The sequence below is a fragment of the Hydra vulgaris genome, chromosome 09, assembly GCF_038396675.1.
Source record: "Hydra vulgaris chromosome 09, alternate assembly HydraT2T_AEP".
NCBI lineage: Eukaryota > Metazoa > Cnidaria > Hydrozoa > Anthoathecata > Hydridae > Hydra > Hydra vulgaris.
The window spans coordinates 47,694,088-47,838,266 of record NC_088928.1 but is presented as its reverse complement, the minus strand read 5'-3'; the positions used below and the strand labels follow the sequence as shown (position 1 = coordinate 47,838,266).

At 28.0% G+C, this 144,179-nt stretch overlaps 4 protein-coding genes, 1 long non-coding RNA gene and 1 other non-coding gene across 6 annotated transcripts; 3 read left to right on the top strand and 3 right to left on the bottom strand.

Moving 5' to 3' along the window:
* The first annotated feature begins 23,262 nt into the window (after positions 1–23,262).
* Positions 23,263–30,972, top strand: LOC101237907 (uncharacterized). The gene is made up of 2 exons (XM_065805919.1): positions 23,263–23,514; positions 30,812–30,972. Exons 1-2 carry the CDS (start codon positions 23,305–23,307, stop codon positions 30,911–30,913), a joined length of 312 nt encoding a protein of 103 aa, XP_065661991.1. The 5' UTR covers positions 23,263–23,304; the 3' UTR covers positions 30,914–30,972.
* Positions 30,973–39,246: 8,274 nt separating this feature from the next.
* LOC100198937 (UTP--glucose-1-phosphate uridylyltransferase) lies at positions 39,247–86,544 on the top strand. Its single transcript, XM_065805917.1, has 14 exons — positions 39,247–39,530; positions 43,955–44,056; positions 48,214–48,321; positions 59,277–59,459; positions 67,607–67,809; positions 69,598–69,731; positions 69,864–69,952; positions 70,244–70,312; positions 72,433–72,464; positions 80,393–80,489; positions 81,225–81,303; positions 82,736–82,899; positions 83,374–83,478; positions 86,043–86,544. Exons 1-14 carry the CDS (start codon positions 39,501–39,503, stop codon positions 86,148–86,150), a joined length of 1,503 nt encoding a protein of 500 aa, XP_065661989.1. The 5' UTR covers positions 39,247–39,500; the 3' UTR covers positions 86,151–86,544.
* Positions 86,545–87,160: 616 nt separating this feature from the next.
* Positions 87,161–89,120, bottom strand: LOC136084835 (uncharacterized). Its single transcript, XR_010640888.1, has 2 exons — positions 87,869–89,120; positions 87,161–87,742 (listed from the first exon to the last, which is right to left on the bottom strand). It is a non-coding gene; the product is annotated as an uncharacterized LOC136084835 (long non-coding RNA).
* Positions 89,121–92,125: 3,005 nt separating this feature from the next.
* Positions 92,126–93,067, bottom strand: LOC136085523 (zinc finger MYM-type protein 1-like). Its single transcript, XM_065806837.1, has one exon. It carries the CDS (start codon positions 93,065–93,067, stop codon positions 92,126–92,128), a length of 942 nt encoding a protein of 313 aa, XP_065662909.1.
* A 12,956-nt stretch (positions 93,068–106,023) lies between these two features.
* Positions 106,024–128,173, bottom strand: LOC100203689 (acidic leucine-rich nuclear phosphoprotein 32 family member B). The gene is made up of 9 exons (XM_065805918.1): positions 128,005–128,173; positions 122,070–122,213; positions 119,045–119,164; positions 115,856–115,977; positions 108,613–108,665; positions 107,119–107,142; positions 106,841–107,038; positions 106,661–106,752; positions 106,024–106,528 (listed from the first exon to the last, which is right to left on the bottom strand). Exons 1-9 carry the CDS (start codon positions 128,050–128,052, stop codon positions 106,385–106,387), a joined length of 945 nt encoding a protein of 314 aa, XP_065661990.1. The 5' UTR covers positions 128,053–128,173; the 3' UTR covers positions 106,024–106,384.
* A 2,936-nt stretch (positions 128,174–131,109) lies between these two features.
* On the top strand, positions 131,110–131,182 carry trnak-cuu (transfer RNA lysine (anticodon CUU)). The gene has a single exon. It is a non-coding gene; the product is annotated as a tRNA-Lys (tRNA).
* Positions 131,183–144,179: the final 12,997 nt, after the last annotated feature.

The window sequence follows — 144,179 nt, the reverse complement described above, 5'->3', positions numbered from 1 at the left end:
GACTTGTAGTTTTTGATTTATTTTTATTATTAGTTATATTTAAAAAAATGATTCTTTTTTACTCCATTATTTCATTGATTTTAACTTTGCCATTATTTTATTTTAGTTTGCCTACTGTTGAAATATGGTTTTAATTTAGTAAACTTTTATGAATTTAAGTTTACTTTATTAATCATTCACCAACAGTTAAGGACAAATTGAATTCAACTCAATAAAGGTAGGATTAGTTTTATTTTCAGATAACATTGTAAAATATGACTTAATTGTAGTTAAGTAATATCTTATTGCTGTTTTGTACCATTATTTATTTACATTTATTTACTCTACTATAATATGTATGTTGTACTATTTCTTAAACCCCACAAAGTATACCTTATCTAATCAAACAAACATATCATCATTGTTTATACAGTTATGTTTCATTAATGGAACGGTTTATTTAATAGAATAGTGACAAACTAAAGCTGTTTCCAACTGCTTCAGCTTATTATTGTTGTTTAAAAATAAATACTGTTTTTTTTTTTTTAAATTATAAAATTATCTTACCATTCTTGTAATTGTTTCAGTTGGTTGTTTTATTTTTATCATTGCTATTTGTATCATTACAAATAGCAATCATAAAATTTGTCAAAATACAATTTTGTCAAAATATATAATTTGGTTGACAAAGTCAACCAGTTTGGTAGATGCATTTAAAAAAAAAACTTACTTTATTTTATTAAATAAAATGGATTAAGTAAATGATGAAAAAGAAGAACAAGACTTTCTCGATGTTAATATTTACTTAGCTAAAGGGGTCTATCCCATTAGTTGTACTCCCAATGAAAAGAGAATATATGTTTTCCAGGTTTAGAATGGAAGGTAATCAATAAAAAAGTATGGCAAAGAAGGGTTTATGGGTTGAGATTATTTCTAGCAAAGAGCAGAGAAAGTAAATTATTTGTTTTTGTCATAGTAAACATCTTACTTATCACCTTATAAGAACAAGCACTACAATGTTTTAAAACGTTTTTACTGGAAATTTTCCATAACAATTTTTCTATCATAATGGCAGATTTAAGCAGTTAAAGCAAAAAGAAAAAATTCATTTTTTATTTAAGATATTTGTTCAAAACTTAAAATATAATCATGAGTTTACTGTGATTCTGCTACAGTCCCTTAAGTAATTGTAGAAGAGTACACCATGAAAATTTTTAGTTTTCATTTTTAATTTTATGTTTTGTACAAGGTCAAAAAAAAGAATTCTGTTTAAAACACATTTAAAAAATATATATTAGTAATATATGTGCCAAAAGTTAATTAGGTACTAAATAAATTGAAATAAAGGTTGCAAAAAAATTTAATACTAAATAAAAAATTTAGTTTACTAAAAGTCAGGAAATTGCCTTTGCTATTGGCGTTGCTATTGGAGCTGAAAAAACTTCACTTTAAAAAAAATCAATTATTCTTATAATATTAAATATATACATTCTAATAATATAAATGTATATATATTCTCAGAGCCGTAACCACCGGGGGAGCCTTGGCCCCTCAAAAAAAATTTAAATTATAATTATAAAGGAAAAACATATACATAAAATAATTTTAACAAATTTTTTATCCCCTTCCTCCTTTTAAAGAACCATAGGGCCCCCTAATGTCAAATTTGTGGTTACGGCTCTGATTCTGAATCTAGAATAAATTTCAAACAAGATAACATAAAAAACATAATTTTTATTTTTTACTGCTTTTAACTTAAACCTTAAACGAAATATAAAGATTTAAACATGTCAGTGTTAACATTTTTTTAAACTTTTTAACCGGTAAAAAAATGACCTAGTGAACTATCAAGCTTCAGGTTTATTTGTATAAGTTACATGACGCATAATATTACTATATTAATTATAATAATATTATGCTTAGTATATAAAGTGTTAAAGTTTTCTTTATGCCGCAGAATAATGCGCGAGTTCTCAAACCATCGATTAAACAAACGCTAAAACACATCGCTCGAGCGGTCCGAAGTAAATAATCCGCAAAAAAGTAGGACAGTTTACTCCAACGTAGGACAGTTTGCTCCGGAGTAAATTGTCCTAGACGGACGGATAGGACAAACTAGGTCGTTCTACTCCGGAGTAAAATGTCCTATCGGACAACTTCCTCCGCGGACAGTTTTCTCCGTGACAGATCTTCTAAATGTGCTGACGTCTTTAAAAGTAGCCATGTTTTATTTTTACTTTTTATTTAATTATTATTTTTTTCAAAACGTAAATAAACAGTGGTCAAACGGTTACTGTTCATTTAATTTTAAACGCGAAAAAAACTGACACATTCTGAAATTGCAATGGTTTTACACGTGACGTTATTCTCTTTGTATTTTTAGAGTGGTCAGACAAACACTGTTTTTCTAAAATTTGAATAGCTACAAATAAATCAAAAAGGAAAGAACATTGTTTTCAAAAAATGTAACAAATTTTAAAACACTAATTTTTATTTATATTTCAGCTGTATTTATCGAAATGACCGTAAAGGCATTTTTTCTGAAAGTTCGAACTTTTAAGAGAAAAAAGCTCGAACCCGAACGTTGAAATTTTGGCTTAAAGTTCGAACGTTCGAACTCGAACACGTTTGAGCTAGCATTGCAAACGTATGTACTAGTAATACAAACTCAACCTAAAATTACGGTGAAATTTATGAGTTTTTAATATAAATATTTAGTAATCAATATGAAGTATAAACATTTCAGCTAAACTAAAATTATCAATGCGAAAGGTAAGTGTTAATATCGTATTAAAACTGAGTTATACAATTTTGAGAGTTTGCATATTCTAAAATGACAAAATTTCAACACTTAAATTGTTGTTACAGCATTATCGTTTACGTCCAAACATTAAACGTGACTAAAAGATTAAAGGCGGAATTCTCGAAGTCGAACGCGTCTTCTATACATAGAATATATATATTGTTTAAAGCAATTAAGACCACAAGAATGTATGATAAATGTAAACGAGTTCGACTCCGAGAATTCAGCCTTTAGTTTACAACGATTTTAAAATCTACAAATTATAATTTTATAATATTTAAGTAGAGAAACTAATCCTAATCATCACAATATTATTTTTCGAATTCAGAAATGCTAAAACACAAACTAAGTGAAGCTCAGCGTCGAAAAAAACAGAAAAATTATGAGAAAGAGGCATTAAAGTCCAAAGAATTAATGAGCAAGTTTCTATATTCAAAGAAAGCGAATCAGAATCTGAAGATGACAGCATACTGAAACATACTGAATCAGAATCTGAAGATGACAGCAGAGTTGTCCTAATAATGACAGTGACGTTAAAAATGAAGAAATGGTTGAAGATCTTCCTATTCCTGCTGTATTGTCATTTCTTGATGTTGGCTTTTTTAAATTTGACCAAACAACACAGCGACCTATCATGTTGCAAAGTCTTAGTACTGAGGTCACAGCTCGCGGATCTGATTTATTTCAAAACAAGATTAGACCTTTTGTTGCTAACTCAGGAGGACGTTCAATGAACTTGACTTGGTTCAAACGACTTGCTAATGGTGATGAAGTGGGTCGTTTGTGGTTGTTATATTCACCAGTTAACAAAGCGGCTTATTGTTTCTGTTGTTTACTATTTCCAACTTCCAGCTCAAACTCACAATCTTCTTTTGAATCAGCTGGTGGATTCACTAACTGGAGACACACAGAACGATTAAAAGATGCGGTAGTGGTAGAGCGCTCGCTTCATAAGCGAGAGGTTCCGAGTTCGATCCCCACCACTTCCCTGGTAGTACCGCGCTCAACTTGTTTCTCCGCGCAGGGGCCTTGTTCGTCAAGGTTCGTGTTTCGGAGTTATAGAGTTGAGAGAGGGTTATAACCACAATTAAGTAGCCTCCTCATCTGTAGTGGTCTTCTGGGCCTTGGGGAGGTGAAATAACAACAACAACAACAACAACAAAAAAAGATCACGGGAACAGTCCCTGTCACCGCAAATCATTTACTATATGGAAATAAGCTGAACGAAGAATAATTTATGGAAAAGGAATAGATTCAGAACTCGAAGCCCAAATTGAATCTGAAAAGCAACACTGGCGAAATATCTTTAAAAAAATTCTTTCTTGTGTTAAAGTTCTTAATTCTCAGAACATGGCTTTACGTGGTTACAAAAAAAAATTTAGTACTGCTGATGAAGGAGCCAATATTGAAAACTTTCTTGCCTTTTTAAAACTCCTTGCTGAGTATGACCTTCTCACTGCAAACCATCTACAGCATCCTAAAGAAAATCCAGGGTTCGTCTCTTATCTGTCTTCAGACATTCAAAATGAATTCATCAACCTACTTGCCTGTACTGTTAGAGATTAACTCCTCACCAGAATCAAAAGAAGTAAGTGTTTTGGTATCTTACTTGATTCGACTCCTGATCTGGGACATCGAGAGCAGTTATCCGAAGTAATTTGTGACATTGATTTTGTTACCAAGAATGTTGTAATCAGAGATTTCAACCATAGTTTGAACTTGGTTGGAGTTCATCCTGCTAAAATAGATCCTATAGTCATAACATTTTTTGGAACATTTGAAAGCATTTATCTGTTTTTTTCTCGTTCGACTCGATGGGAGCAATTGAAAAATGCTATTAAGTTCACTGTTAAACGAGAAGCAGAAAACAGATGGAGTGCAAAAGCAGAAGCTGTTAAAGCAATTTCTGAAGGAGTTACTGAATTGGTTGATCTTCTTAAAAGTCTTTCAGATGACATAAGCCAGACGATGGATACAAGAAATAAAGCTGGAACTTTACTTCAAAATATTCTGAAATTTAATTTCATTGTTTTACTTCATTTCTGGAACAACATTCATGGAAAAGTAGACCGCGTTCAAAAACGACTTCAAGATCCCACAATGAACTTTAAAGATGCAGCATCCAATATGGAAATGTTGGAAAATTATCTCAAAGAATTTCGTGATCATTTGTGCAAAAATGCAATTAAGTATAGCAAGGGCAGATGTATGGAATGGGGAATTGAGGTTGAAGGAGAGTCAGGTGACGGCAAATAATGCCAGGTGAAAGGGCTGGAGATAGTGGCCTCTCCGCTGAAGATGAAGTTAGCAGTGTTTTGAAAATGATATTGGATTGTTTCCAACAAGAACTAACAACTCGCCTTAGACGATTAAATGATCTCAATAAAAAATTTGGATTCTTGCTCGATGTGAGAATATTGCAAAAGAGGGATGGTGATGAAAATCAAGAAAGTTTGCAGCAACATTGTTTGGATCTGGGAAACTTTTACAGTACAGATATAATTATTTACTGAAATCGCAGACTGTAAGATGCTGCTTAAATCTCGTGGGGGCCCAACAACTCCGCTGGGTTTACTTTCATATATTTTGTCATACGGAGATGACGTTTTTCCAAACTTACGCATTGCATTACAAATCTCGCTCACAATTGCAGTTTCAATAGCCATTTGCGAACGTTCCTTCAGCATGTTGAAGCTTATTCTTTCATATCTACGAGCATCAATGGGGCAACAGCGTCTTGTTGATTTGGCAATCCTTAGTGTCGAAAGAGAAACTCTAGAATCAACAGACTTTGACGACATAATAGATAGATTTGCTGCAGCTAAAGCTAGAAAGATAAAATTATAATTTATAAATAGTTATTGATTATTGGATCTGATTGACCATCTGTCACTTTTAATGACTTATTCTCATGAACCATGAGTTAAATTGAGTTTGCATTATGATTAGCATTTGCATTTTTTTATTAAAATTGTCATATACTTGGAATCATTAAGTGTCTTTTTTTAGTTCCCATGTTCACCCCTCTGAACCATGTCCATGGTTCAGAGGGGTGCCAATTTTTAGCATTTCCCTGGGCGCCAGAAACCCTAACTACGCTACTGTACTAACCATAAACCATTTTAACTTAGTTTCGATGTTTATGAGTGGTATTTACTTATTATATTTATAAGACATATTTCAGCCATAAAAGAAACGGTAAGTTACTCATAATTATTAATTACTATTTTCTATTTGCTTTGTGTTACAGTAGAATCTCTCTAATTCGAATTTTATGGGGAAAAATAAAAGTTCGAATTAGACAGATTTTCGAATTATAGAAAGTTGATTTTTCTTAAACGCATTTCACGGTGACTTTTCATCTAATCGAATTATGGAGGTTTTCGAATTAAGGAGATTCGAATTATAGAGATTGTACTCTATTTCTATACATTAAAATTGTTTATTTTAATGCATGCGCATACATGCATGTGTACACGTTTGTCTCTTCTAGTGTAAGTGGACATTATATTTATATATATTTACATATTTGTTTATATTCACACCACGCGCATCCCTCACCACCTTCACGAGATTTCTTAGAATGTTGGAGCTGTATTAAAAACTGGGATAGGGATGGGGATTTTTTGCTTTTGTAGTGTAGTCCTATTATATTGCAATATTGACTAGCATTACATAGATTGCAGGCGGTGAGATCTGTTGCAAGTACACGCCCCTGACGAATGGCGTTAGTGCAGGACTCGGGCTCTCCGAAACGTCATTGGTGATCGCAGTGCATTCCTGAGGAGGGGGATCACCATTCATTCACTACTTAGTTCTGATTGGTTATAATGGTATAAACATTTTTTTACCACTTACACCCACGAATTATAGCGCTCTGTGAGCTTTATATTATGAATTTGTTACATTACCGACATTTATATACTTTTATGTCAAACAGGTGATTATCAGTTTTCCATTTATTATCTAGAATTTAGACCATAATACTAGTACATTTATTAGCCCATTTTTTCTTTTTATATTGCCCGAACTATCATTTTTTATCATTTTACTTAATATTTTGTTATCTACTTATTTTATTGTTTTTGTATGGTGCGATAATTTTAGCCATGGTTGCCATTAATAAACCAGCGGATCTGTATTGACTTGTTTACTTATAGACCATTGTTTTACAACTTGTTTAGGGTGACTAGAGCGTGAGTTGTTGTCCACCCTATCCCTGAGTCCTAAAACTTTATTCTTCCTACAAAATAGTCTTTACATTCATTTATAATTCTTACCCAATGAAATCATCTACAATCTACTTCTATTTTCACATCTCCCAGGTCTACGTAACTGGACGGCTCAGTTGGTCACTTTTTGCGATCATTGTGTCGCATAAATAAACAAAATAAAATGTAAAATTCGACAATTTAAAATAAGAAACTTTTATTTAAAAGACCAAAGACAAATAACTATTGTGCTTTTTTAAATTATTTAGTTGTAAACAGAGGCAAATTCATTTATAGGCCAACTAGGCTGCAGCCTATGGCCTCGAAATGTGTTTAAAAAATGCTTGCCAGATATTTTAGGGAGTTGTTAAAAAATATTAATTTCATGATTGTAATAATTTCTACACAGCAATTCCCTCTAGACAGTTATAAACATTTAACAAAGTTCTATTTGCACAATCATTAATTATTATAAAACTAAACTTCACGGAGATGAGTACTGCACGGAAGAATTCTAGAACAAATTTATATAAAAGCCGTTAAAAGAATTAAAGATAGAAAAGCATAAAAGGAACAGTTTAATGCTATATATATTATATAATGGTTTTTCATTGCATGTACGTCACAAATACAAATTTACCGAAAATAAAATAAGACACTTTTTTTACACAGTGGCCCTTAACGACTTCAAAGCCAATAAAAGTGTCAAAGTAAATTGTTTTCAGATCCTTTTAAAATTTTATGTATACATTACAAATCTGTTTAAATTAAAATTCGAGCTGCTTGTCCGAAATTTTTAATCAATTTTTGTTTTAGCCTTTAATTGAAATATATATTTTTATTTTTGGTATGAAAATATGGTTAAGGGCAAAATGTTAGTCTTTATCATGGAAAAGAAAAATATATATTTTTTAAATTAAAGGCTAAAATAATTCTTGTATATATGGATTTAAAATCTTGGCTCAAGCAATTCGTATTTTAATTTAAACAGATTTGTAATAAAAAGTTGTGCAGTACTGTAAAAGTTGTGCAATGCTGTAAAAGTTGTGCAATACTGTAAAACTTTGTAAAAGTTATAAAATTGTTATCAATTAAAAATTACTTCAGCTAGCTGCAATATTTGTAAAATAAAATATTATAAACCTACAATAAAACCACATCTCTGCATAGTTTAAACCCACTGGCAGCAATGTTTACAATGAGAGATAACAATGTTCAACAAATCATTTTTGTTATTCTATTAAAAATTATCTGTCACTATTAATCCTTATTTAATAGGCTAAGCGTAGTTGAATTATAAGAAGTTAAAGATTGTTTTAATAAATGACTTTATTAGGCTAGGTGTAGTTGAATTACTAGAAGTAAAACATTGTTTTGATAAATAACTTTATATTAAATGTTGAAAATAAAACTGGAGTTCAAGCAACAAATAAAACAAAAATAAACAGAAAAGTATTATAAATGTCTTGAACTCCACAACATCTTTTATCAAACGCTCCTTACACATGACACATCGGTGATTGTATTAATTTGATATTGTGACCAATACTTTAAAAGCTCATTATGGATTGACTTTCCTGCTTGCTTAGATACAAGCTCTAGCACACAATTTGATTTCAGTTCATGAAAACATTGTTTAACGTGGTCAAGAACTATATGTAATTTGAGAGTCTTTGATAGCTCTGTATTCTTAAAGGCTGTCTTTAAAAATTGCGGAAGTTTTTTTTTTACGTTTAGTTCTGAAAAACTTCTCCGATTCCAAAGCCACCCTAAAAAAGTATGGTTTAACTTAATTTATGATCTTTTCCAGTAAAAACTTCTTTAAAATTATAAAAGTTTTCACCTGATAAATTTTTGAAATTAGTTTTGACTTTAACGGCCATAGCATGACTTTTTCTCAACCTAAAATTGGTCAATTTTCTTTTCCAAGAAAAATGATTGACGAATCATGTTTTCTATTAAAAGAGTGCATTAAGCTATAACCGACATTCACTGTGCTCAATGAATTCGGGTGATCTCTTTTTTTTATTTCTTTAAACAGCATTAATGAAAATAATAAAGCAAACATGTTTATTATTAAATGCGTAGTAATATAAAGATAACAAAAATTTATTTAAAACAAGATATTGTTTATATGAAATTGTCGTAACATTTTCTTAGATCACCATATGTTCGCAAAACTTATCTTTTAATTTAAAACAGCCGATTTAAAATCTATTCAAAACCCATATATTGTTCAGAGATTTTAAAGAAATATCGAAATTACAGTTTACATCACACATATTCTCTTTCTCCAGTATATACTATTTTCTAAAAGATCATTGTTTAGTATAGCGATATAGAGAGGGAATTGTTAAAGTGGCTGTCTGGAGACCATTTACTACCAAAAAAGATGATGAGCATTTTGGTATAAAAGTTTTAAAGGTCTTAAATAACAATTATAAAATATTTTAAATTGCGACAGTAAGTATTGTAACAATATAGTATTGTCAACAATAAGTATTGTAACATTATGAAAAAACTTACAATATTTACCTGAAAAAGATTTTAAATAAACCTTCCTAATTCCTGCAGCAGCAAGTAAACCATTGCCCGCAGTAATGTTGAAAGCCAAGCTTCTTTTTTTTTTGGTAACTTTCTATTTTAATATCTTTGTAATGCTCATTTAGTGTAATCCTGAAGCTACCACATAAAATGCAGTCTCAGTACTGAGAGTATATATGCTGTTTGCTATGTCAAAACCTGAATGTGCGTTTTCATTTGTTTCTTTTTGTTATACCAAACTGCTGTAACTTTATTTTAACAAATTATTTTTTTTCTAAAAGTTTTAATCTTTTTAATTTGCAGATTTTTTTTGACATATCTTCAAAAGAGTATAGTTATTCACGGTGCATAGAAATATGAGTACCCTGGAATTTTATTGCTTAAGATAAATAACTTGCAGCCGTGGTAAGATAAGTAACTTGCAGCCGAAACTAAGGTAATTGTACCCTTCCTAGAACTATGTCTTCTATGATTAAACGGACGAGCGCTTGCTTAGAAGAAAGAGATCCAGGATTCGAAGCGAGCTATGGGTATATTTTGCGCTATTGGTTATGAAGGAGGTGTGGCCTTCCTAGTTAAATGCTCTTCCGCAGTGCTCTGTGATATGACCATTTGTTTTCTTGGGGCACCTTGAATAAAATTAAAAAATTAAATTATTGAAAACAAGATCATAAAATTTATTTTTATCATAAATTAAATCAAAGTTAATCGGCAGATTTTAAATTTCATAAAATAACAAATCTCTTCTCGTTTAAGACTTATGATAATGTGAAGTTTAAAATTCCCTTTTTTTAATCCCTGAAAAAACATTAAATGGTCGTAATTTTTTTAACAAGAAGTTTTTTTTTATGATACTTGACATCTGTAGATAACTTTTGATTTAGTCTAATATAACGTAAAAAAAATTGAAAAGTCTTTTAGGAACCATACGCTAGGGAAGGGCTGTTAGGAATCCATTAGGATTTAAGCTACAATTACTTTATCACCGTAAAAAAAATTTCTAGCTTATGTGGTTAAGTTATTATTTTTATTTTACGTATCATATCTCATCATATTTTACGTATCATACCTCATCATATTATATATAAAAAAACTACATTGAAAAATTATTCATTGAAGATTATTATTGTACTTTTTATTAGCTACCTGCAAATTAAAAGCTATTTCAAAAGTGTTGTTAACGCTTCAATATAGTTGAGACTATGCTAAAACTATTCTCATTTCTATTCTTCAAAACGAACTGAAATCAGTAAGGATAAATTCAAGAGCTTGTTCGGTTTTAAAATCTAAGCTTACAGAAAATAAAATATACAAAAAAAACACAAAAAATTAACAGTTTTATTTGTGTTAGTAAGTTTAATAAATCACAACAAGAGGTAATCCACTGTTACAAGGGTGGTAACCCTCTCAGCCATCAATTTTAAGTTCACAGCAAGAGATAATACACTGTTATTTAGGGTGGTTGCCCTCTAATCAAGAGAGTAGACAATATCCGCTAAGTAATGAATTTAGATTTTCTTAAACAGGACAATCGGTCAAAATTGGGTGCCGGTTCACACTCTCAAACAACTAAAGACATTCATAACTGGTGTAGCCAGCTTTCTAACTCTTTTTTAGAACTCTTTGAACGCATGATAAAACTAGAAAAAACAAAAATTGAAAATGATGAAAACATTAAAAATCTGAAAACAGTCTATCAGTGAATGCTTGCTTATTGTCAAACAGGGTAAATAAAAAAGGAAGCCTACAGAGCAGCTGATGGTAACAAATATAGCCAATGAGTTAAACGAAAGAAAAAGAAGAGCAAAAAATGTCCTTATTTATGGAGTAGCCGAATCAAATAGAGAAAGGATAGAAATAAAATCAAAAGAAGACGAGTCAAAGTAAATGAAATTTTTAAGCTCATAAATCAAGAGAATGTAATACCAAAATTTGTTAGACGGCTGAGATCTAAAACTAATAAACTAGGTCCAGTTCTTTTTGAATTAGCTGAGGATATTCTTTGCAACACAATATTAGCATCAGCTAAAAATTGAGAGGTAATGCTGCACATAAAGATATTTATCTTAGTCCAGATTTGACTAAGGCAAATCTGGACTAAGATAAATATCTTTATGTGCAGAGACTCCAAGACTTTAACCTAAGAACTGAAAGAAATAAAATGAATCAAGCAAAAATAGACAATGAACAAATAGACCCTTTTGGTATGACATCCGTGGCAATAAGATCATCAAATTCAAAAAAAAATCAGATCATTAAATTCCAACATAATTCAGTGTCAGATTGCAATGAAATTGAAAAACTGTCATTTTTATACCTAAATGCTACCTCTCTCTATAACAAGTTAAATGAGTTCAAAGTGGTAATTGAACAATACAATCCAAATGTAATTTCTGTGAATCACATTTAAATCATGTCTCAGACATGGTTTAAAAGTGATTCAGTTGTAAACATTGAAGGTTACCATCTGTATAGAAAGGACAGATCAGACGTACGAAAAGGCGGTGGTGTTTGTTTATATATAGACAACTAATATTAGACTATTAGGCTCCTATGGACTAAATGATGCTGTTCTAAATCCCTGTAAATTAAAACAAGTGTGGGCAGTTGTTTATTTTGATAATGACAAGAATTTACTTGGATGTATCAACAGGCCTAATGATTTTTTAGATATGGCAGAATTTGATGTGGTTTTTGGCCTGGCACGCAAATATAAAGGCAACAAAAACAGATTTACCGAATGGTAAACCTGTTGATATTGTTTTTTTGGATTTTGCCAGGACATTTGACACAGTGCAAATAAAAGATTGTTGCTTAAACTTGCAGCTCATAGAATATCTGGTCTGACAATACAATGGATCAAAGCATTTTTAAAAGAAAGAAAACAAAGAGTTGTGATAGGCGAAAATGTATCCTCTTGGGCAGAAATTACCAGTAAAGTGCGACAGGTATCAGTAATTGGACCACTATTGTTGGTACTATTTATAAACGATTTGCCTGAAACTCTAAAAACCTAACCAAGCTGTATGCAGATGACACCAAAATTTTGAATGAAATGTTTTCCAGTGCTTCAACTCTTTCTTTTCAATCAGATCTTTATTTAGCTTTTAAGTGGACTCAAGACTGGTTTGTGAAATTTAATATTTCGAAATGTATGGTCATGCACTTTGGCCGGAATAACTAAAAATCATCCCTTTATATCAATGAACAAAAGTTAAATATAACAGAATGTGAAAGTGATCTAGGAGTAACCTTGTCAAGCAATCTGAAATGGAAAAATCATGTAATAAAATGCGTAGGCAAAGTCAACCAAATGTTGGGTCGGATTAGAAAATGCATTATTTGTTTAGATATTAGACTGCTGAGAATACTTTATGTTTCTTTTGTGCAACCACTGTTAGAGTTTGCAGTACCAGTTTGGTCACTTATTCGAAAGGGAGAAATTGAGTTATTAGAAAAAGTTCAACGTGCAACTTGTGCAACTCAAATAATACCATTTACCACTAAAAAAAATCAACTATGAGAATTGTGTTAAAGCTCTCGACTTGACGACCTTGACAAAAAGGAGACAACAAGGAGATATGATTCAACTTTTTAAATTCTTCAACAGTTTTAACGATTTGGAAACAATAAAAAAAATTAGTACTCAACAAACTCAAATGAGAGGTCACGGCTTTAAATATGTCAAAGAAATTACTAAGCAAGCCTGTCGTGAAAACTTTTTATTTAATAGATCAGCCAATTTGTGGAATAGCTTGCCAAGCGAGTTGGTTAAAGCACAATCAGTTAACAGTTTCAAAACAGGTCATGATTGCTGGATGAGCAGCAATCAAGCGAATGGACTGTCATAGTGTGTTAATACCACACTCACTGGCTCACACCAGTTACAGCAGTTACTAATACTAAGTCTGTTTAGTGAATAGTTATTGTAATTTATGCATATTTTACAATTCAATAATTGCAATAGACTAAGTATTTATTCACTATCATTATAATAATTATTATCAAATTACTTTTTATAATAATCATTTATCATACTGAAGTCTCCACCTTTTTTGTCAATGAACTCGATATATATTTTGTTCAACTATATGTACACCTTTACCGATATATTTACCTTTATAGTATACCTTTATATACCGATATATTTACCGATATAGTATACCTTTACCGATATACCAATATATATCTTGTTCAACTATATATATACCTTTAAAGAAATTCGATCCCTTAGCTTTCTATAGTTTGTAGAAAACTGCTCTATATCTTTGACATAAGTAGAGCTCAATGATTTTCTGAAACAGCCGTAGACAATTTTTTCAAAACCTCAATGTATCTTAATGATCAAAATGTATCAAACAATGCTATTCTTGGTAGGTTACTATGCAGATGTTTATCATAGGCAGATGTCCATCTTTACAGTGTCTAGCATTGTAAAGAAGATAGGCAGTCGCTTTGGAGCCAGAGCTTTTTTCAAACGACTATTTGAAACTGCAAAAAGTAGTTTATGACAGTGCAGAACTAAGGATCGCTTTTATTGAGAAATACAAACTTCTTTAAAAAAAGATGAAGAGCAGAAATTTTTTTTGAAAAAAGTTTCGTATTTTCAAAAGCCATTGCAAGTAGTTCCCGAGACCATTTTAAACTAAATTAAAGAGTTGATTTTATATTGCAATATAAGACTATGTGTATACAATAAGATTATATTTGTGAAATGTTTGAAACGTTGAGTATAATACCAAATTAATGTACATTTTGTATTATTTTTAAAAATATGACAACTTATAACAATCTCTAAATACTGTTCAATAAAGCGTTTTATATAAATATATTCGCCAAAAATTTGAAAAATCAGGGGTGTCATTAACTTTTTTGCCCTCATTATATACAAATATATATATATATATATATATAAATATATATATGTTTATATATAAATATGTTTATATATAAATATATATATATATATATATATATATATATATATATATATATATATATATATATATATATATATATATATATATATATATATATATATATTTATATATATAAACAACACACATACACACACACATATATATATATAATATAAACAACACACACACACACACACACACACACACACACACACACACACACACACACACACACACACACACACACACACACACATATATATATATATAATATATGCGTCGTCATATATTCATATATGACGTTACATGTATATATATATATATATATATATATATATATATATATATATATATATACATATATATATATATATATTGTATATGTATAAAATACATTTACAAACGGCATATATATCAAAAAATAAACGAAACCCCCTGATAATTTTGAATTTTTAACGAATCAGTGCACAGTTAACCCTAGGTTTAAAACAATGGTAGAAAATGATTATAAAACAAAGAATACTTTTAATATTATTTAAAGATTTATTAAACAATTTTTACATGAAAAAAAATTTGAAAATATTATTTCAATACCAAGATAGATCATTAAAACTTCAATTTTTTGAATCATAAACATTTCAATTGAAGTTAATACGTCATTTTCTTGACCTTTACATCTTTAACAGCTTCACAGCAAGTTTTTATGCTTTTAATTAAATTTTGAAGTAAATCTTCCAATATCTAATTCTAAACAACAAGAATCTTGATTTTTCAGATCTCCTTTCAACTGATTTTGTCTACTATTTGCGACACGTCTAACCATGATCCCCAAAAGGTTTTCAATAGGATTTAATTTTGGTAATTTACCAGTCCATAACATTAACTTAATTTTCAATTAGCTAATCTTTTGTCTTCTTTGATGTGTAAATACTTGCACCATCTTGTTGAAAAAGAAATCTTCATCGTAGTTAAGATGTGTAAAAGGAAGTAAAAGACCGCCTAAAGTTATAATATAATCTTCCGAGCTTTAATTACCATCCAAAAACACAAGTTGAGACTTGTCTAAAGCACTGAAAGCTCCCCAAATTATGGCTGAATTTCCACCAGATTGTCTCCGAGAAAAAAAATGTTTTTCTTTGCACAGGTCATGTCAATAATACCGATAGCCATCTGGGCCATTCAAATCTAACTTCAATTTATCTGAAAATATAGCATTGTTCCATTCATTATCAAATTACTTTTTTTTTTGCACATATATTCTAAACTGACCTTTTCAATCAATAAAATGTTTTGTTTTCAAAAGTTTGTTAATACTGAAATGGCGGAAAATTCGTCCGGCTATCAAAAGTTAAAGCTTTTCAAAATTTATGAAAGGTAAACAATACGTAAACAAAAATTTCAGTTTGTATATAAAACATGATGTTAAATTATTAAATTAGTTAAAATTTGAGGTAAGTATGGCAACTGATTCGTTAAAGATTTAAAAATTCAGGTGTGGGAGGGAGTACCATTTACTTTTTTTTTAGTATACTTTTGTTGCCATAGTAAATACATTACAAGAAGATCAATATATAATCAACAAAATAATACGTATTTTACAATAAAAGTTTCAAACAATTAGACACTGTTAAAATTAAAAGTACCTGACCACATCACCTTTTGAGTGAATTAAATTTTTTTTGTTGAAAAATTTATTCCAAAGATATAGAACACTATATGTAATAAAATACTGATTAAACTTAATTCGACAAAAAGGTTCATATATAACATTATTATTTCAAAGTGCATATTTATTATTTATTACACAAAAAAATCTTTAAAAGTGGATAAAGATTAGTCATTTTTTCAGATATTCTGCAGCCTCAGCGCAGTTGTTAGAGTTCTGGCTCAGAACCAGGAGGTCGAGAATAGACAATAATAAAAATAATAGTTAAATAATAATAATTCCTTGTGGTTAAAGAAAAAAGGATATATATAATGCATATAACATTAAAAATGTTAGGCTCATATATATTGAGATTTTAAACAAAAAAATGATTTGGAATGAGTGTATCAATCCACAAAATTAGTTAAACGGATTGCATGTTTCTGAAGTTAAAGAACACATGCAACGCATAAATTAAGGTTCAAGAATGCATACAAGATATGTATGAGGTTCAAAAATACATCAAGAACACAGCTCATAAGAGTTTAAAATGTCTCTTAAATTTTTTAAAATAAAGATTTAGAATTTGGAAAATAAAAAAAACAGATATAAGTATCTAACTATAATCGACCGATTATATTTATTAAACAGATACAAAAGTATAAAGTACAACCTGTACAAAAAAAGTACAAGTAAACTCTATGATCTTCCACTTTAGAACTAAATGACACCTTGTAGATGTTACAATGAATAAGGATTTAAAAATTTCTTGCAAAAATGCACGAAGCCTTTTAGTATTTCTTCGTCGCGAAGGTACACTATAACTAAAACTAATACTAAGTTTTGCACTAATGTATAAAGATTATCAATATATTAATGCTTGCATTAAAAAAAAAATCCCAAGGAGGGAGGGCTCTCCCTCCTTGGGATTTATTTTTTTTGTCCTCTATGCCCCCTGCCCTTACACCCACATCTGAGTGGAAGCAACACTTATCACCTTTCTGTTAATTGCTTTTGTCTAGAAGATCTGACTAAAACACTCCTTCAACGGAAAATGTGTTCTGATAACTTTGTCAAACTTGAACGCGATTTCTTAACATTATTGATATGAATTGTGTCCAAGCAAGCAACAGCTCATACAAAAGAACAGTCCAAAATGTTTGAAAACGTGGTCCATTAGTCAATTTTTTTTTCTGGACAATCCAAAAAATTGATTTTGAAACTCATCCCACCAATAAAGACATTAACATTATTAATGGAAGATGTACGTTAAAATGCACAGTAATTACCGAAAAACTCCCCATTTAAGAAGAACCATATCAGTCAAATAACTGGCAATCAATTTCACATATGGTTAAGCACAATTAGAACAAGATTCAGCATTCTAACTGCTTTATTTCATTGAAATATTTAGAAAATCTTAGTCTGTTGATAAAAATTGCTTTGGTATGACACCCGAAATGGACTTTGCAGAAAGAATTTTGTTTTTCAATAACTTCTAATAGGCATCATGGCCGACGATACGGGGGGTATCAAAGTGAAGGAGCACAAACGTTAATTCGCGACGTTAGAATTATCTTGTTCCACCTCCACATTTTTGAGTTTTGAGATAAAAAAATTTAAAAAAGAATTACTTTAGGAGACGGCATATTAATTTTTTTTATAACTTAGGTTTCAATACAGTAGAAAAAGATTATTCTGAGGTACACAACACTATCAATAACTCAATTTTTTCAAAAAACGGAGGTAGAACAAGATAACTCTAACGTCGCGAATTTCTAAAAAAATTCCTCAATATCTAGAAATTTCTTTAAAAAAAAAAGGTCCTTTACAAAAAAAGTCATGCTGTGGGGGGGGGGGGGGAGGGGGTACGTGTCCTCCTGACATTGTCAAACTGCATCGTTAACCCAAAAGCCAATGCCATTTTATCATAAAATAAAACATTTCATTGACCGAAAAAAAGCAGTCTTTACAGTGAACAGGACTGAATTAGTTCATCATTTCTCTAGCACTCACTGGCAAAAATTTAAGTGAAGGGTTGTTTACCTAGAGTATGCCTATTGGTTTCAGAACTGCCTTGTTGACTCAAAGGCAGGTTTTGTTACTCGCCAAGGAGTGGGCTAAAAGGTCCAAAAAAAAAAGGTCCACACATTTTCATTTATAAGTAACTTTTTTCTTTAATTTTTTGTACTTAGTGTAATAATCAAGTTCATAAACGTATAAAACGTGTAATAGTCAATTTTATTTGTCAGTATAATAGTCTTATTTCGTATAATAGTCAATTTACAAAAGAATATTTCTGAAAAAAAGTCCCAACGGAGGTGTGGGGTGCTACTGCCCTAATAACCCCCTCCCCCTAAAACCCGCTACTGTGTTGACTTCAACACCAAACATTTGATGAAAATTTAGATTTTTTTTAGATGAAAAAATTTTTTTTTGTAAGTAAGTCCTTACTAAAAAAATATAAATAATATTTGTTGTAAAAATGCAAGTTTTTAGGATGCTGTCATTTGACTTTTATGCAATTATTTTACATAAATATTATGATAAAACAAAAAAAAATTTTCTTGGACGTAATAGTTGGATATCGATTTTCATGGGCGCCGGCAGGCAAGGGTAAGGGAGCGCAGTTGCCCCCTCCATCACTGGAAAAGCAAAATAACAAATTTTAATATTCACAAAATTTCTTTTAACTGTTAAAAGACTTAATTTTGAAATCTCAACAATTTAACTCATTTATAGTTTACTCACCGTAATGTAAATGACGAGTTTGCACAATGCCTGTAAGTGTTAAAACTCAAACATCTAAAAATCCAGTGTACACCACTGCAGTGAGAAGAAATCCAAACAAGAAAATTGTATGTCAGCTTGATGATTCTATAAAACGCGTTGTTGAAGCAAACAGACAGAAGCACTTTTCTATTCTTTCAACAATTTTGTTGTGTAGAACAAATGATTTGGCTCTGCGAGGGAAAGAAGGAAGTAAAGGAAATATGCATCAGCTATTAAACTTTCGAATTGAGGCTAGTGATAAGATTATAAAAAATCACCTTAATACTGCTGCAAAGAATGCAAAAACATCATGCATCACATTAAACCGAAAAAGAATTGATCAAAATTTCTGAACAGATTCTGGTAAATGATACTTTGTCAGCTGCAAATAACTTCATTGGATACTCAGTATTAGCTGATGAAACAGCCAATATTTCAGAGACAGAACAATTATCCATTGGAATACGCTTTGTCAACCCAAAAAAAAACAAATAATTTGGGAAGAATTCCTTGGATTTGTTCCACTGAACGACATGTCTGCAGCTTCAATTTCCGACGCCATATTAATCAAGTGTTTATCATTAGGTTTCAATTTAGATCGTCTGTTAGGTCAGGGATACGATGGTTGCTCAACCATGGCAGGAAAGGATAACGGCGTCTAATCAAGAATCAGAAAAAAATATCCAAAGGCGGCTTTTGTTCATTGCTCATCACATAGACTGAACTTGCTTGTAAATAGTCTGAGTGCACTTCCGTAAATTCGCAATACAATAGGTATTATCAAGTCAACTATTGCGTTTTCCGTGAAAGTCCTAAGAGAAGGTCAATGATACCCAACGTTCCTCTTCTCTGCGAGACTCGATGGACTGCAAAGTATAAGAGTGTACGAATAAGAGTATAAAAGTATAAGAGCATACGAGTGTTTTGTGATAATTTTGACCAAATATTTACCCAGTTGGATGTGTTATCTAACGAAGAAAACGGAAACACACGTCAATCGGCACATCAGTTGTTGTTAGCATCCAGCTCAACAACTTTTTTATTTGGACTAATTATCATTTCATTTTACTCAACTCTCCTGGAATCCTGTACAGAAGCACTTCAAGCCATTCAACTAGAACTTCCACACGTACAGAGGCACATTCACGAATTGCTCTTGGTTATAAATCTACACCGTAACATATGCGTTTCAGTGCAGATATCTACAAGAGAGTGATCCAGTTGTCTGGAAAGTTAAACATTCAACTAACACCACCAAGGCAATGCACAGTGGGCTAGGTGGTGGACAAAACCTAAAAAATAAATAATTATTATATTCAAAAGCATATATTAAAACATATTTGTAATACTCTAATTTAAAGTTTTGAAAATTGTTTTGAGTATAATAGTATCTTTTAAAATCACAAAAATTAGTTGCGGTTTCATGTATAATAAAAAACTTTTTTTTTTAAAAAAAGCGCGAATTTTTTTTTTTTTATACATAGCTATAATAAACAGTAACTTTTAAAGTTTATAAGCTTACGGAATTAGTTTATATATTTAAAATATTTAACAGTAAAGCTTTTCGAAAAAAATCTAAAGTAAAGATCAGTCTTTATAATACACTTTTAATCTGGCTTTAAAATAACGAGGTGAACTTTTAACATTTATTACTTTTATTTTGTACAAAAAGTGTCATATAATTTAGGGAGCCTACGAGAACCTATAATAAATATTTGATCTAGTAAATGTAATATGTATAGAACCAATTTGAATTAAATATATTGCCCCTAACTTCCTCTTTTGGGTTTCTTTAACATTTTAAAACAATGACTCGTAACTTTTGTCATTTGCTTGAAATCAACTTTTATTTCTTGTAAACAAAAATTCATGTTATTTTGTTTGTTATTTAATTCAATACAAATTGCACTGTTTACTTAACAATTTTTTTATTTTTTGTTTAGTAATAAAATAAAAATTGGTGACATTTACTTTTACAACAAAATAAACTAGATCCTAGTGATATACCATTCTTTTCATTGAAACTAACTGTTCTAATTTCTGCAGATATTAAACTAGAGGATTCTGAGTGAAAAACTTTATAAAATTATATTGTAAAAAGTTAATAGCTACAAACAATGATAATACTCATTTTGAGAGAAGTAATGAAAATTGGCTAGCTCAAGATTTTCAATACACCTACGGTACATTAAATGCTACATCATCAGTTAATGAAGTTGGGAAACCATGTGGCTTTTTTGAAAAGCTTGTAACAGAACAAAAAGAATAAGCCTAAGAATGTTAGTAATATTTTATTTAGCCATAAATTACTTCATGCAATAAAACTAAAACTAAGAAGTGAGTTTGAGTACGAAACTGGCACAAAAATTTCTGAAATTTGAAATAAAAATCCCATTAAACCTGCTTAGATATATTCAACTGATGAAACTTTATCATTAACTATTAATGGTGATATATCAAAATTAACATACCAGCTTCTAAGAAATGGTGCTGAAAAAAAAGCCTGCCACATATCCTTTATATAATGGTATAAGATCTTCAAAAGCTAAATGCTATCCCAAGAACATTCAAATAGATGTCTAGTCAGTACAAATATCGCTAAAAGATCATCTAAAACACACTCTTAAAAAGCTATGTGATATTCAAACTATTGCTAATCACAATGCTAAGGAATTAACTAAACTAACGTTTATATGCAAGGCTAGTTTTAATGGTGCTACAGGATATAGTGTTTACAAACAGGTAAGTTAAAATGAAAGTAGTGACGTATGAAGATAGCCTGTTGATTATTTGTATAGTACCTTTGAAACTCAGTAGACTTTATAATAATAAAAACGTTGTAATATCACCACGAGTTCACCACGAATCTGCGGCCAATATATTAAAAATCAAAGCAATACATAATTATATATAGAGATGATAAATAATCTATTCTAAACTTCGTGAACATGTAATAATATCAATCATAGAGTTTGAAATCTATTTACTTATTTATATTTTTTTATTTATTCCTATATATTTATTTATATATTTCAAATCGATAATATAATAATATCGATAATAGAGTTTAATCTGGTGATAAATCTAAATAAATTTTCATTTTTTCCGAAGTAAGTGCGCATTTTTATTTTTAAGTTTGTTGCATCAATTTTTATTTTAAGTTTATTTCACCAGAAGAGTTTGTTATTCAGTTCCACGATTTTAAGAAGTTATATGATTTGAAATTAAAAAAATTTAAATCCGCGTTTTTAAAGTTTGTTAAGTAATTTTTAGTATTGGCAACTATCTAACTAAAATTTATAATAAAAGTTAATATATCTTAATAAAAAGTGATTCTTTGGACATATAAAGGATTTTAGTAAAAAAATAAAAGATCAAAATAATTTTGTCCACCATATGTCTAATATCCGGCCCACTGTGCAATGTTCAAGGCAGTTATACCGAAACAGTTATGGAGCAACGGATACAAATGTCGAGGAATACTTTCGCCAGGCTATGTATATCTCTTATCTCAATTCATTAATCGATTCGTTTTAAACGCTGTTCTCAGAAGATAGCATTGCTCAATTTAACCTCTGGTTACTTCATCCTGCAAAGATGAAAACTTTAACGCTTATTTTTTGTAAGGGGTTGTCCATAAAGTACGTACGGTTTTTTTGCGTTTACCCCCCTCCCAATCTCCCTCCCCATCCCCTTCCTCATCCTCCCGCATTTTGCAATACACTTTTTTGCGTACCCTCCACCTCCCTAAGAGTACCTACGCTTTTAACTTATTTATCTAACATTTTATTATGTTTTTTAATTTAGTGTCTCCTTACTTTTACAATTGACCCAATGCCCATCTCATAGACGGTATTTGCAGACCCCTTCTTCTCCTCCGAGCGTAGTACTTTATGGACGATCCCTAACTGGAATTTTTGTATGTACCTTGGGTAATGACCTTGGTCAACCCGTCCCAAATAACTAACAGTGCCCATATTTCAAACGTGGAACAGAGATTAAACACAAAAATTGGTTTAATTAAATAAGCATCCAACAGTATTAAAAATCAATTGAAACAAAATTATTTTTAAACTTACTTGACTTGATTTGACTTCAATTTTTATTATTTCAAGATCTATTCATTTTTGCAAAGCAACCATATGCACATACTAATCAATTTTTTATATTCAACAACCTTTGAAAGATATTGAATATTAAAGATGCGCATTCGCAAGATACGCTCGTAAGATTCCAACTAGCATTACGAGCATTAAAAAAAAAAGTAGTTTTAAAATAAAATTAGTTATTGTTTTTTGTTAAAATCAGCTAGGTTTATTATAAACTTAGCTGTATTAACAATGTTGATTTTAAACAATGTTAAATATAATGCATAGCTATATTCTTATGTCTAATGGATGTAACCTATCTAAGTTTAGAGTTTAAGTGAAAATGGGCCGAGCTGAAGCTGAAATCTTTGTTAAAGAACAAATTGAATCAAATTTCATATTCGTTTTTTCAATGACATTTTGTCCATATTGTACAATGGCAAAGAAAGCGCTTGATGCTGTCAATGCTACTTACACAGTCTTAGAGATAGAAGACAGAGTTGATTGTGAGGATATACAAGATGTGCTGGAGGATATGACTGGAGCTCGTACTGTAAGTATAAATTTCTTTCATACCAATCAAATAAAGTATAAACGCATATTATTTTTTTTTGATTTAATTTCTGTTAAATAAAAAATTTATGTAAAAATGAACCGAATTAAATGACTTAAAATAAAAACAAATTTAATTAAAATGTAAAAAGGTAAATCTTCAGTACATACATCAACTATCTTATAGCCTGCTGCCACAAGGAAGTGCTGCTACATCGACTATAGGTTTGGCATGGAGCAACAATCTTTTTTCTTTCCTTATTGAAATTATGAAAGAAAAAAATGCTGCCCCATGCCAAACCCTAAGTCAATTTTAGCGGCAGCAGTCTCTCTCTCTCTCTCTCTCTCTCTCTCTCTCTCTCTCTCTCTCTCTCTCTCTCTCTCTCTCTCTCTCTCTCTCTCTATATATATATATATATATATATATATATATATATATATATATATATATATATATATATATATATATATATATATATATATATATATATATATATATATATATATATATATATATATATATATATATAGCTGATGTATGTACTGAAACCAATAAGTACTTTTTTATGTTTAAACAGTCTCCACTGACAAGAACACAGTAAGCAAAAAAATATAATTATTTTACATCGCTTAACTGTAGTTTTACCGAAAATCTAATATATTGTTGCAATTGTATTAAGCTTTTTTTTCAAGTTGTATATTAAAAAACTGGGAAATTTAATTGGAATTTTTAAAACAAGACTGTTTTTAAGCTATTACTTTGTGTAGAAGGCATTGCCCTATAACAAACAATCAGAAAATTTTCGTAAGTTGTTTCTCTAAAAAGTTGTTTAAACACAACCTTGATTACATTGTTAAATTCTTAAAAAAAATTAAATGACAAATTTTGTAACAATTATTAACTCTTGTAACACATTGTGCCAAAAAAAATTAATAAAAGCAGGTGTTTGTTAAACTTGAGAATTCACATTACCAAATCAAAATCAAGCATTTAAAATTTGTTATTTCATTTAAATAAATCTCAAATAAATGTTTAAACCTTATTTAATCTTTTTATTACTACTAAGTAATTCACAATAAAATATTTAAACTATCCTTATAACATTTTAAAGTTACATTAAATTATGTATTGTAACTTAAGCGAGATTCATTATTTTACATGCAAAATATCCGGTTTTTTTACATAACTAAGACGTAACATATGTAACAGTACATAACATTGTTATATTATGTGCAAAACGTCTGTTATTTTATGTAACCGAGGCATAGCAGTTTATATAACAATACATGTTGTAACGTAATGCTACGTGCAAAATATCCATTTAAAAAAAATCTAGATATGAGACAAAAGTAAAATACATCAACTATAAATTTTTTTTAACGATACTTCGCATCTCAATGGGTTACACTATAAAAAAAAAAAAAGTAATGAAGCATAAAAAATTTATTCTATAATATTTCAATTACATCTTGAGTCTTGAATGTTTTACATTACATTACTTCTTGATTGGTTATACTATTAAAGGTAATAAATCAAATAATTAGCTAATTATTTTTTAATAATAATTTTTGTATAATAAATAATGTTAATAATAATTATAATTTATTAATAATTAGCTAATTATTTGCTTTATTACTTTTAAAAGTGTAACCAATCAAGGCATAATGCAATATTAAATGTATAAGACCTAAGACATAATTGAAGTATATTAAAATAGGTTTTTTTATGTTGCATTATGTCTCAATTTTTTCAACTTTTTAAAGTGTAACCAATTGAGGCGTAATATAACGTAAAAAAAATTTGTATTTGAGACATTTTATTAACATATCATATCTAGATTTTTTTACGTTACGTTAAGTTTTTTTATGTTAAAAAAAACTCATTTCTCAATTGATATCCAAATAAATTACAAATTAGCAAAATAAAATTGATATCCAACTTTACATTCAAGAGATTTTAATGTTGCAAATTAGAACTTTTTTTTTTCTTGATAAAGTAACCAATTAAGACAAAGCTGTTTTACAATAAAATAAAAGGTGGTAATTAGCAATATGAAAATGATAAACAAAATATTTATTGCGTTATCAAGTTTATTTACTTTATATTTATATAAGAATTTGAGAATGTAACCTAGTTACCAATTGTAACCAATTAAGACATAACATAACTTTAAAATATTATGGGGGTATTGTTTGTTTAAACACAAGGTAATTTAAAGATAAATTTAAAAAAAGTAATGGGAAAAGAAAAAGAAATTGCTAAAGATCCAAAAAATTTGTGTGGTAATTTAAAAATCAACCAATAAAAAGTTATACTAAAGCTATTTGCATGTTGCATGAAACATTAAAATTAATTTTTGTTTAACTTTGAGGAATTATTTTAAAATTTAAGGGTGGAATGCAAGAAGCGAACTTAAGTCAAGTTTGACTTGAACTTTACATTGTAACCAATAGCGGCAGAGTATGGGTTTTCCCCTCAAAAAATACTCTGCCGCTATTGGTCATAATGTAAAGTTCAAGTCGAACTTGACTCAAGTTCACTTCTTGCCTTCCACCCTAAATCTTTTAAATTAGAAATTAAATAATTGATAATAAAAATAAAAATATTTTTTAAAATAAGTTATTAGAGTTTTTTTTTTTTTTTAATAACTATAAAAGGTTTAAATTAGTTTTATCAGATATGCGGACTCTAGCTTTGTCTCTATTTTTTCCTGGTCTCTGGTGTCCAGATGCTCTAAACATGTTGGTTGGCCTATGATCTGCAAAAAGAAAAAAATTTGTGAGATGTAATGACTTGATGTTTTTAAACCCCGAATCCTTGCTGCCGTTATACCTTAGGGCTCTGGGTCCAAAAATTGCTTCTTCCTCTATAATAAAAGTCTTAATTTTTTTTCACATTAGTGGTCCATTAGCTTTTATTTTACTATATTTTTAGAGCTCCTGGATACCAAAAATTTGTGACTTCAAATCTGGAGTCTATTTTGGGACTGCATCCCTGGTTTTTATATATTTTTAAACTCCTCCGTCTTTACTTTTGTATACATTAAAGAGTTATGTGCATTTAAAATATTGAATAAGATTTAAATAAGATATAAAAGTTTTTATAGCTTATTTAAATCTTATTTTGCAATTTCTTTCATTTAAATTACCGCCAAACTTATTTAGACTGTTTGATTAGTGATTGTTTTTAAGTATTACATTGTACTTTATCATGGTTTATTTTTCTAGTTTTATCTGATGATTTATAAAATGAATTAAAATGTAAAGTTTAAATTATAATTTTTAATAATAATAAAAATAACAGTAATAATATGGTTTTATAATGAGATTTTATATCATAATTCAAGATCTATACAAATATTTTTTATTGAATAATAGCTTTTGATTTTAGTGATAAAAACAGAGTTTAGGGTTTTTAAAAGCCTAAAATTTATAGACTTTAATCATTTCCAGACATTGCAATTCACAATCACTTAATTCGAGTTCTGCCTAAGAACATTATATCCGCATAATAAGCCTTTTTCTGGTAAATAATCTTTCAAACTCATGTTGACTGTTTCACCATTAGATTGAGAATGGTATGGTGGGGTCTTATATGATAAGCAATATATTTTTTTCAGCCGCTGTTATAAAGTAATATGAAATTCTGTGGCATTATCTAATACTTCTGGAAAAATTCTGAAATTTAATTTTTAGAAAAGATATTTTGTAGTACTGTCTCAATTGTGGCCATCCAGAAAAAGATTCTACTAGAATCAGAAATAGTTTAACACCCTGTTAAATATAGGCAGGATCCAAATGCACTCTGAACCAAAGTTTTTACTAGGTCATGTCCTCTTTTTCCTCACCTTCATTTCTGCACTTTTTTCACAGTTTTTTACATATTCTTCAACTTAGTGACAGTTGCCTGGCCACTATGCTTCCAATTTTAATCTGCTTTCATTTTGCATTATTCCACAATGTATTTTATCATGGACTGATTTGATGAATTTCTTTCTGATTGTTTTAGGAGGTACAATAAGATCACCATTACATATAATTCCTTTTTTAATACTCAATTTATCCCTGTTAGATTTATAAGGTCTTTTGTCACAGAGCATAGTAATAGTAACATAGATGCTGTAGCGAGTTAAATCACAAAACACATATGGTTATATATGCGTTATGACAGCCTGCACTACTCTTTATTTTATTTATAATAATTTACAATTTGTTAAAAACCAAAATTACATATAAACAAAATATGAGTTAAATAGGTTTCACAAAATTGATAATAAAAATCTATCAAGTCTTGCTTTAAAGAGTTCAAAGACAGCGCATTTGCCACGTGAATTGGTAATGCATTCCATTTATTCATAATACGATTATAAAAAACGCTTGTCTAGATGAATGCTTGACATTTTCTTTTTCAATTCTTCAAGCATCTGCTCCAATTTTTGTTAATTCTGGTTTTAATATCTGTCAAAACTCTGTCATTGCTGTTTCTTTTTTAATCTGTTCGTATTTTACTAGAACCAATCATTTTGGAATGCTAAGTGTGCTATTTTATAAAACTTAAAAGTTAGGCATTCTTTTATCCATTAGTGTATCTCTGAGTGGAATAAAAACATTGTGCATAGTATGCATTGTTAATGAGTTTCTATTATAACTCATTCACAATGTATAGAATTCTTTATAAAACTTATTTTTTAATTTTTTATCTTATGTTGTATCTTATATATTTTACTTACATAGTTATCAATTTATGAGCTGTAATCTCATCATTAACTAGCTAAGCTAGTTCAAATATTTTGAACAATGAAGCACTATTAAAGCTGCGGTAATAATTTTAGATTTAGTCTAAATTTGACAGTTTGAGACATTCAGTGACTGTACCCAAACAAGTGAATTATAACCAAAACAAAACAAAAAAATTGTTTACTGCTTATAAGTTTTCCAAAATCTGAAATATTTATTAAGAAATGTTGAAAATTAAAATAAAAGTTGTTCTTTTATATTGATACTAGGCTAAAATAAATACTTTAACAAAAACATTGGTGGATGAGCTCTTGCTTAGATGGAGTGTTCTTATTTATATAAGTATACATTTAAGTATATTTATTTATAATATTATAAATTATAAGTATATCGTAATTACAAAAGAAATAGTTTCAGTCTGATAATTAAATTATTTTTTGAAATTGAAATTGATGCTGAAATTTATTTCTTAGGTTTGTTTCCTTTACTAGAATTCCCTAGTGAAGGAAAGATTTTAGTGTCAGAGATGAGTCCAACAAAGTTTCTCTAAGAATTTTTCGCTTAATACTAGTAATAAAATAATTTAGCTATTTATTTATATTATTTAATTTTTTTTTTTTTTTTCAAGAATAAATTTATTTAGCCTAAATGTTTTTTTTAATTTGTAAAATAAATTATTTCTTAAAACACTTCTTAATCATTTATTTTAAATTTGAGTTAAGCTTTAAATAATTTATTTAAAATTAAGGATTGGGTACAAATGCTGAGATACCACAAAATACAAAATGATATCGGTTGATTTATTGTAATTGTTAGTCAGTGTTATTGTAGTTATTATTATTATTGTAATAGTGTGTGTGTGTGTGTGTCTATATATACAGTCATGGACAAAAGTTTGCGACCACTGCGATTTTCGCATATTTTTTAATGTATTCTACTCTGAATTGCTTTTGGGCTACTTTAGTGCTACAATTTTGTACCAATTTGTGCTAATTGTCAATTAGAGTCTAAAATTGATGTTTACATGTTTATTTTCAGATATAACTGAAATATTTTGGAACATTTTATATTACGGAGACCTTATTTGAAGCAGTACTAGTTAAAATGGTACGCGGTAAAGAACTGACATCTGAAAAGCGAGCTCAGGTCGTTATTTTGTACAAAGAGAACATTTCTATAAGACAGATAGCCAAAAAGCTCGGTATTTCACATTCCACTGTTGTAGCTACTGTAAAGAGAAATCAAGAGGTGAAAAGTTTTAAATCCCGTTCACGCGCTAGGCGCCCGAAGGTTACAAGCAACCGTATGGATAATGTTATAATAAAGGCAGCAAAAAAATCACCAAGAGCATCCTCAAGTGCCATTAGAGGCAAACTGCCTGGATCACCATCCAAGAAATCAAACAGTCGGACAATATGCAGACAATTATTTGATGCAGGCTTGAAATCTTACCGACCAGCACGGAAGCTGAAGCTTTCACCGAAGAATATTCGCGATCGCATAGCGTTTTGTCAGAAGTACAGGCAGTGGACACCAGCCCAGTGGAAACAAGTGATGTTTTCAGATGAGACAACATTCACGCAATTCTACTCATTTTGTAGACATGTCAGAAGCCCACCAAATCAGAGGCATAATCCAAAGTACGTTATACCAACAGTCAAACAGGCTCCAAAAGTTATGGTTTAGGGAGCAGTCTCTGGTAACGGTCGTGCCGGCATTTGGATTATGCCTAAAAATACAACGATCAATGGTGCTGTTTACTAGAGTATACTGATGGATAAGCTGCCACCATTTGTACCAATACATGGCATCACTTATTTCCAGCATGATGGCGCACCTTGTCATGGTACCAAGGCTGTTAAGGACTGGCTGCGTTCTGAAAACATCCCGCTACTGGAACCTTGGCCAGGCAACAGTCCAGATCTCAATATTATTGAGAATGTTTGGACTGTAATGAAGCAGAAGATTGCTGCACATAGCCCAAGTTCTGAAGATGACCTCATCAACTGGATTAAACACATGTGGGTGCAGGAGATTATGTCGGACTATTGCAAGAAACTGTGTGAATCGATGCCAGGACGTATTGAAAATATTCTCAAAAATAAAGGATTTCATTGTAAATACTAAAATATGAATAGACATGCTGTTTAACCTGTATAGTGTAAATAAACATTCGAAATATATGTACTGATTTATAATTTACTACTTGTTTTTCTAAATTTTGGGTGTTTTTTGTAAAAAAATTGCAGTGGTCGCAAACTTTTGTCCATGACTGTATATATATATATATATATATATATATATATATATATATATATATATATATATATATATATATATATATATATATATATATATATATATATATATATATATATATATATATATATATATATATATATATATATATATATATATATATATATATATATATTATATATATATATATATATATATATATATATATATCTATGTATGTATGTATGTATGTATGTATGTATGTATGTATGTATGTAAATATATAGGCACACACATATATGTATTCACTTTTATTTTTCTAGGTTCCAAGAGTATTTATAAACCGCAAATTTATTGGTGGAGGGACTGATTTAAAAATGCTACATGAAAATGGAGAATTAGAGAAGCTTGTGAAATCAAGTTAAAATGTTGTATTAGTTTTAAAGTATTTTTAAATTATTACAAAATTGATACAATCTTAAAATAGTTTGTATTTATGCTTTTGCTTTTGTGCAAGCGAAAAAAAAAGTACATTAGGTGACAGGGCTGGCAAAATAGCTCGGGCCCCGCGGTATACCGGTAGTAACCTTTAGCAATAGTGTAGGGTAAGTTGAGCAATCAAGAAATGAATAAATATGCATGGTACAAAAAATGGGTGAATCATCAATACTAACTTTTTTCTAACAATTAGCGTGTGCATAATTTATAAACTTTTTATTTTATACACTTTAATGATGTAATTAAGAGAAAAGAAAAAATTAAATAGTAAGAAAGTGTCATAGAATATAAAGTTTATTTTATATTCTATGACATATTTAGATTTAAAAGCTATTTGTTTTAAAAATAAATGATGTACCGTTAAAATTTTTCCTTATCAAAATTGTTTCTTTGTGTTCGATAGTTCAGTTTTATTTTTTTCTAGATGACACATTAGTTAGGTTTTAAAGAGAACTGTAAGACTTCAGAAAAAACGGGTAATTTCAATCAAAAGTCCGATAAATTGATTAAATATCAATACTAAAGTGATGTCAGATTTAAAGATTTATATGCATCTAAGAAAAAAATAGCAAAACTTTTTTTTTTTTTACTTTTTTTGTCCAAAATAGAAAAAGTGCCCGTGTATCATACTCAACTGCTTTCCAACAGTCTTTGGTTGCGCATTGTGTTAACATTTTAAATCCCTAACTTTCATCCATTAGATGTTTTGTCATGAGATGCGTAGTTTTTGAGATATTTTAAAAGCCCAACTAGCCCCGCTCTACCAAGCTCAATCTAAGGCCAATTTACATTGATTTTTTATGTTTTTTAGTTTTGAAACGTAGTTTTTTGTTGAAATATTAAAAATTATTAAATGAGCTATATTTAGTAAATCTACTACTCAGGGTGAATTGGAAAATTTTCTGAAAATTATTAAATGTCCCCTCCGGTATATTAAGCAGGCGGCAGAACATTGTTCCTAATTAATTCAAATTTTTAATTCCTGTAGTTCACGGCGTTAATTTTTGTTCAAAAATCTCCCGATTGCCAGTTTGAGCGCGTTTTCACACTACAATTATAATTGTACTTCTGAATAAAAATTATTAAAAAACTAAAAATCTTTATATAAAATAATTTTTTAAACTTAAAATTAAATCTCCAAAAATAATTTAAAGAAATGATGGTATCTAAGTAATCTAATTAGTAAACAAAATAAAGGGAAAATTCTTCTTAAAAAATGCTGCTATGAAAATTTTTTTAAATTGTTTGTAGTTAAAGGTTCTTTTGATTTCGTTGCAGGAAAGTAAGTTGTCGAGTACAGCCTGCCAATACCTTAAAAACAAAAATAAAAAATTACTACTGTCCTATTAATTTATCATACATGCTCTACTTTCATTCGACTTATAAATTCTATTTCATAAATCTACACACACTGTAATTTGCATAGCTTGTTGAACAGCCTAGCTTTAGATATGTTGTGGATTAAATAGCTAACCTTAACTTAATCATAAACCAATAGAATAATTTGTTCTTAAACTAATATAATAACTTAACCTTAATCCAATAGAATACATCTAAACCTTAATTTATTGAAGAAAAAAAAAAGCATAACATTAAAAAAGGTGTCATCTTATTGATATTTTTATAACAGGTAATATTTATAAAAACTAATAGAAATAAATTATTTTCATATTTTGGTTATCTTATCTTTTATATGAAAGTTATATGAAAATATCATGAAATGATATAAATCAAATCCAAGTCTAAAAAATATATATCAATTAATTTGAACAAATATAATTTCTGACAAATATAAATGGATATTAATGAATATAAATGAAAAAAACGCAGTTTATAAGATATACACCAACATATGTATGAAAAATTATTATTTTAAAACATTTAAATCTGTAAAAATAGAAAATTTGTGAACACTTCAGTTCATTACTTATATAATGTAACATATTTAAATAGTCGTTTGAATATACTAATTATAATTCCAAAAATACTTTTTTTGTAGCTGTTTATACTTTTTATTCACAGTAGTACCAGTCTTTAAATTCCTTGAGGTCTTTCAATAATAAAACTGTTGTGATCAATAATAAACTTCAATAATAAAAATGTTTAATAATAAGCTTAATAATAAGTTAATAATATGTAACCAAGTAAAAAATTTATCCTTCATAAAAATATTTAATGAAGTTACAATACAAGTATAAAAAAAAATGCAGAATAAAATCCAGACAATTTTAAAATTTAATGAACATAACTTTGAAGTTCATGAATACGAAATAAAACAGAAAACAAAACAAAAATATATAAGTTAAAATAATAAATAATATAGACAATTATGAAGATGATAAAAAAATAAAAGCATTTTTTTTTTCTCACAAAGCCTGTTTACCTCTGCCAAATAAAATAAAAAGTAATATTTAATGTGTTTAAATATCCTAATAACACAATAATGTAGAATAAACATAAGCTTACTTCATAAAATGATCTGATTGCATTTCTCGGTTAAACGCAGTCAACGTTGCAAGTTAAGATATTTGTATAATAATTTTCATACTGTTTTATATATATACTATTTATACCTACTAATAAATATTATTTTTACGAAATATATTTTATCAACAATAAAATTAAAAAAATTTTTTTTTTAATGTCAAGTGACAAATAAATAAAAAAATTATATTACATTCACATTATAACATTCAAGATTAAGTCTTAAAAATAGTTTTTTTTTTTTAAATCAAATAATAAATTTTTTTTTTAAATGGTTGCCAATTTTCTAAAAATTAGTCAAAAAGTCACATAGAAGCATCATAGATAAACTCTAAAGTTAATTTATATTATTTTAGGTTTTAAGACTTTTTGAATATCAAAAATGTAAATTTTTACAAGGAAAAATAAAATATCTCAAGATACATTTACTAACTTTCAAAATCTCTAGCTAAAAAGAAAGATATTAATGCAAGTATCAATTTCAAATTTTTAACTGTGTGTATAGAAGAGGTAACATAGTGGTTTATCGAGCATCTTTTTGTGGACTTATTTATTAGGATTAAAATATTTCGAAGAATGTGTAAAAATACATATATTCTTCCATGAACAAAAAATGTAACTCATATTTCAACATATTACCACATTTAAACATTCAACTTTTGACCAATTAAGCCATGATCCTTGGTTGCTTAACTGCATATTTTAGTGTAGACTGAACCAAACGTAAAAATATTCCGGTCTGCACGACATGTTGTTTTAGAGACGCGCGAACAATTCGCGCTGAAAGATTTTTGGCCAAAAATAAACGCTGTGCTTATTCACTGGAGTTAGAAAAGTTGAAGATAGGCAACTCTGGTATTAAGAAAATTGGCTTGATAAATGGTGAAAAATCTGGTTTATTAATGCCTTGCCAAACGACATCTGAGAACTGCATATTTAGTTTTGTACAAAATTCAGTATCTGAGAAAAAGCTGAGAGGATTGATAATCGATGTGCATGTGACCACATACTGTTCTTATTAGTGGGATACGTATATTTATTTCGATGCTTTTCGGGTGGCAATAAGTTGAGTAATAATATCATCCAAGATGCTACGTTGGTCTTAAGTTTTAGTTCAGCTTTGTGTAAACGTTGGCAATGTGTCGTGCATTGATGAATATCGGCAGTCATCAATTCTTAGTCAGCGCAGGTTTTGCGAGTGCGCAAATGTTGATGTATATTTTGTGCATCAATTATAGCATTCTGGAAAGCTATAATTGATCTGGAATGACCCGAGTGAGTCAAAGCCGTGATTTTTTTGTTAACGTTATATAAAATAAGAATATTTGATTTTTTTAATGCGAATGAAATCTGAAATTAGGAATTGTTTGAAGAACGAAAACTGAAATAGAATTAAATATCAACTTCAGAAACAAAAATAGTAAAATTATGAACTCTTATCGAATGAAAATTATTAAATATAAAAGTAAAATTTAACAAAAAAAACTTTTTTTTTTGACAATTTATTCACACTTCCTTTATTGTTATTGCACATGTTCGACCAAAAATCTGGTCACGTGCTAAAATCTGGTGACTATGTGCTAATTTCAAATTAACACATGGTCCCAATTAATTAAGTCAAACAATGACAAAAACACCCTGAAAACTTTCAGTTAGCATATGGTCCCAATCTGAAAATACCATGCTTTAAAATTTACACATTTGCTAAAAATGACGTTTAAAGAAAAATACAAAAAACAAAGAAAAAGGTACAAAAAGAAGCATAAGCTCATTAAAAACATTCACAAAACATAAAGCACATAGTAAATTAGAAGCTGAAGTATAAATAAGAAATTTTTTATTTTTTTTTATTTTAGGTGCCCCAAGAAGTCCTAATGGTCTTGTCACAGAGCACCGCGGAAGTGCATTTAACCAGGAAGTTCACGCCTTCTTCCTTACCGTGACGCGAAAATATGTCCAGAGCTCGTTTCGAACCTGGATCTCCTGCTTATAAAGCAAGCGTTCTAACCACTGCGGCACGGCCGCTCATATTGTTGTATAGAAACTTGAACAAGCTATAATTTTCGTTGATATGGTGTTGCTAAGGACCTCAAAATCCTATTATTGCAAAAGTACAAACAATTTTTGCATATTTATTTATTTTATTTTTTAAAAACATAAATATGTTCTATGAACGAAAATTATCAATATTCAAAAATTAAAAACATAAATATGTTCTATGAATATAAATTATCAAATTATAATATTTTTTCTAAAAAAAAATTCAAAACTAATGGGGGTGTACCATCTTAATGTATATTAGAAACAAGAGGAACAATGGAACGTTGGGAAACACCGCATTTTATAACTTTGAGTATTTTTTTTCTTAAGCAATTACGCATTGTTGTCTGTTAAGCAAGAAAATTTTGAACCAGTTTAAGGCGAAACTTTTTATTCCATATTTTTCCATCTTTTTAAGAAGGATTGAATAATCTACAAAGTCGAATGCTTCAGTTAAGTCAACAAAAATTCCAACTACAATTTTTTCACTTTTAAAAGAGCCATTTATGTTATTTACGAGATCTAATATTGTCTATTTGGTTGAGGGCTGCTTTTGGAAAACGAAATGTTGTTTAAATTAGATTTTGTTATCAGGCCCGTACAGAAACTTTGTGGTACCCAGGGTCAATTTTTGTTCGGTGCCCCAAATTTTAAATTCCTGGGTACATTGAATTAAGCATGAGTTTCACTGTTTATTGTCTATATGTCTACTATCACATTTCAATTTAATGAAAACAATAACTATTTTTATGTTAACTATCGCTGCACATAAACACTCTATACTTGAACTTGGTTATATATGATAAAACGAAAATACAAATACAATTTAAAATGAATGAAATTATATATTTCATCAATAAAATGTTAATACACGGATTTATAGTCTCAGTTCTGTTCCGCAAATTATCTCAAAATTGTAAGAAAAGTAAACATTTTTAGAATTTGAGAAGGTTTGAAAAAAATTTGAGAAGCAGAATATGACATATTGATATTACTTTGATATAAAATCTTTGTTATTAATTTTTTTTAACGCTATATGTCTATCCAAGCCAAATTTATTACTAACTTAAGTTCAAAATATTTATCTTACTAAACGATTTTATGATAATTAACGGAACGGAACTGAGACTTTAAACCTGTGTATTATGAAGATTATTCAGATCACACTAATTTCACTTTGCGGGCTTTCTTTTTTGCAAAAATATAGTTGACATTTTCGTACTATAAAATCTTGGCAAGGTCGTTTTCAATTGAAATCACCATAGGTTTAGTAAGGCGTTCTTTAGTCTTTGTTGATTGCAATTTGGATTTGAGCAAGCTTACTGAAAGAGCGCTCTCCTTCAGCAACTGAAACCGGGATTGTATTGAAAATGCTAACCAAAATGCAGATCGAAGAAAATATTGACTGAAGACCTTTCTGGTAGATTCTGATGAGCAACTTGATAGAAGAAAGAAATTCTGTTTGTCCAAAAGTAATTGATTGCTTTAGAACATCTAGATAACGGATTTCTTCAATCAACTCTTCTTCTTTTACATCATTTGCTTAGAAATTTGCCAAGATTTTGCATTTTTCTCACTAAGTTTTTCTTCATCACTAGAAGGAGATGGAGAACACCACATGAACAAAAATATGTTCGTCGTCTTTTGAGCTGTATCCGTTCTGTATCTTATCTGCTGGAGCAGCGTGTCAAGTGCAACATTAAATACGTTCACCTCAAAACCTTTGATTTGTCTTTGTGGAAGTGGGCTGAGTTCATCAACTGGCCGTAAAGTGTTTTCCTTTTCCTTATGCTCTTCTTAACAAAATCATTTTGAAGTCCAAACGAAGCTAACCCATAAGATGCAACCAGTTTTGCTTCTTGGAGGATTTGGGGCCAAGGAAGGAAGCAGACATCGTTGACACATAGGAGAGCATTGACTCAGAAAGAAGTCAACACAATGAATTCAAATGATTTATTCCACTTTTTGAGTGCCTTAACTAAAGTCAGTTGATGATCTTCTACATCAGGTTCTTTAAGAAGTTTCAAGGACTTCAGTATTTCTTTTGGTCGTTTCGACAATAGTTCTTGACTATAGTAGATTCTGCCGAATGAACGTTAGCTAGATTGAGACTATGCCCACTGCAATGCATGAACAAAGCTTGATGGTTTTTCTCAAGAATGATGGCCTGCACTCCTTTGTATACACCGGGCATATTAGCCCTGTTATCATAGCCCTGGCCCCTACAGTTCTTTAAATCAATTAGGCTTTGATCCAAAACATCTATAATCAGCTTTGCAATGTCAGAACTCTTTTTTTTCTCCAGATTTTCTACCTTCAGAAGACGCTCTTTTACTATCCATTGGTTGTCAGATCCTAGGCTGATAAATCGAAGAATCAAAGCGATTTGCTCCGTATGAGACACGTTCGGAGTTCCATCAACAATTTTGGAAAAATAAATGGGTGTGTAGACTTCTTAAATAATAGCGGCGAAAACAGTTTCGCCACATGCTATAATGAACTCATTTTGAGTTCTCTAGCTAAAATAGTGCGCTTGCATTTTTGCTCCTTTTTTTTAGTGAGAAACTTCTTCTGGATGGAACTGAAGTGTCTTATTGTGTTTCCCCAACAGCTAATGGATGACTAAAAAATTACCATTATCATACTCGTTCAGCATGTTTGATGAACCTACACAAATATGAACATAATATTGAAATAAAGATTACATTTAGATTAACGTTCCAAGCAACATTAAAATTATTTTATGAACATAAACTGCTAACACACCTCAAAAACTTAGACATTTCAAAGCTAAATGGAGAGTGACGTCCAAGACGCAGCGTAAAATCCCACTTAGATGTCTCATTACTTATTGACTTTTCAAGTTTTGAATCGATCCCAGTCTAATTTTTCAAGGCTTCAAAGACTGATTTCCAGACAAAGTAGTGATTTCTGTTTTAAACATTACACTAGTGGCTTTTAATCTCTTCTCCTAGCTTTCGCCAATTATTTTTTATTCCGCCATTCCACATCAAGAGGAAATACTGAAATACAGGGCCAAAATTATGCTTTTGTCCAAAAATAGAGCAGAGAAAACAAAAAAAAGCTTTTGCAGTTTCACTCCAGATAAGCCTCTGCAAATCTTTTCTCCGTTATGAGAAGTTTCGTAAAAAACGGAGGCAGAAACTTTTTTGTTTGTAGAATTTCTAGGAAAAAGTGCCGGATTTTGAGGTGGTCCATTTAGTATGACTAGATTGCGTTCAATTTGGATAAAGCCCTCTTCCACAAAGCGGGGCCGTTTCTAACTGCTTGATCACCCAGTTAATTCGCCTCCTGATCCTAAATTAAAAAAAGCATTTGACAATTGTCGTATGTATTTAATATCTGCAGATATTAAATGACAGGCTTGAAAAAACGGTCCGGGAAGTTTGGTCATGACGGCTCACTTCATCTTATGTTGCATATATTCAATATATATATATATATATATATATATATATATATATATATATATATATATATATATATATATATATATATATATATATCTTTTTTTAGTTATCGATAAATGTATATTTTTTATAATACTCGATTATCATTTTCACTGGCGTAAAACAGTAGAGGGAGATGGGGCGGAGGGGCCAATAGCCTTCCAACTTTTAGAAAACTTTATTCAAATTCTCCATAGCCCCCCTTAATTTCCGTTTAGCCCCCCCTACCTTTCTTGACCTTCGTACGCCACTGATTATTTTACACCATAGACTAAAAGTGTAAAAGACTAAAAAACTTTACGCATAAAGTATGAGTAAAATGATACGTTAATTTAAAATGAAGTGTTGTTTGTTTAACAATAGTTTATAAGCAATTTGCAGAACTGAAATTCCATTGGGATTTTCATATTTTCATTTGTTTGTAATAAGTTTTGATTTTGTCAACTCAAGTAACATTCGCAATTGATATTTATTGGTTATTCCTTATAGCTTTCGAATAACTTAAATCTACTCCTCTGTCATGGAAATACCTGAAATAAGAAGGCGACATGTAAGTTGAATTATCATACTCTAATTTTATATGATGTGATATAATCTTATATATTGTGACATGTTATTTACAAAAAACAGCCAATAACACCGAATGTTTTAGATCCTTTAAACTATTGTGCAACTAAGAAAGTCTTTGAAAGCTTATTTTAAATAATCCTTTAAATTAAAGGAATATTTGTAATAAGTTTACCTTGTCAGCTTTGCAACAGAAAAAAATAAAAACATGTTGCTTTAGATTTCAAAATATAGAGTTTCAAGTTTTTAAATTCTTTTAGGCACTAGTGCACTTTATGAATTTACAAGTTTTGATTGCAAAGTTAACTTACAAAGTTATCAAAACTTGTAGAATACCTTCTAACTAGGATGTTTACTTTTTAATATGCTTTTTATGTCTAATTTTGGCACTAATCTATTCACTCCCCCCCACCCTACATCCCTGTTTTTATGATTGATTATGATAGAAAACTAAATACTAATTTAAAATTATATAAAAACATAGGTTTGAAAACTTGAGGAAAGTATTCTGATTTGATGTTAAAGTTTAAAAAATCACACTAAAAACACTAATATTCCAACATTTTTTTAAAAAGCATTTTTTTTTAAATGTTGGAATATTAGAATATTAGAAAGATAGAAGAGAGTTCCAAAAAATTGAAATGCTGGAAAAACAACTATAAGAATAAAAGTTTTTAGAGCATGAAGGGACAGATACAGTAAAAGGTTGCAACTTTGCTCAATGACAAGTCAATCCAGAATTAGTTTTTGGTAATGGAACTTAAGTTAATTACTTATTTGAGCATTATTAAAAGAACCAACCCAAATATGACAGCAGTATTCCATACAGGGATGAATAAGTGATTTGTAAGGTAGAGAATGGAATCAGGACTAAGAAAATAGGCTAGCACGATAAGAATATTGACAGAGGGATAAAGAGAAAGGGCTTGGTTCATTTAACCAGCAGCCCGTAGGATTAGGGAAAAAATAAGGTCGGCAAAATATTGCCGACCTTAATCTTTTAGTGGTTGGCAAAAAAAAATTTAATACTAAAGTTTTTTCCATAAAGCATAGAATTAAGGTTGCCGACCTTAAACATTTTATGGTCAGCAGTTAGATTAACATTGCCGAATGCTGACCCTAATTTCAAGGGCTAGATCAGAAATTATATTTAAAAGAGTGCAGTCTTGAGAAGAAAGAGAACAATAATGGACAAAGAGATAAGTGATTGAATAAAGAGAGACTAAACGGAAGCAAATAAAAAAATGGTCAGAGTATCCAAACTGCTTTCTCAACAAATAGGTGAATTGATGCGTAAGTATACCCCAAAGTCAAGCATGTGACTACTGGAGTCTTTGCAAATCAAAGGATAGTAGCCAACAAAACTTATATCCAAAAAAGAAACTTCTAAATTCAAAGTAGTTTCACAAAAACTAGACTTGTGAAAAAATTTACTAAATTTGATTGCAAGTAGTAAATTTTTTTTCAAAAAAAGTTAATTTTAGTAAGTTTAAAGGTAAGATTAGATAGAAAATTACTTCTGATAGAAAATTACTTTGGAGATCATGAATATTTTGTAAAAGTTATAATGAAACAGGTGATGTAATGCTTTTCTGTGTTTTTGACTTAATTTTTTGACTGTATTTTTGGGTACTTTAGTCACGATTTATGTTAAAGAGAACTTGACTAATTCATAGAGCATGGCAGCATAATTAACCCAAAGTTGTAAATTTATATATATATACTTCTGTTCTTTACCAACAATCTGCATGGCGTTGTTACCCATCTAATATAATGCTGTGCTGATGACAGCAAGATCATAGCAGTTATTAAATCACTAGATGATTATGTACCTTACAAAATGACATTGATAAAACCGTTCAATTGTCCCAACTTTGGGTCATCAACCCCAAAAAATATGAGAATATGTATGTTAGCAAATATAATCAAATTAGATCTACACAAGTTTATGTTTAATGTCCAATTATGATGGCAATTGATGCAATCTTACTGAAACAATGTATGAATGAGATCTTGAAGACATTGTCTTGCATGATCTAAAAGTTAGTGATCAAGTGTGAACTGCAGCTTCATCAACAAACAGAATTCTTGTTAAAAAATCATTTTATAGATGCAGACTTGTTCTCTGGACACAGGTATATACATCAGCTCAGAGGTACCTGGTGTTGCTCTTCTTCATCAATATTTATAGTTTTCTCTTGACACAGTAAAGATATATCATTGCACTGTTTAATCGTATTTTAAACTCTAACAATTAGTTTAAAATTGTTTATTACTTTTTATGCTTGTTATTTATTTTATTTAATAAAATAATTGTACAATTGTTTATATAGATTTTGAATAAACAAATTCATTTAGTTAAATGATTCATGCATTCATTTTTACATTAGTTTTGTGAATTATTAAGTTAATTTATAAAGTTACCTATAAATATTGGTACAATATATTCAGAAAAAATACAATACAAGGTTAAAATAAACAACTTGTTTATGTGCTAAAAAAAACATTTAATCAAGTAAATCAGATGTAAAGCAACTACCAATGTTTGGAATAATGTGCTTTATTACGAAAGACAGTTTTTCAAAAACTTATTTGAGATATTTGTTTTTGTTTTTATACTAAATTGTTACACTTTCAGAAATTGTTTAGTTTTACTTTTGAGTTTTTTTATCTAGTTTTACCAGATGAGTTATACTTTTTATGAAACATTTTAAGAAATAATTTAACTTATCTAAGCTTATAAAATTTGTTATTAGCTATATTTTCTAAAAAATTATTGGGCTTGTTTTATATTTAACTAAATTTATAATAAGTTCAATCTATCGAATAAAAAAAAAAGGTTGTTAATTAAATAAGTTAAAACATTTTAGTTATTTTTGTCATTATATAAATTAGAGTTCGGCATTTTTTTGGAAAAAAACAAACAAACAAAATAAATGAGGAAATAAAGGTTATCAAATGTTTTATTCAAGTGATATAAAAATCAAAATCATAGTTGCATCATTGCTGTTAGTATTGCACAAGACTGTTTATTCAAAAGTTAAAAAAGCTGTCGTTTTAAATTGTTGTAGTATAAAATAACTTATATTACATTGTATTATGTTACTTATATTTATATTATATTATGTTAAGTCAACAAGTTGTAAGCCTCATGCTCTTGTTTTTTTTTCAATGCAATATATTATTATATATTGTTAATAATTTTTAAACTTCTACTTTTATATCTAGAAAGATTGCTATATAGTGTACACTATATAAGATTTATTTAGTTCCATAATTATAGTTTACTGTTTTTTAAAATCACAATACATAACTAAAGTCACTAGTATCTTTTATTTAACAATAGAATTGTTGCCTAACAATAATTGCTGCCTAACAAAAATTGCTGCTTAATTAAATTTACTACAAAAATATATTATTGAGCATCAAATTTAAAAACTATTTTAGAAATAGATCAAAAAAATATACATCCGCATTTTATATATAAATATAAAATGCAGATGTATATTCTTTTGATCTATTAGATTATATATAAATGCGGATGATTATTTTTAATAATCATCCGCATTTTATATCTATCTAAAATACAAGTGAACAATGCTAGTGCAGAAAACAATGGAGTTGCCAAGTTACTTACATCTAATTCTCCATCGTTAAACATGGTTGCTTGCAGCAGATAAGATGCTTTACACAGACATAATGATAAAATATGTTTTTTTTTTTTTTTTTTTTGTATAATTAAAGTTACTAATACTAACACTAAAAATTATGGACAATTTTTAATAAAGCTTTTTATTATTATTAAAGAGTTTAGTTAATTTTATGTGTAATTTCATACATAGTACACTCAAAACTCATAACATGACATTTCTGTTATGTAAAAAAAAGTTTTTTTTTGTTTTTCTTTATACATCAATTTAAATTTTTTTTCAATTTAAATCAATTTAAATTTTTGTTCAAAATGTTTCAAATATCTTATAATTTAATTCAACCGAAGCTAAAGATTTAATAAATTTTATATCAATAGTTTACTATGAAACAGTTTGTTTGATGATTGTTGTTGTTGTTTATTGCTGCTTTGAAAAATATGTTGTTGTGTGTTTGAAGTATTTTTTCGAAAGTTAACTTAACTTAGTCCACTTCAATCACATAACTAGCAAAAGGCTGAAAAGCATCCCATTCTATTTTTAAATGGATGAAATTAGGTCCCTGTATGCTCAAATGCTTATAAATTTTTTTAAAAGATTAATTTTTAATGCTTTTTGAGTTTTTTATAATTTTTTTTTAACTTTGCTTTGGTACTGATTTTTAGATAGCTTTATCTCTATAATAACATCATTTTAGTTTATGTGAAACAAAAGTTTTTTGTTAAGTTTTTATTAAAGTTTTATTGATTTTAATTTTTAGGATTCTTACAACTTTAGTAATCTTGCAAAACATGAAGCTAAAGAAGGCTGTTACTCTGACATTAATTCACTTCTGGAAACATGCCCAAAAGAAAAGTTAGATGTAAGTGAAAAATTTAAATTGCTAAATGTAACTGTTTTTTTATATAAATCATCCGCATTTTATATCTATCTAATTTTATTAATTTGTTGCTTTTTATTTCTAAATTTTTTTAAATTTTTTGTTATTATCAGTAATTTTTATTTATTATTCTAAATTTATTAGTTATAGTAGTTTATTTTTTATTTTTGTACTTAAAAATGTTGCACCTGGTTAATATGGGTGGCTGCGTGGTCATTGTGCATGACAATTTTCCATACAAGAGTTGCCATAGTAGTGGATGTTTATCTTTGGATTTTTTTAGGCTAGCTTTTAACAAATATATATCCATGCATAGGTGTTAAGTATGACTTTATCATATGGCACAAATAGAACAAAATTATGCATTACACCTATACAAATATACCATTACAGCTTTTTAGACAGTATTTTGCATGCTTCTTATTGTTTTACATATATATTTTTCAATATATCCTTATAATATAGACATTTATAGACATTGTAGACATTTATACAGCCCTCGGAATTAGGGTCAGCATTCAGCAATGCTAACCTAACTGTCAACTTAGAAGTTTTGAGGTTGGCAAAAAATTGCCGACCTTGTTTCTATGTTTTATGGTAAAATCTTTGTATCAAATCTTTTTTGCTGACCTAATGCTGGTCTCTAAAAGATTAAGGTCAGCAAATTAATGCCGATCTGATTTTTCTGAATTCCGACTTTTTCTGAATTCTGATTTATCCTAAATTTTCCGAATCACCTCCTCAAGGCCGAGAAGGTTACTACAGATGAGGAGGCTACTTAATAGTGGTTATAACCCTCTCTCAACTCTATAACTCCGAAACACGAACCTTGACAAACAAGGCCGCTGCGCAGAGAAACAAGTTGAGTGCGGTACTACCAAGGACGTGGTGGGGATCGAACTCCGAAACTCTAGCTTATAAAGCTAGCGCTTTACCACTACACCACTACCGCATTTTCATATATATATATATATATATATATATATATATATATATATATATATATATATATATATATATATATATATATATACATATATATATATATATTTATATATATATTTATGTATATATATATACATATATATGTATATATATATACGTATATATGTATATATATATAACTGTTATATATATATATATAACTGTTATATATATATATATATATAACTGTTATATATATATATAAAACTGTTATATATATATATATAACTGTTATATATATATATATATATATATATATATATATATATATATATATATATATATATATATATATATATATATATAATACACATGTATAATAAAAATTTACGTTTAACAAGAATTGCTAACTTAAATTTTTATTTTGTTAAGACTGTTATGGTTTCAAAAATGATTTTTCCACCAATCAAGAATGTTTGCTATTTCATATTATTTGGGCTATTGAAAAACTTTAAGTTTAGCAGGTTTTTTTTATTATACTTTACACATATAAAAGTATTTCTTATATTAAAGTTTATATTATAATTAAATTAAAATTTACATTATAATTAAAATTTAGCAAAATTTAAATTTAGTTTCTATGGCAGTGTCAGAGTTTATTAAAGACTTTGTAATGTTTTATTTACTTTCTGATTAGACACATTTTTTTCAATTTTATTGTCTTGGGCTTATTATTCACAAAAGTATTGATTTAGTAGTTTAATTTGTACACTCAGCAAAATCTCCATAATTCTATGTAGTTTTTGCAGATTTTACGCGAAATGTATTTATAAAATTTATCACAAAAGTTATCTTTATTAGACCTGTTGTAAACAACTGCCTTGATGACAATTTTATGTGTTTCTGACACAATTAAAACTAAATTTTCTAGAATGTTTTTAAAATCATATGTACAGGCAAAATTTCCATAGTTTTATCAGTTTTTTTGGTTGAAGTTTGAGTAAGATTTTGATTTGTTTGTTCTTTATGGAAGTTTTGTGTATTTTTAATTAACATTTGTTATTTAATTATTACATGAAGAAGAAAAAGCAAAAATTGTTGATTACAAAGATATGGGTTTGTTTAATCAACAAGTTGCAAAAATAATCAAAAGGTCTCATCGTGCAATAAACTTGTTTTATAAACTTAAATGAAACTAAAAATCACCCTAAGAGCCGAAATAAAAAAATAACCAAAAGGCATTCTTTTTTTCACTTTTGTGTTTGGCGTCTGAACTGGAATTGCCTGCGACAAATATTGTCCAACAAATCTTTTCAAAATCAGTGGAAAAAAAGATTTTCAGTGGATTCCAGTATAAAAAAAAATCGCAAAACCATCTTTGACACAAAAACATAAAAATGCAAGATTTAAGTACCAAGTTATTACTAGGTTAGCAAGCTTTTTTTTTGCCAAGGATCACATGACATGGGACGTAAAATGGGAAAATGTTATTTTTTCCCGAGGAAAAAAAAGTTTAACTTGAATGGGCCTGATGGTTTTAAGTATTATTGGCATAATTTGACAAAAAAAGATAGCATTGCTATGAGTTGTAACTTCAGAGGAGGGACAGTTATCATATGGGCCCACTATGTATGGAAATTATTGACAATATGACTATGCGGTAGTAGTGTAATAGCAGAGCGCTCGCCTCATAAACGAGAAGTTCTAATTTCAATCCCCAACACATCTCTGGTAGTACCGCGCTCAACTTGTTTCTCTGCGCAGCGGTTTTGTTCATGAGGTTTGTGTTTTGGAGCTATAGAGTTGAGAGAGGGTTGTAACCACAAAAGTAGCCTCCTTGACTGTAGTGGCCTTCTCGGCCTTGGGAGATGAATAATTAAAAAAAAATAAAAATGCAATACAAGAAATTAAAACCTCTATTCAACCATACAACTGTATTTTAAAGGTTTGTTAGGAAAGTTTTATAAAAAGTATGAAAAACAAAATCTTTGAATTAATAAGTGTAAAAAGCGGTAGTACACATAAAAATTTTTACGTTTTTGTGAAATATTTCTAAGATTTAAGTTTTACTAAATAAATTAATAATTATTTTCAATTAAAATATTATTTGCCTATTTATTTATTCCTAATTATTACTGTAATAAGTTTAAATGCAAATACTTCATGAATTCATTTATATGTACAAACTTTAAGTGGAATTATGGAAATTTCACTGAGTTTATTAGTGTTTTTGTTTGCTCAATTGCATTAGTGATTTAATTTAGTCTATGTAAATTATTACTTAGAAATTGTTGTTTATAATAATTGAAAAATTATTTATTTTTTACCAATTTTTTATCAGTAGTATGATAAGTTACTTCTGTTTTTTATATTAGTTTGAATTTTTTTTTTTTTTTTTGCAATTAAAACTTTTTCATGTTACTTCTTCAAAAGTGCTGGTGTTTTACAAATTTTGAGTGATGTTGATTTTTGGTTATTTGTAATGAAGTCAAGTTTACTGGAATATGAAAATACATAATTTATGGTTTTATTATGTAATTTATTACATGATTTACTACTAAATAATAAACTATTGCAATAACTTATAAAGTTTTAAGTTATTATAATAATATTATAATAAATTAAAAAAAAAAAAATTGTATTATAATAAAGTTTAATTAAAGTTATAAGTTATTAAAATAATAACTTTATTAAAATATAACTTAATAACTTTATTACAATAATAAAGTATTGTTATAAGTTATAAAGTTATAAAGTTATAAGTTATAACTAGTTATCAAGGCTTTAAGCACTTAAGCCCCTTTGAAATGCTAATATAATAGATACGATTCTGAGAAGAGGTTGATTACATACTGATACAAAGATTACATTTATAAAAAAACATTTACACTTTTTTTTTACGCTCTATCATTTTAAGTTTGTTTTATTTTGCAGTTGATTTTTATTATATTTGTTTTAGCTCGGTAAGTAATACTCATATTTATGTTCATCAGTATTTATAAAAGATTTTAAGGTTTATTTTATATATATCGTTTATGCCCATTTTATATTCATATTTTGTCTTTGTTTTTTGTCTAGACAAACTGTCTGGATTTTCTTTGTTTGAAAACTAAATCTACTTAATCCTACTTTATTATTCTCTAAGACATTCACTGATTGTGTGTGACTATTTGACAAATTTATATGCCAAAATTAGTAAACTTATTTATTTTTAGGAGTTCAGGAAAAATCTCATAGGCTTTAAACAGTTGTTTTCTCGAATGGTAGATGATGATGAACCTCATTTGAACTGGAATAGCATATCTCCACCTCCAAAAGAATTGGTATTATTAAATTGTATATATTAAAACATTTTTTAAATGTTTTTTTTTTAGATATTTAGCTTCTATAACTTTTACAACAGGCAGATTTCGGTAATATGTAAGAAAAAAGGTTGTTAAGTTTATCAAACTATTTAATCCCATTGTTGTCATATGGCTGAGCAAAATTAATAGCCTATTACAGACTCTTAATTTTTCAAAAGTTTTACAAAGATTAAATTTTAAGCTTTTTTTTTCAGTGTGTAGCTTGGAATTGAATTTTGTAGAAAATAAAACTATTGTTAAATGTCTTTAATGTTAAATGTAAACTTTATTGTTAAATATGTCACATTTAAAATAATTTTTTCACTGTAGATTTAGTATTATTATTTTTTTGTAGTGCTGTTTCTGAAAGTTTTGAGTTAGTGTACACATTACTCATAAAATATAAATAAATATATAGGAGAATTAGAGATTATAGAGATTAGAGAGATAAATATATAGGAGAATATAGGAGATTTATTGACCACACAAAATACCAGCTCTAAAAAGTATTCAGAGTAAAATGTGTTGTTTCTTTTTTAGATATAGTAATGTTTGTATCCTTGAAACTATTATTAATTTCATTGTCATTAAATGATGACAGTGGAACTCACAGATATAAAAAAAGCTGATGCTGCGTTTTAATTATTATAAAAACTGGCTGTGACAATTTTCTATTTGTTAAAGTGACAGTAACTGAATTTTTTTTTTTTAAACATTTTCACTTCCAACAAGGCTACAAGCAACCACTGTTAGAGTTGGAAGTTATTAGAAGAGAAAAGGTGAAGTTTATGAAGCAAGTCTATCTTGCTTCATAAACTTCACCTGATTTATATAATTTGCAGTCAAAAGATTGTAAATTATATGAATCAGGAAAACAAAATGAAGGGAGCAAATTCCAAAGAACTGATTGAAACAAGGAAGAAGACTAGACAAAAAAGAATTAATTGAATGATGAGTAACATGAGGATGAATTTTAGTAGATTACACGAGATGCTCTTTAGAGCAGTGTCCACTATAGTATTTACAAAAAAATAAAGATAAGCAACATTATAATGATATGATAATGGTCAAAGGTTGGCTGCAAGAGCAGGTCCAACTTCTTTTACAGTGTATTTTTGCACCTTGTCTAAAAGAGAAAGGGCATCATTTGAAGATCCCCTCTAGATATGGCAACAGTACTCCATACAAGGATGGATTAGAGATTTATAGTGATAAAGAATAGAATCCAGAGTAAGAAAGTAGCGAGCACGATAAAGAGATATAACCTTAGCAAATGCTAATTTTGCAATGGGTTTGAAATATCGTTTCCAAGAAAGGTCGTGAATAAGAGTTAATCCTAGAAGATGAAGGGTAGATGACTCATTGAGTACATTACTGTTCATAAAAAGAAGATCTAGATTATTGCATACAAAATTTAATTTTATCTGATTTTATTAAAGCTCGCTTTTTAATGTAATACAAATATGGGAAAAATAAATGTACTTAGGACTTAATGGATTAATATCTGGAGCTGACAAAATTTTTTAAAGAATCTAACATCCTTAGGTCCCTAGTGAAAAAAGTTTATAAATATTTGTCTAAAGAAAAATGAAAACTCAAAAAGATTTTAACTTTTTTAATAAACTAAGTGTCTGACAATTTTAACCTTTTTGATAAACTAAATGTCAAAGTTATTTTAACTTTGTAACTTTAAGATTTTTTTTAAAAACACCTGTTTTGAGGTCTCTATAGCTGCATATAACAAGTTTAATTGTTCACTACATGATTACTGTTTAAGTCCCATTTTTAATTTTAGATATTGAAAATAATATGTTCTTTACAAATTTAACTTTTTTTATTTTTTTCTTTTTGCCTCATTTAATTTTTTAGATTTTAGATCATAGTCTAAACCCAAATAAATTAAAAAAAAACCCAAACTCAATCTTTAATAACCTTAGCAAGTTCTACAAGATGGTTCTGTAAATGCTTTTGTAACAAGTACTATAACAACAGGCTGCAATAAGTAAAAAGGATCCCTAAAATATAATATGCTAGAGATATGAACTGAGACAACAACAAGCTATTTATTTTCCGTAAATCATTTTTACAATGGTTTTGATAATAATAGTAATAATAATAATAATAATAACAATAATAACAGTAATATAATAATAATAATATATTATAATAATAAAAGATAAAAAAATTAATACAAATTTTAGTAATAGTAATAATAAGTATGTTTACAATAATTAAAATGAAAAAATAATAATAATAACTAATATTATAATGGTAGTTATAAAATTATTTATAATAATAAGTTAATGGTTTATTAAGTGGTGTCACTCATACAGAAATATGATCAAAGGAGTGACACCAATTTTTAAACATAATATAAGTAATAATAAGCAAAGACATATGCAAGTGAAACATATGGACCGTAAACACATTGATTAAAGCACATAGAACATACATTAAAACAAACATGTAGAAATCATAGTTTGCAGGTTTTAATAATAATTGGTTGAAAGTTTATTATTCTAATGGATTGACGCTGAAACAATAGCAACTTGTAAATACGATTAAATATTGTTGTCAAGTTTGGGGTCAAGTTTCCAACTTGACCCAAAACTTGACAACAATATTTAAGATGAGATGAGAATAATGCATAGTAAATATTCTTTAGTGTAACTTTGTCGACATAATGACGAATTATTGAAAGCATACTGTTAGCTCGAGTTATTTCTTATGTTATTTCTTGCTTAGTTCATTAATATGAAAGTTCCATGAAAGATTGCAATCAATTAATACACCAAGATATTTAATAACTCTTGAAGGATATAGCCCTATTATTATTAATTTTGATTTCAACATTTTTAAAGAAATATTTTTTCTCAGAATTGAAAAAAAAATTAGTTCAGTTTTTTCTGTGTTAAGACATATTAGGTTAGCATTTAACCAGTGAATTATACCTTTTAGATCTGATTTAGCATTTTTACATAAAGAATGAAACGATTTGTTGATGTGCAAGAGATTTGTATCATCAGCAAACAGATAAACTGAAGAGAAGTAAACAGAGTTGATTAGGTCATTAACGTTGAATAAAAATAAAAGAGGACCTAGAACAGAACCTTGAGGAACACCACACAAAACTGATTTATTACTAGAATTGAAACCATCAATACTTACAAATTGTTTTCGATCTGAAAAATAAGATGGAAACCAGTCATTTACAATAGCTCGAATTCCATAATGATTTAATTTAGAAATCAAAATACTATGGTCAACAGTATCGAAAGCTTTTTGTAAATCGATAAAAACACCACAAACGAAATGACCAGTATCAAGAGCTTTCCTAATTCTGTTATACTTATTAATGCATGGCAAGTAGAATGTTTTGATCGAAAACCAAATTAAAAATCATTTAAATAATTAAATGATTTTAGAAAAGAGTACATTCTAGAATACATAAGTTTCTCAAAAAGCTTACTAGTGTTAGATAAAAGAGAAATAGGTCTGTAGTTAGTGCATGAAAGTTTAGAGCCATTTTGAAATATTGGAATAACGCGAGATAATTTCAAAATATCAGGAAATGCTATTAAATAATTTAAAAAGATTATTTGAAAATTCATAGTTCTATAGATCTATGAGAATATTTGTGGGAATGCTTTTTGGACCTAATGATTTTTTTCGATTTAAATTAGATATGTGATGAAATTTCAGGAATATTTGTTGGAGATAATAATAAACTATGTAAATTTGGATGTTTAAGATACTTTTAATAGTTAATATAAAACGATTAAATATTGAATTTGAGTTTATGAGCAACATTTGTAAAAAAAAGTGTAAAATGATTCAGAGATTAGAGTTGGATCAGTTATATATATTTCATTTTCTTGCAAACAGTTGGGAGATGATTTATTGAAGTTTTTTACATTAATTAGAATGTTAATGCCTTTCCAAAGTTTGCAAAGATTTATTACATTTTCTGAGAAAAAAAGTTTTAAATGGGTTTTTTTACTATGTTTAATGTAATTATTATATGCTAGCAGTAGGCAACCAGTAATACGGGTTTGAAGTAAATAAATTATTAATAATAACTTAATTTGTTTTCTCTAATGAAATATAAATTTTTTAATACTTTTTTAGTTCTGCTTACTTTTATTTTTCTTGGCTTCGTAGTTAAACAAAACTGTTAGCTTCATTAATGATACAGTTAACCATTTATTTTGCAACGTTCGGACATTAAATGCGCAAATCACAACAAAATCGTTTTGTTAAAATATGACTTGAATTATATGCATAGATCATCCAAGTCTTATTTAAAAATTTTGAAAAATTGTTTAGGTAAAGTATCGGAAATATATTTTCCCCTTCCTTTCTCTTAATTTTGCTTTTAGTTGAGTAGTTTCTAATTTTTTTTTAACTTTTCTTTATTTTGCTTAGAGTGATGAGTTAAGCTTAAAAAATAAATATTCACAAAAATTATACCTTAACTTGTATCTTAATATAACTTATTAATATATAACTTGTAAACTTGTATGAAAAGAAATTATTTTGGATATCCGGAAAAACTTCAAGTTGAAAAATATATCCGCAATTCCAGATAAGGCTAATCCCTGTTTACTGCTCCTATAATATTAAAGCTTATTACTCAAGCTATCTTTTTTTTTAATAATCCAGCAGAAATTATAATAATTAAAAAAAAAAAAAGTAAACAAATATGTCGATTTACTTTATATTAACGTATATTAACATATATTTATTTCAGCATTCATCCAATCCAAATTTATACTAATGCAGAAAATATTTAGCAAAAAATGTCCGTAATATATTTTGCCTTGCGTTTGTCTTAACTTTGCTTTAAAATTATTAGTTATATTTAAAACTTTTTATTAATTTTTGTATAAGTCAGGTTGACAAAAAAAGCAATTGCTTTTATTCGACATTTTTGAAGTAATTGTTACGCTTTACGTTAATACAAGTTTGAGCAAAATCGATAAATATTTTCACATAAATGTGAGCAATTAGTCTAAAAGCGTTGAATAAAAGCAATTGCTTTCCTTTATTCACCCGGCCTAATGAGCTAAAAAGGCTATAAAAGAGGTGTTAAAACCATGTAAAACAGTTGTAAAAATTAAATATTTAAAATTGTGTTCACTTTTTTTAAAAAATAAATTTATATACATGATAAATAGTTGAATATGTAACAAAAATATTTAAAAAAAATCTATATAAAACATATTTTTCTCAAAAAACAATTAACGTTGAAGGTTCTTTTTCCAAATGAGTTATAATAGCCGCCATCTCCAGGACCGAAGAGTCAAGCATAGCCTATTGTAAAAAAAACCATACTAAAATAATTTAAAATATTTATTATCGATGTTCATGTAAAGCATCATACATGAACATCGATAATAAATATTTTTTATGAAAAATATTTATTATCGATGATTTTTATGAACATGTTCATGTAAAGCATCATACTGCTCACTTCACAGTTTATCTTGATTATTTCTGATAAAAGCAAGACGCTGGCCTTCAATTTTTACATATGCATCTACAGCATATTGCTGAAATAGTTTCTTGCCATAAAATAATGAACAGAAAAATTGCCGAACAGAAAGTCTATAATTGTAGAACAGAGATAATGTAACATGATTTCTAACCAGTGTGGCACGCCTAGGGTTATGCACTACTGATTATGCCTACCAGCATCACCTCTTGGGAAAAAAGAGAGGATAAATCATAGGATCTAAGTTGGCTGACATACTTGATACAATTTTTAAAGGATGACCTCTTGGGTAAAAAACAACTTCCCTAGAAGTTGGGGGAGCACCATCTTTGCCAACAAATACAACTGCAACTTCATTGTGTGAAGGTAGATTATAGCAACGTTTATCAACCCCTTCAAGTAAAGACATTTTTACAACAGAAGCTTGGCGACCTTCTATAGCCACTTGACAAGTTTCTTCATCTTCTACTTCAGCCATGTTTTTAAATGCATAAGCAAATGGACTTTGTTCAGTAATTATAGTTTGCAGTTGAAACATTAAATCACGTAAAAAAAGATCATTACCACATTAATGCATTCTAAAATTTACTGCTGCAAGTGGATCATATATATATAGTTGAGAATATATTGGTGGAATACCTTGATCTGGCCTAAGATTACCTACACGATGATAAATCTGGCCACATATTTTAAAAGATGGAGGCCCATGATTTATTGGTTGAACTACAGTTGCTTTAAATGAAGCGAAAGAAAGACAGGCATTATAATTTCGAATATGTTTAAAAAAATTAACATTAGCATTACAATCTACATAACTGTAAAATAAATCCTGTAAAACTTGTGTAAAAGGTGAAAGCGGAGGCAAAGCTACCTTACCATTATGGCAACATAGAAAATGTGTTTCATCTGGAAATTTCTTAGCACCATAGTGCTGACAAATTTGATTCATTTCTCCTAAATAATTATAATCTGGAATAGCATTACTTCTTGCTATAGAATACATTCGTCCTTGTCCAACAGATCTTCCTACATTTTGGTGACGATTAACTTCGCCTTGATTTAGCCTATTTCTTTCATTTTGGTGACGATTAACTTCATCTTGATTATGCCTATTTCTTTCATTTTGTAAATGATTAATTTCATCTCGTCTAAGTTTATTTCTTTCATTTCATCTTCGATTATTTTCAACACGCCTTATAGCACTTACATCATCTTGTAAATACATAACTTCATCTAGCCCATCATCCATTTCAATGTCAACATTTTCATTAAACATATTTATCAAAGCAACACTAATTATTTTTTTTACTACTCTAACGTTAACAATAAAATAAAAAAACTTAATAAATAACTAAAAAAATCTTCTCGAAAAATTACAAAATAAAGAAACTAAATAAATGCAAAATAAAATTAATTTGCCATCATCAAAAGTAATGCACCTGTATTACGTTTTCTTAAGTTTATTTAAAGTTAAGAAAAACCTGCAACCATATTAGCAAAGACTTATAAAAAAAAGTTAAAATTTATTTTATTTCTAATAAAAAAAATTTAGAAACAAACAAATATCCTTTTTTATTAGAAATAGTAAAGTGTTTCTAATAAAAAAACATATATATATATATATATATATATATATACATATATATATCCTTGGAGTCGCGGACAGCGTCATAGTTCATGTGTTGGAGGAAACATTGAGCAAAATGCATAATAAAACTTATAAATGCGTTATGTACAATACAAAACAGGTTATTAACGCAGGTTTGTAAACTCCCCCCCCCCCTCCAACACACAAGGTATGACACTGCGGCGACTCCAAGGATATATATATATATATATATATATATATATATATATATATATATATATATATATATATATATATATATATATACATATTGAACTATTTATTAGTGAAAACATATGAAAACCAAAATTTTCTTTATAATATATATAGCATATTTTGTAAATAAACCTTTACAATTTTCTTTGTACAACAACTTGATTATGATTAATAGCAACTCTGTAAACATGAATTTTCTAATAATCTAAATCTTAATAAATTATAAACAATTAAACTTAAATAAAAATGTATGAAAATGATTAATGCTATATTAAATATAGAAAAACAAACATATAATAACACAATTATATCCCAAACCACAATTCATTCATGCAAGAGAAATTATTATACCTTTATTAAAAAGCCAGAAACATTTTTTTCAAAGAGCAAAGGTTTTAACAATATTATAGATAAATTTTATTTATAACAAAATGTTGTCATGGCTTTTATCCCAATTATTAAAAGCATGTGAAAGCATGAAACTACCCATAAATATCTTCTAACGCTAGACCCCATCTAAGAATTATATTAAATCCATATTTTCAATATTAACATCTATAACACGAAGCTTTAAATTTAAAAGTACAATTTAAAAAATATTACAATAAATTAATAACTTAATAAAATTTTAAAAAGATTTTATATTACTTACCATTTCAAGCTACTAAACATTATCTACCTAATGTCTACTTAAACATTTTGAACTCGTACCATGAAAGGTCGTGACTTCTTTAAGAAAATACTTGGTTATAAAAAAGTCTAGAAACTACTTAAAAACTACAAAATAGTGTATTTTACAGAATACAGAAATGTAACTAATAAAGAACAATAGGCGTAACTATGCGCACTAATAATAATAATATTCACTGTGCTATTTATATTAAGAAACAAAATCAGTGAGTTCTAGTAATGAAACTACCTATTAATCATTTTTAACAACAGACACTAACATAAAGATAAGCCAAAGGTAACAACATTGCACAAAAAATTATCAAAGATAATGTTATGCATTTTCAGAATAGTTATATTGAAGGCTAGACAACACTTAGACCTAAAGCAGTAACACTGCTTGACTGGAAAGGTTGACGAATTTTGCTCTAGATCTATATTTCAAATATATTGTGTTTTATAGTTTTACTAACTTCAAAAACACAATATTTTTTTTAATGTTATATAACATATAAAAACACCTCATTTAACAATCATGTACACATTAGATAAAATACATTTCATTCTATTATAAAAACACATTTATATAAACACATTTATAAAACAACTATATAACATATATCACCACATACATGTATTTATCAAAAACTTTTTAACTTTGAGCATAATATAAACATATATGCAAACCTTTAACAACTATAAAACAACCTTTATTAGCATCAATTATTTTTAATATAACAAAGAATGCAGACTACAATTCACAACATTGTAATGAAAAAGATGAAACCATTTAAGAACAAAATTAAAATTTTCGAATAAATACATATTCAGATACCTTAAAATGAAGCATTCCTTTGACAAATTCCAGAAAAATTTTTTAAAATTTTTCTGTTCCTTATTATTTTTCCTAAGAATATAAAATATACATATAGATATAGAGAAATATAAAATAGATTGAAACAGACGCAAACTTATGTACATAAACTTACATGACCACAAACAACAGTCTTATTTTATTTAACTTTTTATATTAAATGCATAAATAACATTTTATTCTCATTATTCTTTCTACAAAAAATAATCTTAATCTATAAATAAGAAAATGAACTGAACTTAATAAAAAAGTCATCAGCTCCTCTTAACTGCTCTAGAAAATAAAACAATACTTGCTTAAAATGATCTAAAAAGACTAACGACAAAACTGAAACAGTTTACTTAAAAAGAAACATTGTACTAAAAAAACTATTTTACCAGTCATTTTAGTTCTAACTTCTTCTAAAAAATGAAAACAGGCTTTAAAAATTAGAAAAATAAAAACAACCAACAACAAACAAACGATTATTTAAATTTTTATTTTAAGCAATGAACAACATCAATTCTTCTTGAAAATAAAAGTATATCAGCTCTAATTAGCTTCTTGACCTTACTTGTAAGACCGCATGGAACATATAATTGCGCATAAAAAGTCAAGAAACTATTTAAAAACTAAGAAATAGTGTATTTTACAGAATACAGAACCGTAATTAACAATACGAACATTAGGCGTAACTATGCGCACTATTCATTAGCGTATTAATATTTAGATTTATATCTTTTAAAAACACTTTCAAACTTTTTTTTTATTAATAAGATCTTTAGATCTTATTATTTTTTGTTGGAAAAGATTGCGCACTTGAATTGATTTTATAATTCCTTTTGTAATCCATGGTTTGAATTGACATTTGAAGTTTTTGATACTTATTTTTTTAAGCGGGGCGTAGCGATCTAAAATCAATTTTTTTTCAGTAATAAACGTTTGGAAACATGTGTTAGTATCATTGGACTTTATAACATCGTCCAAGTCAATTTTTTAAAATTAATACAAGAAAATCTTATGAAATTTTACTCTTCCTCCACCAAGGTTATTTCTGTTTTTCCACACTCGCACACACACAAAGAATTATTTAAGTCACACTACAGCCAAAGCCACACAGAATATAAGTAGTCAAATTGTCAAAGGTGACAGCAAGGCATTGGTTTCGAAGGCTTTCATGGCAACAACTTAATGTTACAAGATTGCCCAGGTCCTACAAACCAATAGAATTGAATTTGGAACATTTTAAATTTGGATCCAATATTAACTACCACCACTTTTGAAATATGGTTGACAAGATTTGACAAGTGGTCATAGAGCATTATGATAAATCTGGTTTTGGAGACTAGTTATGGAATTATAAACTAAATAAATTTTTATTAGAAATTGCTTATTACTTTTTAGCCAACCCAATAGATTATCCCGTCCAAACCTAAACACTCAGTTGATGTATGTACTAAAGAGTAAGCATTGTTTCATGCAATTAACAAAGCAAAAAAAGTCTTTATTTTTATTAAACATATAATAATCATAATTTTTCAGATATCTAGATAATGCTGGTTACTTTTAAATTTAATGAGTATATGGTAATGAATTTATAGTATAATAAATGAAATAAAACTTTCAAGTTTGACAAAAAAATTTAAAAGATACTAGTTTAATAAAAAAGTTTGATAGAATGTTTGTAGTGAAAAAATGAATCAGCAGCTTTTTTTAAAAAAAAATTTAAATCCATGGTTACAAATTTGTTTGGACAAATAAAAAAGTTATAAACAATAATACCGAATATAATACAGAGCAAATAGTACATTATTTCAACTTTGAAATATTAAGCATGAACTTTATGTTATTTAAAAAAAGGCATTTTAGCTTCATTATTTATTATGCCTTTTAATTAATTAAAAATTAAAAAATATATATGTATAGTCATATAATTATTTAATTATATGAATATATGTATTTTTTTAATTACAACTTTTTTTTAATTCTTAGTCTAGTGTTATTATAAATAATGTAGTATATAACAGCAATTTTCATTAGAAAAGATGAGAGTATTTTGATAAAAATTTTTGCAGATGAAAACATATGAAGAAGTTATGCTCAAGTCATCTACAGATGTGAAAAAGTTGTTAGACAAGCTTGTTGTTGTTAAACTAAATGGTGGTCTTGGTACTAGTATGGGTTGCACTGGACCAAAGAGTGTAATAACTGTTCGAAATGAATTCACTTTTTTAGATATGCAAGTCCAGCAAATTGAGGTAAAAAATACTATGTTTAAATAATGAGTTATATTTGTTATATTTATATAGTTATATTTATAGTTATAGTTATATTTATAATATATATATATTATAGTTATATTTATAATGCATTATATTTATTATTATTATTTATATGGTTATATTCATAATTATATGTATAAGTTATATATTATAGTTATATTTATAATGCAATATATTTATTATTATGCATTATTTATACTTATTATTATGCAATTTTTACTATTACAATAGTAGATGTTAATACACTAGAAAATACTTTTCTTTTTTTTTTTAATTATGGGTTTTTTAGTAGTAGAAAAAAAAGCAGGTTTGACTTTTTAATAAAAATTTAGGATACTTTTATGGTTTTTGGTTTCTGGCATATTTTTTTGCATTACACCAGCATTGGAAAAATATATTTAAACATATTTGGGAATAAATTTGTGTCTGTATTTTGTTTATTACTATGTTTGCTAAATTCTTTGGTGCTAGTTTGTTATTATGCAGATTTAAACAATGTTTCTGTATTTTAATTGGAGCGATTGATTCTTGAAAAATTGAAGCACTTGCTTGTAGTAAATGATCTGGGCCCTGGCCCCGGCTAAAAATCAGACTTTTTTCAAACCCGGCCCGAGATAAACTATAAGATTTAGCAGGGGTTGATAGCCGGGGCTAGAAAAAAATTTATAATACTTTATATATTATAATTTTATGCTTACATTTACTATTTATTAAATACTGGCATATATTTATACATTTTCAAACTCTAGTTTACTTCCAACAAGATTGCAAGCAACCACTATTAAGTTATGAGTTACTTTAAAATAATGAGAATAAGTAAAAGTACTAGGAAATCATTCATCTATTAGACGGGCGCAGATGTATTTTTAATACATCGTTTCCAGTTTAGGATGTTGAATGATGGATCTTCTTGACTCAATGCAAGAGTTATGCTTGTGTCTCTGTTTTTATAAGTAGGCAACTCATTCTATTATCCCCTTACGAGGGTACAGCTCTAAAACTCAGTTTTATGGTTCTGAGGTTGGCTGGTTGTCAGCTTTCCCGAACTCTATAATAGCTCTCAGAGAGGCTGATTCCATCAACAGCTCAAAAATATCTAAGTACTAACAGTGCCAACAGGGACACCGTCCCTAACAGTGCAAACAGGGACACAATCCATGCGCAACAGCGCATGGATGGTGTCCCTGTTTGTTCTTTTAGTGTACATTGCCAAGGCCACATTTGGAGCCCTTTGTTACAGCTTAGGGTTTATTAGTAGTAATGAGGCAATTGCTTGGGCTATTAGACAGTGTTCTGAGTACATCTATGCATTGAGTCAAGTTCTTCAACAAATTTAAAAATGAATAAAGTACCAAATACTATAAAACATAAAAAACCATTGTCATCACCAATTTCTCTAAACCTATCATTCACTAATATTCGTGATCTTCAAAGTAACTTTTCTTCTGTTGAGTCTAATCTCTTGCAAAGTTCACCAGACCTACTTGCTCTTTGTGAGACTAATTTGAGTTCAGCTGTCTCATCTTGTGATCTTAGTGTTGATGGTTATCTGCCTTTAATTCGTAAAGACTTCAATAGTCACATGCTTGGCCTGGGCATTTACATTCGTAAGAATTCACCCATTTGTCCTGAAACTTGGTTTGAATCCACAGACTATTCTTTCGTGTGCTTTCGTTTAGCACCACTTCACTCTATCACCTTTCTCTTTGTTCTATATCGCTCTCCTTCATCTTAAGATTGCACTCTTTTTGATGTTATTTTTTATCATATTGACCAATCCCTCTCTCTTTATCCATCAGCCTATATTGTTGTTATTGGTGACTTTAATGCTCATATTACTGAATGGCATAGCTCTAGTGTCAGTGATTCTGCAGGCATTAAAGCCCACAACTTTTGCCTTTCTCAATCTCTAACTCAAATAGTTAACTTTCCATCTCGCTTTCCAGACAACCTGAATCATTTACCTTCTCTACTCAACTTATGTTTTGTTTCTTATCCTAGTCAGTTCCCAGTTTTAGAGAGATCAAACTGATCACAGTTTGATCTCTCTAAAACTAAAATCTCATTCTTTTTCATCACCTGAATCCCCCTATCATCATACCTCTTACAACTACCCTAAAGCTTACTGGGACTCTTTCCGTGATTTTCTTCGTAATGACCCTTGGGTTGAAATCTTTCGCCTTCCTGTTGACAAATGTGCTTCTTACATAACTTTGTGGATTCAGGCTGGCATGGAATCTTTTGTTCCCTCTTGACGATTCCAGGTCAAGCCTCACTCTCCTCCATGGTTTTCCTCACATTGTGCTGCTGCGATTGCCAGTGGAAACCATGGCTTTCATATCTATCAGCAAAACACTTTTCCAGAAAACAGGTGTCTGTTTATTACTGCTAGAAACCATTGTAAAAAGGTTTTGTCTAATGCAAAACCCCGCTATTCTCAGGTCATGAAATCTCGTATCACAATCACAAAAATTAGGCTTTCATGACTTCTGGAGAATCTTTAATAGTATTAATAATAAGAGCAAATCTTTAATTCTACCTCTCTTGTATGGTTCAGACTTTGTCACCTCACCTAAAGACAAAGCTGAATTGTTTGCTAAAAATTTTTCATCAATATCTCTTGATTCCACTAGTTGCGTTCTGATATTGCCAACAAACAGGTTGATCCTTTGCTTAACATTTATATCACTCCAGCTTCTGTATCTAAAGTCATTTTCTGCTTAGACTCTTCTACAGCTTGTGGCCTGGACAACATTCCTGTTATTGTTTTGCAGAAGTGTTCTCCGCAGCTGTCGTCTATACTCTCAAAACTATTTAAAAAGTGCTTATCAGAGTCTTGTTTTCCTGCCTGCTGTCCAGGTGCATCTGATATCCCTATTTTCAAAAGTTCTGGAGAGCGATCTGATTCGTGGGATCTTCTAATGATGTCCTTTCTCCTTTGGACAGTGTGCAAGAATCCATTGTAAACATAGTTGGACCTGCTCTTGCTGCTGGCCTCCAACCATTATCACATCTTAGTGTTGCTTCTCTTTCTCTTTTCTACAAATACTATAATGGGCACTGCTCTAAAGAGCTAGCGTCTCTTGTGCCATCTACTAAAATTTATTCTCGCATTACTCATCATTCAATTAAGCCTCATCCTTTTTCTGTGACTGTTTCTAAGTGCTCCAAAAACTCTTATTCGTCTAGTTTTTTTCCTCGAACATCAGCACTTTGGAATTCGCTTACTTCATCTTGCTTTCCTGATTCATATAATTTGCAATCCTTTAAGTCGTCTGTCAATTGTTATCTTGCTCTACAATCTTCATCTTTTCTCTTCCAGTAACTTCCAACTTTAATTAGTGGTTGCTTGCAGCCTTGTTAAAAGCAAAGATGATTAAAAAAAAATAAATGGTAAACTGAAGACTTGAAAAGTTGTAGCTTGTATATAAAAGCAAAATATGAAGATGGCTAATAGATATAAGGTTTTTTTGATGTGCAAGGAAAAAAACTAGATTAATATAGCATACTAAAAATATAGCATAGATAAACGTTGATCTGATAATATGCTAGTTACTGTGCTAAACATTCCCTCCACACTTGAGTTTGATCCGGAAATTGCGAAGATAATTGATATAATTTTTAATAAATTAGGAAACTTTGACTTTTTGTACAAGAATGTTGATCTCCAAATTTCTCTTGTCATATATATATACATATATATGTATAAATATATAAATATATATATATATATATATATATATATATATATATATATATATATATATATATATATATATATATTTGTATATATATATACAATTGTGGCCAAAAATCTGTTGTATTTGTTTTTTTCCAACAAATTCAAAGTTTAAATGGACACTGTGTCTCTAATATATCTCGCAGTTTATCAAAACATTGTTTAAAACTACATAACAGTAATATAGTTCAGTTTTACTTATCACTAATATCTGCTACACTGTGTCCGTTATTCTTAATTACTTCAGCATTTCTTGCAGGCATAGAATTTACGAGATTTTTACAAATATCAACTGTTATGTCTGCGCACCACACATGTGTAATGATGGCACGTAGATAATCTAAATTTGATGGTTTCTATTTATCAATCTTTAGTTTCATTATATGCCAAAAGTTTTCGATGGGGTTAAGGTCTGGGCTCTGCCCCGGCCAAGGACCTAGAAGCTCAACTCAATGATTCCGAACCCAGTTCACTAAAGCTGCTTGATGGCAAGGAGCACAGATATGCATAAACAGTTTGCAGGTATGAATCTGCATAACTGTCAAAAGCTTTACATCCAGAATGGTAATATATTTCTGTGTATTCAAAGTGGTATTTTGTGGGAGAAAGTAGAGGAAGTCAGGCCAGAGGCTGAGAAGCTGCCCCATACCATCAAGTATGCTGCATGTTTAACACTTGTTATGCAAAACTTTGAATCAAATCTTTTATTGGCAGGTCGGCAAACATATCTTGGTGCTGCAGAAAACAACTTCATGTTACTTTTGTCATTAAACATTACTTCATTCCACATTTCACTAGTGTAATGTTTGAATGTTAAAAAGTAATCTATCATGAACGTTCTTCTTTGATAACAGCGGTTTTTGTGCAGGTTTGTACGCTTTTAGAATAAAAGTGTTACTTGAACTTTGTCGAATGATTCTTGCACTAACTCTGTGTGGCAGTTGACTTGCTACGGCAGAGGATGATATCATTGGATTCTTCAACACATGTTGCTTTATTGCTCAATCTGAAGCAGAAGTTGTAACCTTTAGGCGTCTGGTTCGATGTTTAGATTTCACATCACCTGTCTCTCACTAACATTTCATTGTCAATGACACAATTTGCAGGGAAACATTAAGATGTTGTGCCGCAGCTGCTTGTGTTAAACCCGAGTTTACTAATGCAACAATCTGACTACGTTTTTAAGGTGAAAATTCCATTTTTTGTATGATGTTATTGATCTTAAGTAAACAAAGAACATAACATAAACAAATAAGAAATGAAACTATTTCATTTTTTTTAAATAAATCTCAATTAGTTCAATCAATAAAACCAACAGCTTTTTGGTTCATTAGGTTCGTTTTGGTTCCTAGACAACAAGCTTAAAACAGCAAAATGACGCAAAATGCAGTTATATTTGAGCATACAACAGACTTTTGGCCACAGCTGTATATATATACATATATATCTATATATATATGTATTTATATATATATATATATATATATATATATATATATATATATATATATATATATATATACATACATACATACATATATATATATACAGTAAGTCGAAAAAGTCACCCCTGATGATTTTTCTATAAAAACAAATTTTTATATGCTTAAATTTAAATTTTTGTCCTCAATTTTTTTTTTTTTTTTTTTAGATATTGAATTTGTATCAAAAAAACATTTTTATAACGAGAAATTAATATTCTTACTTTATTACTTAAAACAAAAATTATCCACTTTATCATTATCCAAAATTAGAAAAAGTGTAAGTCAAAAAAGGGTATCACCCCTTAAATAATTATTTTGCTTATATAAAATTAAGTATAATTGTGTGCCTTTTGCCTTGATGACTGCAAGACATCTTTTAGGCATTGAATCTACTAAGTTTTTAAGCCATTGTGTGTGTAATTTTTCCCACTCCTCAATTAGAATTGCCTTTAATTGCGACAAACTGGATGGTTTTTGATCAACTACTTTAATTTTAAAAAGATTTCATAAATTTTCAATCGGATTTAGGTCTGGTGACTGAGAAACCCAATCTAACATCTTAATACTGTTTTTTTTTTTAACCACTGAGTAACTAACTTTGATGTGTGTTTAGGATCTCTATCCTGTTGAAAGATAAAATTACAAGATAAGTCAGCACTTCTGGCGCTTGATCTCAGTTTTCGCTTCAGAATATCAATATAAACCTTTTTTGTCATTATTCCGTCAATGAATTCGAGTTTGCCAACACCACTCCCAGCAAAGATGCCCCAAACCATCATTCAGCCTATGATAAGAGGAAAAAATAAGTTAGAAGTATATATAATATTGAAATGTTATAATAAAGCTTAATGTTACCTCCTCCATGCTTGACAGATGGTCTCATACATTTAGGGTTTAGGCGTTTATCATTTTTTCTCCATTTGCGTATGATACCATCAGAACCAAACAAACATATTTTTGTTTCATCGGACCGTAAAACTCTTCGCCATTTGATTCCTTTTACTCAAAAAAAGGCTTTTTTGGAGCAACTCTACCTACACTACCTTGATTTTTCAAGCTATTGCAAACAGTTTGAGGATTTACAGTTATACCATGATCTGTTTGTAAATCTTTTGCAAGCTTTGATGCAGATAATCCTCAATCTTATTCAACTTTTCAAATAATTTCTATATCAATGCGTAAGGTAGTCTTAGCTGGGCGTCCTTTTCTTGGAAAATTTTTTACAGCACCCATTTTTTTATATTTTCTAATGATATTTCCTACACTATTAGGCTTAACATTTACTATTTTAGGAATAGTTTTATATCCTTTTCCACTTTTACAGTGTCCCAGGATCAATTTTTTTACTGATTCATGAATTTCATATCTTTTCACCATAGTTTTTTTTATTAAGAACCCTAAAAAGAAAACAAACTCTTCTGAAAAATTAGTTGGAATAACTTCTATCAATCAAATCTGTTTGTTATTGGCTTTTTTTCTTCAATTCTACTAAGTTAAACAACAGAAAAGTTAAAAAATGTTTAGGGGGTGATACGCTTTTTCTAATTTAGTGGATAATTTTTGTTTTAAGTATAAGAATATTAAATTCTTGTTATAAAAATGTTTTTTGATATAAAGTCAATATTAAAAAAAAAATTGAGGTCAAAAATCTAAATTTAAGCATATCAAAATTTGTTTTTATTGAAAAATCATCAGGGGATATATATGTATGTATTTATATATGTATATATATATGTATATATATTGTTACGTAATAGATTTCACTCGTGGTTATGCGTTATAGGTTTAACTTCAAAGTGTTTATACGGTGACTTTATTTAAAATCACAACTACGTCTGGTTTACCCAAATATAAATAATCAAATATATATATAAATACAATTTATATTATTCTCTTAAATAGTTCGTCTTTTAATTAATTACTCCGTTATTGCTTCCCTAACTCTTCTGACTGACCATCCGCTCCAACTCCTGACCTTGTATATCCCCTAAAACTATATTCACATACACCGTCATATCTCGTCTTCTTCGCGTTTTTATATCTTCAGCAGACGCTAGACGCGGCTACGGTTAGTAAACAGTTTGGTTGATAAACAAATGTTTATCCAAACGCTATACGCTTCGTTGAACTTCAGTGTTCCGCTTGAGTAGTTTTGTTTGAGACCTTCGTAACAATATATGTGTATATATATATATATATATATATATTATATATATATATATAAAATATATATATATATATATATATATATATATATATTATATATATATATTATATATTAAATATATATATAAATATATATATATAATATAACTTTAACTTTATTCTGCTATTGATCTATTGATTTATGTTGTTTTTATTATTTTATTTTGTCGCATATTTTGTTTTATACTTAATTTTTTTACTTTTATGTAGTATATACCATAGAAATGGTTAATTACAGAAATATTTCACTAAAAATTGAATAAATCACTTGTTAGGAAATTTTATACTAAAAAACAGGTTTATCTGCTTCTGAATTTTTCATTTTTGGACGCTTTTTGGTTTATTTTAACTTATTTCAAATAAAATCAATAATCACTCAAAATCTATAGTGTTTATAGTTTTTAATTTAAATTTTGCAAATCTAAGTTATTTTTGTCTGCTTTTTATTAATTTTATAGTGATAGATTTTAAATTAAAATTAAACTCAAATCAATAATAAACTATATTTTTTTTTATATAGTTTCATTTGGTTTGTTCTCATTTTTATTTCAGCAAAAAAAAAACTACTTCCCAATAATAATTAAGTTACATCATTTTCTTAAAATTTGAGTAATTAGGATTCATCCTTAATCATTTCTGTGGTAAAAGAAAAATAGTTTTTATTAGATGATATTTTATACATAACCATTTTTTAGTTTCTTAATAAAAAGTATGGATCAAATATACCATTGGTTTTAATGAATTCTTTTAACACTCATGAGGATACCAAAAATCTTTTGCGAAAGTATATTCATGTGAATGTTAACCTTCATTGTTTTCAACAAAGTCAATACCCTCGTATTTATAAAGAATCCTTGCGAATTGTCACAAAATCGATCTCAAGTGGTGAAGTAGGAAGGTTCTTAATTAAAATTTATTATTTTATGATAAATTTTTTATGCCACTTATTCTTCTAACCAATTAATTTACCAATAAGTTTACCAATTAATACTTAGAAAGTAATGCTTCGAAAAGTTAGGAAAAAAATTAACAAAAAATTATTGTATTTAATATTTATTGGCATTGTTATCATTAGTCTTACTTATTGTTTGAATCACACTATAATAAACTTAAAGTCAAAATTTGTGTTTGAATTTTAAGAATACAATCTTTATATATTTTAATGATTTATTTTTGTAATTTTTCTTTCTTTTGATCATTTTCTTGTATTTTTATTTTATTTCTTTGAATCTTTTTCCTAAGTATTTTGTATTTCACTTTCATTGCCCAATCTAAGCAATGAAGATTTTCTGTACTACATATTGCTAAATTAGTTCTCTAATTTCATTCCCACTGTTAATTCAATGGATATTAAATTTTTTTTGGATGAGTCATTTAAAACTGAATAGAAATAATTTATACTCAGTTTTAAATGTCATGTAATAATTATTTTGATTTCAATTGATATTTTTTTATGCTTATTGTAACATTAAAGCGTAACATTGTTAAAGCCATATTAAATGACATTTCCAAAGTTTATATTACATTTACTTCAGTTATTTTTGAATATATTTTGTTGGTAAAATAAAGTGAAATTAATAAGTTCATGTACTTAAGACTAGATTTTTTAAATTCTCGATTTCAAGGCCCCATACTTGTATGAAAATGGTGAAACTAATATGATCACATCTCTATACTAATTACTTTGTATTAATGTAAGTATATTGACTTGAGCTATAAAAGTCTGTCTTGTAGGTTTTGAAAATTATTGGCTTTAGATGCAATAAGCTTTTTTTTAAATTGTACCTAGAGCCACTTGTTACTGTACCAAGGGCCGCTCTCTAAAAATTAGGTTTAACTCCATAATAAATTGATCACAAAGATAGACACATAAATTTTATTATAGATTTATTTAATCTTACATTGTTTTCAACAAATTTATCTTGTGTTACTTGATTGCAACATAAATAACAAAATTGACTGATAGTTCTGAGCAAATTTGATAAGTCTGATAACAACCAAAAGAGAAAAAAAGTTCTGCCCCAATCAAAATTCAACAATCTATATCGTTATCAAACAAATTCTTTATGCTCATATGGCCCTAGGTACAAGAAATGATCATGAAAAATTTCATTTACTAACGAACTCCAATTGAGATGAAAATTATTGAACATCGCATTTAGTACTTAAGTACAAAAAATATAATATACAAGAACTTATAGAAAAGCATTTCTTCTAGGTTTGTAAAACAATCTAAGATACCAGTGATAAAAATTTATTTTAGACCATCAAAAAGTATTTTCTGATTATAACTTGTCGTAGCAATGTTCTCTGAGAATCAAAATAGGATTAAAAAAAAAGGTTTTTATTATTTGATCCTATTTAATCACCTGACTGAGAAGCATTATTTAGAACTTTATAGTTTTTGAATAAAGTGGGATGGCCCTAGAAAATAGGCCCAAGGTATGAACTTCTCCTATTTCTACTTACCTTAATTAATCTACATCAATGGGTCTCAGTATGTGCACAGTTCCTAATATATACACAATATATGTAAGTAATATACACAGGTCTGTTATAATGTCAATAAATGCCTTGTGCATTTTGATAATTTTTATGTAATATAGTTATATTCTATATGTGTTTAATAAGTATTTTGAACTCTATTTTAAAGCTAATATAAAAAATTTTATAATTTTAATTTTAGTTGGTATCCTCCTGGACATGGTGATATGTATCAAGCATTTTATAATTCTGGACTTCTGGAACAATTTATTGCAGAAGGGAAAGAATATTTATTTGTTTCAAATATCGATAATTTAGGGGCTACAGTTGACATATGTATCTTTTTCTATGTTTACAACTGATGTTGAGATATATAGATTTCAAGACAATATGAATTAGTTATATTTAGTTACTATTCTTTTTTCTTTTTTTTTTTGTATCATAGTTTTCTATAACTTTATATATTAGCCATTTTAAACTATTTACTTACTCTGCCAATGGAAGAGAGATGTGATTTTGTCATGGAAGTAACAGATAAAACGAGAGCTGATGTGAAGGTGAAAATATTTTTTACTTTGTCATTTTAATTTAGTTTTAAAATCAATGTTTTATATTTCAAAAAAAAATGACACATGTTTAACAATTGTGAAACTTTATTGTTCCAAGTAAAAAAAATTTTATTTTATCTTATAAGAAAAATTATTAGTCATTATATTTAAGTGCATTTTTTAAAGTAATCTTTATTGTTTGTGAGGGTATTTTAAAAATTTTTTATAAAAGAAGTTAAGATAAATATTATAAACTTTAAATTGTTAAATGTTTTTTAAATTCTGTCAATTAAAAAATAGGGAGGTACACTTATTGAAGTTGACAAAAAGTTGAGATTATTGGAAATTGCTCAAGTACCTAAAGAACATGTAAGTTATATTATTTTCATCTTTATAGAATCTATATTGATTTTATTTATTTGATTGGTTATGTAATAACTATTATTACTAAATGATTTTAAAAAGTTTCTTTTTGCTTTTGTCATGTAAAGAATATGATAACAATTCATATAAAAAAATTTAAGCTCTAATATGTTAAAAATAGTTTCTTGTTTAGCTTTGTTTATGCATTTATATGCAAATTTGTATGAGACTTAGCAATTTAACAAAAAAGAAGTTACACATTTAGGAGTGTTTTTTTGGAAGTAGGTTATAGACATTAATTTTAGTTTTTGTTATTGGATTATCTTAATCTTCCTTGAAGCACCTTATCAGATTCACTTAATGAGTGTATCTTAGTAGAGTATGTCAAGAAAGGAGTGGCAGATTGAGGTTTTTTTTTTGGGGGGGGGGAGGGATGTTGAAATATTTTTATATTTTGTACCACATTTGCGTCTCCTAAAAAAGGTCCTCAATTTCTAAGATATTTTAGGACTTTTTGGTTCTGGTGGTGGGGGATGCATAACCCCCATTTCCCCCCCCCCCCCTCTTCCTTGGATCCGTGACTGCAAGAAAGCTTAAGGTGGTTTGGGTATTAAGTGGAGATAATTAGGTATCAGATTGTGGAGAGTTAGCTATTTCAGACTAAAATTTAGAGGTAGGAGAACTTGGAGAGAGTGTGTTACATATGACATAGAAAATTTTAGTCAAGGAAAAAATAAGTTGCGAACAAAAAAGGCATGCAATTGCACTTAATATCTGACCACGCATATAATTATTTTTTGAAAACTTTATAATACTTCAAAAATGCACTGAAAAAACCCAACAAAAGAAAGAAAGTAAAAAACAAGTTAAACTTTAAAAAAAAAAAAATCTTAACGAAGGAGAAATTAAAAAAAGTTATAATTAAAAACTAATAATAATTAAAAACTATAGCTCAAAAAAAAATGGAAAATTTAACACTCTAGTAGAAAATTATTTAATTATACTTATAATTATGTGAAGGTTTAATATCTTTAAAACTTTGATTTTTTCTAATGTTTTTTATAATTTTAGGTGAACTCTTTAATAGAAAATTAATCATAAAATAAAATCATTCACAAAATTGTATTCAAACATAATCATAAAATACAGAAGTTGTTTAAATTAAATTAAATTTTTTATAATATTCTTTATTAATTTTTATTTAATGTTTTTTTATGTAAAAATCTAATAATTGTTATCATCAAAATGTGTTACTTTATTTAAAAGAGTTTAAAAAGTTTTTTGTTTTGTTTTGTTAACTTTTTAAATATTTTTATACTACTAGGGTAGTATAAAAACATTTGATTAGAAAGTTTACAAAATGACAAAAAAACCTTGTAAAGTTTTCTACTATATTAACCTTATGAATATAATGAAAAAAGTTTTTTGAAACATATTATTGTCGTTGTTGTTTATAAAATTAATCAAACAAATTGTTTTAAAACATTTACATTCATCATTAAAAAAAAATACTTTTGAAATAAATAAAAATTTTATATAATATATATAATATATAATATAATTTATTTAATATATAATATATATAATAGCATTTAAAAACTTTATTTTAAAAGCATATAGTGTAGTGTAAAAACATTTCATTAAAAAAATTACAAAGCATTATAAAAAATAACTTAGTTATGTTTTTGACTATTAAATTTATGTACTCATCTAAAATTTAATTGAAACAATTGTTTTCGTTGTTGTTTATAAAATTAGTTGTACAAATTGTTTTAAAACATTTACATTCATTGTAAAAAATACACTTTTTAACTATATAATATCTTTTGATAATTTAAATAAAATGTTTTCAATTAGTACTCAATCATTAAAAGCATTTTCTCAATTTATTACTTTATTTCAGTGCATTTTTAAAACATTTTCAAACTCTTAAAAGCCAAGGTCGTGTTGTCATAAAAACAAATTAAATGAGTGGTCAGGAACAGTGTGCGATCGCACACTTTTCCTATCAGAAACAGAGAGGATCAGAAACATGTAAAAGAGAGTTTAGACTTGATATTTTATTATATTTTACTGAATACTTATTTTGAATATATTATTATATTAAAAGTTATTATTGTTTTCAGGTAGAAGATTTTAAAGCAGTTTCAAAATTCAGGTTTCATAGTTTTTTATTAATTTTACAATATTTAAAAAGTATATAAAATATACATAAAATATATATGAAGAAATATTGAATTTTTTAAAAAATTGTTTAAGTTTTCTTAGTTTACAATATATGTTTACTTAATTAATGAAGGACTAATTAAACTATGTAACTCAATGTCTTTTAAAAGCTAGTTTAGCTGATTTTTTTATTTAATTAATTTTTCAAAGATGTGGTCTTAGTATGCAACTAATATTTCAAATTTAGACAGCATCTTTGTAATGTTGTTCTATAAAACAGTTTGTGTAGAATAACTTTCTGGGAGTGTTGCTAAGGAGAACTACAGTTTCTGGGAGTGATGTCTTCATTTAATTTTAAATTTCTTTTTTTTTTCCTGATCTATTTGTTTACAAAAACTATAGTGATATGCATAAATACAATATGTATTTTATTTGGGGACAGGGTAATTCAGTACACGGGCAATTCAGTACACTGGCAATTCAGTACACTGGCAATTCAGTACACGGGCAATTCAGTACATGGGCATTTCAGTACAGGGGAATTCAGTACATGGATAACAAGTACTGTAATTTATATATAGGTATAAAAAATTTTCCTCTTTACCTCTTACAGTCTTATTACCCTTTTCTACTTCTCTTTAAACATAACTATTTTACATACTTATACATAAACTGGTTACTTTTCTGAAATGTTTTCTAATGAAATTCATGATCAGCTATTTTTCTGATCGCTTTCATGTCTATCTGACATGCATATTGCTGATTGCTCTCAGGTAGCAAAGCTTGTCACCTTCATTTTGATGCCAACTGCACATACTTGTTTCTTTGGTTCTCCAGATTTAGCACTTCTGCATTTTGAGCAGTTAAATGATGATTTGCCATGTCCCTGATGAGTCCATTAAAAAGTGTCCAGATGCTTGGGTATGAACACATAAATAGTGCCTGCAGTGCATTATAAAATCCTTCACAGCAGTTAGTTGTTTTTGGTGCACAGGCTAATGCATCAGTATAATGATTTCAAATTGCCAGTGGGAATCTGGAACTCCGGAACAACCCACCTACCCTTGGACCTCTGACATAAGTAGTCTCAAAATAAGAAAGTAAGTCATTTGTTGGGGGATTGTCTGGAAACATTGGAGCCAATTCTTTGAATCTTTCATTAAACTCAGCAAGTGGCACAAATGACAGGGAAGCTAGTGATTTTGCTAAAATGTTTAAGGCCTCATTTGTCTCAAATTCCCTCTTTAAACCAAGTTCTGCAACCTTTCGTATAATTGATTGAGAAAAGTGGAAAAAACAACCAGAAATATTTGCTGCTGCAAACTCATCTCGAAAGCTGGAGATAGCTGCTTGCTCAAAATCCAGAAGAATTTTGCATGGATTAAGATTTGGCACAGGCCCTTTGGCATGAAGACAATAGAGCTGAAAAAACATTTCTGGAACCACTTTAAAAGTGCCATCTCCAAACCAAGTGTCACCTTCGATTCCCACCACGTCCCTGGTAGTACCGCGCTCAACTTGTTTCTCCGCGCAGCGGCCTTGTTCGTCAAGGTTCGTGTTTCGGAGCTATAGAGTTGAGAGAGGGTTATAACCACTAATAAGTAGCCTCCTTATCTGTAGTGGCCTTCTCGGCCTTGAGGAGGTGAATAACAAAAAAAAAAAAAAAAAAAACCTTCAAGAAAGTGAAGCAAGTCATTGCTACCAATAGAAAGAATTTGCTGTGGATCTGCCTTTCCAGAATCATATAAAACAATGTCATTAAATTCTGGGGGAATATCAAAGTTCATTGATTTTGGAGAAGGCAAAATGGTTTTTGCATATTGTCTGATCCGCCTAACATTTCTCTCAATATCAGTTCATTTCGGTAGTCTAATTAAGAACATCATTAGACTCCCCTTGAAGATGTTGCCCCACAATATTACTTGTTATCTCCTCACTGTACTAACAGGAAGAGTATAGAAGAAAGGTATGTGAGAAAAAAATCAGTTCCCTGTAAAACTGGGAGAAGTGTAGTGTGGGAGAATAAAAGTTTACCCTCTTCCCTTACTGCTGCTCAGGCAGAAAAGAGTGTGGGAGAGGAAATGCTTTCTTTTCCCACGCTTAATTCTGCCTGAGCAGGAGTAAAGGAAGACATCCTTCTATTCAGGAATAAAAGAGTGTGACAGAGGAATTGCTTTTCTTTCCCACGCTTAAAACTGCCTGAGCAGCAGTAAAGGAAGACATTGTTTTATTCAGGCAGGAAAGAGTGTGAGAGAGAAATTGCTTTCATTTCCCACACTAATTTCTCCCTGGAAGAAAATGTGGGAGTGCTTGTGCAGGCTTGGTTGGGTAAGGCGTGCGATTGCACTCTGATCTTGACCACGCATACAATATTTAGTTGCGACAACTTGCCCACGGCTTCATAGATGTTTTGAGAACATTTCAAAAAATAATCAAGCGCAAAAAAGTTCAACTGGACCGATGAGAGACAATTACAAAAATAAAAAGCTGCCTGATTAAATTGTTATAAAATAAATTTAGAATAATTAATAAACTTCGTCTTTTATAATTAAGCGACACTCTTTTATATAAAATAAAAACTTACTATTAATAATTGTTTAATAAAGAAACAATTGTTATTCAATTTATCAAAGAGTTAGTATAATTTCTTTTATTTGAGTACTTCTGATTTATTTCAACAAGATTCTAATAAACAAACGTTTGTTGATTTATTTAATAAATAAAAAAATCTTTTTTTAACCATTTCGCGCTTTGCGTAGTTGGCCTGAGTTTTGTTTTTACAAATTACATACAATTCTTTGTAGTACGACGAACAAAAAAAACAATTAAATCGTTCAGTTACTATGACAATGTTAGAACGTTGTTTTTAGCAGTATCTTTAAAAATGTTAAAAACAATTCCGCAATATGCTAGACCCCTGAATTAGCGGTCTATAATGATCAGTATCCAAACAATTTACTTTCCAAATGAATTGTATTTTTATTTTTTATTTTACTAACCAAAATCAAATTTTAAATACGTCAAACTATATGAAAGCATTTTTTTATGATTAAACTCAAAAGGTAAAATTAAATTACGAGGAGGAAGCGGAACAGCTTTACCACTGATTATGAATAGTGAGTGGGCTTTTTTTATTTTTTTATTTTAATAAGTATTTAAAACAGAAATAAGTAAATTTAAGTTTAAGTATAACAAGTTTGTAAGAATGACATCTGAAGCAAAAAAATTTAAAGATAGTAAACCAATATCTAAGAACTTAAAAACTTTTCTTTTGTGGGGGAAAGAATCAGTTATTGGATACACGGAAGAAAATGGTTTAGTTGTCAAAATATGGTGTAAGATTTGTGCTAGGAACAAAACTGAAATTTTAATGGATGCTTTAGTTAAAGGAGTATCGAATAATTCTTTGACAGCGTTTACGGAGGGAACTTGTGTGGTGACAAAGTATCAGGTAACATTAAAATAATTAGCTTGTTCTTAATTTGTGACTCCAGGAATTAATTTAAACATAATTTTTCTACCATTATATAACTTATAACTGTAGTTATCTTATAATTTACTATATTACTAAGTGAATACATTTTTTAGAGAATTGCTTAATTTGAACCGTGATTTTATCTTTGATAATAATAAAGGTTGATTGCCATCTTAGAGGGCAAAGCCATAGATTAGCGGTGCTGATTGATAATTGTAACTCAGAAGATCCTGGAAGTAGTTGTGTTGCTAACCTCGATATGGAAAACCTGTTACATATTACAGGCCTTGTTAAGAAGCGTTACGCAGCTCGCATTTTGCTTGCAAAAAGGCGATTTGCCTACACGTTCAGCAGTTTTGCGCTACGCAAAAACTTATATCTTTAAGAATATTTAAATTATCTTTTGATTGTCGTTAATGTGACGTTTATTCAGAAGAAATAAAGTCGTAAGTAAAAGCATTAAACCGCAATTGTAAACTAATAGATTTTTTGTTTAAGAAACAGTTTGTTTCATAATTTTTTTTGTTGTTGTTAAAAATTAGTTAAAAAAAATAAAGTGTTTTAAGTTTTATTTTAAGGAATTAAATATATAAATTCCTTTTAAATTCAAAAATTATTTTTAGTCATAATAGTTTAAAAAATGCACGATTTATTTTGATGTAAATATTTTTATTAATAAGATATTTTGTTTATTGTTAATTCAATAACGTAAAGTTTTAATGACGTTCGTTTAATTTATGAAAATAAATTATGATCGCGAATATGTTATCTGTAATTGATAAATAACAAAAAAAAAACTATTGTTTAAAAACATTATTAAAAAGAGTTCACAAATTAAATAAGAAAAAGTTTATTAACAGTTAATAAAATAACCAAAAACCAACTGTAAAATCATAAGAAAATAAACAAACATTATTTTACGTTTCATGAAAAAAATATTTTTTTTCAAAATAAAATTTAATTCATATTTGAGATAATAAAAATAATTTTTTAAATAAGAACTTAGGTTTTAGTTTTTGTTATAGTGAGAAAAAAAAAAACTGTTTGTATGATTTTTAACGCGTTAATAACTTTAATTACAATGCTGTACTTGAAAAGACGCTAGTGACGCAATATAACTTCTAACGATGCAAAATATATTTGCTAAGTTGAGTTACTTAGAAATGCGTTACTAAAATGCGCAGTTAAAAAAGCTGCTGAGGCTTTGAACATTACATATTACACCTTGCCTAAAATATTTGGAACGCGCTTTATAAGTCACAGGAGACGCGGCTTTACAAAACTTTTACATAATTAGCCGTCGCTTATTGTGGGTTTCGATAATGCTCTTGCTGATCGCAACACTAAAGCAGATATGCATGCTAAACTTTTTGTATTGTCCAAAAGGTTGCATGACTACAGACTATTATGTATGGTTTGTAGTTATTTGGACATCTTAGAAAAGTTATCACCATTATTATTGGTTCTTGTAAAACAAATGTTAATGGTGAATGAGTTAAAACCAGCGGTGGATATAACAAAGGCTAGCTTAGCGGAATTAAGCAATGAAGATATTGATAATATTATTGATTCATATTTACTCAAGTTTATAATCAATGAAAAAGATGGTTCAACCAATCTTGTTTCTTCGTATTTCAAAGAAGGTAATGAATTGAAAAACTCAAACCCAGAGTTTGTTGAGATTTAACTCAACAATATGGCTAATCTTAACTTTGAATGTATTCATTCTGCCATTAAAGTAAGAAAATTAGCAATTGAAATCATTCTGTCATTGATAAACAATAGATTTAGTTCGCTGTTAAATCCCATATTCAAATCAATGGATTGGTTAGATCCGCAAGTATGGACAGCAGACAGCATGTATGGTGATGCCAGCATATCTTTATTACTAAACGAATTTTTTTACCCTCTAGAAAAATTAGGAATGGATTTTAAAATGGTTCTTTCAAAATGGAGAGCTGCAAAACTAGTAATAAATGCGCAGTACACATTGCACTCACACCATTGTAAATATGGCAGAATATTTTTCTTTATCATAAAATTAAGTTTCCAAACTTGCATTTTCAGAACGCATTTTCAGTATTTTGACTGTGATTTTGACTGATAGGCGTTTAAAGATGAACCACTCAACAATGGAAGACTCAATAACATAGCAGGGAATGACACGAATTTCACTCAACAAGAACGAGATGATATTTTAAGTCGCGCTGTGGATATTTTCTTAGATAAGCGAAAAGTTTTTTGCCTTGATTCAGCTAATGCTAGCATTGCCACTGATTATAGTAGCGAAGAAAGCTGCACCAATGAAGATATAAGTTCTATATCTGAATTGGACGGATAAACAATTTATTATATAATTTTTATCCTACATAATTTTATATTTATGTACGTTATATATATATATATATATTATGCATACATAACCTATATAGCATTATATATATGATATCTTTGATTGTCATATTCTTGTTATACAATTGCATAAGTTGAATTTAATAAAAAGGCAGCGTATAAGCTAATATATGTATATATTATATGCTGTATATATAAAACTTTTTAATAATATAGATCAAAATATGTTATTAAAAAGTTTATACGCTGCCATTTTATTAAATCTTTTAAATATCTGTGTGTATGTGGCTCCAACAATAAGTCAACGTATTAAAATAAAACAAATTTATATTAGCGAATCTTTTTAAAGCATTCGCCAATATAAAATCATTTAATTAGATTAAAGTTATGAAGTTAATTTTTTTGCGTGTATTTTAAACTTATTGTTATGCGGACAAACATGGAAACATACTTGAATGTTCTCAAAACATCTATGAAGATGTCATAGTAACTGAATGATTTAATTGTTTCTTTTGTTCGTCCTACTACAAAGAATTGTATGTAATTTGTAAAAACAAAACTCAGGCCAACTACGCAAAGTGCGAAATGGTTAAAAAAAGACTTTTTTATTTATTAAATAAATCAACAAATGTTTGTTTATTAGAATCTTGTTGAAATAAATCAGAAGTACTCGAATAAAAGAAATTATACTAAACTCTTTGATAAATTGAATAACAGTTGTTTCTTTATTAAACAATTATTAATAGTAAGTTTTTACTTTATATAAAAGAGTGTCGCTTAATTATAAAAGACGAAGTTTATTAATTATTCTAAACTTATTTTATAGCAATTTAATCAGGCAGCTTTACATTTTTGTAATTGTCTCTCATTGGTCCAGTTGAACTTTTTTGCGCTTGATTATTTTTTGAAATGTTCTCAAAACATCTATAAAGTCGTGGGCAAGTTGTCGCAACTAAATATTGTATGCGTGGTCAAGATCAGAGTGCGATCGCACGCCTTTCGCGACCAAGCCTGCTTATGTAACAGAATGTATGGGTAGGGCATTAAGATTATATCTCAGTTACCAGATAACTGGAGACTCAGTATGTCAGCAAATCAAAAATTTAGGGAAATTTGGTATCTAATAACTATAAATATTTTGGTCTTGCTAGATGTGTCTTAGATAATAATGGTGGTGCACATTAGCAGACCTGCTACTTTTAAGGTTTTTAACAATTATCCCAATACGAAAATGATAAGTTTTCCTTGAATTTTTTGTCAATTGAAAAAATTGTTACAAGAAAGCATGTACTGAATTGCCCATGTACTGAATTGCCCATGTACTGAATTGCCCCTGTACTGACTTGGCCGTGTACTGAATTATCCGTGTATTGAATCATCCATGTACTGAATTGTCCATGTACTGAATTGTCCGTGTACTGAATTGTCCGTGTACTGAAATGCCCGCGTACTGAATTGCCCCTGTACTGAATTGGCCATGTACTGAATTGTCTGTGTACTGAATTATCCATGTACTGAATTGTCCATGTACTGAATTGTCCGTGTACTGAATTGCCCGCGTACTGAATTGCCTGTGTACTGAATTGCTCGCGTACTGAATTGCCCTGTACTGAATTGTCTTGTACTGAATTGACATGGAACCATTATATTTAACTAAAATGACACAATCCAAATATCTACTGCTGATAATATGAACACTTGTAGAGTGTTCATATTATCAGCAGTAGATATTTGGATTAATTTTAGGTACACATGCTTACACATTATCATAATGTTTTTAAAAAATACTTTGCTTACTAATTTTCTTTCTTTGCAAACAAAACCTTTTTTTTACATAATTAGTATACTAAACTCAGTTTTGAATTCATAGCAGATATATATGCTCTTGCAAAAAGTGGCTTGGTTATTATTCTTATTAATCCCTAAAGTAATTAGTTTAAGTGCCTTGAGCACAAGAGCGTATTTTAATTTGCTTCTTTTTACATTATTTAATGAATTATAAACAAACATCCATCTGATCAGCACCAATTTCTTTTATATTTGTTTCTTTATATTTAGAGTTTTCTGATTAGGCAGTCTCATATTTACTTTAGAATTTTCAACACAAACAATCTATGGATTAGATTAGAAGCTATTAAACAAGCCGTAGAAGAAAATACTTTACATTTGGAGTTGATATTAAATCATAAGGTGACAGTTGCTATTTGTATTATTGTTGTTGTTATTTTTTTAATATTTATTTTTATTTTATTTTATGAAACTCAAGTCGTGTTAACTTCACAAAACAAAAGTTAACTTCACAAAACAAAAGTTAACTTCACAAAACAAAAGTTAACTTCACAAAACAAAACAACTTAATTTAAAGCATATTTAAGCCTAATTTATGAAAAAGCTTTAAATTGTATTTAAAGTTAAACAATCTTTTATTTAACAATTCTAATATTTTTTGCAGAAACATAAACTACTGTGAAATTATTTTTAGTTTACTATAAAAAATAAATATTATTATGTTTTAATATGTAAAAAATTGTTTATACATATTAAAATTTAATGTTTTAATATGTATAAATAATATATATAAATAACATATTAAAAAATTATTAAAAATACTTTTTGACCTTCTGTTATTTGTAAGTGTTAAAATAGTTAACTACCTAACATTTACACAAATTATTTTTTTTTAAATTATAACTTTTTAAAATTATTTTAGTTATGCACTTTAAAAAAATTAATGTTTAATTGTTTTGCTGCTGTAAAAATAGTTAAATGTAACCTATAATTATTCTAATCAATATTTACTGAATAATTCATACTGATTAAACATGAATATATTAATTTTTTATCAAATTGTATAGTTTTTTTATCTCAAATAAATTTGAATCGCTTAGGATTTAAAGTTAATTTGACTGTTTTGTTTTATTTAAGCAATTGGATAATGGCGAGAAGATTATACAGATTGAGACAGCTATTGGTGCTGCCATCAAATGCTTTAACAAAGCTATTGGTATGAAAAAAAAAAATTTTCTATCTGAATTATATATTAATTATATGGTTATAAATTACTATAATATAACATACAACAAAATATATGACTTATAGGTTTAAGCGAACACAACTTTTTAGGTATATATGATTAAAATGTTTTTTTTGTTATAGATATTAACAAAGGTTGTGCCTAAGCAATTTATCATTAATTTCATCAACCTTTGCAACTACCTATCGCAACTTTTTTTATTTTTTTCTAATATAAAAGTTGCATAGTTTAAGGTTCATGCATTGTAATCAACATAGTAAAGGGATAAATTTTTGGAGTCATTGCAAATCAATCAAAAACTTTTATTAATGTTTATTTATAAATGATACGGTCTGGTTTCTAGCTCCAATTTTGATGTTGATATAATTAGCCATAACTTTTTGTGGTAAATTATAATCAGAGACATCTGTGTGCTATAAACCAATTTAGTTTTTTTTTAAGTATAATGATAAACTGATAAAAATAAAAATACTAGTTAATGTAAGTTTACATTAAAATTGTTTTATTGTATATAACAAAGCCAAAAATTAGAAGCTTTAAATTTAATCATAAGATTTGATATATGACAACTGAAGGTTGTCATGACTTGCCTGTAGAAGTAAAGTTTACTTAAATTGATTTGTAAGAAAAGTTGCAGTAAAATGTAATAACTCCAACTAATAATTTAAATTAGGACATTTTGTTTAAATGAAGACTATAGACATAGGAAAAGTACAGCTAAAATAATACATTGTTAATTAATAAAAGTATTACATTGTTAACCAATAAAATTATGGTTTGCAAAGAATGTTAACCAATAAAATTATGGTTTGCAAAGAATGTTAACCAATAAAATTATGGTTTGCAAAGAATGTTAACCAATAAAATTATGGTTTGCAAAGAATTTTAACCAATAAAATTATGGTTTGCAAAGAATGTTAACCAATAAAATTATGGTTTGCAAAGAATTTTAACCAATAAAATTATGGTTTGCAAAGAATGTTAACCAATAAAATTATGGTTTGCAAAGAATGTTAACCAATAAAATTATGGTTTGCAAAGAATTTTAACCAATAAAATTATGGTTTGCAAAGAATGTTAACCAATAAAATTATGGTTTGCAAAGAATTTTAACCAATAAAATTATGGTTTGCAAAGATTGTTAACCAATAAAATTATGGTTTGCAAAGAATTGGTTTTACCAGTTTTATTTGCTTTATTTTATTAAATCATGATACAGTTTGTATCTTATCCAGTATAATTTTGTTTAAAACAAATATTTATTAACAAAAATTTTATTTACATACATCATATGCTTTTAATTATATTGTCGTTTTTAAATATTATATTACATTATTTAATAGGGTTTTTGATTATTTGATATTATTTAATATTTTAAAATGTAAAAATATTTTTATACCAGGTATAAATGTTCCTCGAAGTCGTTTTCTTCCTGTAAAAACTTGTTCTGATCTTCTATTGATCACTTCTAATCTTTACCACATGAACAATGGAACACTTACAATGAACCCAAAGAGAAACTTTTTAACAACACCACTTGTGCAACTTGGAGAGCGTTTTCAAAAGGTAAACTTAATTTGTTCTAAAAAAATATAATTAGGACATAGTGTTGAAAACGCTAGGGCCTAATGAGCTTTCAAAATTACTAAATAAATCTCTTTAAGATTTATTTTGTAATTTTGTTTTTTATAATTTGGACAATCCTTCTTTGTTTAGCTTATCTGTAGTAATGTTGAATGTAAACAAACAAAAGACATTTGAGGTTAATTATTTTTAGGGTAAACACTCAAGGCTAATTTTGATTAACCTAGTGTTTAGTTTATTTAGCAATTTTTTTAAAATTGCTTTTTGTGATGTGCTTTATTTAAGTTATTTTTATAACTTAAAATCAGTTCTTTATTTTTGCAAATTGAAATCATTCTATAAATCCAGTGAGTATAGTTAAAGATTTTAAAGGAGGCAAGGGCTTTTTTTAAATTTTTAAAATTAATATCCTAAATTGATTCTTGAATAGTTTATCTGCAGTAATTTTTTATATAGGTGAAAGAGTACTTAAATCGTTTTGAAACAATACCTGATATAATTGAGTTAGATCATTTGACAGTAGCAGGTGATGTTACTTTTGGAAGAAATGTAACTCTTAAAGTAAGTAATTTCAGCTTATAGTTTTCGTTTGCATATTTAAAGCAACTAAAAGAAATTAAAATAGTGGAACTTTTACTTTCGTTTTTAGTTTCAAAGTTTATATTCTATTGTTCAATTAAATTATTTTTTATAATAAACCATAATAAACATTTTTATAATAAATTAATTAATAATAATTCTAGATTAACTTTTTGTGATTACGACGTATGGCTTAACTGATAACTGGCCTAAATAACTAAGAAATCTTTTGTTTTTTAAACTTTTGTCAGTTCACCACAAAAACTAATATAGGAAAACATATTTTTTTAAATAACTTATAGTGAAACTTATTATTTTTAGTATATTCAACTTTTTCACTGAATTGAACATATCAAAAATAATAATTAGTTTTTTGGAATTTAAAGAAAACATAATACTTTTTTATCCATTAAAGGTTTTAAATCCATTATTTTATTAGGCAGCAAAAGTATTAAACTTTTGACAACATATATTGCAAAGCAGTTTTAGTTTAAAGTGGTGCAACCATTCAAAAATAATGTGATTAACTTGAGTTGATTTTATTCATAATGATGAAAACTTTATTGATAAGTTTTGAAAAAATTTTTATTGATAAGTTTTTTAAAACTGAGAAATATCTTGTGAAGCAAACTTATAATACAAGAACAAATTTATATTTACAAAGAAAGGAGTATTGTTACTAACTATACTTACCTAATTACACTCACTGCAAATGAGTTTGCCCTTTAGAAATTAATTATATCAACTTACCTATTATTATTATTTTTTGTCTAATCAGCTAAATCTAAAAGAGGTAGTTTTAACAATTTGTAATGCAGAATTCAATGATAAAAATTAAAAAAAATATTGACATATCAGCATGTTTATTTTTTGCAACTTCTCTTTTTATGAAATATCTATTGAATGTTTAAAGGTATGGCATTATATAATATCCTTTATATGGTACCATATAATATAATGACATTTAAGGGATGAAAAAAAAGATTTCATTAAGTTTATTATAAAAGTAGTATTAGTTTATATTACTCCAATTATTGTGAATAATATTGGACCATCTTAGAACTTGTAATCAGAAAAATCTGCGCGTGTTTTAAAGTGGTGTTTACGGAAACTGTGCATTACTTTAATTAGCTAATTGTTTTAAAATGTTATTGAATTAGTGTTATTCAAAATTTTAAAAACTCTGTTTTCAAAACAAATTTGCATTTTCTAGTTGAAAATCCAGGTGTATCAAACAAAACAATTTCTAAAAAGTTGCAGATTGCTTTGAAAGCAGTGTTGAGTGTTGTAAAACGATCTAAGGACACTAGTACAATCAAAAGGAAATCAGGAAGTGGAAGAAAAATTTTTTGTTTTATAAGATCTTGTTAAAAAAGTGAAAGATGCCTTTGACGGAAATCCGGAGATTTCTGTTCGAACTTTGACAAATAGGTTTAAGATTCCACTACACAAAGAGTGAAGATAAATTGTGACTATAAATCTTATAAAAAAAAACAAGTTCTTCGTCGTGAAGAAAAGCAAGAAAATGTTACAATTCGTCGTTCATAGCGAATCAAAAAAAATCTTGCTTTGATTATTGATGATGAAACTTATTGATCTGCATATTTCCAAACTTATTGTGCTGCATATTTCCAAACCTATTGTGCTGTATGTTTCTGATCTCTTCCAGGACACCAATATTATAGAGCAATTAATCGCAAAAAACTGAATTCCAAATATAAATGCATTGAAATGCAAGAATTATCTAAAAAAATATTATTTTGGCAAGCAATTTGTGAATGTGGTGAAAGAAGCTCTTGTTTTGTGACTACGAGAAAAATTGACACCAAAATATACATTAAAGAATGCCTCGATAACCTTTTGCCGTTTTTAAGATCTCATACGAGTAATCCACTATTTTGACCCGATTTCGCATCATGTTATTACTCTTGGACAACTTTAAACTGGCTTATATACATAAAGTAGATTTAGTTGAAAAACAATCCACTAAATTGTCCCCAATTACATCCTTTCAAAAGATATTTGGCTATTGTTAAAGGAAAACTAATGTTTAATGTAAAAGAAGCTAAGACTTCAAAAATAAATGGATTAGAGCTACCAAGTACAGTCAAAGACCGTGCAAAAGCTGATGTCGAAGGTAAAACGCCAAGTGTGTGCGTTCTCAGACACGCAACTTCACAAACTTACTTAAGTAAAATTTAAGAATGTTGTATATTATTATATGTACTTTCAAAATATATTCAGCATTCAAAATTGAAATACACTAGTTGAATAAATATCCTTTACAATATCCACGCAGATTTTTTCTGGTACATGTCTAATCTACACCTCTATTTTTGCTTTTCCACATATTGCATAGATGGAATTTATTGTTATTTTTATTTTTTTAATGCAACAAATTGTTTAAAAATCACTTGGTCATGTTAAGACTCGGGTGTAATCAGCTCTTTTGTAGAGTTTTAAAATTATAACTTGATTAGAAAGAAATTCTAATCAAATTATAATTTTCTTTTCGACATGGTGTATGTGTCGTTTTTTTTTTTCAGGGTACTGTAATTATCATAGCCAATCATGGTGAACGTATTGATATTCCATCAGGTGCGATTCTCGAGAACAAGATAGTTTCAGGAAATCTTAGAATTTTAAACCATTAAGAATGTTAACACATTTTAAAACTTTTTACAGATTTTCTTGTGTTTTAGTCTAATTTTTGTGTATTTTATAGTATTCAGATAGTAGATAACGCATGCATGTTGTCATTTGGCTTAAGGAACTTTTCTTTCTTATTTTATTTTTTTCGTTGCTTTTTTGATACCTTTGTTTTTTGCATCTTTTTTGTTGCTATGTACGTTGCTATGCGTTGTGTTTTGTATTGTGTGTGTTACCAATTTTATTCTTGTGGGAAACAAATCTTTATTTTATCAAAATGATAATTTTATCTTAAGTTTTTAAAAATATATTCAAATTTTTATTTTAATGAGCTTAAAAATTTTAGGAATTATTTTATGTATTTTTTTATGGAAATTAATATATTAAAAAATAATAATATTTTTGTTTCCATATTCCAACTGGACTTCAATTACAGTTTAGATTTTGTATTAAAAGAAAAAACAAGTTTTGTATAAAGAGTTCACGGCTGTTTCAAACCGAGCTTAACGGCTTCTTGTTATTTTTTGAAAATATTGACTTAAGGGGTGTTACTAAAACTTCTATAACTTTTAAAATATTAAAGATAATTTTGTTTTGTAAAAAGAATAAAAACACCAATAAAATGTTTTATCTTACGACATTTAATGCAATAGTAAAAAAACTTCTTTAAGTTTTAAAAAAACGCGACAAATGATGAAGTTGGCTGAATTCAAGTAATTTGATGTTACTTTTTATCAAAAAAAAATCAGAAAAATTTATTTCTGATAGTTATTCTCAAATAAACCCATTGTTTGAGCATTATAAAAACAAAAAAACCTTACTTAATTGTTTAAGGATAGCTAAAACAGACTTTATTGAGGTCTGAAAGCAAACCGCACTTTTCGCAAAGTTATGAAAAATGTAGTTAAAAGGGGGATTAGCTGTTAAAAGAGTACATTTTTAAACCTAGGAGTTCTTGTTTTAGAAACTTATTTTCCTAAGCCAATGAATTATTGCATTGCAAAATAAAGCCAGATTTCGATTTTGGAATATTTAGTCAAAACATTTAAAGCTTAAGCATTTATTTTTTTCTGTGCATACAGTTCTAATAATATGGTGTTAATTTGTTAATAAATAAACACTCACCAAGTCTAATAAAATAATTCATGACCAAATTTGAGTTTAAGTTTTTGAATTAACCTCGCTTTTGGTAGTAGAATTATTTTATAGCACTTGAATCTATAGTCTCTTCTCTCAGTAAATAAAGTGTTTGAATATACAAATAGCTAATTGAAATCTTTTGAAAATTTGTTTATTATTCCCATTAAAAACTGTTTTATAATCAGTTGGTTTACTGATAGGTTCTTTAAGTAGTAAACTATCTTTGTACATCCAATTGATATCAGATTCATACTCCTGCTAAATCAGAAAAACAATTGCTCCACTCAAAATTTTGATAACGTTTACAAATTCTTAGTTTATTGAACTAAATTTTTACACCAACATAATATGAGATTTATATTCCATTCTTTAACCAGCGAGGAGGTATGTAGAGCAGAGGTACTGCAAAGGTAGAACTAACTTCTGGTGATAAACATCGAATGGATATGTAATATATCTATAAAAAAAGTGTTACATATAATGAAGGACAATACATTTTTTAAATTAAATACACAAACATACAAGATCAGATACCAGTTGCTCTGATCACAAGTTAATATATAAAAGCTAGATTTTTACATACATTTGATGCAAGACTAGTATTCCATTCTTTAACCTGAGCGAAGGTATTGCATAGGTATAAATAACTTCTGAAGATAGGAACAGAATGGGCACCTACCTAATATATAAAATCAATATATTAAAAAATAATATTTTAAACTAACATTACACAAATATTAGAACAGAATAAAATTATCTTATATATAAATTAAAGATCTCATATAATTTATCTTACTTATAAATAGTTTTTTTTTGTTGTTGTTGTTTTTAATTTTTTAAATATTTTAACTAAATTTGACGACCACAAACCAGACAAAGACCTTGTCTATAAAATGAATTTTCGCCACGCTTAGAACACACAACACACTTTCTCACCATAGAGGCTTGAAGCTTCCTACCAGCTTTGCTGTGCAATTCAAAGCGTTTTAAAACAAGATGCAGCTTTTGCTCCTGATTTCTTACTGAATGCAACTGTCTTAATTCCTTATTTACGCTATTATGCAAACACTCCTTTTCATTTAGCAACCCAATAGTTTTATGGAATTTTACTAACTAAATCCTTATCGCTACTAGCAAAACATTTGCAAATTTGGCAACTGTTCTGGCTTAAATCACTAACTTTTGCAATTTTTTTTTCAATATTAATTTTTTTTAGCAATCTTACATTTTTGGCACGAGCAGATGCAAATTTACGCTGTGCTGTTTTAATTTTTTTTTTTTTTTTAAAAAAGTTGGAACTGCTCCTCCTGTTTTAGCCTTATACTCATAGTCTCTAATTGAGAACTTAATGAGTTACAATGTGTGTTGAGAGCCCTATTTCAGCTTCCAACTTAAATACTTGCATTTTAAATTTTTCTATTTGCTCCATATTTGTTTTATTTTCAGATGTTAATTGATCAATTTGATTCAGTAGCTCCTGACTGTTATTTAAAGTGAAAAAGTCATCTGCATCTGCTGATTTTTTTTTTTTGGGTGGAGCTTGCGACAATTGCATTTTAAAAAATTCTTCGTTTTTTATAGCTTTAAAATTTTTTTTATATTTCTTTTTTTGGCGTGTTAACTTTAGGCACATTTTATCAAACTCGTTATTATTAGGCATATCAAAATCAATTGGCAAAAGAAAACTCATAAAACTAAATAAATCACCTCTTATTTTAAAGACTGTCATTAAAATGGAAATGACATTGTTACTGATCTTATCTGTCCTAATTAATCGCCTAACAAAAGGAAAGTTACACCTATCTTCCCAACCATTTTTCCGTTTTAGAATTTCCCTCTCAGTTGAATACATTGTTATCAAAATAATATTGACTTATTAATAAATATAATAAAAACAAATAAAATAATATTAATTAACAAATATATGCACTAGATAAAAGTGGATTTAACAACTTATCTGATATTAGTTTGATAACCCAAAGAGAAAAATTCTGCGTAACTTTGTTTACTTTTATACTTCAAAAATTAACTCGCCGAAACAGTTGTTTGGAGAATATTCGTTAATAAATAGTTTGGGACATAACGCATAAAGGTTACGCCATCGCAAAAAAACGTCAACACAAATGTACGCCTAAAACTAACAAGATTAGTTGTAAAACATGACATTTTTGAAAACATATTTCATAACATAGCTGAAAGCACGTAAAATAATATTTTTATTTTCATTTGCATAAAAGGTTGAAATTTCATTAACTTACGTCATCCATCAAAAAAGTTGCGTTTTGCATTTAAAAACGATCAATTAAAAAATATAAATGCTTTAAAAACAGTCTTTTTGTAAAACATTCTCTAGAATGACGCAGGAATCTGATAGAATGGACATTTAGGGTTAAGTGTTTCAAATTTCAAATATCAAGCACAAAGCTATGTCATGAAATCTTAGTTGGCCCAACTCATGTGTTCCGGAAATATGCGAAAATTAGAAAAGTGGTTCTAAATTATTAAAACTATTTTGGCAATATTCATTTTTATACCAAATAATGTAAATATTTATTTAACAAGGAAAGATAGATCTTTTATATTTTTTTAATTGCAAGATGAAAGCATTTATATGAAAAAGTTACTATTAATTTAAAGTATGTGTATTTTTATACTTTTTATGCGGAAATACTTTTTTTTTTGATAAACTCATGACGTCACGCTCGTTTTTATATTGAGTGAAACAGCCGTGAGTAAAGAAAAACTTTTTAAAAAAAATTGGCATACATTGTTTGGTGAAGTTTTTTGCCACCACGATTTATAGACCAAAGATAGTTTACCAAAATTTTAGAATAAAATGTTTTTTTTTTAAAAAAAACCAGTAATATATATTATTGGTTATGTATGTAAAGACGAAAGAATCAATCGCCATGACTTAAGTAAAACCAATAGAATCTATAAATATTTAGAGACAAAACAGTGCTCCGAGCAGTATCACGATTTTTATTTTTAGCGGCCTTGTTGTGGTGTTACAAACATTTGCGTGAAAGTCAAAAAATATGGAGAAAAAAAAGTAGCCTTTTTTATTATAGTAGCTACTCTATTTTTAAAAAAGGATGGGGAAATTGCCTTAGCAAGTATGTGTATATACAGTAGAATAAGAATTTACTTCGAACAACTGAAAATCCTCTTTAAAGTGACTTATTTCAAGTTACAATCAATTTTTTTTAATTTTTTTTTAAGTGCCTCCAAGAAGTCCTAACGGTCTTGTTACGGAGCACTAAGGAATAGCATTTAACGATAAAGTTCAGGCCTCCTTCTTTACCGATGACGGAAAAACATGCTCAATGCTCGCGTTGATCCCTGGACCGCTTGCCTCTGAGGCAAGCACGCTAACTATTGCGCTGCGTCAGCTAAATTTCGATTTTAACAAAAATTGAGAGTAAAAAGGAAGAAAAATGGAATAAGATGCTGCTTAAGGCTTTTACTTGTAAATTAATAAATTTTTCACAAATTCTTAAAAACTTTTTTTTCCATAACTTTTTCGTTTTTAAAATAACAAATTTATTACAATTTTTTGAAAAAATCCTCCATTTTTGATTGCTTTTTGTTTTTAAAGAATGCTTATTAAACATTTTCAATACGAGAATTAGTGGTTGTCGGATTTGGACACCATTATTGTCAAAAAGAGACCAGCATTCAAGTACCTCTAATGCAAGTAAGTCTCTGATAATTTTGGCTTTTTAGAAGGAAAATCGTTCGACACTTCATCTATCTCCTCTTCTACCTCAGCACAACCTTTGATTAAAATGACATCCAGAATTTCTCGATTTGCATTTTCTTGATAGCTATTATTTTACTTGTACAGATCTCAAAATATTTAAACAATCGTCAACAGCTAAGCCTTGATCTAATAAACTACGTGATCTTAGTTCGTTGATGTTCTCTTCAAGCAACTTAAAAAGATCAGCCTCTCCATTTATATTTGCAATCTGAATTTCTTCGAATTTGAACTGTAGTTTTAATACATATATTGGCTATCAATTGGCATTTCTGTTTATCTTCTTGAACGTATTTGACTCATTTTATGATCAATCAAAGATAGTGTGTTTAATGGTTGAAATAATTAGCATTTTTTTTGCTAATACCATGGTTATATTTTTTCGGCCATGCTTGGCCAGGATTTTTATGGCTGATATTCACTAAAAAAAATATTTTTAATGAGTTAAAAACAGTTTTGGTTGCAGACATTTGTAGATGTAGACTATGAAACTAAAACATTACACATGATTTTATACAGTGACAACTGTCAATGAAACATTTTTTTTTATATTACTATATGTTATTGATTATACAAAATTGATTATATAAATAGGTTGCTTAGATATTATTAGTAAATTAATCGCCAACTATATTTTACTTATATTATATTAAATTATGCAATATATATATATATATATATATATATATATATATATATATATATATATATATATATATATATATATATATATATATATATATATATATATATATATATTAGTATATATATATATATATTATTATATATATATATATATATATATATATATATATATATAATAATATATATATATATACTAATATATATATATATATATATATATATATATATATATATATATATATATATATATATATATATATACAGTGGCGGAACTTCAAAATTTGGGCCCCCCCCCTTCCCGCAAAAGAATGTTTTTTTTTAAAAAAGTAAAGCTTCACATATTAAATAGATATTTATTTCATATATCATATTTAAAAACAAAAAATTAAATAAAGATAAAGATAACTTCAAAACGAAACTAAAACTTAACCGAACTTAAATAGTGAAAACTTTCCTCCTTGATTTCATATTGGCAAAATCGGTAATGATGTTTTTCATTTCCATTTTTCCAGCCGCTTTTGCCTCAATAGAAACTATTGCAAGGTCGCTTAAACGTTCTTTACCAATGGTATTTCGTAAATAATTTATTATTATTTTAAGTTTCGAAAAAGAACGTTCAGTTGATGCAACAGTAACAGGTAATGTAAGAAACAATAACAATGCTGTTATCACTTGTGGAACGCTTTCAGCTATAGTTGACAATTTTACTATTAAAAGGTCAGCCAATTCACGTATAGATGATATTTTTGATATTTCATCGTGTAGCATTGACTTTACCATAACCATTTGCAGCGGAAATTCAGTTGTTATATCTTCACTATATTTTCTCTGAATGGCTTCTGCACAGCTTATGATCTCACGTTCTTTCATTACCATTAATTTATTTGGATGGATGCAGGAAAATAATTGTACCACTTCTTGCATTCCTTTAAATCTATTGTCGAGTTGGTTGATAACGACGTCCAAAATTTTTATAAAAATATTGATGCGAAAAATTTCCTCACTACTATCAAAACGATGATCTGTAGATAATTCGTCAAAATGCCTTTTCACAATTTTTCTTCTTTTTTGAAAAAATATTGCAGGAATCTGCCACGTAGTCGCTATTTCTACCGCTTCAAGTTTTGCTGAATCAAACATCTTTATATATTGTTTTAAATTTTTGCTGGCATTTTCTAGAGAACCTGAAGCTGTCGTAAGATCTAAATTTTTAGTTTGCAGCAATTTTGATGGTATATGTACCTCATTAAGGATTTTAGACAAAAGCACGCATAAAAAAACAAATTCGAAACTGCTCATATTTTTTTGTATTCGTACTGCTTCTTCGTGTTCTTCACGTTTTGTACTTGTTATTGATATCTCGGAAAGAGCTTTCATTATATCAAGAAAGCGAATTTTAACGGCGAAAAGAGAAGTATATCGTCCTGCCTATCGCGTTAGATTTAACCTTTTTAATGTTATTTGTGATTCTCCTGTATATTTGGATAGTAGATCCCACCTGTTCATGCTATTTCCGAAAAATGAATACACATCTTCTAGCATTACAATAAATGAAGCAACTTCAACACAACATTTAACCGCATCGTTAATAACATGATTTAAATTATGAGCTGCGCAATGCATATACATAGCATTGGGTTGATTTTTCTTAAAAAGGGCCTGAACCCCATTGTATATCCCACTCATGACGTTCGCACCATCATAACCTTGACCCCTGCAGTTACTTAATTTTATATGATGTTTTTCTAACAGATTTAAAATTTCTTCATGTAGTCCAGCAGCAGTGTGGTTATATGTTTCCGTGAATCCCAAGAAAACTTCTTTAATTTCAATTGATGAGGCTTCATCTTTTTCATTTTTAATAATTTTTACGTATCTAAATACTTGACTGAGCTGATCTCTTTTAGTAATATCTTGTGTTGTATCCATTATAATTGAATAAAAAGGTGAACTATTAATATCAGCAGTAAGAGTGGCTTTTAAATGCGTTGCAAGGCAATGTATGACTTCATTTTGAATTTGATGGCTTAAATATTTTATAGATCCATTTGGCATACTCAAAACTTGCTTCATAACATTATCATATTTAGCTAAAAGTTGAACTTGGGTTAAAAAATTACCATTATATTCATTGTCAAATGATTCACGATGACCACGAAAAGCCAAAGAATTTTTACAAAATGCTAATTTTTTTTTTTTTTTTTTTTTTTTTACTACAATCATTATTATATATTTCAAAAACAAATAATATTTACATGTCTCCAGTTTATATAAATGTCCACCACAAATATTTACAATATCTAAAGAGCGTTAACAATGCTGTTTAACACATGCGCGTTTGACATTTTAACTCATGCGAATTAAAATAATAAATTCGTGGTTTATAATATAATTTGATGGCTATTAACCCATGCATTTAGAAAATATACGCAAGTCCGTCGCACCACAGGGCTACTAGGGACTTGCTTGTCGTTGTCGTTGAAAATATATGTTATTTGTTGAAAATATATATCAACATATATTAGTAGTACTATGTAGTTGTAAGGAAACTCGTCGAAGACTAAGAAAAGTCTTTTCATCGAGAACCTTTAAAATACAAAATAAACTAAAAATTTAAAGAGTAAAGACACACATTAATTTTTTGAGGTCTACTGTTCAGTAATATTTTACTATGTATAGTTGCTAACAATTTTTATTTATTTATTTTTTTATATTTTATGTTTTATTTCTTTTTTATTTATTTTTATAGCTTAAATTGTTCTTTTTACATTTTATTATATTAATTGTTCTTTTATATTTAATACATATCGATAAAATTGGTTTTGTTAATTATGAGATCTTTTAGTTTTTTCTTCAGGGCAATAAGATTATCCAATTTAGTAAGTTCTATATTTTGAGGTATTGTTTTGTTGTATAAATAGGGGCCATGGTATACAATTGAAAATCTCGAAAATTTTGTTTTTTTTATGGGCAATGTAAAGTTTCCGGTTCCTCGTGTGGTATATCTGTTGGCGTTGGTTTGAAAAAGTTATTAGTAAAATGAGTTGGGACAAATCCGAGCTTATATTTGAGCATAAATAAAACATTTTGGTAGATGTTAATTTGATAGATATTTAAAGCATTCAAGTTTTTAAGTAAAGGATCGGCATGAGTGAATTTATTTTTATTATAAATCAATCTTGATGGGTGTTTTTGGTGTGTATATAGAGAACTTAATTTAGATTTATTTGTACTTCCCCAGGCAATATTAGCATATGTTAGATAACTTTGTATATAAGAAAAGTAGAGAACTTTCAGATTCTCCTGGGAAAGTATAGTTTTGACTTTGTAAAGTATGCCGATACTTTTTGATATTTTTGTATTTAATGTTTTTATACGGGGTTTCCAAGAAATCGTTTCGTCAATAATTATCCCAAGAAATTTAATAGTTTCAGTTCTTTCGATGTTTATGTTATCAATTTTTAGTAATGGTAGCATGCTTGGTATTTTGCTTTTTTGTTGGTTGGAATGAAACAAGATGTATTTTGTTTTTTCTTGATTTAAAGATAATTTATTTACTTTAAACCAAATGTTTAGACTCTCAAGGTCATCATTTGCAGATTCAAAGAGATTTTCAATTGATGCTGATGAATAAAATAAATTTGTGTCATCAGCAAACATTATTGCATCAAGTTTTTTTAGTGATTGTGGAAGATCGCTAATATAAATTAAAAATAAAAGAGGACCAAGAATGGAACCTTGGGGAACTCCGCATTTTATTTTTAGTAAATTAGAATACTTATTATCGTTCGAAATAACACATTGTTGTCTGTTGCACAGATAACTTTTAAACCAATCTAGGCTAGTATTTTTTATTCCGTATTTTTCCATTTTTTTTAGTAAGATATCATGATTAATTGTGTCAAATGCTTTGGATAGGTCTATAAAGGTTCCTAATACAAATTGCTTTTTATTAAAAGAATCACTTATGCTATTAACTAAATCTAAAATTGCATGTTCTGTTGAGTGCTGTGCTTGAAAGCCGAATTGTTTTTTATTTAAGAACTTGTTTTGAATTAGGTATTCATATAATCTATTATAGATTATTCTTTCAAGTATTTTAGAAAAGGTTGGAAGTATTGAGATTGGTCTGTAATTGTTTATTAGAAATGTTTCCCCGGTTTTAAAAATAGGTACAATTTTAGCTACTTTTAATTTATCTGGTACAGTTCCTGTTATAATTGATGATTTAAATATTTCGAAAATAGATTTGCGTATCTCCGAAAAGACATTGACGACGATATTACTGCAAATGTCATCTATACCTGGGGACTTGTTTGTTTTAAGAGAGTTTATTGCATTTTCGAGTTCATCAATTTTTAGTTCTTTAAATATTAATTCGTTGTTGACACTAGTTAGATAAGTTTCAAATGAGTTGTTTGGACAATTGACTTTTGAAGCTAGATTTGGGCCTATGTTGACAAAAAAACTATTAAATTTTTTTGAAATTGCATTATTATTGTCATACTCTTTATTATCTATGACAGTTTGAGCAGGTAAACTATTTATTTTGCAGGTTTTTATCCCAATTATTTCTTTCATGATATCCCAAGTTTTCTTAATATCACCATTTGTGTTTTTTATTTTATTTGAGTAATAGTTTTTCTTTGAATTTTTTTGAATTTTTTCAAACAAGTTTTTATACTGTTTGTAAACATTTAGGTTTGCCTCATTTCTATTTTTTAAGTATTTAATATAAAGTTTTTTTTTTTTTTTTTGAGGATTTTTTAATACCTTTGGTGATCCATGGACATTTTAAATGTTTTTCTTTTATTAATTTTACTTTAATTGGGAAGTGCATATTATAGCTTTTTAGGAAAATTTTTTCGAAGTTATTATAAGCAGAGTTAGTGTGCCCAAGATTGCATTCATGGTATACCTTATCCCACTCTTCTGCCGACAGTGAGTCTTTAAATTGTTGAATAGCAAATTTGTTGATTTTTCTTTTATAAGTTTTAATTTTACAACTATTATTAGATTTTATATCTTGCGTCAAGGAGAAGAAAATAGGAAAATGATCAGATATATCTGCCTTTAATATTCCTGCCTTTAGAGAAGTATCAAACAATGAATTAGTTAATATATTGTCTATTGCAGTGATTGAAGTTGGAGTTACTCGAGTTGGCTTGTTAATAATTGGGAAGATGTCATGTTGAAGCATTTCGTCAAAAAAAAGTTTAGTATTGGCATGTTTATCATATTGTAAACAATCTATGTTTATGTCTCCAATACAGAATATTTTTTTTTTGCTCATTGTTGTTTTTTATAAAAATTTGTTTTAAATGATTGGAAAATTTAAATAAATCACCTTCAGGTGGCCGGTAACATGTGGAGACCAGTATGTTTTTTGATTTGTTGCTAGTTATTTCAATTGTAAAAACCTCACTATCGGCATCTGAGATCGAAAGGTCATCTCTAATTTTGGTAACTTGATCATTCCTAATATAAGTTATAATTCCACCTCCCCTTTTGTTAGTTTTTCTTTCAGATGATAATAATTTGTAGTTAGGAATTTCTAAACTTGAATTTGTTCTGCATGATTCGTCAGAACACCACGTTTCTGTTAGGCAAATCATACTGAATAGATAATCACATTCGATAAGAAAATGTTTTAGCTTGTCCATGTTGCTATTTATACTTCTTATGTTAATGTGTATTACAGTAAAATTACTCTTTAACGTTTTTAGTTCACTTTTAAAAGTTTTTATTTCAAAAAAGGACGAACTAAAATTGTTTTCGTTAAAAAAATGCAAATCAGCGTCAGAAATATCATTAAGTAAAACATTTGCTGAATTGAAAACATTAAAGTGTAATTTTTCAAAATCTATTGTTAAGTTAGTCATTAATTAAAATCGTTAAAATAGCGCTTCGCTTAATAAAACTTCGCGCGTTTACTTTCTAAAATCTCCAATAAATTTTATCAAATTTAATAACTGCAAATTTACCTTCGTTTCGTAATCGTTTAACTTCTTCCCAAAGCTTCTTTCTTTCTAACATCGTTTCTTTTGCAAAATCTTCATTAATATAAATACCGGTTCCTTTAAGTTTATTTACTGAGCTTAATATTTTATTTTTATCATGATAATTCAAAAGCTTTAAAACGATTGATCTTGGTGTTTTATTATCTTTAACTGCACCGACTCGGTGCGCTCGTTCCACAACTACTTCACTTAATATATTTAGCTTTGTTTTAAAGATGTCTTTTACAGCCTTCTCACAATCACTCCAGTTTTCTTCAGGGTTTTCTTTTATGCCATCGATACGTAAGTTATTACGTCTCGAGCGATTCTTTAAGACAATAGATTTTTTTTTTAACATCAAAATTTCATTATCATATTTTGTTTTTATATGAATAAGTTCATCCTTAGCTTTTTCTTCTTGGAAATTTAAGCTGACTTTTATTTCGTCAACTTCATTTTCAACTCTTCTGATATTTAACTTGTTATTGTTTATTTCAGCGTCCATTTTGTCTAACCTTGCTGTTATTATTTTGAAATTCGAACTTATTATTGTAGTGAAGTTTTTTTCATGATCTTTGAGTAATCTCTCCGTTTCTGCTAGTATACTTCTTTTTTGTTCTTCTAGTTTGCTTGTGATAATTTTTTCTATATTTTTAATATTTATTTCCATTTTTATTGTAAATAAAGTTATGCTCAAAAAAAGAATACGTCTTACTCGTCTTGTGCCGCAAACGCAAAAAAAGAATGTTATATTTACTATCTGCTCTAAGACTTGCACCCAAAAATTTGATTGGTATCGTATTTGTTCTTCTATATTTTTATCAATTGTTTCATTATGTCGCCATTTTTCATAAATGCAACAAGCAAATATATATTGTTGACTATTTTCGTGAAAATTAATTTTTTTAGAAAGACCACGTTAATCTCTGACACCATGCTCACGCCAGTTATCCTTTGCTTTTCGTTCTTCTGAGAAAAGCCAACAAGGCTCGCAATAAACGGCATCAAGTTTTGGGGAATAGCAAAGCCACATTCTTTCTATAGATCCATATTTTGTGGTAGTTTTAAAATATTCCTTGGAAAACCTACGGTTTTCTTGCAAGGGGTCGCGTATAAAAGGACCTTTTGGCCGACACGATTCCGATAATACAATTATTTTCTTAATATCTTTTGTTAGTATTTTACCATGAAAATTTGCAATGTCAGTAGAAAATAATTCACTTGATTTTTCTAAATTAATTTGTTCAATGGCGTCATTCGTATCAGAGTTTGAATCTTCCTTGTCTTCATTTCGGTGGTTTCTCGGAGACCTATTCAAATATAAACAAATATATATAATTACAAGCTGACTGGGGCAAGTAGAAGTCAAAATGACTTATCATCAAGCCCCTTATTCACATCTTCTTCGCTCACATTTTTATTACCAGTAGCAATGTTTTCTTCGATATCATCATGTTCTACTGACTGATTTATACATACCACTTCTGCAGAGTTTTGACTTTCCACTTCCGTTTCCGCTCGCTTTTCGATTGGTTTCAAAAACGTTGTTAGCTTCGGCAATTTAGCTAAAGTAGCTTTCGTTTCTTTTAACTTTCTTCTTTTTGCTGCACCGCTTGTACTACTTAATTTCTTTTCCATTATTATGAGTCAAAATCTAATTATTACAAATTTATAAATTCAGTACCTGTTGTAAAATTTTTAATTATTACAAATTTATTAATTACCTTTTATTAAATATATCAGTGAAGTAATAAACTCTCGTGCAACAATACTTTATTATTCGTAACACGATTAAATAAATTGGAGACTAGTAATTCAGATAAAATAAGAAATGAAAAGTTAACTAAATACAACGGAAGGTTTAATATAAAATTGAAAATGAGAACATACATTTAAAAGTTAATTTGTATATGCAACAAGGATTATAGAATCATTATCCTTGATATGCAACGACATAACAAATAATATTGTTTATATTTTTAAAATATTGAATATGCAAAAAGAACTTATAAATTGAAGAACTTCTTACAGTTTAAAAAAAATTTATACGCAACAAATTATTACTTTTACCGAATTCAGTCTAATTGTCTAATTCATACGCAAACACAACATAACGGTATAAAAATTAACGATACAATAACATCTGGCAGTTCGCAGCTGATAATCGTACTTTATTTCTCAATTGCGTATGCAATTTTAAAAAGGTTACAACTTTTCTTTTAAATGTAAACTACGCAGTCCAATACAAAAATAAATTTTTGAACAATATATTTTAATACAATGAATGACATTTTTTTTATCCAAGTTTTATATTTTTGGGCCCACTATACCTGCGGAAAAGAGTTTTATAGTATGAATATTATTGAGAGTATAATTTTTTTTATATGATACCCCCTATAGCTCGTAGGGCCCCCCCCCCCCCGCAACGCAGGGTCCTGCGTCCAGTAGTTCCGCCACTGTATATATATATATATATATATATATATATATATATATATATATATATATATATATATATATATATATATATATATATATATATATATATATATATATATATATATATATATATATATATATATAGGTTGACTTTTCCATTTGTAGAATAAATAATAATATAACAATGAAGTACCATTATATATACAATGGCATTAGATCAAATAATGTCTATACAAGATCCAGCAATTTATGATCAATTAGTTGTCAAGTTAGACTTAAATGATTCTTAAATTATAAGAAACAAATTTATTGCATTCCTAAATAACTTGAAGTCCCATTGGAATGATGTTAACCGCAAAGCTGAAGCATTTGAGAAAAAATATACAAAATGGTTGGATTCTGACTTTGTACCTTTTGCATATGTTCCACCTGCTACTCCAACAATTGTTATTACTCTTCTTGGTAGGCCTACTTTAAATTTTGATAAGTCCTCTTTGAGATCTTAGTTTAGAAAAGTTGCTGATATGGATAAATACTCAGCTAACCAACTATTATTTGCAACTAAAGTTAAATTTGGAAAAAATAATGAGCCTAAAAATGCCAAACTAGCAAAAAATTGTTAGTGGATATTATATCCCCATCTTCTATGTCTACTGATGAAGCTTTGGCCCTTATTTTAGATTGTAATTTGACAAAGGCATCTTATCAACTTATGAAAAACAAAGTTGATGAAAAGGAATGCAATCTCTACCCAACATATAATAATGTTAAAGTGGCAAAAGATCAATGCTGTTGCATATATTGTCAGATAAATCCTAAAGCTATAATATAATTTATAAAAATCTTTCTAAGTACACTATAATTCAAATCAGAACACTCATTCCCACAAAAATACATTCAAAAAGATTATTATCAACATACCATTAGGGGTCGTCCATAAAGTACGTACGCCAAAAATTTTGAAATTTGACCCCCCCCCCTCCCCCCTGTTCCCATGCGTACTTTTATGTCCCCACCCCCCCTTAAAAGTACGTACGTTTCTCAAATACCCCCCCCTCAAATATCCCCCCCCCCCATCCCTCCTGGTTTTTTTTTCTTAATTAAAAAGTTTAATTTAAAAAAATAAAGACGGAGGGTACCTTAGATACTTTATACTACCCCAAAGCTTTTTGCTTACGCATTTTAAAAACGTCTTTAAGTATAAATGCAAATAATAATTTAAATTAATTTAAAATTTATAAATGCAAGTGTGTATTTGGGCGAAAGGTTTATGCGGCGGCAATAGTCGACGCAGATCCAGGTTCGATTCTCGGTGAAATCTAGGAAAACTTTTTTTGTTTTTTTAACGAATCAAATGTAAATAAACTATACTTAAGGTGGACGTTTTTTTCAGGCACCCCTCTTTAGTAAGTAAAAAACGAGTCTAAGGTGAGATCAGTAATATTGAAAACAAAGGGTAAAACCCAGTGGGAGGGAGCAACAGCAAATTTTGTGCCCTTTTGCTATTTTAAGAAACTTTTTATTTTAGCAAAACCTAGCGGTCTTTGAAACGCCATTGACACGTTTTTTTTGGGGTGACTCCGTCCCATCAACCACGGCCCTCAGGTCTTACTCAGGGCCAGTATATAAGGGCGGGCATGTGTGCATGGGCCCCCTCAGGATTTTTTGATGTTTTGATTTTTGATGATAGAACACTTTCACACAACGTGCAAACTTAAGTTTGTTAATATGCCAAATGAGGTGGCCTTGCAAAAAATTTGGATGGCGGAGGCCATCCAAATTTTTTTCCAAATCTAAAAGTTATAACCATGCAAAATTTACACCCCTCTCATTTTGGGGGTCGGGAGGGTAAGCGTTTTAAGGCTTTTTGTTCACAGGCCTCCGCCATCCCAATATTTTGCAAGGCCTCCTCATTTGGCATAGGTATAAACAAACTTAAGTTATGAGTTTGCACGATGTGTGAAAGTGTCCTATCTGGAACATCAAAAAATTCTGAGGGCGCCCATATAATGTGTGTGCATAGAGGAAAACTATACCCTCTACTTCATATACCATACATCTTTTTATGTTGGCAAACTAGAATCTTTAGTCAGAATGTAACTTTTCTATTGATTAGCTGGTTAATTGTGATAAATTAGAAAATCGAAGTACGTACTTTTAAATTAAACCCTCCCCCCCCCCCCTCCCATACGCTTTCGTACGCTTTTTGAAGACCTCCCTCCTCCCCCCTATGAGCGTACGTACTTTATGGACGACCCCTTATGAAGAAAAACACGAGGATTAAAGTTTTTCTAAAAGTAATAAATGTATATATTCAAGATGTTCTTAAAAATTATGGCTTACTTAGTTCCGTGGTTTAACGTGAAGCAATTACTAAATCCAGTGTCGACGATCCGGTGTTTAAAGACGGAAAAACTCTGAAGTGCTTATTGTTATATAAAACCAATTCCTAATATAAAACGTCGGTTTTAGCGTTCTAATTTTTCGAATAATCGATTAATTAATCAAATTTAAAAAAAAACGATTAATCGATAACAGCCCTACTCAGCACAGTGCTGCTCTCTATGTGGTGTTAGTCCTAAAGAAATGAATGATTATGACAAGGTATATAGAAAATATTTTGTGCACAGCTTAACCCTTATGTGTATATATACATATGAATATATATATGCATATATATATATATATATATATATATATATATATATATATATATATATATATATATATATATATATATATATATATATATATATGTAGAAAATCACTTAACAAAAGTTTTTCATTTAACACTGTGTTTCATCAATAAAGACTCATCAGAAATGATGCATTTCTGATGAGTCTTTATTGATGAAACTCTTTAAAAAAAAAAATTTTTGTAAAGCGATTTTCTTTAAATTTAATTTATTATTGCTCTCTTCATTTAAGAACCTTGAGCACTCTATTTTGTAGAATACATTTTAAAATTTGTGTGTGTATATATATATATATATATATATATATATATATATATATATATATATATATATATATATATATATATATATATATATCAATACACACACCTTTTTATATTTCATTTGATTTTATATTTATATTTGATTAGTTTAAAATGCAGTTTTTATTTATTACAGGTGTTACTTAAGTTGCACACTCAAAATGGGTTACAATATGGGATTTCGATTCTATATGCATGGATACGATCATTTGAATGCTTAATCCACATTGCTTATAAATTGCTAATCAAGAAATGGTCTTCAAGATTACCAGCTGACAAGCATCAAATTGAAGTGCAAAAGAAATAAATTCAACTTGCTTTTCAAGAGAAAATGGGACTGATTGTAGATAGGCCTAAGGCTAGCGGCTCAGGAACATCTAATAATGACAACACCTCCACAAGAGCCTTTTAGAATGAACAATTATTTTCTGAAATAACAGGACTTAATTTTGAACTTATAAAAATGCTCCGTGTTGTTCGGACTTGTATAATTCATAAAATATTAATTCAAGCTCCCAGTGTTGTATATTACATGACCTTTCCAATTGGGCTCTTAAGTGAAGAAACTATGGAGGCCCGGAGTAAAGATTTTAAAAAGTATCGTGAGCATTTTATACGCAAATGTGACCGTACCAAATGTAATGAAGATTCATTTAAGCGATTATTTTGTTCTAGTCAACCAGTCATTTTTTCACTAAGAACAATAGTTAGTACTAAGAAGAAGGTTTTGCTAGAAGGTGTTCTGCAATTGTTAAAAAACAGTTTCATATGGATATTTACATGACAAATTTTGTTTTCTTGTTTTGATTTTAATTAAAATTCCAATTTATGCATTGCAAATTAAAATTGTCAGTATTCTATAATTAAATAAATTAAAAAGTTCCCACATACATTTATTTGGAACACCAGAGCATTAAAAATCCAATTGTTTTAATAATTTGCAGTAAATAAATCAAGAATTTGTATAAAATTGACTGTCACTATAAAAAGCTTGTTGCTATGCATAATAAGGTATCCATAGCAACCTCTTATTAGTGCTCTTACCAAATTTAGTATATATGACATAAGTAGGTTGATGCTACGCCAAATTAAATATCCATAACAACCAAATAAGAAATAACTCCTTCATAAGAAGCGCAGACTTTGCACTGGTGCTCGTGGCAAACTTAGTATGTATAGCACACATAACAAGCCTGCAACTACGAAAAGTAGGTCGTTGCTATGCAATAATTAGGTATCTATAGCAACTAAATAAAAAATAACATCCTAATAAGAGGCGCAGACCCTACACTGGTGCTCATGCCAATTTTAGTATATATAGCACACACAAAACATCTACAACTACAAAAAGCAGGTTGTTGCTATGCAAAAAAATAGGTAGCCATAGCAACTAAATAAAAAATAATGCCTTCATAAGAAGTTCAAACCTTATATTGGTATTCATGCCAAAAATAGTGAATGTAGCACTGCTATTAAATTAGTTATTAATTTTGTCTCAAAAATGGCCATTCTGGCCCACTGTGATATGTAGCAAAACACATCAGGGTGATTCAACGACTGCTTCTACTTGAACTCTTTTCATTATAACAACAAAAATACAACATTAATCTATAACACAGTACGTCTTAGGTTAACTTTACACTTTTGCCATATAAATTTATTAAAGTCACACACCATAATATAAACACAAATAGCAGGGGCAAGAAGAAGACATAATTGGTCTTATCACCAAGCCCTTTAGTCTATACAGAGAATTTAAGACAACAAATTAAAAAACGTAACACTATACGAAACGTTTTTCCAAAGACTTAATAAAATAAAAATTATCGGTCCTAAAGTACTACTTTAACTTTTTGTATTGGTTAAAAAAAAATTAAAAAGAACAAAGAAACTATATTATTAAAAAGCATGCAAGCAAATACGCATAATCCCGAAGCTTTCCTTTTACACCAGCATATACCTTAAAATGTGAATATTTCTTATAAACCATAATTTTTTGTTTTAAAAAAAGGAGAATATAAACAATAGAATTTGCACGGCGGCAACTCACATTCTAATTTCAACTGTAGTTAAAGGTGACTTCATTTACAGTGTGGTTACTCCTGCTGGTTAAATTTCCTGAGACTGACAATAAAACAAATATATAGAATACAGTAACCAAACCTTATATATGTAAATTAACTTTACGAAATTGTTACAGCATCAAATATTTGCAAATTTTTATGCACAAAAATTTTTTTTGTTGGCATATGTAATTAATCTTATTTGAAACGAAAAAATTGTAAATTCGCGTTTATAAAATTGGTTAACTAGTTTTCATTATTAGCAATTATTCAACTAGAACTTGCGATAAACTTTAAAACGAAGCAATTAATTGGAATTAAAGTAAAAAAAAATAATATTGTCCACTATGTTAAACATCCGGCCCTGCGTTGCTGAAAGAACATTTTTACTAAGTTTGTGCTTTGTACTATAGTTGTTAAGGAAATTGGAATGTGGTTTAGGCATCATATCTTCTAGTTAGTTGTACTGATTTCGATCCATATTTTATTTTTCTTAGTACATTTGTTTACATTTTTAGTTTAAGAGTTCACCAAAATAACAAAAATTAATCGATAAAAAAGCCTTAAGAATTCATAACTTGGTCGTCGAAAAATGAAAACTCATTAATTTTTAGATAGATTAGAAAGAAGACTGAACTTGATATAAAAAAGTGCAAACCTGAACCCGTGGCTTAAATCTATATCATTGTCGGTAAAATGCCTAATAATACTTATGGCACAATAAGCTTAAATTGATTACAGATTTAATTAAAATGACTTAAAAATGCAGATATCAAGACAAACGTAAAAATTAATACATAAAATTAACACAACCACGCATAAATAACAAATTCGTCATATATAATTAAATATATTTACTAGAACCACTTCACTTGAAAAGTGAGGCTATATCACTTAAAAAATATTTACAAATGTTCAATTATCGCAACATCATTTTGGGCTACCTATATATATCCATATATGAGAGCTAACTCCCTCTGTTATTTATATAACAAAATGAAACAGTCTAGAAAAAAAAAAAAAGAAAAAAAGTAAGAAACAAACTTCCATAAAATTAAAGAATAAGTGAACTCTCTACTATATATATTTAGAACTTCACCGTTTTTTAATTTAGGAAATTTGTTTGGCAGGCAATGGCAGACCATTAATGACAGCTCACTCTGTAATCATTTTTCAATGATATTTTATTACTCTACTACTCCTCGTCATCACCTTCATGTTTTCTTTTAGTTCCGCGGGCTACTTGTTCTTCAGAAGCTTCCTCGTCTATTTCCTCTTCTTCTTCCTCGTCATCATCTTCTCCTTCACCAGGAGCAAAATCTCCATCCTCTTCTTCATCCTAAATAATTTAGGCCATGCCAAAATCAATAATATATTCTTTAGCAAACGCGTAACAATTTAACCACATTTACAATGTGGTTAAATAAATTTACATAATAAAAATTTACACAATAAATTTAAATAAATTTACACTAAATTCATCTTTGTTAAGATAGGCAAGTCCAGGTTCATTATCTTCTTCCTCATCGTCAAGTTCGTCTTCCTCTTCTTCATCATTATCGCCTGAATTTTCAGAAAAATGAAACAATATGATAAGAAAAATAACTATATATTAGTGTACTAAAAGGTTTTGAATACTTGACATAACTACCTGGTAATGGATTTTGCTCGTCCTCTTCATCACTATCTCCCTCGTCATCTTCTTCATATACACCACCATCAAGGTTAGATTCATCTTTTTCTTCAACATCATCTTCATCGTCTGCTTCTTCTTTCTCAACACCGGCTGACCGGAATTTGTTAGATGAGCTGGATGAATCACCTTGTATTTCATCAAGTTCATCTAAGTCTAGGTAAAATAAGTAAAATAAACAAAAAAACGAAAATAGGAACGGCAAAAAAAACGAATGGATAAAATTATAAACAAACCTTCATCGTCATCTTCATCAACCTCTAAATAGAAATAAACATTTTACTAATATTTGATATATATAAACCCAGATGCAAAGATACATTTATTTGTTTGTCAATACTGCCAAGAAACATTTGAATTGCTTACTTACCACTTTGGAAATTAAATTTTTGGGATGATCCTTAATATAAATAAGTAACAAAGGAACTAAGGATAGAAACTTATGGTATCCTATAGTTTACTAAAAGTAAAGGAGTGTTAACTATCAAAGACAATACTAATACTACAGTTAAAAATGAATGAAAAAAAGGATAGTAAAAAACTATACCAGAAACAACAAAAAAGAGACTTTATGATGAAAATAGCATGCAAGACAATATCGAAAACCATTGTTATATCAAGGGCAACAACCCTTGCAGTTGACTTAATCCTTAATAAATGCTAATCAACCTAAAGTTTATATCATCTTAAAGGTCTCCTATGTGGTTTCAAAATTGCAAACCAAAAACACTATAAGGAATGTACAATTAATTTACAGAATCATTAAACTGATTTATAGAGCTGTACCCTCATCAGGAGATAACAGGAAGATCTAATATATTATTTTTTAAATTTCATAACGAATATATTTTAGGGATTCATTAAATAATTATACAAATATGATTTGATTGTGAGTGAAAAAAATACTTTGATATATCATAAGATATATATTCTACAATGACGTCATATACTGAAACTATAACGATTTTAACGTGCTTGAAATGAATATCAAGCCTGAAAATTGTGGCATATATTTTAAAGACTCAGAGATACAGAGTAAAATGGAGAAGAACTTCAACTAAAACAACAAGTTCAGTTCTATTGATATACATTTATTATTTAGTTTTAATCAAGAACTATTTTTTTAAACACAAAAACATGAGTTGGTAGTCTCTTAAAGATAGATGCTTTAAAAATTCAAAAAATCATCATACCACTGTACCAGTGCAAGACTATAACATCTCAAAATTTATTTTAAATATAAGAATCAGAATATTAATCTGCAAAAAGCAATAAGATTTGTGTTTTTAATAGAAAAAATGAAACAATGAAAGAACTGCAATGTCTCTATTTTCTAATAGCGTATTTTCATAATGAAGTTAACCTAAACTTTTAAAATTTCTCATAATAGGTTAGTTTAAAATGTTATGGTCTTGCATTGGTACAGCAATATATCCAAATGTAACTAACATAATTTAAAAAATGTTCCAATTCACAAAAAAATTAATCCTAATAATTTAAACAAACAAAAAAAAACAACCTGATAAAATAATTCAAAAGCTTTAAAAATTTTTTTAAACATTAGCTTTAAAAAGAATTGTAGCCCAAGTTCTAAAAACTGTTTTAAGGTGTCCTGCTTATTTTGCTTTTAATTTAAAATTCTTCATTAAAAAAATTTTTCTTCTCATGTAAGAGGTAGCTTTTGATCAAACCTATAATAAACTAGATTAAACTATAGAATAACTGCTTACCTTCATCGTCACCTTCCTCCTCGGACTCAGTTTGTTCTACTTCTTCTTGATCTCTATAATAAAAATTTAAAACGATTCTTATATAAAAGAAAAAAGCATAAAAAAAACACACACAAAGACCTGGGGTGGTGTTGCGTAGTGATAAAACACTCCCTTCATAACCAAGAAAAACTTATTTCAGTTCACACTACCCCTTGGCTAAAGGGCTGTTCTTAGCATAACATAACCTTCACATTTTATTTAAGTTCTGCGCTCTCAAAATTTTGACAACTGCATGATATAAAGCGTGCTCTGCAAAGGTTTATTGTAAAACAAATTTGATTCAATAATACAAGATAACTCTTTGCAACAAATACTTTTGAGGCTAATTCAAAGATTGAAGTTGTTCCATCAATCAACAAAAAAATTTGAATAAAGATCAATCCAAAATACTTTTTAAAATTATCTTAACAAGCCTGTTGTCATAATCAATAATTTCTGGGGGAAAATTTAACATTCCTGTATTTGTACATTTGCTTGCTTATTACTAAGATCCGTTTTAAAATATTAGGAATTGCAAACAATTTTAAAACATCTTAAATGTTTAAATCTAAATAAATTTTTTGAAGAACTATAAAAACTGCTTAATTTACACCAAATGTTAAACCTACTAAACTATGCACAGAACTTGAAATCATAACTTTAATATTTCTGCTAAGCATATTGCAGGCCTAATTATGAGTTTTCTTTGCACAGTCCTATAGCGCTTCATAATTAAAAAAAAAAAAAAATTGATTTAGAAAGTATAATTTTATTACTTTATTTTTTTAAACAGCAGCAAAAATATAAACTGTATTAAATATTAGTACTTGTATGACCAATAAAGCTAGAATATATATAATATATAATATTATATACAATAATCTTTTGAAATAATATGAGAGGGCTTTAAATCTATGTCAAGGCAATAGCCAGGAATAAATTTTATTCAGTGTTTATTGCAAAAGTAGGAATATCCTACCTTTTTGGCGCTTAGAACTTTTTTTTAAAGCTGCTAAACAGACTACAAAAAAGACAGCCCTTACTTAACACATAATTGCCAAAGGGCCGATGCTGCAAAAATTATTTTACTAAAATAGCCTCTTATTGTAACTTATGCATTTTGTAATTTTCCTTTTTGCCTATGGTTCATGGAATAAAATGGCACATAACTTTAACTCTTTCGTTATTTCTTTTTCAACTAGAAAACAGCACAGAAACAGAAAAGTTTGGAACCACAGACATACATAAAACAACATATATAAATTCTTTTTTATTAATTGTTTTTTAATTTAAAGTTTATTTATAATTCGTTTGTTTGCCCAATCAAAAAGTGCATATTTACTTCCTTACAACCACATACGGCAATAAATTCAATGTCTGAAATGTGATGACTATGTGTCCAGCACTTGAAATAATGGCAGATCAACAATCATTGATTGACTTTTAGAAAAATTGATACTTCGAACTCCTAAATTAATTATGGCTGATCAAATTTGATCGCCAACTTTTGCAAATCAAACTTTATAATAAAAAGAATTTTAACACATAAAAAAAAATCTTAAAGTTATTAAATTAGCATTTAAGTTTTAAAATGTTTATGATTTTTTAAATTAAACAGTTTTAACACCATAAAATCTTATCACAATAAAACAGTAATTTTAAAAAAGTGCAAAATTTCGATCGTTAGGAAAATTATTTGATTGGATACTTTTCAATTTTTATCATTACTGCTAGTCAGTGTTGATCGGCAACCTTCAAATAATTATGTGGCCATTGGTCAATTTATGATAAGTGCAAAATTGGTCATTTTGAGATTGGTATGCAGCTTGTTATATTTCGTTAGATATTTTATTCAGTCAAATGATGATCACTGTAGTTTTTTATTTTTATAAAAAATAATAATTTATTTTTCATTATTACCTGATTTATGGAAATAAATCAAATTTTTAAACTCTCCTCCTGCAAAATGTCATATTTGCACTTATCATAAACTGACCTCCAAATTTAGTTTACTAATGGTATTTTAATTTACCTTAAAAAAAAAAAGCTGAAAAATCTAACCAGAGAACAACTGATGGCCTTGCTATGCTAATGACTCTGCTTTTATCATCTAAAGAAAACAATTGTTCTCAATCAAATCAATCAATTTTTTTTTTAAATCCCAGATTATCTTCATTGTTTATTTCTTATATAACTTGCCCAGCTTAAATTACTTTTGTTTATTTTTATTAAAAGGTTTATTAAAGTGAAGCAAGTTATCCAACTTTGGTTAAAAATACTTATAATAAAATTCTAAATTAAATAAAAACTATTTTTATCACTTATTAAACTATTGTTGATCCTGAAGACAAGTTTTCAATTGTTTTTTAGTAATTAATAAATATTTCTTAAGTATCTGTTTAAAAAAACCTGTCTTTTGAATAACAAATACCATTTTAAAAGTTGTCTAAGATTGCTATTTCGCAGAAATATTGTTTACCTTAAATTATTAAAATTCAGTAATCAAGTAAGTATTCGGTAAGTCGAAAGGTTAATATAAAATATTTAAAACAATTGTGTTTAAAACTTAATTTTTTTTAAATACTTAATTTAAAAGTAATGTTTAACTTTTAAAGTTTATTAAATTTTATAAGCAACATTTTGCATGAATGTGTATAATTAGTGCTTTAAATCTAGACCCTGATAAAGGTTTTTATTTTTTATTATTTGTTGACTGCATGGATATTTGAAAACGACTGAGAATTCTGTGATATAAGTGCAAAAAAAAAATTAAAAAAAAAATTAAATTAAAAATTTAAAACTTCAAGTGTGCAAATATAGCTAGACAGTGCTGACCTAAATCAAACTGTAAGTGTGTGTGTGTGTGTATATATATACACACACTCTTGCATGGTCATCTTCAAGTTTTTACCATAAAGTGCAGTTTTAGGTTGTTTTTTTTTTTAAAAAAAATTAATTTTGAAGACTGGAAAAACATTAAAAAAAAAAAAAATATCTCATAGGATACTGCTTGCTCCAACCAAAACCTCAGTTGATGTAGCAGCACTCTGTTGCAGTCAGGCTTTTTGTCAGTCGATGTAGCAGCACTCCCTTGAGAGTCAGGCTATATGATAGTCGACGAAGCAGCACTTCATTGCGAGTCAGTCTAATACCTTAGACAAGAGAAGAGCTGTTTTTTTTTAACACAAACTGTATATCTAAACCCTTTACAATATGTGTGTGAGTGTAGATATATATATCTTCTTTAGCCTATTTAGATAAGCACTTACTCACTAGTTTTGTGTATCTTTATAGCATACCATGTTTTTAGAAAAAGAAAAGAAAAAATTAAGAATAATGATAGAAAAGATTGACGCCCCATGCCAAACCCTCAGTCGATGTAGCAGCACTCCGCTGCGAGTCAGGCTATTTGTCAGTTGATGTATGTACTGAAGCCCCTGGCAGCAGGCTGTTTCAGTTTGATGTCAGAATGATTATCTAAACAAGCAATTTATATATATATATATATATATATATATATATATATATATATATATATATATATATATATATATATATATATATATATATATATATATATATACACACACACACACACACACAAAAAAGCCTTGTTTTAAATAAAAAATGCTTAACACATTAGATTAATGTGAATTTGGCATCATAAAATTCTCTTTATTTTTTAAAGATATGAACTTTTTAAATTACTGCAATAATATTAATTACCGCAAACGAGTTAAATATTATAATACTCATTTTTTATTAATACTATTAGGTAACATTTATTTTCTTTCAAATTTTGTTTATATTAAATTTTTATATTTAAATTATAATTGAACTTATTATTGCTAAAAATGATTTTTTATTCAAAAAAAAATTAGAGTAACAAATAAAAAAATTACGTTATTTATTTACTTTAATTATTAAAAGTTTATTTTTTCATTAGCGATTTTGCGAAAATTATACCGCTATAAATTTCATTTATTAAAAATTAATCGCTGCGCTTTAACTTGCGTTATAAAAAAAGAAGATTAAATTTTTTTACGTTTTGTAAACTAAACTTGTTTATTAAATTAGTTTTTAATTAATCATATATTTTCTATCAGAATTATATTATATAATTATGAACTTTGTTTTAAGCGTAAAGTTTATTGTTTTTCAAATCAAAAAATCAATCAGTATAATTAAAAATAAATAAAATATATTATAAAATAAAGATTAAAAAAATTCAAATTTTTTTATTATTAAATAGAAATTTAAGTAAATTTTCTTTATTGCAATCAAATGTTGTATAAATATTCTTGTACTCACAAGATAATAAAAGTTTTTATTATAAATATTTCTTTTATGGTTTTTTCTTTAATTTTTCATTTAATAACTTCGTAACAAAAAAAAATTGTCATTAACTATAAACAATTTTGTTTTTTATTACAATAAAATAATTAGCTAAATTAAGATAAAGTTTTCAATTTTAAAGCGTGTAAACGAAATAAATGTGAAAGTAGAAAAACAATTAAAAAAAAGTACTCCTCAATTTTTATTTCCAACCAAGTAATAATTTTAATATGATCAAACATCAAAAAAAAAAAAAAAAAAAAAAAAAAAAAAAAAAAAAAAAAAAAAAAAAAAATTCCTTTGGGAATCTAATAAAATTTCGAACTTTTGTTTTAGTGGTACTCATAAGCACAGAATAAGAATCAAAACTGTTCGATGCTTTTTTAAATTTGCGTTTGATCAATTTTGTTTTAAAAAAACGTTGAATAACACGACCAACGGTGTGGATGTATTTACATAATAATGGAATGGATGTATTTGCAACGATTTTGCTATCGCATTGCAGCTACTATTAGGATTTTGTAAATATTTGTGCATAATTTTTTTCTCTTAGGTCTTCTTTTGTCATTTTTAAAACTAATTTCAAGTTAAATCCAAAAACTAACATATTATTTTGGACCACAACACGTTGTAAACAAAATACAAAATAATTAAAAAGATTTTAATACAACTACTGAAAAAAAAATGACGTGCTTATTTTTTCACATTTATTTTGTGTACACGCTTTATTTGAGTTTTATTTGTTACTACACAGCGCTTACATGTAACATAATTGTCATTCAAACTTTTGTTACAAACTTTATTACGTAAACATCATTCAAAGGTTATGTGGTTTTTTATAAATATAATTACTTCTATTATCTAACTGCTTTTAGAACAATTTAAAAGTTGAAAAAATGATAAAAAGTTGCTTAATGGGAATCGTTTTAGACATATGTAAAATTGCTAAACACCTTTTGCTTAATGGCTTAACGCTTTAAAACAAGAAAGAAAGAAAGAAAAAAAAAAAAAAACCAGCCCTCAGAGTCAGCAATTAAATTTTGCTGACCTCAAATGCTTAATGTGTTAAGAGGTTTCTTCTAATGATGCTTTTTCTCTTTGAGACAAGATCCAAAAATTGTAAATGTAGTTGGACCTGCCCTATCTGCAAAGCTTGAGCCTCTCTCCCATCATTGTAAAATTACATTCCCTTTCTCTTTTCTACAAGTACTATTATGGTTGCTGCTCGAAGGAGCTATAGACTTATTAGTCTATAAGTCTTAGTAAGCTTACTAACCATATTCTTACAGGTTGTTTCAGCAGTAATAAAAAAATATATTGCCTCAATTTTTATTTTCCACAAGCCTGATCTGTTACGCAAGATAAGAAGTTTATGCTCAAGCATAAAACATAGAAACAAAGTTGGCAATTTTTGCCAAAGTTGGCAAAAATTGCCAACTTTGTTTCTATGTTTTATGGTAATCCATTTGTGTCAAATTATTTTTGCCAACCACTTACAGTTCAAGGTGGGCAATCTATTGCCAACCTCATTTTCTTAATTTTGAGGGCTGATATATATATTTATATATAGCAGGCCTTGTTTTAAAGTGTAGAGCGATTTACATATGCCTTGATTTACATATGCATTTACGTGAGCAGTAAGTGATTTCGGTTTCGCAACTTTTTACCATTTTTAACTTTTAAATTATATTATAGGCAGTAAGATAAAAGTAGTAATTAATTTTTAAAAAAATCGCACTAACTTTCAAATGACATTTATGTAAAAATATTTGTTACTAAAATTTGAATGACAATTATGTTTGATATAAGCGCTATCTAAATAATAAATTTAAATAATAAATTTAACAAACTTTTTCATTAGTAAATATTTACTAATAAAAAAAACTCAAATAAAATTAAAAGTTTATTTATTTTACTGTAATAATTGATTTTTCAAGGTTGAAGCAAAGACCATAAAAACATAATTTAATTTTGATAAAAAATATATAATTTAGTTTAAAATTAATTCAATAAAAAATATAATTTTATTCTGATAAAAAAATATATATAATTCAATTATGATTTTAAAAATATAATTTAGTTTATCAAGATTAAAGTTAATGCTTGGGTTTAACTTTACTGTCAAATCTATTTAAAAATATTACTAAATGTTGTTCAATTTTTAAATTTTATCTGTTCTTAAAAAAAATCAGCTTATTTTCACCGCATTTTTTTTCAACTCAAAATTAAATTTTAAATCAACAGCCATTGCAGAAAAGGTAAGTTAACCTTTTTTTTTTTAATAACGCAAGTTAAATCACAGGGATTATTTTTAATAAATGATATATTCAGCGATGTAATTTTAATAATAAAATAATAAACTAATTAACTTTAAATAAATAAAAAACTTAAATTAACGTAATTTTTGTATTTGTCACTCGCTAGTTTTTTTAAAATAAAAAATCATTTCTGGTTGCAAAGCCGCAATTTTCTGAGTTATTTTAACCACTTAAAAAACTCAGAAATTTAACATTTTAATTCATTTATGCAAATGTCAAGAAAAGAAAGATATTTGTTAATACAAAATAATAAATTAACACTAAATAACATTTAACTTGTTTTGCGGTAAATAGTATTATTGCAGTAATTTAAAAAAGTTGATGTCTTTAAAAAATAAAAAAATAAAGAGAATTTTATGATGTCAAATATTTCATAAACCTAATGCATGAAGCATTTTTTATTTAAAAAAGGCCTGATATATATATATATATATATATATATATATATATATATATATATATATATATATATATATATATATATATATATATATATATATATATATATATATATATATACGTGTGTGTGACTGTAAAACTAAGAAAAAAAAACAAACTGTACAACTAACCGATCTGTTCCATCTAAAAACTTGAGTTGAGGAATGAGCTCAAATACTTTGTTTCTGTAATCTTTTTCAGTAGTAACATCACAATTAAATAAGTCTAAACTTTTTAAATATGACAATTTTGCCTAAAAAAATAAACTATAAATACATAAAAAATACATACATATTATAGACAAACACACGCATGCACTAATTATTGTAGGTTTAGGTTAGCACTGTTCTAATTTATATATATCTTTATGACAGGCCTTGAGATTTTCTTGTGAGAGGCCTGTTATGAGATTTTGTTGTGTAATGGAAAAGTGTAACATGAGTAAATGCTTTACCATTAAATTTAAAAAATTTTGTAAAAATGGAGGATTAAACCAAATGTTTTATGATCTTGATTTAGGTGTTGTCATTCTCTCGTATTTTGGTCTGAAGTTTTTTTTTGTGTTATGGTTGTTTGTAACTCCAAGTCATGTTTCAAATTTAATTGTAACTATTTTAATATATATATATATATATATATATATATATATATATATATATATATATATATATATATATATATATATATATATATATATATACAGACAGGGCTTGAAATAACAAACTTTTTTGTTTCAGACAATTTGTCTGATAAATACTCAAGCTTGACGGACATGTTTAACAAAAATTAAAAAAATGTGATTGAACGTCATTGCTGACTAAGCATAAAATATTTTGCTTTTACAACTTGACCACACAATTTGTTCTGATAACAGGCTTGGTTAGGAAGCAGGCACGATCACACTCTATTCCTGACTATGCATATTTTATTTAGTTGTGACAACTTGACCACAGCTTTTTAGATGTTTTGAGAACATATAAATTTATGTGTGTTTCCATGTATGTCCAACACTATTTGAAAAGCTAAAACAATTAAATTCATAAATAATCTTTAATATTAGCAAAGCGCTTCTAAACTAATCTAAACGATGATTTACTATGAAATGCATGAAATGGTTATAAATTTCATGCATTTCATAGTAAATCATTTTATTTATTATATAATTCAACTACCGTTAGTTTTATTAGAATCATGTTGAAATAAAACACAAATACTTAAATAATTATATTATAGGTTTTGATTAATTAAAGAACATTGGTTTCTTTACTAAACGATCATAATAGTAAGATGTTACTTTTTATAGTGTCTTAATTTTATAAAAAAGTTATAAATGAGAGAAGTTTAGAAATAATTTATTCCAAACATAATTTATTTGCTTTAGTTAGTTTTTTTTTATTCTTTAAGAATTCATTTCTTTTTTTAGTTAATTTTTTTAGAAGTTGTTTCTATCAACTTAAGTTTTTTTTGTTGCACTTTTTGAAATATTCTCAAAGCATTTAAAAAGCAGTGGCCACGTTGTCGCAACTAAATATTGCACACGTGGTCAGATATAAAGTGTTATTGCACCCGCTTCCTGACCAAACCTGTGATAACTCTAGGCGTTTCAAAATGTGCTGATAAGAAATTTTGTAAGATAAATTGTCTAACAAAAAGTAAATCTTAAAGAAAAAATCTAAACTCAAAAAACTAAAATTTGAAAAGGTAAATATATTTATATTATGTTTTTAAAATAAAAAATTACTGTACTATGCAAAATGCTTTGTAAACTATTAAATACATAATTATGTAAATATATTAAAGAATTAAATTATGTAATTATTAAATACATAATTAAATATATAATAAAAATGTATGATAAAAATACAAAATTATTAAATACATAAATTACTATGTAAATTTATTAAATACAGAAATTAAGTTTACTTATTACATTATTAAATAAAGTAATAAATTAAATGTAAGGTTTACAATAAACCCATTTCATTTATATTATCAAAGAATATTATAATATTCCATTTCCCATGTTATAATATTCCATAACCCATTTCATTTAAATTATCAAAGAATATTATAATATTACATATATGTAATTACATATATATAAATATGTATTTTTATAAATCTTTTCAAACTTATTCTAGGATTAACTTTATAAACACTTTCAATAGCAAAAATTTTTAGCACAAAAACAAACGTTACATAACAATTCAAATTTAATAATGTAATAAAAAGTACCAGTTTCTATAAGCATTGAAATAACTATTACGTTAAAATTTGATATAAAATAAATCTAAAAGGGGTTTTAAAAGCTAAAATGTTTGTTTGTAATTTATAAAAACAAAACAAAAAATCAAATAAAAACTAAACATAAATTTAAATTTATAACTAAGTGCAACACTTTAAATAATAAAAACTGGGCTACTTCATTCTAAAAAAAAAGTAGTGCTTAAGCATCTTTTAAAAAATGAATTAACTCCAAAAAATGACGTATTTTATTAATGTAGCCATGTGTTCAACTTCAATTTTTGTTTTGTTTTTAAATAAAAAAGTTCAAAAAATAAATCTTATATACAATACTGTATTATATATAATGTATTGTATATAAAGTTTATATACAATACATATTTTGGAACAACTAAAATGATTAGAAAATAAGTGCACATAAAATATGGGCCAGACGAAATGACTGATGTCATATTTTACAGGACAAGCGCCAGACAATGTCTGATGTGTGGCATTTATTTCAGGCCCTGTATATACATATATATATACAGTCTTTACCGCTTAGCCAGCGCTTTCGCGATTAATTCTTTTTGCGCTTGCCCACACGCCAATAAAAACTTTGGTGAGCACATAATAAAGCGCTTGCCAAAAAAATAAAAGCATTTTGTTTTGAATTGCAACATAACATTTTTTGTTCAACTTTTATGAAAAATTATTTTTTAAATTATTTTATATAGTATTTATTCAAAGCATTCTTTCCACTTTTTTAATTTTAATTCAAATAACAGAAAGAAAAAAAAAAAATTTTTTAAATTGCACAGGCAAACTTTAAAATGACCATCTTGTCAGCGCTTGGTGCGGTGGCATCAAAATTTAAACGGAGAAGATTGTATATATATATATAGAGAGAGAGAGTTGGAAATAAAATATTACTAAAAAGCCATCTAAAAGGCTTCATTTCTATTTTTTGTTTGACAAATTATTAGGACTAATGTCAACATTTTTAACATTAAAGCATGCAAATAAATATTAGAACAATGCCAACCTAAATTTGTGAAACTGTATGTGTATATATATAATAAAAAAATGATACATACCAATGGAGATAAACTAGCAATATCTTTTATTTTATTTCCACTAAGACTTAAATGAGTAAGTTGAGGAGTTTTTAACAATAACTCAAGCCCAGATGTTATCCTATTGTCACTTAACTCGAGCTAGAGAAAAAATCATTTACAGTAAAAAAAAAAAAAACTTTAATGAACTTTAGATTTCATGCAGCATAAAAAAGTTTAAAAAAGAGAGTACGTGTATGTATTATGCATGCAAGCATAATACACACAGACACACACACACACACATATATCGCCCTGCCAGACTAATGCTTGTCAGTAGTCTGGCAGGACGATAATGTTTTAACGCTACAATGCATTTTCAACCACATTTTTTCTTAATTCAAAATGAGTTTCAAAATAACTTTTCTTTCAATTCAAAACGTATCATATTTTTAAACGCATTAGTCACATTTTGAATCACTAATAACGTTAAACCTTTAATTTTTCATAAGTAAAATTTTTATTTAAACTTTGTCAAACAAAATTAACAAAATAAAAAACATTAATGATGCAGTAAATTAAATTACTTTAAAAACATGTTTTTAACATTCAACTGATTTAAATTCGATTGAAGATTGAGCAAGAATAATACAAAATTATTCTTTTTATAAAAAAATTTCTTTTAGTTACAGCTTTTAACTTTTTTGCTCCACGCTATTTTCTAATCCTTTATTTCACTTTTTTATGTATTTATATTATATGTATATTATAATATATTTTAAATTAAACAATTCTTATTTGCTGTATCAAGTCAGTAACTTTTTTTCTTTAGTTTTTTACCTGAAAAAAATAAAAATAAAAAATAGAAAAAAAAACCCCTGACAAATTAACAATACCGGACGGATTATTATAACGAATCAATTTCATTTCTCCATACAACCAAAGAAAAAAAGTAAAACTTGTTTTTCACCTAGCTGGTGGTTTAGATACTGAGTTAGAGAGTGAGTCCTATCGTTACGGAAAAAAAACTGCAATTAAAAAGAACAATATATAGAAATATGATTTTTGTTAAATAAATTTCGTTTTTTTTTGGGCGATTTCAATATAATAATAAATAATAATCTTTCTTAGAAAAAAGTAAAGTTTTGCTTTTTCTTTGTGAGTGATTCAGATATTAATTTAATCAAATATTATTAAATAAAATTGTCTATTGCTTAACTTAATTTTTTATTAAGTAACAGACATAATGCCCAATCAAAACTTGTTTGGGTCGGGCATTGTCTGATCAAATTTTTAAAATATAACTTTTATTGTTTTACAGAACCGAGTTAGGCAATTGAAATCTTTCTTATGTTATTCAGTTTATTTAACATTAGTCTAGTGAAGTTGTAGTTTCTTTGCATATTTAAAAATATTTCATCACAGAACTTTGCATTTTTTTAATGAAACAGCTTCAATTTCATATTGTATGTTTTTATAGATAGACTTAAATTTTCACACTCTGACTGACAACGCTTATTTTTTTTCTCTTTACAACTTTATAACGGCTATTTTGATGTTTTGATTTAAATGCAATTTAGAAAAATCGTTACATTACAAATAACTTTTAATCGTTCATCTTTTTTAAAGTTTTTATTTTATGCGAAAGCTTTAAATAAAATCAAAAGTTAATTATAATAATTTTTTAAAATAAACACATTGTGTAAATTAAATTTTATATTTAATTCTTTTTTTAGTAGGTATGAATAATTTTATGATAAATTTAATGTTTGAAACTATTTGATATGTCTTTCTAAAAATCTTTTTTAAAAAGATTTGTTTTAAAGGTACTTTAAATTATGAATAAGTTAAATTAAACCTTCCAATGATTTAATTGCTTTATTTTTTTGCTTCGAAATTTTTGCAAAGAAATGTTTGAAAGTTTTTAAAACTTAACTTACTAATCAAAGCATGAAATGATTAAAAATTACAATTTTAAAGACTACATTATTAAAAATTTTTTTTTTTTTGCAACGTTTTTAAAAAAATGTTTATACAACTTGAATATATATTTTTTCTTGTCAATAATTCAAATAAAAATTGTTCATTTATTAAACAATCAATAGAAGTAATTTGTAGAATCATTTTGTATAACTTTATTAAAACGTAATTTATTTTAAATGCAATTAGAAATGTAACAAAAAGTAATTTTAATTTTGAACTTTTTGAGTTTTACTTTAAAGCCTTTAATCTACATTACTTTTAATTTTATATGTATATATATAATAAGTATTTAGTAGAATTGAATTCCCCTCAGTCAAAATGTCTGATTACTTTGTAAATTAATCAGACAATCTGAGGTTTTAGCCGGACAATGTCCAATGTCTGACCGTTAAATTGAGCCCTGCTATTGCATTTTGATTGCATCTGTTTTATGATTATAATCTATTTTATACTTTCTATTTAATCTATTTAAGCAAAAGTAAATAATTATTTTACTTAAATTCTTTTGATTGCTATATTTATTATTTAGACTCTAAAAGATATGTTAACATTTCTAGCTATTATATCAAATTCGTTTCATTTAAAAAACTTAAATTTATTTATAAAATTATTTTATAAATACATTAAAGACATAATCCCACACTATTTGACTGGTATGAGCACCCAGGGGCTTTTCTAGAAAAAAAAATTGGACTGCGGACCTGGACCGCCATGTGCCATATATTCAATTTCCTAAAAATATACAAAATTTGCAAAAACAAAAACAAGTTTTGCCATAAAAATGCTGTCGAAAACAGTCTATAATAGCCCCTAAACACACACACAGGTTTAAGAATACAGCCATTAGGATTAAAATGAGGGGGAGGGGGTGGCAAATCCTTTCAAAACTTTGGGCTGCTTTCTGAACAAATAAAAAAAAATCCTCTAAACTTAAAATCACCTGTCTAACTGACTAAATTTCTATAAAACCCGATTAAAACTTGAAAATCACCTTCTATAGGGGAGGAGGGATAATAATTACACACCCATAGAATTGCCCCTGTATATATATAACCTTTACTGAACAACAAAAATTATTTAATACCTTTCTTAGTAAAGGTAAAGACGGCAATCCTTTCAAAGAGGTTAATCCTACATTTATAAGGGAAAGTACTTCTAAATTGCAATATTCTTCTGTAAGTCCTATTATTGATGTTGAGCGGCAATTGTCAAGAATAAGCTCTATTACCTAAATTAAAAAAAACAACATAACTATTACTGCTATTATTTTATACAAATGCACAATTGCTAGTTGTTATGTGGTGATGACTTCATAAATATTTAATAAAAAAATTAGGTTTGATTTGATTGATGTAATTATACAAAATAATTACAAATGATTAATATTCATGTAAGAAACAGTTAAAACATATAAAAGTAATTTTCTTATTGATAAAAAATATTGATACAATTACACAGGTCAATAAAGAATTTTTCAAATTTTATCAGAGATAATTTTGTGTTGCCTGGATACAAAATCTGACGCTTTATTTTAAAACTGCAAACAGATTTTTTGTAGCACATTCAGTTTTCGTAAAAATTGAATTAAATTATTATACGGCTTTTTGTCTTATAATGATAACAGTAGTATTATTTACAGTTTTTATAATAAAAGAATATGAAAACACACAGATTTACTATTATTTTATAGACAAAGTACTATTTTTTTAACATTTGTCCTATGTATTTCGTAGATCAATGTGTTTATTTTTTTTATTTCAGACTGTTATCATGTCTGGCAACAAGTATACTTTCAACCTGGCATCTTTGAGAACAGCTAACGACATTCTGTTAGTGGCTAGCATTGTGTTAAGTGTAATGCTGTTATTTACTTTAAAAGTGTTACTTCCTTTCAAACCGATTGCTTGGATCAATCAAAATGCCTCAAGAATATAAGAATCACCCTGACAAGTTTTGTTATGTATGTGGCAATTTCACAACTAAACTAAAATGACGAATTATTCGTATATACAAAAAAAAATCTCTACTTCGGTACCACCTAGATGACCAAGATAAACCATAAGCGCCAAATCAATGGGTGCCAAATCTGCTCAGCCTGTTTAAACAGATATAGTGATTGGATGAACAAAAACCGTCAATGCCATTTGCCATATAAAAATCATCATGCAGACTGTTATTTTAGTAGTGTCAACATGACAGGGGTTTCTGCAAAGAATAAACACAATATTGCTTATCCATTAATGGATTCAGCATGCAGGCCAGCAAAACATTGTGAAGAATTTCCAATTCAAATAGGCCCATTCCAATTCCTCTAGATGATGATATAGATCCTATTAAAATGAAATGGATAATGATGAAAGTGCAACTGGTGGCATTCTTGGACCACCAGCATATCCTGATTACACATTGGAAGAAAGAAATTTTGAGCAAAAGCAAAACCCAAGAAAAATTGAATGACCTTGTTATAAACCTATCACTGTCTAAAGAGAAAGCAGAGCTTCTTACCTCATGACTACAGGAGAAAAATTTACTCAACAAAAATGTTTGCATCAGTTACTACCGAAAACGGAATATTATCATAGATTTTAAAGTTATAGATATGCCAATGGGTATGCAAGCAGGATTTACAAAATATTGTTGCTTTATTTGGCAGAGACAGTTGTGCCACAACAAAACACTACAGTAAACGTGAATGGGCATTAAAGTCTATATATATCTCAATAGCAAGCAGTCTCCAGTATGTCCTTTAGCTGATCCGCAAAAGACTTTCCTATCACCTCTCCACATTAAACTTGATTTAATAATTTACTAAACCAAGTAAATCTGGGAGCTTATATTAGATACTGAAATTGAAAAGGCCCTCAGCGAACTGGAACCTGAAGCTTGGCTGACATTGAAAAAGATTTCTATAAAAATTAAAAAAGTAAAAATTTTGTCAAAAAAAAAATAAAGCAAAATATTTTACTGTTTTAATTTTCTTTTTTTTTAGGGCGTTTGTTATTTACCACTACCAAAATTGATACAAATCAAGGAAAAAAGCAGATAGGAATATAACAAAAACATTTTTTAATATACAATTTATTTGTGACTTTTTTTCAGTCAGTATATTAAGGAAATACTTTATTATTAGCGCTGGAAACATAGACAATTTTAAAATTTGTTTTTCAAATGTTTTAGCTGAACTTTACTGTTTGTGCATTGTTGTTTACTTTTTTAACAGGAGACTATTTAAAACTTTTTTTTAAGTTTTTAAATACAGAGAGATTGTTATGTTCATTCTCTAGTAATTCATAATAACATTGGAAATTGGACAATATAAAGCAAACAATTTCAGACAGACATCAAATGTGGTAAATAAAATTATAAAACAAACCATGCTATTCTTTTATTTAAAATCTTCCGTTATTACAAAATTTATTAATTTATTGCAACGTAATAAATCGGGAGTTTTGAAAAGAAAAAAATCAGGTTAGAATTAGATGTGAAAGAGAAGAAATGAGTACTAAACCTATTACAAAACCATTAAAAGCTGTTCAATTATGATAAATATTTTCTTGATCAAGAAGTTAACGATGTAAAGACTGTTGTAAAAATATGGTGTAAACTTTGTGTGAAGCATAAGTTCATTCAAAGAGAAACTTTGATATTGGGGTCGGCTAGAAATTCTTTAAACGCTTTTTAGAATGGATTTAATGTTGTAACTAATTATCAGTTTTATCATTTATAATAAAAAAACATCAATAAAAAAATAAATAAATAAAAAATAAACAAAATATAAACATAATTTAATAAACATCAAATATAGCTAAAACATTTTTAAAAGCCGAATAAATGTAAGGAAAAAAGTTTCTCATAGTTCTAATGTATGTAGCAAATTAGTTTCCTAATATACAGACTGATAAAAAAAACATGAATTGCACATCAAAACTGTTGTAAAATAGCTATAAATTTTAATGTTTTTTTACCTCAACTTTTATCAAATTCGATAGCTAAAAATATCAAACACCGTAAAAAAAAAAAAAGAATACAAAAGTTGTATAAAAACTTTTAATAGCTTGTAATTGTTGATATGTTAAAAGCAAACAATTAATTTACATTTCATGTAAATTAATTGTTTGCAGCTCATTGCGTTGTAAATTAATTGTTTGCAGCTTATTGCGTTGTACTTATTGTATGATATATATTTGGGTGGGCAGAAAAACATTTTATTCCCTACAGGCCCCTGTTACTACTGTGCTTTTAATTTCTATTTAATTGTTCTTTTATAAACAAAACAAGGCACATTTGGAGTGATTACTGGAGTTTTACATTCCTGCTATAAAACATTTAACTAATAAACATGTTTTGGTGTCTAAGACATCAAAATGGAGTATTCATATTTGTGATTGTAACAACAAAAACAAACTAAATTGCTACAAGTTTCAAATAAAAAATAAATTGAAGGTAATACATAAGAAGCATTTTAGATGAAAACTTGGAGAGGTGAAGAGATATTAAACCATTAAAGCTAGTACTATGTTTTGTTTATTTGTTGACATGTCCTTTGCAAGCACTGTAAACATATTAAAACCCACATTGAATATGTAGAAACACATGGAGTTATTGGCATATTAAGAAATATACAACTTAAAATATACAAATAGTTATCGGAACCTATTGTAATCTCTTTATGTGTCATAAAATAATAATGAAAAAAACATTGATAAGAAAGCAAACAAATTTTAGAGAAATCCATCATAACACTATTTAATGACTAAATAAGCCAAGTAGTCAATTATTATACTCCATAACTTGATGCATTATTCACTAACTTTGTAATTTTGAAAAAATAATTTTGGATGTGCCTTTTATTTACATTTAGTAGTCAAAATTTCAACTACTAAATGTAACAGTTAATTTTATAAGTTTCTATAAATTTTAAATAAGACTTTTATTTAGTGATATATCAATATTAGGGCGATTCCATGAACAAACATTCAGGACATGCAACACTAAGTCTCAGATTTTGTTGCTATTTACACCACTTAAAGATTTTAATAAGTTATGAACATTACCAAAATTTTATAATCTAATTTCAAATTATTTTAAAGCTATGACTATTGAAACTTGAATCAATAAAAATATGACATTTAAAAAAATGGTTTTGGCCATTGTTTCTGTTCTGTGCACAATGGAAAGCTTAAAATGTGTAGACTTACGTAGTTTGAGACAAGGAATCCAATAAAACAACATAAAATATTTAAAAATAAACATAATACCTGTAATTTTGACTCTTATTGCAATTTTACTGGGATATGTTTAATTACAAAAACCCCAGTGTAGCTTGATTATTTTAAATTCTTTTTTTGATGTCGTTCTGAATAGTTTAAAGTTATTACAAAGGATTGGAAAGTGATCCTTTCCTAAACCTCCCCTCGTTTGTTAAATTTTACTTTTTATAAATAAACAAACTGTATCTCAAATCTCAAAAAAAAATTTCATTTATTATTTTCTTATTTTTGAGACCAGTTTAGGTCTTAAAAACTAGAAAATATAAACGTACTTATAGGAGGAAAAAAAAACTCCCACTCACCTGTCTGTTAAAACTACCCCCTCCCTCCTTCTTGTCTCATTCTTCCCCCCCCCCCTCAATCTATCACATTGAGATGAAAATTCCCGTCTATCCTTTTATTCCCACCCCACATTGTGTTAATTGAGAGTAACTTGACACTAATGAAACTGAAACAGCTTTGACCATATCAAATTGTTCCTTTAGTTATTGCTGACTTTCTTTTACTGTTTTCTTGGTAACTTTATAAAACTTTATATGGTCTGCAAAAAGAAAAAAATTCATAAGATTTAATGACTTGAAACTTGTTTCAAGTCATTAAATCTTATGAATTTTTTTCCACGCTTGAACAAACAAGTTTCAACTTGAAACTTGTTTGTTCAAGCGTGGAGTGCTTGCCAGCATTATACCTATTTGGGTTCAAAAACTAAAAGTTTTAATTTTTTTCTCATTAGTAGTCCATAAGCTTTTTTATATTTTAAGCTTTCCATTGCACACAGAACAGAAACAATGACCAAAACCATTTTTTAAAATTGCATATTTTTATTGGTTCAAGGCAAAGTTTGAATAGCCATATCTTTGAAACCATTTGGAATTAGATAATAAATTTTGGAAACGTTTATAACTTATTAAAAACTTATAATTTATAATAATTTTATAAAAAAAATTGGATGCTTTCACACGAAGTAGACCATTAATGGTAAATTAAAACTGTAAAAACTAAAACACAGATGTACAACATAAGACATACAATTAAGTAATTGTATGTCTTATGTTGTACATCTTGATTATGGACCACACTTGTGTGGTTAAGACTGTTTTCTTATTTATAAATGACACTATGGAAGAGTAGTACCAATTCATGCTTCACAGCATGATCAGATGATCATTCCAGATGTCATTCCAGCATTGACCTGATTTAAGATAGTTCTTTTAACTGCTATTTATTTTGAAACTATGCACCAGTACACTAAGTAAGCTCTTAACATAAATATGCTTAGGTTTATGATTACAAATTTCATAGATATTTTTGAATTCTTAAAAACACAAATGCTTTTTTTTTTAAATAAAATTTAAAGTTTAATTTCTTAAACTATTCAAAACTGCTTTTAAAAAAATAATAGCAATGGCTACATCAGGAACGAGTTTCTATACAGTGAGCTACCATAACTAAGTTGTTATTATCCTGAGTTTTTTTGTTGTTTTTTTTTGAAGCAATTTTGAAGCAGCCATGTGATAACAGTTCAATATACTAGTTACAAACTGCAAATATAATTATTTTATCTGAATCTGTTAAGCAACGACAGATTATATTTATTGAAAATTTAAAGATAAACGCATGTCCTAATAATTATTTTAATATAATGGAAAAAATGAATATTCTAGTAGGGAACCTAGCATACAGCTTATAACTGTTAAAAACCTACTATACTTTTTAACTACAATATTTGGTATGCAATCTATAAACTACCTCGCTTTTTTCTAATCCGCGTCTTTCCAATTCGATTCTTTTTTCCATTTCAGTAACAATTTATGATCCACTTGAAATCTCACAATTTGACTTCAAGATTATTAACTCAGCAGCAATATCAGCGACTTCAGAGGAAAATAGAACTGCACTATAAGAAAACCAACTTGGCCTTAAAACAAGAACAATGAAAACTGCATAAGCATTTGTAATAAAATCACCGTCTTATACAAAAATTGTTCTATATAATATTTATATTTTAAATAAAAAATTGCAAATAAATAATTTGCATGAAATAAAAAAAATAAAACAATTTTATTAAAAAAGCTACACAATAGTTATATCGTTTGATTGCCAACTAAAACAAACCTATGGCGGGCACGAATGAGTAGCGAACGCTTGGTTTGCATTTTGAACATTTTTCGTAAATTATAAAACACCACGTGATTTATTATTTAGATTTACACGTGATCTGTCTAATAATGCCATCGCTTGCAAAAACTTGTGCTTCTTCATATTTAAAAAAATTTTTAAGACAGATAAAAAGAATGCTTTGAATCTTTCAAACATAAAAGTGTTCGCTAGTTTTTATTACTTAAATGAGCGGTTCTACTCCATTGTCGATGGATTAACATTTTTTTAAAAAAGATACGTTTGTATATGATTTATTTTATAATCAAATGATGAGATTCTTTAAAAAGTTTAAAAACAACGTTTTTCGTCGTGTTTATGTCTATAAACATTAAAAAAAGAAAAAAACTATAAGTAAAAATAAGTCTTTTTATTTTACATAAAATAATTTTTTGACATCTTTATCTTTTGTTATCTTCATAACATGTAAAACATTTTGTGCGTGCTTTCCAAAGCCGAAACCTTCAGAAGAAAAATTATGCCTAAAGATGGTGTCTGTTTTTTGATTCTGGTTAGCCTTGTTTTAAAGTTTAATGGTAAACTTTTTAAAAAAGGATATTTTTCTTACTTTTGAAAATATCAATTTTATATATTTTTATGATTTGTTAACTGTATTTTTAAATTCTTTATTGTTTCGAATTAAAGAGAGAGTGGGACGAAAAATGATGAGTTTATAACTGAAATCTTAAATACCTAATCCGTAACCAAAATTAATTTTTGTAAAGTGTTCGCAAATGAGGACTAATATTTTAAATGATATAAATATATGTGTGTGTGTGTCAAAAAAAAATTTACACAACAAGTTTATTTGAGAAAACTTCATTTACAAAAAAATTGTTCAAAAAACTGATTAAGTTAATAATTTTTGACAAAAGTTAAAAGCGTTTCTCTATAAAAGTAAAGGTAACATTTAACTCCAAAAGTACGTATTTGTTCAACTCTTTTGTATGTTGTTAAAACAAACATTTTATACGACATCGGCATCCATTTTTCTAAGTTTACACCCGATTTTGGTTTATAGTTAGGTATACATTATCAAAAGCCTAGTCATCCTCGTATACTACTTGTTAATTTATTACCAAAAAATTCTCAAAAGGACAAGATTTTAACAAGTTTGCTGGATTCATGTTGTTTAGTACCAGTGGTAAGTTTTGTACTTTAAGCCAATCTAGGACTGTTTTTGTTATCGTAATTTGTAAAATTACATTGTTGATGGCAAAATCAGTCGTAGATTTGCCACTGGTACTAAAAGAAATGTATCCAGCAATTCCTAGAAGCTTGTGATTATTTGCTATTAACAATATATTTTTGTAATAACGACTTACATTTTGGACGAACCACAAGGCGCAGTAGAAAAGTTTTGCTTGGTCTTTTTGTTTGTAGCATCAAACCTTTGTATTCCTCAATATTTTTCAATTATTTTTTTTCACAATTACACTATTTTGCAGCTTTTTTAAAGAACTCTTTGCTTTGAGAATTTTTGAAATTTAAATCCATTTCATCGGAGTGTTACTTTGACCATTTCCTTTTTGTTTCTCAGTTTACTATCCTACTACTAGGGATCAGGCCTACCATTAATTAATTAATCTGTAACCACATTCTGCCAAAAAGCGGTTTCCAAGATACAATTTACTTTTATTGATATTTTTCTAATCAGCTTTGAGCGGCACAGTTTTAACCTAACGTAGTGATTTGATTTGTAATAGCAATTATATAAGTATTATAGTTGTTATTTGTAGTAGATTTCTTTAAAAATAAAAATATTTTTAGCAGGTTTTTTTAAATAAACGTTATTGTTGTTAGAAAAGTCGTAAAACATGTTTTGATTAGAAATATGCAGTGTTTGTGGAGTGTGCATTTAATAAAACTTTTTGCATGACCTAATTGTTATGCAAATAAAAATCGGTAATTAAACCGATTGTATTCTTTTTTTAATAATAATGAAAAAACTATTTTGCCTTGAAAATTTCATATAATTTTACACTTTACATTTTGTGTAACATTACACTTTATCATAAGTTTTCGAATGTCCGTAGTCAGTAATCAGAAATTATTCTATAGAAACATGGGACTGCTATCCTAAACCAAAATTAAGACCAATTAGAAAACATCCAATAGATCAAAAGTCTATTTTGTTTCAAAGAACTTATGAAAATATTTACATAATTATTTCTTATTGAAACTTTGAATATATTGTTATTCTTTGTTGTTACAATTATTTATTTATTATAATATATCATTTCTTCTATTTTTACCGAGAATTTATTAAAATGTATACATTAAAAATGATGTTAATTTATTGTTGAACAGTTTATTGTTTGTTATTGACAAAAATTTAAATCGGAATAACGTGTCACCTATTTCTGTGGCAAAGTACCGGAGATGTTAATAGTTGTTTCAAAAAAGGTCTCATCACAGAGCACCGCAGAGGTCTCATCACAGAGCACCGCAGAGGTCTCATCACAGAGCACCGCAGAGGTCTCATCACAGAGCACCGCAGAGGTCTCATCACAGAGCACCGCAGAGGAGCATTTAACCAGGAAGTTCACACCTTCTTCCTTACCATTTCGTTTACAGTGTTTGAGCCTGCGTCGAACTACGAATCTCTTAGTTCTGAGCTAGAACTCTAACTACTGAGCCACGGTTATATCAAATATACCATTCACATCACTTATTGAATGTAGGCCCGGAAAGTATGCCCGGCTAGCTCAGTCGGTAGAGCATGAGACTCTTAATCTCAGGGTCGTGGGTTCGAGCCCCACATTGGGCGATATTCTTTATGTGGCTGGATAGCTCAGTTGGTTAGAGCGTTAAACGGAAAGTTAAGACCCGGACTGTTGTACGATACGGGTTCAAATCCTGCCACCGCCAACTCAGCGCTTGAGTAGTACTTCTGTACGCAAAAATGTTGGTCAATAACGGACGCTACTTTGGATTAGTCTTAATGACTATTTGTGGCTGTTCCTATGCTATGCCAACAATATCTTCGGATAAAAACATTGTATAGAAAAATATAGCATGAAAAATTCAAATAAAAAAATAAATAAATAAATAAATATTGAAAAAACCACGGCTTAAAAAAATCTATTATAGCTTTTCAAAGTTATTTAAATGTAATATAGCATGAGGTAGTACCTATAAACTAGAACCTTTCTTCATTATTCCAAAAATGTATAAAACAACTTTTTTTACTCAGGGTCTAGGGAGAAATCACGTATTTTAGGCGAGTGCCAAGTAATTTTGTTGTTCAAGGCACACTCAAATTTCTAGTATGTTGATACTGGTATCAAATGAGGATGACTTACAAAAAGTTTATGCAATTGGAGCTAAGCCAACTCCGTCCTGACTCCTAATTGCCGTTTTCCTAGAACTATGTCTCCTAAGATTATAAAAATGTAGTTAAGTTTTATCATGAATTAGATCAAAATTTATTGACAGTTTTCAAATTTCAACAAAAAATTTTCTTTCGTTTAAGATTTATGACCATAAGAAGTTTAAAACTCGTTCATTTACCCCCTGAAATAACTGTGAATAGCCGAGAACTTTTTGTTGATGAAACTTGACATCTGTCGATGAATTTCGATCTAATTTAATATAACACAGAAAAGTTTTTTGAAAAATTCTATTTAGAAACCATATCCAAAAAGTGGGATTGGACGATCTTCTCTAACACCACAAAATTGCATTAAAAAAATATACCCGCCAGCATGTATTTTGAGTTTTAAAAGTGAAATCGAAAACTGAACTATTAACATTATTAACTACTTACTACTATTGCTATTTCAATTGTAACAATTTGTATCGGCTAACTGTCGCTACTTGTATATAAATGAAATAAACACTCCTTACTCGCCTTGATGTAAAAACTAAAAACATCCTATTAGTCATTATATCAAAACTTAACAAATGGGTCCGATATATCATGCCAATATTATAAATGCATATCAGAACTTTTATTTAAAGCATTCAATTATAATGCCAAATCAAGCGAAAGAACACGTTGATTTTGTTTAAATGTTATGCATTTGCAGCTTCAAGAAAAGTAAAGATTTAAGATCTATAAATAATGATAAACAACATATATAAATCTAAATAAAAAAAGACTACTCAAACCTTATCAAAATTACTTCACTATGCGACCGTGTTATGAAGGTAAATTATACATATTTATATATAATGTACTTTAGCTAAAATTTATTTACGTTATAATGGAAATTATAATTACTAGACATACCAGAATTATCAGAGGAAGAAAATGTGTATGTTTTATATGTAAAAATGGGCGCGAATCATAAATTGAAAATATATTGGCCCCTGTAGTTGAATGCGTCAAAAAATTTTGGTTCAAAGCAACTTGATGTCTCTGTTGGAAAGACTTTCTTTTCTTTAGATAAATTGAACAAACTTCAGCTCAACAACACCAAGTAAGATTTTGATACAAAATTTTTTTTTATAATTTACAAGAGTTTAAAGTCAATTTTTAAAACAATTGTATTATGACTTCTAAGTAATCGCAATATAATTAAAATATAATTATATAAATATAAAGTTGCACAGTTTCTGAGAAGTGAAGGAGGACGGAAAAGTGTGTAGTCTGGTTTCTATATTTAACTGAATGAGAACAACAAGGTGATTAGAAAACTATTCGATGGTGATAAGTTCCCATAATTATCAGAAGTAAATGAAAACAAAGAGGTAAGTAATTTATTACCTATAATTTTTTTAAATATCTAGAATACAACCTGTATCATTCATTTTGATTTTTTATGCATGTATACTTGGTAGAAAAAAATACTTCTATGGTGTATTGCAATAACGTTGAAGAGCTTGTATCAATGCTGCTTCATCACAGACATCAAGAAATAAATGATATTGATAACAAATTAGGTGTAGATGGAGGGCAAAGATTCCTTAAAATTACTCTATTAATCACCCTCAAACGAGAGTTAGAACCAATAAAATCCTAAAAAATTGATAAAGTGTGACGGATATGCGTCCAAAGATTTCAAAGATTCAAGTGTCATTATTGGTCATTTTGCCTTCATTGAACAAAAAGAAACCATGATCTGCGGATAATTTTGGATAAATTGAACTTTCTTATTTTGATTAGATAGTATCTGATAATCTAAAGGTTTTGTTTAAAACGATTGGCAAACAAACTGCAACATTAAAGCACCATTGTCCGTTTTGCATGACCTCATTTCCTAACTTTCAAAAAGCTTATCATTATCCTTTAGAATCTTTGTGTAGATTATATAACCAATGGAAATCTGATGATGCAGAAATTAAAAAAATGCAAAAATGTACACAAATTTTCTTCAGCCCCCTTTATTAACAGGGGACAGAAATAAAAAAAATGATAGAGCTTGTAAATATTTTTGGTCCACGAATACTGTTAGGTGTTGTAGACAAAATTTTAAAAGAAATTGAAAAAAAATTTGTTTGAAAACAAGGAGTGTGGGTTACAGTTAGTCAACCAATATCTGTTTATAATAAACATCTGCAGAGTATCCTATCAAGGGCTGCAACATTTGAAAGGCAATGTTTGCCACAAGTTGTTTAAAAACTTAGACAGCTTGAGTTGTTTTTTCAGGGGTCCAGTCTTGGAGATCCCGCAGCTAAATACATTTAGGTACTTAGAAATTTTGAAAAAAAAGTCCATTGCTGTTTTGTAAAATCTTTAAGCTCTACTCATGTCAAATATATAGCAGTTCTCTACGAGCTATAGAAATTGAGGGGCTACGATTCCTTTGAAGGTACACCTAGTTGAGCAACATATTATCAAGTTCATCAAAGAAAAAGGTGGAGTCTTTGGTACGATAAATAAATTTTAGGTTTGATAAAAGAATATAATAATATTTATTAGTTATAAAAATATTAATTTAATACTTATTATTGCAATATTACAACAGTTTATGCAATTTAAAACTTGCATAAACTACGGCGATTATTCTTTAAATAGACTAAAATTTATTTTGTACATTTTATATTCTGTAGGCTTAGATTACTGGACCGAATAAGCTCTCGAATCTATTTGCCAGGATTTCAATCAGTTTTGGCGAGTGAGAAAAGTCCGATAACACAGTTCAAACTATATTGAAGCGCTAAAAAACGCATTTATTGCTTACAACTTCAAACAATTTTAAAGTAGCTTTTAATTTGCAGGTAGCTTGTAAAAAGTATAATATTAACCTCTTATGAACAATTGTTTAACATAATTCTTTGATATTATAATATGATAATATATGACATGCAAAATACAAATAATAATCTAACCACATAGACAAGAAATATTTTTTTACGGCTGTAAAAAATTGTAGCTAACCCTATTGGATCCTAATTGACCATTCCTAGGGTATTGTTCTTAAAGGAAAATTCTCCTAAAAAATTTTTGTTTTATATTAAACTTAATCGAAATTCATAAACAGATGTTAAGTTTCACCATTCAAAGTTATTTCAGGGAGTAAATGAACGGAATTTTAAACTTCTTATGGTCATAAATCTTAAATATAAATAAAATTATAAATAAATTTAAGTTAAAAATAAATTTTAATCTAATTCATAATAGAACTTAAAAATAAATTTTAATCTAATTCATAATAGAACTTAAAAAAAAGTTATGATCTTAGGAGACGTAGTTCTAGGAAAGCGGTAATTAGAAGTCGGAACGAGGTTGGGTTAGCTTCAATTACATAAACTTTTTGTAAATCATCCTCATTTGATACCAGTATTAACATACCAGAAATTTGAGTATGCCACACGGCTCTTAGATAACTATCTTGACTTAACTAAATTAAAAAATAAAATTCTTGGGCAATAAAATTACTGTGCTCTACAACCTTAAATACGTGATTTCTCCCCAGGCTCCCGGTAAAAAAGTTGTTTTTTGTCTTCTGATGATTAAAAAAAAAAAAAAAAAATTTTTTTTTTTTTTGGGGGGGGGGGGGGTTTTGTTGCAAGGTTTTAGAGCATTTCCCTATGCACCGTGAATAAAAAACACACCAATTATAACAAAAAATCAAATGAAAAATAAAATAAAAAATACCCAATAATAGCATTTATAAAAATCAATTTAAAAAAATGACTTTTTATTCCTGCGATGATGCTGAGTTTTTTTTACGACATTTGGATTGCCGGAGTTATCATAGTTGCTTGATTTATTTAGTGGTAATCATCAAGGTAAGCTAACGTTGATTTATTAGTTTGTTTTGTTGCTTCTTTCTTATAAGTGTTCCAAGTTCATTAAAACACTACTTTTCGAACCTAAGCACGTTTACAATTTTTGCATGTGTATGTGTGTGTGTGTGTGTGTGTGTGTGTGTGTGTGTGTGTGTGTGTGTGTGTGTGTGTGTGTGTGTGTGTGTGTATGCGAAACACTTGATGCAAAGCTGTTGTAAGTAATCGAGCCGATTGCAAATTTTTTTTTTTTTTGAATAGACGGAGTTATTACAATACTGATGTCGTCTGCACGCAAGTTGACTTTGAAACTGATCCTAAACAATGTATGTTGCTACAAGATGTTGTTGGAGTAGATAATTTTGTTGGTGGTCAACGCGGTAGTAAAAGATTTTAGTGGCTAAGATGATAAAGGCTCTAACTAAGGTGATGGTGTTTCAAAAGTATTAGGGGTTCGATTTCGGCTGATCAATTTTATTAATGCAGAAAAAAACTTTTTGAAATTTAGCGACTGCTTGCAGTTGACTAATACAATCTTTTTATAAATTGCTGATCTCTGCATAAAATAGTTAAAGTAATTTACGCTAAACTCTTTTGAAAAGGAAATCAATACCAAGCTGCAGAATGTGTGACAAATAAGCTGATAAGCAACTTAAAAAGATATTGCTTTCAATGCAAATAAGTACAATAGATAACGTATACCACGTGTCCAACACGGCTAAAGTATACACACCTATAAATGGATAAGTAAAATTAGAAATATTATTCGGTTTTGACGCAAATTATTAATAAAAAACCCTATTGACCGAGTTAACAATTAACAAAAATTAATATTACTATTTTGAAAATTAACAAGCAAACTTTTTGTTTAATTGTTCATTTTTTAAATAATAATAAGGGCGATAATGTAAACGGGGCTCGGCAATAAGACAGTCTTCTTCTTGTTCGAGCTATTTATTTTATATCTACTATCTTATTGTAATTATTATTATACGGCAAAGAAAATTAAAAAAAAAAAAAAATCATTTCATTTAACTTATAGTCTAAGAGCCTGTGTTATAGTCTAAGAGCGCATACACCTAACAGAAGTAGAAACGATGGTCAACTTTGGATGTACTTTAGATCATGGTGGCTTCGACTATTAACAGGTACTAAACAAAGGAAAAAAAAAAGTAATGGTTTCTATTAGCATTTAATAACATAGAATCTAAGATAAAAATTGTAATAAAAATGAAGTTAAAAAATGGTTTTGATAGCTATTTTGTTTTTTATTTTTATTTTGAACAAAATAGCTATTAAAACAATTTCTTAACTTCATTTTTATTACAATTTTTATCCTAGATTTATCCGTTAATAAATGCTAATAGAAACCAGTACTTTTTTGACGCAAACAAACTAATTATTTTCAGTTAAGCTATGTAACTAAGGTTATCGCTAGAAAGTTTTTAGATATAAAAGTGAAAATGTTGCTATTATTAATTACAATTTTTCGAAGTTTAGGGGTGTCGGGCAAGGGGTAGCCACCATGATAACTGTCTGGGAATGGATGGCATGATTTCTAACCCTACTACGAAGAAAATTACGCTTTATAATTAGTATAGCTGGTATTTTAAAAACCTTTGGTACCTGTTACCAGCCAAAGCCACCATGATCTAAAATACATAGATGACCATCATTCCTACTTGTGTTAGAAACACACGCTGAGAAATTTTTAGCTTTTATAAAATGACGTAGGTCATTTGGGCCACTGGCTCTTGCTCTGTTACAAATAATTCGTTTACCGTTTCTGTTTTTAATTCATAACTTTTTACTGGATAGAGCAAATTTAATTGGAAAATAAAGATTTTTGAATTCACTTATAGCAACTTTTAAAATCGGAGAATTTTTTTTTAAAAACGAAAAAAAAAAAATAATTACGAAGCTAAAAAAATTAACAGTTAATAAAAAAAAACAAAAAAAACTTTCAATATAACTTCATATCTTCTCATTCAAAAAGATTCTCTAAAATATAATCAAAAAACAGTTTCAAAATGTTTAACTAATAACTAATTGAGAGTAAAAAAGTTAACATTGTCATAAATATATTTACTGTTATCTATTTCATTTTACCCCCTATCTTATTCCATACATTAGGTGTTTTTTCTAAATCTTAGCATAACTTTAGTACAGTTGATCAATGACTTAAACAAAACTACTACTACTTTAAACACAATTTTATTTCTAGACGACACAATTTTTTTTTTCATGGTGATATATAAACACTATTTAAAAGAATAAACGTAGAACTATTTAATTCAATTGAATGGGTTGATCCAAACAAAGTGTCAGTTAACTTTAAAAAATCTAATGACATGAAAGTATTAACATTCCCCTAAAACTTTTAAATGTTAGCGTTGGGAATCTCAATAAAAAAAGGAACATGTTTAACAAAGTTCTTCTTGACATAAATATCACGTATAAAAATCACATTAACTTGATTTATAAATTAAATTTCTGAAGATAATAAAAAGAGTATACACTTTATAAAGAAAATCTTTTAAGGTCTAAAATGTGCAATCGTAGAAGTCTAGATCAAAAGGTTTAAAAACGTCATTATAAAAATATCTTTAAAATATCTTCTAATAACACCTTTGGAAAGACAGTTTTTAGTACGAGACGTACTAAAAACTTATGATGACGTAACACTTGTAGTAATGAAAAAAAAAAATAATATAATAAAAATAATATAACTTTTTTTATTTTCAAAATACAGTTATAGAGTGAAAACTTATTACAGATAGAAATAAAATTAAACAGGTGATCAAAAAAACAAAGAGCAATTTTAGATGATAACAATAATTTTAGAGTTTAATTTAACTAAAATTTACAGAAACACCTGTCTATTAAGATGTTAAAGAAATGTAAATAATTTTGTAACTCGAAAGTGCATTAAAATGAATGCATAAAACATTTATTTTATTATGATGTTTTATTTTCTTTTATTTAGGACGTCTAAATTTTTGTTTATATCGAGTATTTTTTCATGACTTTTAAAATTTGTCTTTTAAAAAGACGCGTTTTAAAAGACTTATAATATAATTATATAATATAAACTTATAATATAATTTATAATATAAACTTTGCTTAAGACGTTTAATAGTCATCTTTAACAATGCATTTTTACTTAAACCTCTTTTAGACATCTAAGGCATCTAGAATGGGTTTTGTGTTTACTGGTTTTTAAATGCAAAGATTTAAATTTTTTTGGAGTTTAAACTCTTTTATTTAAAAGAGAATTCGTTTGAAAATTTGTAAATTAAATTTGAAATTATAAATTTTTAATGTTAATAATTGGAAATCTATATATCTTAGGCCTGCAAAAAAAAAAGCCATTGCATTTGGGCCATCTTTAAGTATCTCACATCTTAACTAATTAAAACTGAGTAAAAGCAATCGCTTTTACTCAGCATTTTCGGAGCTCTTGTAAAATTTTTATTCTTGAATAAAAATTTTAGCAATTTTGCTTAAACTTTTTTTCACATAAAACTGAGCAATTACATAGCGTTTTGTAGTAAATTGCTTAGATTTAAAGTGAATAAAAATTTGAGCGATTTTGCTCAAATTTTTATTCATTTAAAGTGAGCAATTACTCCAAAAACGCTGAGTAAAAGCAATTGCTATTTTTTATTCACCCGCCCTCTTGAGTTAGAAAAATTGAATAATAAGAAAAGTGTAAATCAACAAGATTATGCACAATTTTATGATAAGTTTTTATATAAGTCGAAAAAAGATCAAATTAAACTCTGCGATACTAAAGAGACTTGAGTTGGAAGACAATAAGTCTTCATAAATAATCAGTGTAAGTAATACGACATCTTTTGCAGTCAGGGGCAGTTTAAGTGCTTTTAATCCTCCCTTTAAGGTTTTCTGGACCCTTTTGGTCTCCTAGTATTTAAATTTAATTGCAGTTTCAAATAAAATAATTTGATTATTACGCTATCTACAACTCTTTAAATGTAATTTCTTCTGTATTTTAACACTCATCGCGCGTTTTTTTTTAACACAAAAACACTGTAATGGTTTTAAAGCACCTTTCATCGTTAATTTAGGCTCGCAAATGCAGAAATGATACTTTTATAAGTTATCAAATTTTATGTTTGAACAATAGAAAGATCTGAAAAACGTTCTTGACGTATTATAAAATGATTGAAACAAAGGATATACCTTTTAAAATTAAAAAATACGAAGGGTGAAATGCAAGAAGCGAACTTGAAATTTGAAGTCATACTTCAGGTCTAAAATTTGAGCAAATGTAAAGAGCTTGAACTCGTAGTCTAACTTGAAAACTCGAGTCGAAACTTGAAGAAAGAAAACTTGAAGAAACTTGAAGAAAACTTGAAAACCGGCCGTTTTCAAGTTAGACTTTGAAAAGCCAACGTGAAAAAGCAAAAATCTTTTCCGAATGCAAGAAACGAACTTGAAATTTAAAGTTATACTTCAAATCTGAAGTCTGACTAAAGTGTTATGCAAGAAACAAACTTGAAATGAATTTGCTTTAAAAAAATCTGATTTCAATTCGTTTTTTTAAGTTTGGCAAATTTGAAATAAAAAAAAAAATCGCCATTATCATTTTGTATAATATGCGGTAAAAAGTTACATAGAATTTTTGTCAATTTAATCAATTCATGAGTAAGTTACTAATGAATCATTATTTTATACTATATATATACATTTCACTAGTACAATAACTGTCAATTGTATGTCGGTTTTATGTTACTGGTTCATTACAGGTGAGAAAGTATTTATATTATCACTATAATTATATTATAATTTTTATAATAGTAATTATTAATTATAATAATTATAATAATTATTCTTATAATAATAACTAATATATATATATATATATATATATATATATATATATATATATATATATATATATATATATATATATATATACATACATACATATAATATGTATCATATATATCAATATATGTATCAATAATATATATCAATACTGTATATATATATATATATATATATATATATGTATATAAATTAGTAGAAACACTTATCTAATATTTTCTTTGACGGGCTGTTTCTCCTTCTATAAGATCATCAGGAAGATGATGATAATTATATATATATAAACCAACAGATGAAGAAACAGCTAGTCAAAGATAACATTAGATAAATATTTTTACTAATTTACTATTGCTCTGTTCTTTTAAAACATTAAACACTCTTTTTGTAGGTTGACAATATATATATATACATATATATATATATACTCAATATAACTCAATTACAGATAAAACTCAATTTTTTTCAGCCAATTGTTATCGCAATAATTTAGATCCTCTTATATTTATGAACGGTGATGTACTCGATGAGTCATCTACTCTTCATCTTCTAGAATTAACTCTTACTTCCGATCTTTCTTGGAAACCATATATTAAATCAGTTGCAAATTTAGCATCTGCTAGGGTTGCATCTCTTTATCGAGCTCGACACTTTCTTACTTCGGATTCTATTCTCTATCACTATAAATCTCAAATCCAGCATTGTATGGAATACTGTTGCCATATCTGGGGCGGATCTTCTAACGATGCCCTTTCTGTTCTAGACAAGGTGCAAAAACGCATTGTAAACATAGTTGGACCTGCTCTTGCAGCCAACCTCCAACCATTATCACATCGTCCTTATGTTGCTTCTCTTTCTATTTTCTACAAATGCTATAATATCCACTGCTCTAAAGAGCTAGCGTCTCTTGTGCCATCTACTATAATTCATTCTCGTGTTACTCGTAATTCAATTAAGTGTCATCCTTTTTCTGTGACTGTTTCTAAGAGCTCCAAAAACTCTTATTCATCTAGTTTTTTTCCTCGAACATCAGTTTTTTAGAATTCGCTTTCTACATCTCGCTTTCCTGATTCATATAATTTGCAATCCTTTAAGTCGTCCGTCAATCGTTATCTTGCTCTACAATCTTCATCTTTTCTCTTCCAGTAACTTTCAACTTTAATTAGTGGTTGCTTGCAGCCTTGTTGGAAGCGAAGATGTTTAAAAAAAAAAAAAAAAATTCCAAACGTAATTAGTGTTTGCTTGCAGCCTTGTAAGAGTTTAATTTTTTTTTTTAAATAAAAATTTTAACAAAAAAATTAAATAATAAAAACCTTGTGTTTGACATATATGCTTTACTGATAATCGCATAGCATATACGTCATTTGAATTTTAATCAGCTGTTACGTCATTGTTAATGACTTGGACTAGTGATCGACCGAAACCGAAATTTTAGCCGAAACCGAAAGTACCGAAATTTCGGTTCAGTTAAGCCGTAGCCGAAACCGAAACCAAAATTTCGGCCGAAACCGAAACCGAAATTTGAAAAAGAATGTTTAAAATCCCTGAATCTTTTATGATCACGGAATTAAAGCTAAAAAATTATTTTATATATATCTAATCTTTTTCATGTTTTCTGACAAAAGTCTGTTTCTTTAATTTGAAAGAATGCCTCCAGCAGTTAAAAACAACCTTTTTACTTCGGTAGATGTTGGTGGATGTCTAGAAATCTCTTTGCTACTTTTGCCAAAACAAACTTTGATTTTAATGTTGTTTTCTAATATAAATCTATGAAACTTCAGACCTTCTTCTGAGTTTGAATCAATTTTTGAGATATTGTCAACCCAACCAGGCATTGCAAACTGCAACATTTCAGCCCTCTGCTTTTTTGTTCTGATGTCAAATAAGGGTATTGTTCTTTTTTTTAATTGTAATAGGCTCAACTTGATCTGAGGTTGGCATATTTTCAGGACTGCCGGTAGTTGTAAGTATTGCTTTTTCAGTTAGGAGATTTTTTAAAGTAAACGACTTCTTAAATGAGATGAAAGTCCGCTAAGTGATTGAAGTTTTGGATTGCGAGATCCACGAGATATTTTCAAATTGCAGATATTGCAAGTTCCGTATTTGAAACCTGTCACGGTAAAATACCTGTCACGGTAAAATGATTCCATAAACCAGTTTTTTATCGATTATTTTCCATTCTAAAATTTAGCACTGAGAAACTTTTGATGAAACTATTGGTTTGGGTTGCTTTACTTAAATGTTAATTCATTTTAAGAATGATTTGAGAATAGTAACTTAAAACTATTATGTAACGTGATTTCAATTAAAATTTTTACAATTGTTATAATTAAAAATTGATTTACTATCAAACGATTACAATTAGGAAACCGTCATGATCACACTCTATATAAAAACTTAAAGAAAATCTTATAAAAGTTTCGGTTCATTTTGGTTTCGGTTTCGGCCGAAGCCGAAAGTTTCCGTTCACTAACTTGGACTAAATAGAAGGTAACACGAGCATGTTCATCCTGTGTTTTTTAATAAATTACTAAGTTTTAACAAAAATACAAAAAATAAATTTATTATTTTTGTAACCCTTTTTAATTTATTTTTGTAAGTTAAAAACTTAAAGTATAAAGCTGAGAAATATTATTTAAAAATATATACTTAATTTGCTTTATTTAAAAGGTTTATCCTTCTCAAATACTCTGCTGCTATTGGTTGCAAAATTTTTTTTCCGATTGCGCTTTCAAATCAACGCTTTTTAAGTTTTTCAAGTTTGACTTTCTCAAGCGCGATCTTGAAACTTTCAAGTATTGTTTACTCAAGTTTTTTTTTGAAGTCTAACTTGACACTTTCTCAAGTTTTTTTTTGAAGTCTAACTTGACAAAGTCAGACTTGCATAAAACTATTGCTACATATAACTCTTATTTCTAAAAGTCTTACTGATTATATAATTTATTGTGAAAAGTTAGTTTGTGAAATATGAAACAGTTATTATCAATTTGTTATGTTAAATATCACGGAAAAACCACAACGAAAAAACAAAATCTACTTTTTATAAGTGTCCAAGTGATCGGGCCCAATCATATTAAAACTCTAAGAACACGCCCCTAACGTAACGCCCTTAAAACGTTTTTGATTTTTTTCTTTTCGTATTTATTACAATCAAAATTTATCGACAAATTTGAAATATTATTCCAAAAAAATATGCCGTTTAAAAGTCGTTACCTTTTAAAGTAATTTTTTCAGTTAATAAACTATAAAAAATAATAGCTTTTTTACGAGGAAAAATTTTTGTATGAAATTTTAAATATGTCGATTGATTTTAACCTAGTTTAAGATATTATGAGAAAAATGGGATACAAGGACCCAAATTTTAGGTTTAATATTGTTTCCAGTTTCCGATCGTCTAAATTTTTTCTAAAACATTCTTAATTTGCATTAGTATGATTATTACAAAATTTTATGAAAGCACCATTTCTGGAAGTTATCTATCTTAAACACTACAAATTCTGGACCAGCTTGTTCAACCCCCTTTTATTTTTTTAGATATCGACAGAATATTTTCAAAATCTAGGTCATAACAGAACAAGGTACGGTGGTTTTGAAAATGTAATCCGTTTCTGGTATATTTTTCTTTTGTAAGAAATATTTCCACTAGGGTGTGCATGAAGTATAAATGTTTATAGCGAAAGAACCCAGACCGAAGATTTTTTTTTTAAAAAAAATCTTCTTAATCCCAATCGCTTGTCCAAATT

Bases quoted from the DNA above. Each gene is read 5' to 3' on its own strand.
- LOC101237907 (XM_065805919.1), top strand. From the start codon at position 23,305: ATGGGCCGAGCTGAAGCTGAAATCTTTGTTAAAGAACAAATTGAATCA. The intron at 23,515-30,811 runs GTAAGTATAAAT...TTATTTTTCTAG, and splicing joins ATATGACTGGAGCTCGTACT to GTTCCAAGAGTATTTATAAA.
- LOC100203689 (XM_065805918.1), bottom strand. From the start codon at position 128,052: ATGGAAAAAAGAATCGAATTGGAAAGACGCGGATTAGAAAAAAGCGAG. The intron at 115,978-119,044 runs GTATGTATCATT...TTATTTTTTTAG, and splicing joins TTGCTAGTTTATCTCCATTG to GCAAAATTGTCATATTTAAA. The intron at 107,143-108,612 runs GTAAGCAGTTAT...ATTTCTATTTAG, and splicing joins GGAGGAAGGTGACGATGAAG to AGGTTGATGAAGATGACGAT.
- LOC136085523 (XM_065806837.1), bottom strand. From the start codon at position 93,067: ATGAAAGCTCTTTCCGAGATATCAATAACAAGTACAAAACGTGAAGAA.
- LOC100198937 (XM_065805917.1), top strand. From the start codon at position 39,501: ATGGAAATACCTGAAATAAGAAGGCGACAT. The intron at 67,810-69,597 runs GTTCTTAATTAA...TTTTAATTTTAG, and splicing joins TCAAGTGGTGAAGTAGGAAG to TTGGTATCCTCCTGGACATG. The intron at 70,313-72,432 runs GTAAGTTATATT...TATTGTTTTCAG, and splicing joins CTCAAGTACCTAAAGAACAT to GTAGAAGATTTTAAAGCAGT.